We start from the raw sequence: 144,179 nt of genomic DNA on the forward strand, positions 1-144,179 counted from the left end.
TCCACTGAACATTGCTTCAAAGTAGCGGCTACAAGCAGCTAGAACTGCTCTGTGGCAGGGGAATGACCTGTTTCCAGCATGGAGAAGTACATCTGTAAAGAGACGCTGCTGACGCAGGAGGTTCAGGTGAGTAAGGACACTATCAGCATAGGATGACTTGTGGAACAAGTATATGTTTATGGAGCCAGTACTGGCCCTAGACTTGCGATTTTCATGCATGCTGACTGACATTTTCTTTTACACCTATAAGCAAAGAAAAAATTTATATTTAATAAAAGTAAAATTCATTATTATTTTTACATATCAAAAAGTGTGTCTATTATTCACTATAGGATGGGGGAGAAAAAAGCCTTAATTTACAGCTGAGTGGACAAAGAATTGCATCTCCCTTTGGCATGTGTTTATTTTTTTGTAAGCTGAGATTCATAAATGACATAGTCTAAATTTGTTGCCCAAGAGCAGGTTTATCTTGGGAAACCTGATCTCCAACTTTCATAGCAATACAGTAAGCAAGCAAGTTAGAGAAAGAAAATGAACCAGGACTGATTTTCTCACCCTTCCCCAGCCTGGACCAGCTGATTCATTACATACATACACATGCACACGCTTGAAACATTCTCCTGTACTGAATCATAGCAGGAAGAGCTACCAGACAGAATACCTAAGGAATGTCAAAAGCTGTATAGGGAACAAAAACCTACTAATCCCATTAGGAAGCTTCCCTTTGGTATAGTGATTCCGTATGCAACAGCACAAAATGGAAAAAAAAACGAACTTTAAAATAAAACCCTGGTATCAACCATACATTTAGGCTGGTGTAAATGTAAAAAAACCAAGACTAGTAAATTCTACAGATCCCACCTTTATTCCACAGAATTCAGCACTATAGCAAATATATAGGCAGGGTCAGCAGAAAAACATGTTTTGACTACCAGCTGAAGTCACTGAGACATGGCCTCTGAAGCCACCTGGAGAGTCAGGTCCTCAGAGCTTAAGCCATTAGTTCATTCTGAAGTTTTGAGGAGGCATAAAACAGAAGACATATCCTATCCTGCTCTATTCCTAGCAAACAAAACGCTGTTCAGATCCTATTTAGAGGTGAATGTTACTGTTACCTGCCATGGTAACAGTAACCTACCTGCAAGTATATGTATAATTACAGCAGCAAGTTTCCAGATTTAAGTAAGTCAAAATAGTATGGAGTATAGGGAAAGAGAGGAATATTGCCAGACATATAAAGCTAATGGCCAAAAAGCCACAGTGCAAATAGGAGGAGATGAAACAGACAGAACTCAGTGCAAGCTGTGGCTGTTAATCAGTACTCTAATAATCTCACTTCTCTCTCTTCAAACTGCAGAGAAAACTCAGAGAAAGCCAAGAACCAAACTTGCCTAATTATTATGCTATTTGAATGTCCAGAGTACCTTTTACTGCACCTTCAAATAAAGAACTGGCCAGAAGGTCTACCTGGAAAGCATGCAGTGTCCTAAGTCAGAGCATGACCTGGGGCCACTTGTGAAGGTTTTTAATGTGGATACACTTTACTCTCACACAGACATTTTCATATACTTGAGCATCTTTAAGCACTGCAGAACTGTAGAATTTCATTCCCACATTTCATGCTTCAAGATAATACAAGAGCTTTACAAGCCTCAAAAAGAAGCATTTTTAAATACATGTACTTTTCTAGATTCATATGACCAGAAATAACAAAATCAAAACCACATGTTTAATTTGGACAGCAGACTCCATTTCAGAAGAAGCAATCTGTGTATATAGAACATGCAACACCTGCAGTATAAATGCAGCACAGCCAGTACCATCCTCCTCACTATCTGTGCTAATGTAATTGATTCACCATATTGAACAGCAAGTCTGTGATACACCTTTCCCTTCAGTTACAGCAAAAAAAAAGCCCCTAAACCAAATTTAAAGTAAGGAATAAAGAGACACCTTACTGTAAAACTACTATAGCCCATTTCCTTTTATCTGAAACACAACTTGCCTGATGAAACTTAACTGGGATTGAAAAAAGCAAGTAACACAGCCCAATATATGGTGCTCAGCCCAAAGTCCTTCAAACCAGAGAGGAATCCTACACATCAGAGCTACAAGGCAGAGTATCTGTCTCTACCATGCAAAAGTTTAGAAAGGGATCCTACAAGTACTCCCTAGACCAACCTATTAAATACACTAAGCACAGAACAGCTTAAGGCAGCTGGTATGTCTTCAAAACACAAACTCTTTTACAAGGAAAATTAAATGGCCTTTAATGGAATTGTATTGTCTGGCAAAAAAATACGCAGATGGCATTCAAGGATCTTGAGCACTAATCTCAGACTAAAATAACTCACTTAACCTATAGCCAAAAATATGATACTGACTATTTACAGGTTGAAATCTCCTGAAACTGAAGGATTACAGAAAGGTCATGGCCTGAAACACTAGTATACAAGCAGTTTGAAGACACAAACAGGAAGCTGAACACTTTACTGTAGTTTTTTTCAAACTTTTCCACGCACTTTACTATTTTAAATGATATTATGATGCAATGCAAAGTATTCACTGGATCTCTACAGGTGGGTTTTCCTCACACTGAGGACTTACTCTTTCAAGGTTCCTCACCAGGGAGCAGGATGGGAGCTAAACACTCCACTGATCAGAGACAGCAGAATAACCAGGATCTGAATATGCTCACTGCCCCTCACCCTCCATTCCAGTTAACTGAATGTGTAGACATCACAGTCTAGGCATGTCAGGATCTCTACGAAAACACAGGTCCTCTTCTTTGCCCCCTCATATTGGGGGAATTCAGAGTATACTGAAAACTTTCTTTCATCATGCACACAGGGTTCAGAAACAGGGCAGGTAAAGTTCACATCAGAGGCTGCAAATGCAGGCATTTAAATCTTTCACCAGGCTGTGTACTACCATGAGCACCACTTGTTCAGCGCCACTCAGAATGAGCCCAGAACCACAACAAAATAGAGGCAAACATAAAAAAATCCACCCTGCAGTTATGCATACAGTGGAGACTAGTGAACTACAGACCACATGCAGAGGGGAGAAACAGATCACTGTCTGTTACCCAAAGCCCACTCACAGCCATAGTAAAAAATATCACTGTAAAAAAAAAAAATTGCATAAGAACCCCTCTCAAACAGCTACTGAATAAGGCACTCACTATTTCACCCTGCTATAACAGAAGACTTAGTCTCTTGCTGAGAAGTAGATTTCACATATGCTAGTCTTGAACCGTTCCTGTAAGATTGCCTTCATCATTGCAATGTCATCTATTGAGAGGAATTCAAAATATGCCAATTCACATTTAAGATAAGTTAACATATTTCCCCAAACAGAACAAAGATACATATCTATACACATCTTTTTCCTCCACTATGGTGCTGAGATGAGTTCACACATGGACTACCTGAACAAACACCCTTAGAAGCAGTATCACCATTCACTAACAGGCAGTGTTTCCATAAACATCCTTTCTGAGTCTCTGGCAATTAGGTCAATCCAGAATCTTATAAGAAAATCAAAATGTAAAAATGACATCTCCGATTTCTCTGTTTGGTGTTGATAATTATGTAAGCCTCAAATTCTTCAACAGAGGTAATTTACAGTCAGTGATCAAGTGTTCATCTTGAATAATATTAGCCTTCATATATAAGGCTACATATATAATAGTTCCCTTCAGGCATTTTTTCCTTAGAAATAGTATTTGTATGTAAAAGACAAGAAGTGGTCAGTAAATTACAGATACAGATTTTATCTAGGAACAGAGGTTGAACCAAGACTTTGATTTATAATTACACTTCAACAGCCTACTTGTCACAGCAGCCCAGTAGTAAACACTACTTTACGACTAAACAACAGGCTCCTTGTCCCACTTAACAGTTCTACAGCATGCAGGTCTCAGCCTAAATAAACTGAAAAATTAAGTATTTTCAAATTACTGACACATCCCTGATGCAGGCTCATTTTAATACGACTGTATAATTACACGGTGGTTGCGTTTTTCTTTAGAGTCAGTGAAACAGCCGAAAGAGGAAATCTACTAATCATCCCATCGATGTAACTAACACCGCTTTCAATTGCTAAATCTGCACCGATACTATCGGCAGAAGCAAACCGTGAGCCTACCTAAAGTCTTCAAACTCAGTGGCTGCCTAGGACCTGCAGCGAGACAGAAAGCAGAACACGCTGCTCCTGCTAGGAATGCACTACAGCTCTGCAGACAAAGAAACGCAACTCTAAATTCCCCTCAGTTCGTTCCATCAAAGCACCTAAGTAACTTCGTCTCTGAAAAGAAATTTGCAGAGCTTCTTTCCAGCCTGATATAAAATTCAGTGGGAGAAGCTAAATGCATTTGGTTTCCTTTATAGAGCAATAAGCACGTGCAAAAGTTTCTGTACCGGCGCAGTGAGAGCAGCGCCGCAGACAGCTCACGGTGCAGCGAGGCGCTCGCTCATTGCCTGCCCTGCCTTACGCCCGCTGAGGGATGCTCCGGACTGCCCGGGGCCCCCAGCAGGAAGCTGAAGCCCACCGGCGAGGCCAGCAGCCTTCGTAACGGGAGCCGACGCTTTCCGAGGGCAGCACAATACAGGAGATCGCGAACCACCGCGGATGCCTACCTACCAGTGCCCCGCTGGTCCCTAGCGTTCCGGACAGGGCGGAGGAGGGCCAGGCTCCGCCTGTGCCGGGGACCAACAAGGCAGCCCGTCTCCAGCCGGAGAAGCACCGCAGGCAGCGAGGCGGCAGCTCTACCCCGCCGCTGCCCACCCGCCTCCCCTCCGCACCCGGCGCTGCACCGGATCGGCGGCACCAACTTACAGCGGCGGCTCCCGGGCGAGCGCGAAGGTGCCTGGGCGGCGCAGCGCCGCGCATGGGAGGGGAGCTGGGCTGTGCCGGTTCGGCGGGGCCGCGGAGACGCGGCGGGCGAGCGGCGGTGCCGGGAGCCGCGCAGAGCCGGGCGGAGCTGGTGCCGCTGGCGGGAGGCGGGTCGCGGAAGGGAGGGCGGGAGGTAGGGAAGAGGGACGGAAGGAATGGAAGAAGGGGCTGCTGCTACTGCTGGCACGCCGGCCGCAGCTCTGCCCCAGCGGCGGAGCGGAGAAGGGGTATATGGGCTGGGGGGCGGGGGGAGCCTTTATGCTAAGCCTGTGAGTGACAGGCGGGGGAGGGACGGCCGGCAGGACGAGGGGAGCGCGCTCGCAGTTGCTGTCCCGGCCGGCGGCAGGGAAGGTGTAGCGGGGCGCTTGCGTCGCCCCGGACGGGGGCTGCAGGATGGCCTCTCCTGCCTGCCCTGCCCCGCACCCGAGCGGGGCGGCGTGGGGGCTCCGCAGGCTCGGACGGAGCAGCCACTCGCTGTACGAGCTCCTGCACCGCGCTCGGGGTGAACAAGGGGTGCGCCCGGCTGCGCAGACACCGAAACAGCTGTGCGGGATGGGGAGAGCCGCGCGGACAGGAGGGGTCCCTGTCCTCATGGCGTGTCCCAGTGGGTGGCGAAGACCGAACAAAGCAGACGGTGGAAAATCCCTCCTCGGCGCCCTGGGAGCGGCCGGGAGGGCGCGGAGGAGCGCGGGCATCGCGGGCGCTGAGCCCGTTGCCGGGCGCTGCTCCTCCCGCGGCGGCGGGGCGGTGCCGCGGAGCTACCGCGGGCCGTGCGGCCACTGCGCTCTCGGGAGGCCTTCACAGAGCTGCCGCTTCATAGCTGCCCAGCGGAATGCTCCCCCAGCACAAAGGGAAGCCTGGCTTTAATTATTTCCCAATTAACAAAGTATGTAAAAAACGCATGTGTGCAAAAGGCTGATTTCAACAATAAACATATTCTAGACATAACAACAGTGCTTACATAATATCATTGTGTGGCTCTGTACAAGAAAAACACAAGGTACCATACTAAACATTGCACATACTTCTAGTTTACTATTTGCTAATACCACTTAAAACAATGGTATTAGTCTAAAGAGGCTTTAAGGAAGATAAGAGCAATTACTCGCACCAGCGGGAAGCTTCTTGTTGAATATAATAGTTTGGAGAATTTGCTCGTTCTTCATAATGAAATGTCACCCAAAATTCTCCTGTTAAAAAAGAAAAAAATGCCCTGCAAGCAATTTGCTTACATGCAGGGGGTTATTTATATTTGTGTTGCTGGACTCCAGAGTCTGCCGATAAGCACACACTTAGTGTACAGCAGGACACATCTGTAATTCTAGACAGCCTGCAGGCATATGCAAGCCTGGAGAGCATGGCTGAACAGGGAGCAGATGAAAGAGTAATTTGTTTCATAGATTATTTCTTTTTATGATATTGTTTTATTACAACATGAAGTATTGCAGGTTGCATGGTCTAAAAATGTTGCACATCTGTATGTAATAAAGTATGTTTCACAGTTGTTTAGGTGTGAGAAGCTGTTGTAAATTGTAAACAACCTCGCACAAGGGGTGTTCACAGACACCCATGTTAACCTGACTCATGTACCTGTAGAGGATTTTGGATTTGACTGTGAAATTTCAACCTGTGTTGCACGTTGTATTTTCCATGTTATGAGTCCAGCTTTTCCTTTTGCGTAACATAACCATAAAATGCCTTGATCCTATTTTCCCACATTTCCCCCCAACTAAACCTGCAGAGATTCTACCCAAATCCTGTCCATTATGGTGAATCTTCCACAATGTGATCAGAAAGTCAGATTATCTCATTCTATGCAACTAAAAACACAGGGACACATTACTTCATACAGTGACACTTTGAACAGGCAGAGTTATCACTATGAGTGATAAGCCAAAATGATAGAATAATGTTACCTATCTATTGCTTAGCAACATCTGAACTATAGCTGTAAGGAATGGTCAGTGAAAAACAAGTTCCACAGAGAGGACAACATACGGGACTTATGTGGATTCCCACAGCATGCAGATTTGGGCAGTACCCTGCATGAACAAAATGGGGCAATAATCCTGTAAGCAAGTGACCAGATGAGTACTGATCTTCCTTTTTTTCCATGAAATGAGGAACCTGTTGAAGTTAATCAGGGCAGAATGATTGGATGAAGCTTTAAGTCATCTGTTGGGGAAACAAGTACACAGCCAGACAGATACTTCTGTGTGTGTAAAGGAGTGGTACTGGTGAGAGCAGAGAGAGAATAAGAAGAAAAAGGAACTCCACAGTCCATGCTTACAAACCACAGCAGTTGTTCTTTTGGATGTGCTCAGATGAGCTCTTATTTATGCTTAAGTGACAAAACACCCAAAGTGTTACTTCTTCTTTCTGCACAGGAGTTAGAAATAGATAGCTTTGTCCCAGTATAGCTTATAGCACATTTAAAATAAGAGTGCTTGTTTTGCTAGGATGGAAAAAACACTCAAGAAATAAATCTGGTCCAACACAAATCTTTGGCCTGGTTTATGTTGGTCTGAGAACTAAGATCACAGTTAAGCACTGTTCTGGTTAAGCCAGTTTTGTAGATGGGCCAATCTGTATTTTGACATTGCTGAAAACAAAGCTGGCCTAGCCTATTCCAGGACATAGTTTAACATGCCCGCTGAACTAGTTGAAACATGTTTCTCCTAGTATTAGTATGCCAGGATAGATAGGATCTTTGCAGTGTTGCTAAATATCATGCTTTTATCACAAATAACAACATAATTCGCCCTTTTCTCAAAGCTTCAGCTTCTAGAGTCATGTGAAATTGATAATCTCTTAGGGTTGGTTTTGTTGTTTGTTTGTTTGTTTGTTTGTTTTTAATAAGAAATCTGAAAGGATCAGTATGTCAATATAAACCCCCATTTTAATCTCTATAATTAAGTGCCACATTTGACTCTGAAAACATTGGGATAGGAAAAACTTCATTCAACTCAAATCCAGCTTGCTTGCTATGTAGAGAACTGTTGTTTTAACTAAATTATTTCACCTTGCTCTTTATTTAAATTGGTTTGACTTCTGTGTTGAGACAAGTTCTTGGAACCTTGAATGTATAGCAAACGTTATCATATGGCTTTATTGACACTTAAATGTTTTGCAGGCATACCTGTGTAGCTAAAAGATCTCCCAGATTACCCTAGCAGCATCAGCAAGAGTTCTATCACTGGCAGAGCTGTACTGGTAAAATAATCCATTTACCAGAGCAGGTTATTTCATTTGGGAGATGGAAATATGTATTTTGTTTTGTTTTGTTAGTATCAGCAGCATCTAAACTAGCAGGGTTTGCCAGTACAGCTATCTTGGCAAGCCTTTTAAATGCAAACAGGCAGTATGTGCCTGCAGCACAGTCTGAGATCTCATTTTTAATGCTATTAAACAGCTGTGTCTTGGGCTTTTGCCTTGTTAGACTCTTTTTAACCACATTATTTTGTTCAACTGCTAAATAAACAGCATGGGGTTAAATGTATTAGTGTAATTTATCTTCTTTCCTTCCTAATTTACACTTTGAATGAATTAATTAGAATGATTTAATTAACAATGTACAATAGCAGTACCAGTGCCAGAGCTCTCCCAGGGGGATATGGACAAGAACACCCCTCAGTGACCCACACCTGCTTTCCTTATCATTTGCCTTTGATGTGCTTCTCCAGGCTGGCCTGCAAACAGAGATTTGCGTGGATACAGCACAATGCATTATAGTGCTTGTTTAGTGCTAGAGACACACTAAAAGTGTTTGGGGAGGTCAACATTCTGTTACAGCAGTTTGTCCACCAGCTCTGGGAGTGAGAAACCCCTCTTTTCCCAGTTCTCCCTTTCTCATCTCTCGGTGTGTTTATTTTCAGAAGGGATTACATTCAGTCAGGCTGGCCCTTAGATGTAATTCATTCATGTCATGACAGCTCAGACCAAAAGGAAGAGAAAATACCTGCTGCTGTCTAAACCAGCAGCACGAAGGGGCAAATATTGTTGTATGTGACACATAACTGCTCCTCTCCAAAATATCAGTGTGGTAAATTGTTGTGAGTTATGAATCCCTTGTCAGTTTTAAAGTATATGAACACTAGCTCATTTGAAGTCAGTGAGTTGAAGTCAATGCCATCATATCATAGGAAAGAAGCAGGAAAAGTCATTCCATTAATATGTTTTGTACAGAAGATTTTCAGAAGGATTGTAGAAGGATTCAGTTTGGCTGTAAATAATATAATAAATATGGACAATGTCTGGAGTGAGAAAGATTTCCGTTTGAGATTTCTTGATTCTTGGGAGAAACCCTTGTAAAGCCCAACTACTGCATCTAGTCCAGAATCCACACTTCCAGCAGCATGTACTTACAAAGATAAGTACTATTGAGAAAAAAAATGTCTCAAGACTATAAGGAGAAGCCATTCACTTCTCTTTTTTATGTAATTCCTCTGTCTATCTTATCCTTTTCCATTTTGTCTTGCTGTCTATAATTATTCCTCAAAAAGTCTCTGCCACCTGACATTTTTCCTACTCCGTATTATCTGTTCTCCTCCTTAGCAAGAAAAGTGACTCCTGTTCATGGACGACAGTGACGATGATGACCCACTTTTGAGCAGATTTGATTAGTAAGTGTTCCTAATTATTAGTGATATAGAAGCCCTTCCCAAAGATATGTGGATCAGCACAGGACTGGGAATAGAACTGCAAAGGGTGAGTGGTTGCTGCCACTTCTGCTGTCATTCATAGTGACATTTGGCAAAAGTCATGTGTTCATTGTTAGGAGATTTCAGTTCCCTGTGCATATCTTTGCTGGCTATTCCCATCTCGTAGCAGCGACTCCACACTGGGTTATTTTCTTGCCTCTCTACAGGAGCTATCTCCAGTAGTGCAAACTCCAGGCCTTGCAGCAGCTTCCTTTTCCTTCTCTCTTGCTAAGTAGCAGTGGCCCCCAGTGGTGATAGCTAACCTGGCTCCTTATTTCAGGTTTTACCACGCTGCACTGAAAAGCCTCCATGCTGTAACAACCTTGGCGTAAGGAATTGTGTGAGTTTCCCACATCTTTCACTTCTGCAGGGACCACGGGCCAGTTTCTCCTGACCACCCCTCTTCCCCCCCCGAACTGACCAACACTGATGATGCTTTGAGAATAGGGGTATATGTTGTATTCTTCTCTAAGATATTTAGACTTTAAGAAGGAACCAGATAATTTAAACGGTACAGCATTTCCTCTAGGGAGACCCCTAAATGATGGAGACATTTTGCTTGTCTTCATCTTTTATGTTAGTATTACAAGCAGGAAGACAAAAGTGTGTTCATTCAAACAATTGCTTTGGCATTTTAAGGACAGTAATACACCTCTAACTAGCTATTCTTACATTGCTGACTAGCATTGCACTTTTAAATACAAGGCATTTAAGGACTTTTAATGCTTAAGGACTATTTAAGGACTTCATTGAATGTATTTAGGGGCAAGGATTTCTGACGTTAGATGGAAATACATAAATTCTTTTGGAGGTGCAGCTTTGAGTCACTGAAGTCTGCAAACACAGACATGTATGTCTCAAAACAAACAAAAAAAACCCCAAACACATTACCTTGGGGACTTGTTTCACTGTTCCACTCATTAGACGATATTTTGCCCTCAAGTCAAAATGGAACAAGATTTTCTCTTCTTCAGGTCTGCTGAAGAAGACAAGCCATACACCGACAGATGCCAGAGAAAAAGAAGGCAATGCACCGGAGCTGAAATGCCCTCACTCTGTCTCATACTTATCCAAGAGAGCTTATCAGATTTATTCCGGTGAATAAGATTAAACATGAGAGAAAAACCTTTTCTTGCTCCTTCTGTTTTTCAGCACCCAGCAGACTTTAATTTGTCCTTATGAATATATATAGGTATATCAGGATCTTAGGTATAAGTCCAGATTGCTCACCTGTCTGTCAAAAGTCTATGCCTCAATGCTACTATCATCCAATGTACCAAACCAAAATGAGAGCAAAGAAACCTCATGTAGTCACACTTTCCATTATCATATACCTAGCTCTAAGTTTTCCGGCCATGAGGTTATGGGAAGTGGTCTACAGAACCAAAGAAAACTGTAAAGTGTATATTGTTTCCAGTTTAAAAAGTTTGATTATAAGAATACATAAGAAATTAGGAAGCTTAACATAATTTGTTGGAGATCACTGCTTTAGGGAGAAGGAAAGAACAGAATTCTGATTTTAGTGGGTTTAGGACAGATCCAGACAAGTATTTTAAAGCAAGCTTGTTTGTGTAAGTATGACTTTATTAATTTTCCTGCTCAGCAATTCACCACAAACATCTGGAACAGCACTATTAGTAGTTTTGAGGCCACATTAATTCTGGATGTTCTTAAATAGCATTTTTAAAGATACTTCAGAACACTAAAGAAAGGAACACTTTTGAAGCCTCTTGGCAGAACATGAGAAGATTAAAACAGACTCACTCACCTCATTCTAATCTGTGAAGTTTGATGGTTGTGAGGAAGTAATCTGATTCCAAACTTCTTAACAAAATGAAATGTGTCCTATGGAGTTGGTATTTGTGTGGTTTAGATCAAACTTTTGAACATATTGCCTACAGCAGGGGTTGTTTCTCAGGCATTAAATGCACAAGTAGCCTCAGCATCCCCATCAGGCTGTGTCTGTTTAATGAGAAGGACTTAAAAGGATGTATTTGCTTGTTTTAAAAGACTTGTTTATGTACTTTGACACTTCATTGTTCTTGTGTACAAAGGAAACCAGTGAATTGGATTCTGCCACAGAGTCCATGTATTATACAAAGGTTTAAAATCCTTCATGGTGTTGGTTTGAATTATTTTATCTTTTTTATGACCAAGCCTTTGTAGAAGATTAATTCACTGTTGGTGCAGTGTGATGAATTTAGGTCCGCACCCATACTTTTTTTAAAAAACAAAAGTGAGTTTTTGAGTCAAGAAATGTCACATTATAACAGGCAAAGCCTTGCAAGTTACACGTCCAACAGCATGAGGAAACCAGATTTCTTAGGTGAACTGTATTCCAAAAACGGCTATTAGTCCTCTGCTCTAAATGTCAATATGGATGATTTAGTTATGCCCAAGTTAATACAGAGGGCTTAAACTTGTAAGAATGTGTAGTATGGGCAAAGCTTCAAAAGTCTCTTAATACAGTGGCATTTATTCTGGTTATTGATTGTGTCTTCAAAGCTCTGCCTTATTTTAGGCTAATGGAATTTAATTAAACATCTGATTACTGCTGAAAGTAGTAAAAATGAAGCTGTTGATGCTTTATGTGAGCTAAACATTTTCTGGCATTTTTCCCAATCTCCAGGACATGTCTGAACATGTTTTTATTTCCTACCTGAAGAAGGAGCCACTTGGCATGTCAACATATGTATATCTTGGCTTAGAGAAAAGACAGTAGTTTGGAAATACAAAAGACAGCTTCTGTCTTTTGTAACAAGTCTTGTGTGTTAAGATGTAAAAGAGGTAATACATTAAATTAGAAAGAACTTGAAGTGCATAGTTGGAAGATAGCTGACTGATCACTTGTGCTTTCTTAAAGAAAGCTATTTAAGGTTTCAGTTAACAAGCAATTTCCTTTTCAGAATCTGCTTTCATCTATATGTGAACTTAGAATTTTGCTCAAATAGAGTAACAAAGCCCAGTGACTCACCACATCCAAATAATTGATTGGAAGAGTCTCAGATTTTCCTTAAAGGCCTAATGCAGATTAAGCTGTGGAAGCAATCTTATCTTGCGATGGCTAAAAGAATAGATTTCCACTCATACATTCTGTAGACATCTCTGAAATTCTTTGCTTATTGTGATAAACCACACATATCATAAATATTCTGGATAGAAAAATATTTGGAAGCTTTGTCATATCACAATAAACAGATGGGAGTAGAGGCTGACAGTCTTGAAACAGTGGTATGGGACATACACAGAGCAGTTGTCAAACGTGTAAATGGATTTAGTAGTTCAAAAGTAATAGTTCACCAGAATATCTAGGCAGATATCTCTAGTGCTCAGTAGCTTGTGTCACATGCCAGTACATTTATGGCACACGTGCACACACACACAGAGCCTATTGTATGCACAAGCGCAGCCAGAACTTGTGTTTGTATATGTATAGTCACATTTTCTTATTTAGATTTTTTAAAAAAATAGAAATTTAAGGATGACCAATTATATGAAAATTCACCATATTTGGAAATCTGATATCAACATTATCTCAAGCAAATTTTACATGTTCATTGCTCATATGAAGATTGGAAATAACTGAAAATCTCAATACGCATTAATAGAACCGCCAGATTTTAATGCAAATGAAACCTGCCTTCATATGCAAACAGAATCCTAAGATTTATCTAGAGTATCACCTGAGCTGCTATGATTAAGGTAGTTTGGAAAACCCTTTATTTGTCTTCTGCTCAAGTACTTTTGAAGAAGCTTTTCACTTGCTGGCAGTCTTTGAGATTCAGTTCTGTTAAATGAGGGAAAATCTTAGAGGTATAAAATATCTGACAAAAATCTTAAATGGTTTCATCAGATGCCATTGATTTTCCCATATCACAGGCAGATCAAAAGAAAAAAATAGATTAAAAAACAAAACAAAAAAAAAAATCCTCCAACAACTTAGAATTCTCCTTTATGATTGACACAGCAGATTTCATTTAGTTTTTATAAAATTAATAAATAGAATTATTTTATGTTGCTTCTCTGAGCAGTGTAGTGAAGATGTGTTTCTGCAAAATAATTATGTTGCCTGAGAGCAAAACAGTTTTAAATCTTCTGGGCTTCCTTCATCTCATTTCCCACCAAATAGCATTAATGTGTGAACTTCTAGGGCATGCAGTAAGTAATGTGATGTGGTTAACTTTTTCATGCTAATGCACCTCAATAATCAGACTGTAGAAGTGAAAATACATTTAAAACACAGGACTCCCAGCCCATCCAAACACAAGGCATAAAATTTTGTCCATAATCTTTAGAAGAAATTTAAACAAGGACCAATCTTTAGACACCTTGTCAAGTTTTTTCTTTTAGGATATTATAAATGTTTTTATATTTCAACCTATACCTATATATTCCTGTATGAGAAATTAGCTAAAAAAAACCAAAAAAAATCCAGTCCATTGTTTAAGGAGACAAAAGAAAAAGATACTTTAATAATCTATTACTTCAACAAGGCTTACAAGAAGAGGAAATCTCTTTAAAACTACATTTTTCTTCCACTGTTAGTTACAGCACCTACTAGTGTGGAATTAGCATCATCTTCAACTGTGTACTTGCTAGGTATAATGTTTTAGACTCCTCTTTTTAAACTGTGATAGTTGTAAAATCTGGGCTGAGTTCTGCAGCCGTCTCTCCCTATTCTCCCTGTGGTGAGGTGGCAGATGCCTGCCCCAACTCAGCACCTCTGCAGGCAGGGCAGGACATTAACATCCTCCCTGCCTGACTAGGAAACAAGCATATGGCACCAGGAAAGGCAAGAAACTGCCCAAAGCTCATGAGAAAGGATGTTAAACTCACTGTTGAGGCAATCCATTATCACGAACAAACTCAGATATCTGAAAGAGGAATGAGTATTTCCTGGCTTTATTGAAGATAGCAATCTCAGATGATTGGAGACATGTTTTTTTCTCCCTAATTATTATAGAGTTAGACAATAATGCTTAGTGAAACAGACATGCATTTATATTACCTAGCCTCACAAATGTAAAACAATCTCCACCCTTCCCCCTTTAAATACATTCCTTTCCCCTTTCTTTATTATTTATGGTACAATTACTTATTCTTTATAGATAAACACATTCCTAAGGAACTCATTACAATGGCATTTTTCCTTTCTTTTCTGCATATATTCCTCTCTGCACAATTCCTGTTTTGCCCCACCTTTGTATAGTGCAATCATGTGCCTTAACTGTTAAAAACATACATTTCTCTTAGCTGCCGTCCTAGCTTAGCAGTATTTGTCCATAAAGGTAAAAGGAGCTGCAGAGAGAGAAGCCTGCCAATTGCACAGCCAAAATATACTCAGTCACACCCTGGTAATGGACGGATTCTGGAAGGACTGCACAGATTCCACCCTGATAGGTTTTGGTACCACATGCCCTATCTGATCCACTTTTCAGTGAATCCCACAGCCATGAAAAGATAGGTCTGACCTGTTAATGCCTGCAGGCATAGTTACCCACTCTACCCTGATTTGAACCAACAGATTAACCCAAAGTTTCTGAAGCACATTTTTTCAACATTATTTATTTAAGACTAAAACCCAGCTCCTGTGAAGTCAGAGGGAGTTTGCCAGTGAATGTCAACACCTCTGCTATTTTATTCTTTGGCTTCCCAAGCAGGAACTGCCAATCATACCTTATTACACAGTCATTTTATTAGGCATCCAATCATGCTTTCATGAAGTAGAGGCAAGTTACCATTTGCCTTTGCCGGCTACCTTCAGAATCGGGCGCCTTCAGCAAACCACCACATTCTCTACGTGTTTCTTTTCTTGGAAAACTAAACTTCAAACTATTCTGCCATGTGAACCGAAAAAAACTCTAAACATTATACCACCATGTATATATAGTATCAAACTTCTATCTGCAAGCCTATTCCCTGACATTTTTCCCCCTTTCAGGACCTAAGTGTTTTCCTATTTCTTACTGAATAACAAAGCCTGTAAAATAGACTTTGGAAGATTCAAAGTTTAGATAGTTTTGCAGAACTAGAACAAAGAGTCAAGGAAATGTAAGATAATATAAAGAACTGAATCTCCTTTTTCATCAGAAAATCAACTCAAGCTTATAAAAATGTGTAGTTATGACTTCAGATTCCTTGTCTAGAGGTGTTTATTTCTGACTGAGGCATCTTCTTGTGTGATTATTCTTAAAAACAGTAAATCTACATATAACAAAATATATGCCTAATAATATTAGGCAATCTTCTTAAAAAAATGACATAGCAACTCTTGGCAGAACTGAAAGCAGCAGATAGATATGGCTTAAACGGTCTTCCTCTGTTTGTTTTCTCCAGTTCCAGCTACAGCCAAGGCAAAAAGCCATCTCCAAGCTTCTTTTAGCATTCAATAGCCCTTGGGGAGGGAAAGCAGAAAAATGGCAGTACACATGCGCTACTTAAGGAACACAAAATGGGAGTAACACAAGACTCCTCCACCCAAGGGATTGCTTTAAAGTCATTTTGCACTGTCAGCATCAGTCACAGCAGCTCTAAGCACCATGTGCCATTTGACTGCATATTCCCCCTATTTACACTGTTGACTTGAACAAAGCTGGCTTTCTAAGCCCTCTTCAGCTGACCAAACAAAGTGCTGAAATTAATAATAAAAGGCATTATAGATTAGTACAGTCTATTTTTGATACCACTCATTCATAGCAGTAATATGAGAACATTTACACAAAGCACCCAGGTCATACAAATACTAAGGACCAAAAGAAGCAGGAGCTAAATAACATGATCTGACCGCTTCTGACAAATTAAACTGCAAACAAAATACACAGGCCTTAGAGCTCATTGAACAAAAGAGATTACTTACGGATTGCCAAAAAAAAGCAACATCTGTTACTGGGGTCTATACAAAGAAAATATTACTGTTTAACTGCAATCAAAACCATTCTGCAGCTCTTAAAAGCCGCTGTTCAATTTAAATGTATTGTTTTGGGGGTTTTTTGAAACTTAATATTTTGTAAGGTTTTCTTTATCACTTAAAAAAATGCTTTTCTCCAAAATATTTCCCAATCGATCTTGATTCTTTTCAACAGGTCTAAGTACACTGAACAATACTGCTTGCAAAAGATTTTTAGTTATATTGTGGCAGCTCTTTGGATTGTGAATCAGTGTTTAGATATATTTTCTTTGAGACTTTCCATAGTCACATCTTTCAGATCTCTACTCTCAGGCTCTACACTGTACTTTTAAAATGTTATCATAAAAAAATTAAATATTCACAGTAAAGATAAGGGACCTGGGGAGGTGTGCATATCAATAATTACATTGATTATATATTGAAGGATCAATTATTCATTTTGTGAATACACAGAAAGTTTAGAATATTTCAAATTTAAAGTCTTTCTTATAAACAAACCACTTTAAATATAAACTCCATAAATTACATCAATTTTACTTTGCACTTACCCATTAAGTGCTTAATTAAAGTTAATTTTGAGACCTGAGGGATGACTATGATGACTAAAATATATCAGATTATTTTCTCTATTATGGAAAAATCATAAAATATTAGCTGGAAAGGGTCTTTCAAGGTCTCTAGTCCAATCTCTTGTTCAAAGGAGGGTTATTTTTGCTTAAATCATGTTGCCTATGGCTTTTTCAAAAATCTCCATACAAATTCTGAAAAGTCTTCAAGAATTGAGAATATTAACTTCCCTCAACCCACTGATGATCTTCCTTATACCACGCAGGATGCCATTCACCATCATTGCTGTGAGGTCACGCTCCTGCTCAGGTTCAACCCACTGTTCACCAAGAGGCCCAGTCCTTTTCTGCAAAGCTGGTCTTGTGACAGTCAGTGCCCAGCTTGCATCAGTGCATGGGGGTTTTCTGCCTGAAGTGCAGGACTTGTTGAGCTTGTTTCTGCTTGTTCCGTGGTTGCAAGGCTCCATGGGTTTGTATATCTCCAGCTCATTTAAGTATATTCTGATTTGATCCTTCTCTGAGCTTTATTACAACAGTGTACAACAGAACACAATAGAATAGCCTAGTTCTGTTGAAAGGGACCTACAATGATCATCCAGTCCAACTGCCTGACTGAGACCAACCAGAAGTCAAAGCATGTTATTAAGGGCACTGTTCAAATGCCTCTTAAACACTGTGGCAGGTTTAGGGCATTGACCACTTCTCCAGGAAGCCTGTTCCAGTGTTTGATTGCCCTCTCAGTAAAGAAATGCTTCCTAATGTCCAGTTTGACCCTCCCCTGGCACAGCTTTGCACCATTCCCACGGATTCCATCACTGGATCCTAGGGAGAAAAGATGGGGATCTCCTCTCACTTCCCCTTCTCAGGAAGCTGTAGAGAGCAATGAGGTCACCCCACAGCCTCCTTTTCTCCAAACTAGAGAAGCCCACAGTCCTTAGTGGCTTCTCATAGAACTTGCCTCCCAGAACTCTCACCAGCTTTGTTGCCCTCCTCAGTGCACATTCAAGGACTGTCACATCCTTCTTCTCTGATTCTATGATTTTTAAATCACAAGGCCCAGAACTGCACTCTACTCTCCAGAAGAGGCTGTACCAATGTTGAATACAGTGATAATAACCTCTCTTGCACTGGCAGTGCAGTGTTTGATGCATCCTGGGATTCTGTTTGCCTGCTGGGCTGTTAGGGCTCGCTGCTAACTCACACTGAGCTGCTGCCGACCAGCTGCTGCTGACCAGCGCACCACATCCCTCTCTGCAGGGCTGCTCTCCTGCCACTCCTCTTCCAATTTATACTTGTATCCAGTCTTATCCTGTCCCAGGTACAGAATCCAGCATTCGTACTTGAATTTCATGCCATTGATGATTGCCTAATGCTCTATTTAGATCCCCCTACAAAGCCTCTCATCGCTCAAGAGAGTCAAAAGCACCTCCCAGTTTAGTATCACAACAAACTTACTAATGATGCATTCATCTCCTGCATCCAGATCACTGATAAAAAGATCAAACAGAACTGGCAGAACCTGGAAGGCTTAGCAGGAGGTTCTGCTAGTGAAGACTGAAAGAAGTGAAGCATTAGGTACCTCAGCATCTTTCATGCCCTTCATTAGTAGATCACCTGATTCACCATCAAGTCTGTGATTTCCCTGGTCTTATTTTTGCTGCCAATATACCTGCAGAAGCCCTTCTTGTTGCACTTCACGTGCCTTGTATGTTTCAATACAAGCCAAACTTTGGCATTGCTAATTTCATCCTTGCATCCCCATATGGTGTTTCTATTCTTGGCAGTATATCCCATCTTCTGCTTTCCATACATTCCTTTCTTGTGTCTGAGCTTAATCAGATGATCTCTCTTTGACCACACTGGTTTCCTGTGGTGCCTGCTGTATGTCTTGAATATTGGTGTGATGTCAGTGGCCAATAAAGATTGAGTCAAAGCAGGTTGAGTCTACAGGAGTGGACAACTTCTTTAAAAAAATTGTTCCGCTTTGGACATCAGGCGTATTCTAATATTTTGGCTTAGAATTATTTTTTCCTGATGAAACCACTTGATGTCCCTCATATCTGAATTACACATTAAGGTTGAGACATGCTATCCCTCTCTGTCAGGGCTGTAGATTATTAATAAATCCATATGTGACAGTTTTGTTATTTTGTTATTTGTTACTGTAATGAAAGGGTTTACAGGAGCACTGGATCTTGAACTTGAATGTCAGGCCTTTTTCTCTACACCATGGTTTTCTTTTGCCTTCATCAATCTTGTTACCGAATTAAGCATGTATACCTACTCTGTTCATCACAAACTCAAAATTGGAAAAGGAGATCCAAATCCAGTGAGAATTCTAAAAATCAGGAGTTGATGTTGAACCTGAATTCAAAGATGCCTAACTGGAGGGATAGAGGGAGAATATACATGAAAAAGTAATCTAAGCACAGAATTCTGTGTCTCCTGAATCTTAAAAGTATAGGGATTTAGAAGAACTATAAAAGAAAGAGCTGAAAAAGCTGAGACAGGAAATGATTCAAGAATGAATAAGAATTTCAGTAGAGCCAGAGCTGAATCAAGGAAGAAGCCTAGCAGTGCTGTAGGGATTGGGAAAGGTCAGTGACACAGAAGCAAACTGTAAAGGAGGATAGAAGGTTTAGAAATCAGGTCAGACTTAAGGATGGTTTCAAGATTTTTGGTCTTCTCTTTAGCAGGGGGGGTCCCGAGTGCAGGGGAGCTGGCCAGAGTAACGACACGAACACCGATACGATTTGAGCATTGTTCTCCACTTTATTGTTTACTTTCACTAACTTATATCTACTTTGCAAAGATTCACACCCTATTCCCACAAGACAGCCTCTAATCCGCGGGGGAGCCGACCAGTGTATAACTTTGTCAAGGATTTTCAAGGCTGCCTGCTGCCAGGTGTCTTCCAGGCTTGCCTGCAGCCAGGGGCCAGTTCAGGGGTTCTTCCTCAGCAACCCTGGGTTGGCCAGACTTTCCTGAGTATCATATGCCCCTGTTCCACAAGGAATCCCTCTACACTTCACTACTGCAGAAGACAATTAAGCAAATTATTGCAATAGTTGGAGTCCTCTTACAAAGTTTAAAAAACCAAAACATATTTCATAGCTGCCAAACCAGCATCCCTGCAGGCTTTTGCTCCCTTTCAGTAAGAGTTAATGGAAGGAGGGATGCACTAATGGTATTCTGGTACTGACACCTGTCAAGGCTGGCCTCAAAGCACTTGCTTTAAAACAACCTGTAATGTATTTGGAAATACACATATAGATGATTTATTTCTTTGAAGAGATATTGAAGAGTAAAAAGAAAAAAAAAACAAATTAAAGAAACTGTAAGAGATTGACATTGACAGCTCTTGTACAGATAATAATCATATAAAAAGACATGGAACAAAGGATTATAGCAAATGCAGAATGTCGTGTAAACAAGGCTCAATGTGCTCAACAGAAATGGTAACGGTAAATGAAAGAAAGTTCCAAGTGCCATTTTTGAAAAAGAAGTGATGTTCCAGGATGAAAATAGTGAAAACCTTAGACAAAGAAAAGGTGTAGAGGAGAGAACAGCTCAGTTACCTGCTTTTCAGAGTTGTTCGGAAATTAACGAAGGCAAAAGCAAGGTGGGCACGATTCAGTGGAATCCCTTTTCCACTCAATAGAAGTTTAGTTCACCTTACATGAAAATGCCATGCAAGATTGTAAAAATAGAGACTTTGCAGCTGGCTTTTATGAAAAGCTGTTGTCCTAATGAGAAAATACGAAAGGCTGAAGAATAGATGTAAAAGAACAATAATTTCATAGACCTGTAAATCTAACAGACCACAGTCCTAGAGAAGAAATAAACAACTCTTAGATCAAAGGCTTCATAGATCACCTTCACTGGAGGAATAAGTAGAAATTTATTAGTCGCTTTTTCTTTTTCCTTTTTTTTGGTTTTTTTGAAGCCAGCTCACAATAAGTATACAGTTTAATGTCAACTTAAATTACATCTACGGTTTTCTGACAGATTCATTTGCTTTTTCAGGTTTCTGTCTAACACACTGACAGTTTCTAATCAATAGGAGACAATTCCCTTTGAGAGTTATTAAAATATACCTTGCATTTAAATGCAATAAAAAGCATGACTGAACATGCCTCTGTTCCTCATAACACATAAATACCACATCTGGCCCATAAAAAACATGCATTATACAAAGGTTGTATGAATGCCAGATACGTATTATTACATGGAACTGTTTTATCCATCTAGCCTAATTTCCAGATGTTTTATTACTTGTAGACAAGAGTATTGTCAAAACTGTTGCTGCAAGTCCATTTATTTCAAGAGGGCAAGGGACAGGAATAGCAAGTTAAGCTACAGGAAATGTTTGTGATATAGTTAATGGCAAATCATGTGACTGAATCATCAGTGCTATCGTGTTTAAAGAGATGCATTTAAGAATTCAATTTCAGACCAAGATTTCACTTGACTGCATTTAAAATATGCACTTACTTATTCTTCCAGCAGTAAATGGCACATAATTGTAGGTAATATTTATAAAAATAGAGCAAGCAACTAATGAAAATGAAATGGAAACCATTAGTAAAAAAATTGCTGGTAACTGTAACCATAACCAAAAACGTATCAAGCAGTTAGCTAAAAATTCTGAAGACACAGAAAACTAGTATCTTTTAATTCCTCCAATTTGGAATTGGGCTGTGGGATTCTTCTTGGGTTTTGGGGGTTTTTTGTTGTTTGTTTGGTTTTTTTTAAATCTGTAAGGAACAGAAGTATATTTTCAAATATTATTTGAAATTAGAGTGACAGTTCTCAAAGAACCATATGGCTTCTGAAAAGCTTGTTTGGGTCCCTCACAAAAGCCAGGTTTCTAGTGCAATAGTAAAAGTATGAGGTAGAGGAGGGGATGAAAATGCATGTAGGCGAGCACATCAAGGAAAGGAAAAGCAGCAGACACTATGTCATAAAAATGGTGTTTCACCAAGATGTCTGAAGAGACAGGACACAGAAGAGTTTAAGCACAGTGAAGTAGAAATGAAGAATCGTAAGAATACCACTAACAGGGTTTGGGCAGTAACCACTAGTTCTCCTTGCAATGAAAGTACATTTTATTAAATGCAGGGTTTGGTTTAATGAAATACAAGATATAAAAAAATGTGAAGGTTACCAAATTAAAACACACAGTTTTTGAATAATTGGTGTATCAGTGTGACATTTCTGATTTTATCCCTGAAAACAAACAAAAAAGCAACAATCTTAGAATTACTATAGTAAATATACTTCACAGTCCTATTCAAAATGGCATCATAACACAATCTCATAACTTCTTTTTATAATATAATAACATTTCTAAAAAGTAACATTAACCCCAGGCTCTTCTCTGTCCTGTAATATTTCCTATACTGGCACTGAAAACCTAAAACTTCCTCTGCTCAATTCATTGTGAGTCCTGTTTCAAATTACATACTATTTCTCACACCATGCCTTCTTTTTCAGTAAGTCCCAAGCAGAAGCACAGCCATTTAAAAAAAAACCCCAGACATTTCAGGTGAAGGGAGGCAGACCTAATAGGGTCTCAGAGAAACCTGGAGACTACAGTCTAGGGTTGACTTCATAGTTAAATGATTAATTTGTTTACCTCTCTTCAAATTAGCTAAACACCAACACTTAAAACAGGTTTACACTATATCCACTAAAAACCTAGAAAACATTTCCAAGTTTTTTGAGATACATAATGGCTGGGAGGGTAATTAATTTCCCATAATTCCCATAATTAATGACCCCATAATTTGTATTTACCTGAAATCCAACATAGACTACAAAAACGTCCCAAGATTTTAGACAGGACTCAAAAAATCAGAAAACATTCATCATTCTGTCCATGAAAAATATGATGGCTGATCCACCATCACTGATAATTCCTCAGAAGTTGAGCTAAGATGATGATCAGTAACTTACCCTGCTTCTCAAGTTAAGACCTGTCCTGCTGCAGCAATCAGTTCCCTTCTCTAAAGACAGCCCCAATGACTGTCTTATTGATTAGCATTTCAGCAGGCCCCCTAAACCAGTCAGAAAACTTAGGGCTTTATGTACTGCCAACTACAAGACAAGGACATTTAGAGCTACAGATTGAGTAGCACAGCACAGAAGATTATCCTTGGTAAACACAAAGTTGGCTATTGACTTGCCTTCCTGTGAATAGCCAGCTGAATGGCTTTTCAGTGTGGCTTGTGACCAAAGCCAGAAGACTTCTTACATCCCATGTCTAAAGGTTTGTGTATAATGATTGAGATAGCTGTGACAAGACTAAGGTGGTAATTAATATTTCTCACTGTATGTATCAGCCTTATTGCCAGTGCATTTCTCTTAGAAACTCTTTGTTCTTTTATTGTAAACAGAAAGCAATCTGGACCAAGAGCATATCTGATTCTGCTTGTACAACAGATTGCTCAAGGAGGACAGAGTACACAGAAATATTCTGTGTATGAACACCAGCAGGAAGAGAGAGACAATGCCCTTGTGCAATGCTGGAAGGAAAACATCCTGTACATTCCCTGCAGTGTTTCTGGGTTGGAAACATAAATTAATTTTTCATTTTTCAATCCCAAAAAGAAGTCCTGGTTAAATCAATCTTGAGACTCTGCATGACTCCTGCTATTGAAAATAAAAACTACTCAGACTCTCCGCACTGCTAAATATCCTGACACCTCTAGGGATCAAATCTGTCACTTAGAATATGTCTATAATATATCCAACAGAATAAAATAAAAATTGACTGATTACAGCAGTATAAACGCATAGCAAAAAAAAAATTCAAAACAAGCAGCTTGTTACACATATCACAAGACTTAACATCAAAGCTAAGAACAAAAAGATAATAAATACTACTAGTAGTGCTTATGTTAGGAGGTCTCCAAACACTTTGCAAAGGAGACACCTCTGTCTAAATGTAACATGCTAGCCAAAACCATGCTAACCAAGTCAGAGACAGAACAATCACAAGCTAAATCAGAACAGATGCAAATTATATGGCAGGTAGAACTGGCCTCATCCTCAACCTTTAGAATAATGCATTCACCTGTGTCCCACTATCAGTTTTTATTGAAAGCATCTGCAAGCTCTCACAGCAACACTCTATTGTCCAAGAGAAAGACAAGTGTTGTTAAAAACAAAACAGTATCCTCAAAGTTTTCCTCTCTGGAGATTTTTTTATATACTGTTACTATATTATTGTCTAAAACATAGGGTATTCCTTTCACAGTTCTCCTGAAGTCCAAGGAAAAAAACTATATACATTTATCCTTGATTTTCTGGTCTAGAAAATGCATCTGCCTTGTAGGTACTCTGGGTCCTGTTTGCATACATGCTGTAATCCTAACACATGTTCTTGTTTCATTTTATAAGGACCAGTGGAAGAGTTTGTATGCACTGGCCTCTTTACAGCTCCATAAAGCACGACTCTTCTGTAATCAAAGTTCGTGTTAAAATGAAATGAGCCTAAGGAGGATAATTTATATCTCCTTCCTCCATATTCCCCCATCCATACCATCCTATATCGAGAAGACTGTAATTGGCACTGCAAAAAAAAGGGGTTAGATTATTTTCTTCTTAACAGACTGCGTGCAGCTTGCTGCTTTTGGGGATCATAATCCTGTATTAAAATAATAAAAAATCAGTAACAAGTTGCCAGCAGTGAACAATGCACCACATCTAGTCTGGCAATATACTAGAACACATCACTGGTGAGCAACACAATCTGACCTTTTGGACCTAAAGATACCAAAGAGATCACAGAATCATAGAATGGTTTGGGCTGGAAGTGGCCTCAAAGATCATCTAGTTCCATCCTCCTGCCACAGACAGGGATACCTCCCACTAGACCAGATTTCCCAGAGCTCCGTCCAACCTGGCCTTGAACACCTCCAGGGGTGGGGCATCCACAACTTGTCCGGGCAACTTGTTCCAGTGCCTCAGCACCCTCATAGTGAAGGATTTATTTCTGACGTCTAATCTAAACCTAGCCTCTGTCATCTTACATCTATTTCCTCTTGTCCTATCACTACATGTCCTTGTAAAAAGTCCCTCTCCATGTCTCTTGTAGGCCCCCTTTATGTACTAGATGGTGTTCTAAGGTCTCCCAAGAACCTTCTCTTTTCCAGGCTGAACAATCCTAACTCTCTCAGTTTGCCTTCATAGGAGAGGTATTCCTGCCCTGTGATCATCCCCATGGCTCTCATCTGGGCTAACTCCAACAAGCCCATGCCTTTTTTATGCTGGAGGCCCCAGTGGTCCAGGTGGGGTCTCAGCAGAGCAGGGCAGAGGTGCAGAATCCCCTCCCTGGCCCCATTGGCTGCACTGCTTTGGATGCAGCCCAGGACACGTTTGGCTTTCTGGACTGTGAGTGCCCATGGCTGGGTCATGTCCAGCCTCTCACCCACCAGTACCCACAAATCTTTTGACTCAAATCTGTTATCAATCCATTCTCTACCCAGCCTGTACTTGTGCTTGGGATTACCAGATGTAGGACCTTGCATTTGATCTTGTTGAACTTCATGAGGTTTACATAGGCCCAGCTAGGGCCTGCAAGGTCCCTGCAAATGGTATCCCTGCCCTCCAGTATATCAGCTGCACCACACAGCTTGGTGTGGTTGGCAGCCTTGCTGAGATTGCACTCAATCCCACTGTCCATGTCACTAACAAATATTTCAAACAGGGATAGTCACAATACTAACCCCTGAGGAGCTCCACACATCACTCGTCTCCACTTGGACATTGAGCCATAGGCTGAAACCCTTTGAGAGTGACCATCCAGCCAATTCTTTACCCACCAAATGATCACCCATCCAGTCCACGTCTCCCCAGTTCAGAGACAAAGATGTCATGCAGGACAGAGTCCTTTACAACAGAAAGAGCAACACAAGCACCCCATTTTTTGAGCATCTCTGCCTTTTACCTTTTACTAACCCTTTTCTTGCTAGGTGATCTGGCTGCTCTTGAGCCAGAACTTGATGTATGGGACTTTACCTCTATGGAAAAACTGGAGCACTGAGCGACACATGCACACATTTTTGTTCTTCTCCTTTGCTCTCCTACAAAACTTACTTCTCTGCCAGGATGACATAACTGCAGTCATAGATTTGTTCCATGTCCAAATCAGCTTTAGTAAACCCTACCTACACCAGCACACAACAGTGAAGCTGTAGGGTCTCTCTGCTCAGCTGCAGCAGAGAGAGGCACAGCATGGCCAGGTGATGTAGAGTAGATGAATCTGGTTTAGGGTATCCAAGGTGAATAGAAGACAATATCATTAGGTTACTATTCCTAGTAACTTTTATGTCATACAGATTTCCCACTAATCAGTGCATATTCGTAATTTAAGTATAGTGTGTAATACAGATCTACTGCAGCTGGCACTAAGCCAAAGTAACATCTATGAAGGAGTACTAGCACGAAAGGACTTCTGCACAAAATGCATTAACAGCAACACCAGATGAGGTCAGCTTCAGCCAAGCTCAAAGGCCCTATGGATGAAACACCACAGCCTCTCCAGGGAGTTTGTTTCAGTGCTGCACTGAAGAAGTTACCAACCAGCCTGTTGTGATGTGCAGGGCACTGAAGTTCATGAGCTTTCTAACCAATCCTTAAGTTTCTCAAAGTCTCTCTGAAGCTGTACATGTAGGCATGTCACCCTCTCTGACTGAAGGGTACTGTCCATAAATTGGATATTTCACCACAACAGACCGGTGGGTCTCCACTTGAAACCACTCTGTGTTTGTTTAGTGGGGACTTAGTTCAGAGTAAAATTAGGAGAAAGAGATGAAAACTTTTCCAAGGCCCCAGCAATTTAATTCATCCTAAGTTTAACATTTTCAGTGACAGCAAGGAAGGAAGTAGAAACAAAACAAGATCTACTCAGGTCCTGAGAAATAATAATTTTATTTCTTGCCTCTCTAAACATAGATGGTTTAGCTTTTTTTTCCCACTGGAAAATTCTTTTAGTGTCCCTAAAGAGGACACAGACTTACCCCTCTAACACCAGCGCTCCTATTATCCTGTAATCTGTAATCCATAAATTTGAATGTTAACTACACAGAATAAAAACAGTCATTAAGTAGGCATCTGATTTGCATGGATTTCTTCAGACAAAATGCAGTAATATTTATTTTGCTGTATAAGCACAGTATGGAGGAACTCAGCAAAAAAATATGTGCATGGAATCCTGGGATGGTTTCTAATCAGCTAACAAAATGTGCAGACGAGACTAATTGTTGCCATCATGCCTGTAGTTCCACTTTCAGGGTGACGTCCCCAGGAATGACAGACACTGATTCAGTGAGAGCATAGCACCACCTGCTGGTGAATACATGGCTTCACAAGGGAGGAAAAAATTTGGTCATCTTTCCCCATTATAGATTTAATTAAATTAAAATTAAAAAAAAAAAAACCACAAAACAAACAAACAAAAAAAACCAAAAAAAACAAACAAAAAACCCACAAACAAACAAACAAAAAACCCCAAACAACACCACCAAACCCAAAACATTCTGTATAGTCTTTGCCCTCTTTGATTATTAAAGAAATCTCCAACATATAAAACTTGCAAGGGCTCTGCACCTCAGACATTGTGTGAGCACTCCTACTACATGTTTCTAGGCTATTTCAATTATTCCATCACATCCATATTCAGTTCTGACAAGGTGCTTCTCTAGAAAACACCCCTTTCAGGGCTTGTACACATGGGAAGTTTGGTCTAGTGTAAACGAAGGGATATAGAAGGATCTGTGGGTTCAATGTGTAATGTATTATAGTGACGCAACAGATAAGTGACTGAGTTGTTCTAACAGGAATATAACCTCAAACAAATGTACATTTTGCCCAGGTGGGTCTGCCTTTGGATCATAATACATAAGCATTTGCCTTTCTGTGACTGTCCTCTTCCTGATTTACCAGTCTGCTCATGTGAATGTGTTCTGCTCTCTTGAGATCTTAGAAGTCTAATGTCATCTCAAGAAAAAAAAAAAATGCTGAGGTACAGTCAGGCATATGGAGGTTTTGTGGCAGGGTTTTGTTAGTGGGGGGTTACAGGGGTGGCCCCTGTGAGAAGCTGACAGAAGTTTCCCCAATGTCCAAAAGAGCCAGTGCCACCAGCTCCCAGATGGACACATGACTGATCCCACCAGTAACAGTGGTAGCATCTCTGGGGTAATGTATTTAAGAAGGGGGTAAAATCCCTTCTGCAGCCTGAGAAAGAAGTGAGAATATCTGTGAGAAACAGCTCTGCAGACACCAAGGTCAGTGAAGGAAAGAGGTGCCCGAGGTGTCCCTGTGGTGCAGACCATGGTGAGGCAGCTGTGCAGCTTCAGCTGAAGCAGCCCAAGCTGGTTAATGGTGGATCAGATATACAGCTACAGCCCATGGAGGACCCCATGCTAGAGCAGGTAGATGCCCGAAGGAGGCTGTGACCCCTGTGGGAAACCCAAGATGGAGCAGGCTCCTGGCAGGACCTGCCCGTGGAAAGGAGCCCACACTGGAACAGCTTTGCTGGCAGGACTTGTGATCCCATGAGGATCCATGCTGAGGCAGTTGGTGCCTGAAGGACTGCACCCCGTGGGAGGGACCCATGCTGGAGTGGTTTGTGAAGAACTGCAGCCTGTGGGAAGGGCTCACGTTGGAGAAGTTAATGGAGGACTCCCTGCTGTGGGAGGGAACTAAACTGGAGCAGTGGAAGAGTGTGAGGAGCGTTCTTCTGAGGAGGGAGGAGTAGCAGAGACAGTGTATGTTGAACTGACCACAACCCCCTTTCCCTGACCCCCTGTGCTTCTCAGAGGTAGGAGGCAGAGGAAATTGTGAGTGAAGCTGAATCCAGGAAGAAGGGAGTAGAGGAGGAAAATGTTTCTAAGATTTGGGTTTATTTCTCGTTATCCTACTCTGAATGGATTGGTATGAAATTAGTTTTTCCCCAACTCAAGTCTGTTTTCTCCATGACAGTAATTATTTCTCCCTGTCCTTATCTTGACCCACAAGCCTTTCATCATAGATTCATCATCTAGCCTTTCATCCATCTTCTAGGTGTCCTTGGTTTTGGCAGGGGCATTAGAACCAGATGATCTTTAAGGTCCACTCCAACCCAAACCATTCTATGATTCTATGATATTCTCTGTCTCCTGTCCAGCTAAGGAGAAGGGTGATAGAACAGTTTTGGTGGGCATCTGGCAAACAGCCAGGGTCAACCCACCACACTGAGTTTGGTCCACTTTCCAGAAAACAGAGCATGTAACCAGCGAACTCAGTACCTGCCCTATGTTCTGTGTTGCCTTTTCATGTTATCAGCTGGAGCTTTGCTGGGTTGCTGGGATCCTGGATTCCCCTGGGAAGCAGCAAAGACATAGGATGCCCTGAATATTTAACATCAGAAAACTTTCAAGGAAATTGCTGTCTTGCACTGCTATCATAGTTATCTTGTACAGACAAATTAGGGGTCCTATCTAAGTCCCCTCTTACCAGATGAGTTTTACCCTCTATCTATAGGTACAATGAAGCACTAACATGATTAGAAGTTTTGCACTAAAACATCTTTTAGTATCACACACTTCCAGGACTGAGGGAATGTAGTTGCAGAAAGTGAGACACATAAGACTGGAGACTACAGTGTGTAATTCTGAAGAAGCCAGCCTAGAAGAAAGTCAAGAACAACCAGAGCTATTTTTAAGGACAACTGTATATAGGCAGAACTACTTGAATATTTGGGCTGTAGTGGTAAAAGATCTGGAGATCTTCAGAGAAGTAGTCCTAGAAGTAAGAAATTCTCCTTCTGCTTGAATAGTCCTTCTTCCTCTGTGCTCAAAATTGTTACCCTTTTGCTGACTACCTTGCTTCTGAAAGGAATGAGATGAATGTGTCTTTACAAAGACACCATAAGAATTTGTTTGGAGATAGGGCCAAGAACTTACAGATACGGAAGTAGTGGAAGAAACTATCAGTTCTAGAAAATGTTACTACTTGACACAGACTGCTGCTCAGCCAAGGTGGTGTTAAATTCCTCAACTTAGAGAAAAAGAACAAAGACTTAATAGAATTATGAACAGTGTTTTGTTATAAAAGAAAATAAAAAAAGGAGTGCATATTAGAGGGGGGCATAGAGCATGTGATTTGGGAAGTCTGTACCTTCCGAGTACCTTAGCCAATGGGGAAAGGAAGAGGGTGAAGTGGGCAGAAACTCAGGATAAAAAGGGGGATGTGTTCACCAACAATTTGAGAGACCCCAGGGAAATACCCCATGGCCTCTCCCTTTATGTGAATAAAGTTACTGGACTCCTCTGTTTCCTTTTTGGATGTAAACCTTTGGTGGTGTGAATTTTTCCACACACTTCTAATCCAGGACAGCTCTACTATGTCCTACTTGACAAACTGTGTCTGCAGTGATGGCCAAATGACTTTGAGAAATCAGCAGGTAATGAACAGGCACAAATCATTACTCAAATCAGACTGTACAAGAGGCCTTACTCAGCCTTTTTCTCCCTCTGACATCTCATTGCAATTGCTGCAGACCAAAGAACCAGTGCTGATGAAACCAAAGACCCCAGCGTAATCTATCTGAGAGCAGCATATCTCTACCAGAATAGGAGGCTCCATGAGTCTGAAGTCCCCAAGCCCAGAGGCAGCACTGCTCCAGACCTCACTTTCACAGAATTCCCAGACAACTGTGAAACAAAAAAGACAAATCAACAGAAGACCTTGAGGAGTTCTACAGCCAGCCAGTAGCCTAGAACCTTTCTCCATCTGGCATATACTAGCACTTTCTCCCGACATGTTTTTCACACCTTCTAGGGGCTTAAGCACTGAAGCCACAGACCTGACTCAGTACTAGAATTATTCAGATTTCTTTCTATCCAAACAACACAACAAATACTAAAACACTAGTCAGACAGCAACACACAATGAGGCTGGCAGACTAAACCAGAATTCCCTTTACGAAAGAATATGTGTGTATTACATATGCTGTGTCCACAGTTTGCTTTCTAGCTGGTTCACCTACTTACACTAATCATGCATCTGGCATGTGCATCCATTCATAAACTGTCCTTGCTATTGTTTGAAACATTTTTAGTCTGTGAGTTTCCTTGAAATTACATCAGTTAAACATCCTGTTTTCATTAGTGCTGTTCCCTAATTATGTATGTCAACATCAGTACCAACATTCTCGGTGTGTAGCTCACACACAGCTCATGTATAATCTTCCATTTGGAAATTCTCTTCAGCCAACAAACATACTTAAAGTCAGACAGTTCTAAACCCATAATTCAAGCACTCACTGGTCACACATGGGATTTCTAGGCTGTCAGGGTTTCCAGCCTTCTAGATGTAAAAAGTGCCCGGATCCTCCTGATATATAAAAGACATCCATAAAAATATATCTATACAAAGTGTCCAGGATGAAAAAGAACATCTATCTGGAAAAATGTGGACATACCACACCCATACAGAAGAGTGTGTGCAAGCTAGATTAGGAACTTACAGTGCAGCAAGTGACTCCCTGCTAGAAGTTTATTACATTTCCAAACTGCAGCCCCCACTAGAAGTTTTTTTCATTTCCAAACTGCAGAATCTTCACTATCTTTCCCTATACAAAACTACTGTCAGCAGCTATGTATATGTAGTATGAAATTATCATCCTAACTTATTCAGTCACAACACCCCCTTGTAGGCAAGACCTTCATCTGACGTAGCCTATGCCATTCACCTAGCAAGTAAGCAGCTGTGTGGAAAGATTCAGTCCCATCTGCAAAGGATATGTACTACTCATAGGATATGTTCCACTATTCAGATAGTGGAACAGCAGAACTTATTACAACCATGGTAAAAAGCATTTACTTGTGATCTGTCAGTTTCAGATAACTTAGGAATTTAGCTTAGCTTGGAAATGCAGCAAATAAAATATCACCTGGTTCCCAAATACTGGGGGAGTTATACTTTTTACTAACAGTGATAAATTTCTTTCAAAATTTAATGGATAACTTTCAACATACTCCAAAGATGTCTTTGCGAGACATTGATGTGCAATTCCCAGGTCTGGTCTGAATTCACACCCTAGTCTACTGGGTAGTAACATTCCTATAAGTTGACCAGACTACAGTGGCCACAAAATATTACTCAGTGGTAGTAAGTTGCTGCCTTGTTATTTCTCAAATAAGAAGTGGAGTCAACCATAGAGACTATATGGAACATTTCTTTGCACACCTGGAAATGCTCCTGAGAGATCTCCTATCACTTTGAAGTGACTGCTGTAGCCACAGAACAACTGCAAGAACTGAGAGCTACACAAATAAAAGAATTTCCTCCTGTAAATGTTACTGGTGTGCAGCCCAATTCCACCATTTGGGTTAGCAAGGTGAACTTTTGAGATTTCTAATGTTCAAAACTGATTTTTTAAAATTTTTTAAAATTTTTTAAATTCCTATTTAACACAGGGATGTGCATGAAGGAATCTGTACAATTCTGTTGTAGGAGCCGAGCTCACCCTCATTTACCGTGTTTTTTTACTGTAGCAATTTTCTTCCTGTTTTCAAAAAGGGGTCATCTGCAACTAAACGACACATAACTTTTACCTTAGGGAATGGGAAAACCATCTCTGGTAGAACCAGGGGATCCAAGTTCCTTATCTGAGTAACTCATGATTGTACTTTTCAATTTTTCCACAAAAATGCAAAATAGTACTTTAGTACTCATTCAGTAGGTATGTATAACCTATAAAACCACGTAAGTCTTTACAAGCCTAGATAAGAGTACATTCCCATTTTAACACAGTTTACAATCTAGGCAAAAAGTGAACAATAAAGAAGATCAAAATCCATTCCTCTCAGAAGCACATCAAACTTGAAGAACAGGCAAAGGATAAAGCATGGTGGATTTCCACATTCAAGATTTTGAGTTGATACTGGAGCTTTTTTTTTTTTTTTTTTTAAGAGCATGAAGCACACTGATGTCTTCTTTCATTGCACACATGCTGGAAACAATTACAGCCCTAGCTCTGCAGTTCCATCATTCTGCTGTGCTCGGCGGAAATCCCACTGAAATCACCTGGCCTCTGAAGAGAACGACTTCAAGACTGCAGCCTGCAGTCCAACACTCTTCAATTCAATGTGTCCTGCTTATCCTCTACTGTGACCTTAGAACCAGTCCTCACATGCAACATAAAACTGGGTTACATCATAGCACCTGAAACCAAAGTGTCTAAAAATGCCAAAGCAAACTGAGATTGTTTGTGGTAATCAAAGACACTACAGTCAGGTTTCCTTAGAAAATGAGGATAGCACGTATCTGTCTGACTACTCCACCCAGTAATTTTTAAATCCCAGAGGCCAAATTCAAGCAAAACTGGCAGAGATGTAAATACCTCAAAGACACCAAGTTTCTACAATTTTATCCAGTATACCAACGGGTAAAAGAAAGAAACTATATCCATGGACTTACACAAGGAAAGACTACCTGATCTCTTAATTGGTCATCAAAAAATCTACCCAGAGAAGGAAAAAAAGCAAAATTAATTTAATTAGCATTTTTTGCACTGAATAAGTATTTTAAAGAGTGGTAATAATAAATGATTAGGCAAATATTTATTAGGTGACCAATGAACAGGTGTGCTTCATTGGTGTAGAACAGCCTTACTCTACAGAAGATAGAGCCACTGAAAACAAATGAAAGCAAAAATTTTCAGTGTGTCTTCAGTAACCAGCCCTTAGGAGTGGCCAGGCTGCTTAATACTTATCTGTAAACAGAAGATTTTGTTTAGTATCTTACAGTCCCCTCTGCAACTGCAGCTACTTATTCTTACCCACTCCTTCCCTGAGAGCTTATTGATCTCTCAGATATCTCCCAGAAACCTATGAAACAATCCATAATTTCTAAGTTTGTCTAAAAAGATGAACAGAGGTAGGCAGCATGAACAGTTGAATCAGCACAGTTGAGGAGACAATCACACCAGGCAAAGGAAAGATAAATAAGGTATACGTAACAGGCAACTGGAAACCTCTGCCACCGCTTGAAGAGTGTAACAATTGCCTCTGAGAGAGCCAGAAAAGACAGCTGCAGTGTTGCCATTTCCACCTATCTCCTGGCATGCAGAGAGCAGGAGGGTAGGTTTGCAGGTGTCATGTCCTGTGTGCCTCTTTGATATAATAAGGAATTGCTTTTACTTACAGCATTACAAGATTAAATAACATTCTGCTATGCATCAAACACTTTCCATCAAGCCTTTGCACTGTAACTGCATGGTTGGGCACAGCAAATGGCAACAACCAGGATGTTTTGTGATTCATTCCCTGCAGGACAGCTGACCAGCTCCTCAGTTACTCTGCAGAAGCAGCATGCAGGTGTCAGCTCCCCTCATCATTGCTGTGGTATTAACTGGTGCATCAGCCAAAGCAACAACGATGACACTTCAGTGTTCACATTAAGCATTCAGTTAGAGGTGGCAATGAAGCCTGAATTCCTCCCCACTGTGACTTTCAGTCTTGGAAAGCTTGAATTTCCTTCCTCACAAACAATTAAGAACAACTTTCCCAAGCTTGCATTGAGATTGGCCAAAACACCAGGTTTGTTTGGTTAAAGTTGAAACACTTCACTGCAACTCAGACTCCAGCTTATTTACCATATAGCTTGTAACACATTCTGTAGAAAGCCTGTGAAAAAGTAGTTTCTGCTGAGACTGAAATTGTTTTATAGCACTACAAGAGATGTAGAGTCTTTCCTTCATAAAAGTGTAGCCTGCATCACACCCTCTCCATACAGAAATTAAGCTGGCCCAGCCACGCTCCTTTATTCTGTAGAGCAGTTCCATGTGCAGGACCTCATGGTGCCAGCTATTAATGGAATATGCTGAGCTGGACGGGACACATTAGGATCATTGAAGTCCAGCTCCTAGCCCTGAACAGGAGAGTCCCAAGAATCACACTACGTGCCCAAGAGTGTTGTCCAAACACTTTCTGAACTCTGTCAGGCTGGTGCTGTGACCACTTCCGTGGGGAGACTCTTCCAGTGCTCAATGACCCTCTGGGTGAAGAACCTTTTCCTGATAATAACCTGAACTTCTCCTGACTCAGCTTCACGCTGTTACCTCGAGTCTTGTCACTAGTTACCAGAGTAAAGAGATCGGGACCTGCCCCTCTGCTTCCCCTCACGAGGATGTTGAAGACCAGAATGACGTCTCCCCTCAGTCTCCTCTCCTCCAGGCTGAGCAGAGCAAGTGCCCTCAGCTGCTCCTCATACGGCTTCCCCTCCAGACCCATCACTATCCTCGTGGCTCTCCTTTGGAAGCTAATAGTTAATGTTTTTTATGTGCGAAAACCCCTCAGAGGAGAACAAAGAACCGACCCGCTCCACCAGAAGCCCACTCGAGACCCTCACCCTGCCGCACGCCCGCCGAGGGGCCACCGGGCGGACGGTGCCGTGGGCGGGCGCTGAGGCTCCCGAGCCCGTCCCAGCCTGCCCCGTGGCGGCGGAGGCGGAGTCGGGCTACCCTGTGAGTGTAACAGGCGGGCTGAGGCAGCCGCCGCACTATGGGCAGAGCCATGGGGCTGGCTGGGCTGCTGCTGGGGCTCGTCGTGGTGCCCGCCGTGCTGGTGAGCACCAGCCTCCGCCACGGCGCCCCGCGGGCCGGGGCCGAGCCGGAGCCATCCGACTGGGAGGTGGCGGCGGACGCCGTCCCCGAGGACTCGCTGTGGCCGCTGCCGCAGTGGGTCCGCACGTACTCTCGCCAGCTGCACCTGGCGCCCGGCCGCTTCCAGCTGGTGCACGGCGCCGGCTCCTCGGCGGGCCCGGGCTGCGGGTTGCTGCAGGACGCCTTCCGCAGGTGAGCGGCGGTGGGGTTGGGGGGGCTGCAACGGCGGCCCGGGGACGGGAGCAGCCGCCTCAGGGCCCCGCCGGCGCCTGTGCTTCCCCGGCAGGTACTACGAGTACATGTTCGGGCATTCCCGGCGGCGGACGCGGAGCCGCAGGCCGCTGGCTGCCCGAGCGGAGCCCGAGTTGTTCCAGCTGCAGGTGGTGATCGAGGCGGGGGACCCTGGCTGTGACAGGCACCCGCAGCTCACCTCCAGCGAGGCCTGTGAGTACCCGCACGGCCGCTCATCGCGCTCCTCCTTCCCCGGCTTAGGTGGCGCCGTTAGGAGCTTGTTTTCCTATCACGTGTCTGGTATAGAAGTCAGCAGGTTTTGGGGTTCTTTTAAAGGAACTCGAAAGCAAGGGCTCTCGGGAGCGCTAAAAAACATTTCGCAACAGTGGCGACCAGAAGATAATTCTTGCTCTTGATGCTGTGGGAAATCCCAGCCCACAGTGGATCACGAAGCTCGTCAAGTGTCGCGCATGATTTTTGCAGTTCAGCTGTCATACAGCTCATTTACCTGCTATTATCCTTTCTAGCAGCTAGCATTAGGAATCAGAGATACCATGCTGTGCAATACCCAGTTATCTTTTGTGAGATCTGTGCACAGTCAGGAGATTATTCCTTTCAGTACAGCTTATTTATTGAGTGAAGGCTGTCACTGCTTGCCGTCTCCTTAGAAATGACTACATTTGAATTGAAGCTACTTACACTGAGATATGTACATGGTATTTCCTGTTTTTCCAGGAAAACCAGAAAGTGCTCGTTGAACTTGTTACTCATCTTGCAGTTCTATAAACCTACTTCCTTTATATCTGTAAATACAAGAAAGGATTTAAAAACATGTTTATATTGGATTCATTTTTCTATGCTTCTTTAGTTCTGTGACTGAAATCCAGAGTGGAGAAGTATTCTAAATAAAGTACTAATCACCAGAGAATTTCATTAACAGAAATAAGAATGAGCAATAGTATTGCTTTTTGTCTGGGCAGGCTAGCACAAAAATCAATATATTCAATTAATCTAGTTCTGTTTTGAAATAATCTTCTGTTGTTTGGTATCCAGGATACAGAGCCTTAGAAAAAAGATCCTTTTAATCTTAAATCATACATGTGCAGCAGGATTAATTCCACCTGACTTGTAGTAGAGTGTACTGATATTAAATTTACTAAATCCTTTTGAGACGTAAGCCAAAGAGTTCAGGTTTTTTGTGAAGCTTATAATACTTTTCAATGTAAATGAAATACAGCAGCCAACATGCTAATGCTCTCATTGTTCTGCCAGTCAGGTTATTGTGCTGCTTGATTTTTAGTTGAACTTTGAACTGGTTTTTGAACTTCAGTTTTTAACCAAAGCTGATTCTTGTTTTCTGTCACGGAATCTGTCAGACCATGTGATTTTTAGGTTGCATTCTTTAGAACAGGCAGTTTTTTCCCTCTGCTCTAAGAAATAAGTTTCCTGTTACAAGTAACATATTTTCTTCATGTAATAAGCTAAACTTTCCAGACTTCAGTAAGTTTTAATTTTCTGGTTTTTGATGGTCTATCTTTTTAAGGGTACAAATTCTAAAAAATGCTGTTATTGCTGATTTGCTGGTTTGGGTGGTCTGGCTCCTTAATAAAGATAGTATGGACAGTCAGTGACTATCCTGTAGCAAGACAATTGGATATGTAATCAAAGTACAGGTTACCTGTCCTCTTACCTGCTTGTGTAAAATGTTCCAAGTAGCTTATTGTAAAATTATCCATCCAAAGTTAATTTAAGGTATGATATCTGTTCAGAAAAAAAAAACCCTGCTGTGTTGCAAATAAATCCTTAACAATTTATCACATTTTCCTTACAGTTTACCTGTGGAGATTGCAGTAATCTTCTAAGTTCTCTTTCTTACCCCAAACTTCCAATACGTGCAATCAGTGCTTAGGTTAATATGGAAACTTGAGGTACTTTTTTCATATTGCTGAATGGCTTTTCTCTGGTAGTTTAGATAAATGTTTGAACTGTGTAGATTATACACACCAACCATTCTTTCATACTGACACAGATCAAATAAATGATTGTACAGCAATTCAACCCTTTGATTTTTTTCTCTGCTGTTTCAGATGTGCAGTTATTACTTTGATGTTTGAATAATATAAATCTATAGATTTCTAGATATAGTGTATTTTTATGCACATATATGTATGTGATTTTAAAAATATATTTTAAATGTATTTGTTTGTCCTTTAATATTTACTGAGTCGCCTTAAATTCAAAACCAAAATTAATTTAGGGTTGTTTTTTTTTCACTAGTGCTTCATACTGTACTTCAGTACTCAAGGGAGGATTGTTACGGATTCCTTCAGATACCATTCTTCATTTTACTTACTGTACTTCACGTCACTGCCCCTATACTGATGCTCAGGTCAAGACGGTGACCTGACACCCTGTTGGTGCATCAGGCACAGCATCGCCAGCTGGGCAAGGGAGGGGATTGTGCGGCTCTGCTCTGCACTGGGGCAGCCTCACCTCGAGAAATAAACCGTAAACTATATAAAAGGAAGATAAAAGGAGAAGTAAACTTTTTGTGATTAGGTTTGGCTTAGCTACCCGACCCTTATCACATATGTCTTAAATGCAAAAATACAGTCTGTTATGTTTTAAATCAGGTGGGTTAAACTTTGCTGGAATGTACAATATTTTAACATTGCCATTACTAAGCACCTTACTTGTTTTATCTTCTTTCTGATTAGCTGTTGACTCTCTGAATAGTAGCTTGCTTTATATCAGGAAAACATAGATGAAAAATAATTGCATGCTATCACTTTTAAAAACAGGATTGATTGGAATTTAAAACACAAAGGGAGATGTGGCACTTGAAGAATCATTTTAGTGCCTTTTGGCATTGTCCTGTCAATTCATGGTTTCTTGAGGAGTAAGCTTTTTTTTCCTTTTCTTTAGATCATTTAACTGTAACTGAGCCTGTGGCTATACTGAAAGCTTATGAGGTATGGGGTGCTTTAAGAGGTAAGCTGATAATTTTCACATTGAGCTATTTGTTTAGGGCTTATACAAACTTCATGGCAGACCAAGAACCAGCTGACCACTTAGGCTTGCCCTCATTCAGTACCTCATTGGAAGTAAGCTTAGTCAAGCCAGAAGGATACTCAGATATGTATCAGTTAGACGTTTGGTCCAGATGCTCAGCATCTCAGATCCAGTGGCACACTGTGAGTACATTCTTGCTGTGCCTGAAATCAGCCAGGCCAAGCAAAAAGCTGTCTAAACTACAGTGTGAACAGATTATTTTCTGACTGCACCTAATAACTGGACATGCTGAATTGCATTGCAAAGAATAAAAATCCTGACATTTCAGCCTGCTGTTCTTACTGGAATGTTGACTCTGTATATTAGTTACCTATAAATCAACAGATTTTTTCATGCTGAATTAGAAACTTCACCAGTTCCAGAAATTACAGGAATAGATGCATAATGAGACCAGAAATTCCTACCTCACTCTCAGTAATTGTATTACTATTTGGGGATTAATCCGCTACAGCTGAGCGGTAGCACAAGTATTCGGTATCTGTGCATAATGGAGAATTTGAATGGTTCTCTCCAGAGTTTTTTGAACAGTGGTGCTTAAGCAACTAAGGAAACTGTGCTAAAGAGAAAGAAACTCAGCTACAAGCATTCTTTCTAGCTATATGAATGCCTGTAAAAAATTATGGTACTGTTTGTAACTAAAACTTTAAGGGCAAGTACTGGTTTGTAGTTGAGATCCCTTTCTTGGATATTTTTCCAGGCTTGGAAACCTTCAGCCAGCTGGTTCATGAAGATGACTATGGAAGTGTAAGTATAGCTGTTAACTACATCCACTGTCCTGGTAACTGGGTGCTTTTCTAGAAACAGCAGATCTACCAGTTTCATTCAGCAGCATTTCAGTCTGTTACAGATTTCCAAGAATCATTTTCTGAAAAAAAAAAAGTATTTCCTGTTTGAAATTATGAATATTGAAATAAACATTAAATATTAAAATAAAATTCTAATTTTTAATTTTTTTTCTCGTAGTTTCTTGTCAATGAATCTGAAATCAATGACTTCCCAAGATTTGCTCATAGAGGAGTCTTATTAGACACTTCAAGGCATTATTTACCGTTGAAATCTATTCTGACAAACCTGGTAAGTAGGCAGTTTTGTGTCATTAATAATGAAGGCTTTTTGTTGTTGTGTTTTGTCCCCTGAAGTAGGTAGCAACTGGAGCTGGTATGAAAGAAGAACCCATCTCTTCTGTATGACTTTAAAAAGACAGAGTGAACTTTGCTAAGCAAAGGTCTGAACGTAGACTGGAGAAGCATTGAGTGGACAGACACAATGAGTATTAAATCTGTAAAGGGGACTGGTGTTTGTGGTACCTCAGATTCTCTGTATTTTCTGTTGCCTAAACCAGCTTATGTATTATTTCTTGGAAGCATGTTTTGAGACATCTGACTGTCATCAATCAATGCAAGGGATACCTTGCAAATTCTGGCTTCAGTGCCAGTGATTTCAGGAAAACTCCAGTCTTTTGGAGCAGACTTTGGTAGTCCAGTAGCAGCCTTTGATAGTCCTTTCTTAGGCTACTAAGTGCAAGCCAGTAATTAAGTACTACAGAGCAAGGGAGAAAATTCAAAACCCTCACTGGAAGCTACTGAAAAATAGACAAACAAAAAAAAACAAACAAAACTTTCTCCAAAAAGCTTAAATAAGCACATTAAGAATTAATGTGCTCCAACCTTGATGGAAGGGTGATGTATTTGTATAAATTAGCAGCCAAAGCTGTGGGGTTTTCTGTTTTGCACTCCCCGTTTTTTTGTTGTTGTTGATGTCCTTGTAGGAGGGATTATTTAGTTATTTGAAGTGGAGGAATAGGCAGTTTCCTGTCTTGTCTCTGTCTTGCTTCTCCAAGGTGAAATAATATTTGAAATTTCCCCTCCATGTTGCAGAACTTTGCAAAACAGGTTTAAGATAAGCAGAAAGAGTGCACATAAAAACAGTCTTAATTTCTGAGGTCATCCTTGAACTATGCTCAGAACTTGTCCTTTGGGTATTTAACACTTGTATTCAAGGTCAGTGCCTGTTCAGCAAGTAATGCTTGTGTAGTGTTACATTTGCAACAGAGGATGCTTCAAAGTCTCAGGTAAATATTTGTGTCAGTATTTTTTGGTTCGTCTAAAAGAGATGTCCACAGAGACTTGCATTTCTAACTATTTTTGTGTTTCTGTAACTGCTGCTGTTCTGCTTTTTTTCCTTAAATTGCATGTCTGTCTCTAATACTATATCAGAGCTACATCTTATGCTCTTTTCATGGTTTTAAGAACAAGTATGCTTGTCCTCCCTCCTCTCTGCCTGCTTGAATCCAGAGTAATAAAAAGCATCAGTAATCTCTTACTCTGACATGTGGCGATTAGATGCTTAGGGCAGCAATTCAAGTACATTTCTAGTTTGTGTTCAACTGCTGCACTGTATTTCCAGGAAGGGCATTGTCCTTGAGGAAGGAGTAGGTGAACTGAAGGTTCAGAGATGTAATTTTCTATGTAGAAGGATGGTATGTGTTAGAAATGCATGAAGACATGTGGCAATTAAAAATTCTGCAGTGTCATGAAACAGATGAGATAAATCTGGGGAATGTACAAAATATGAATCTTCTTTTGGATTTGGTGGGAGTTCCTGAAGAGATTTTATCACCTCTGTAAATACCCCTAGGTAAAAAAAGAATGGGGGGAATGGGTGGTGAAAACAATTGTATTGTGGCAAGGGATTGGGAGCAGCTGTGTTGCAATCAGTCATGAATGATGTAAACACTTAATTTGGTCTGCTCACAGCACACACTTGTAGTCATTAACAAGCCAGCATAACCCAAGGTATGTATGTAACTGTCCAACTGGAGTCATAATTCCAAAATATGTGTGTTAACATTGATCTTGATTATCTTCAAGATCAAAAAAAGGGAAGTACTGACACTGTTATGCATGAAAACATAAAAGAAACACTGTCTTTTGCAGGGAAAATGCATAGTTTATTTTGCATGCATTTGAAATGGATTCTGCAGAAGTCACTAGCAAGAAGGGATGTACTATGTAGTAGGAAACTCTCATGCTGTTCTGTTTTCAAGTCCAAGGTATTTCGTTAGAAAAGTGTAAGCTTTTCTGTAAGCTGAAATAGGTGATGGTGCATAGAGAATTACCCACAGAACCATCTGAGTTGAAAGGGACCCAGAAGGCTCATCAAGTCCATCTGTTAAGTGAATGGCCCATATGGGGGTCAAACCTCCAACCTTGGTGTTAGCATCACCATGCTGTAGCCACCTGAGCTAGTCTCAGGGTATGTGTTCTGAAGTGGAAGAAATTCATTAGTGTTCATAGCAGTTCATACTGCACGGGCTGGTAGAATGGGGGTCAGATCAAGAGCTTGTTAACAGCAGTGGTGAGAACAGATTGCAGGGGGATGGAGCAGTAGAGGTGTGTGCTTCTAGGATTTAGTGAAACGTAGAAAGGTTTTTTGGTTTGTTGGTGGGGGAATTGGGTGAGTTTTGGTCGGTTTTTTGGGTGGTTTGGTTTGTTAGAGGTTTTATTCTTTTTTAGGTGTTGCTCTAGACATCCGGGATATGCTGGGACAAGACCACTTTTTTGCATAGGTTTTCTATGAGAATGAAGTGTTTAACTAAACTCTATTGCATTATTTGTTACAGGATGCCATGGCTTTTAATAAGTTCAATGTTCTCCACTGGCATATAGTAGATGATCAGTCCTTCCCTTACCAGAGCATTTATTTCCCTGAATTAAGTGACAAGGTGAGTAAACACCATTTGAGCAGGGTGGAAGGGCAGAAATCTGGCACATACTTCATGAAAATAAAATGCAGGGTTTACCAGTGCTTGAGTATATCCGATTTGGCTTATTGTAAAACAGTACAATGGGACCAGTAACCAGCAAGTCCACATTTAGGATCCTACCTGAGTGTCTGTGTGGACCATTTTTAAGTCTTCCCTGGTGGATACATGGTAAATGACCTTCTTAACTCTTCTGTGCAAATTTTCTGCATGATCTTCAGTGTTTGCAGGCCTTCAAACACTAATGGTGTGCAAATAAGTAGTGAACACTGCTTGGATTTCTGTTGATGGGATTCTTTAACTGGTTGACTTCTGCCACTCAAACAAATGTAGGAGATTTTCCTGCCAGCTCTTGGTCTGGAACCACTGCAATAGTACTTCTGTCCTGTCTGATACCTAGTTAGCTTTACAAAACACACCATGTCTGTAAGAGGTCCAAAAGTGCAAGGTTGTTTCCTAGACAAAATACAGTGCAATGTGTCTTATTTCTAGATGCGTAGTAGGCTTTGTTACATTAGTGAGAGCCATCATGAGGTTCTTGCTCAGTCACGGTACAGTAGGAGCCAAATCAAACATAGCTAAGTAGTTAAGAATAGTTAAGTAGACTAAGCCTAAGTACAAGATTTGTGATTCTGTTTTAAAATGCTTGCTAGAATCTGACCCTCATGAAAATTATGTTGGCAGTGCTTGAGCAGATGCTGTGAAGAATTTTATAATTCAAAAATTTTATATGTTGCATAGTGCAGTCAGATTATTTTGTCCAGTAAAGGCTATGGAATTCTGTCGTATTTCCCATTGACAGCTAGAGAGAGGGAGATGGCCTGTGTCTGAACAAGCTTCTCTTTGAAAGGCTTGTTTACTGTTTCCTTTTTTGAATAACTCAGCTGTGGAAACCATTTCCAGATAAACAGAAGCTTAAGGTGCTATTAATCATGAAGAGTCACGATGTATTCTTACGTAGTTTGGCTCTTTGGCAAGCATCTGTTTCACCAAACTGTAATAATCGGGGTCATTGTCACATTTGTTGGCTATGTAGGAGTAGAATTACACTCAAATTCAGTGTCACAAAACAAACATGTCCTGATGCTAAATTGGTCACTATCAAAACTGAGAAGCAGAGATGTTGGAAGTTCTTTCTGACTTGGCAGAATTTTTCTATTAGTCGTGTATGTTATGTAGCAAGGGCCCAATGTTTCAGAGCTAATGGGGAACAACAACTTGCCTCTATACTATAGAATTGAAAAGCGTATCTTTCAAAATTCTGAAAGAATAGAAACAAGCTTTTCTGTGTTCTTCAGTAACAGTGAGCTAAGGAGGAAAGGAAGGTCTCGTCAGGGAGGTCTGTCTCAGTGTTGTGAGTTTGTTGGTTTGGTGGGTTTTTTTCTCTCCACAAGTTAACTGAAAAGTTCTGTCTGTGCAGTTGATAAACCAGAGCCAACCTTTTAAACTGCTCTCCAGTCTAAGTTAAAATATTTCTATCCAAATTTTGTGATCTGCTGCTATAGTGTGTTGCAAACTGTCTCTAAATGTGAATATTTTACAGGGGGCATACTCCTCTAATCTCATCTATACTCCTACTGACGTCCATCTGGTGATTGAGTATGCTCGGTTAAGAGGCATCAGAGTTATCCCGGAGTTTGATACCCCAGGACACACACAGTCTTGGGGGAAAGGTATGCCCAAGAAAGTAGTAATTGTTAAGAGATTGTGGTGAGTAGTAGCGCAAAATGAATTTTTTAAGAAGTAACCAATAAAGTGCTTTGGAAGCCCTTGATAGGGAAGAGGCACTAAGTAATGTCATGACCTTTACAGGTTTGAGGAAGTAAGATTAATGAAGAAAGTTGACATGTTCTGTGCTAGATGTGTGTGCAAGGGTACAGATATATTCTGCCTTAGACTTTGTTGTTGGTACCCCATCACTCAGAGCTTTTGAGTTTAGAATAATAAGGCAGTGTCTAGAAATAAGGAGTTGCTTGCTCTGGAGTTGCTTTGGGAAGGTTCTTTGGAAGTGACTGATGTTTCTTTGAAACTTTGAAGTGGTAATCTGCCAGTGTATAAAGCACAGTGAACTTGGATGCTTCTTCACTGACTTATCTTCTGGGTCTCAGAGTAATACTTCTCTTGATAGAGAATGCTGGTATTTACTTGCACTCAAGGACCAGGAAACCGTGTGCTTTAATACCATGTGCGCTGAATGCAATGTCACTGCAATTCACGTAAGATGACTTTGGCCAAAAGTAAAGGTTTTTCTAGTGTTTCATAGTTTTAGCTTTAGCCATGGAATGAGTCTCGTAGTCATCCTGTGGGGATGTGGTCATAATGTTGGAAGATGTTTCAGGCGCTTTTCTCACTATTTAAAATGAGGAAGAAGGGAACCAAGCAAAACCTAAATTTGCTAAACGCTCTTTTGGAATCTTCATCTGAAGCGGTCTTCACTCTTACAGAGGTCTGTTAAAACCATTGGCTTGCCTGGTGATATGTGAGGTGGTCTACATTCACTCAAAGAGCAACTTGATCTCCCTTTCCTAAAATCAGTTGTTCTCAATAGCTTCCTGCGTAGCTTTTTTTAATGCGATGCACAGAAGCCAGTTCTGGCTTTGCTTATGAACTTGGGCAGCTATGCTTTCTTTGCATTCAAATTGAAGATACTGGATAGAAGTCTTAAGGTTTGTGAGTTGAGCAGTAGAAGCAGTCTAGCACTAAGGTCTGTTTGGGGGAGATGTGCTCAGAGTAGGAAACACACAGCCAGGAAGGTGCTGCTGCTGCAACTACAGTGTACACCAAATAAACTAACTTTTTCCTGTTTAGTTTTCCTGGCTTATGTTGCTTCAGGTATCTTGACTTGAGAACGATTGCATAGTTTTGATCTCTGTTTAGCCTTCATTTTTTGTGTAAAGGTACATTCTTAGCAGAGTGAGATAGGACATCTACCTTGAGCTATGTACCTGACACCTACTTACATGTTAAAAAAGCAGAGTAATAAAAAGAGAAAAGAGGCGTCTGAAGCACACTCATTACGTTCAGCTTCCTTCTAATTGGCTTCCTTCTGATATTCATTAAAGCTTTTTTTGCTTTGTTCAAGTAGTTATCCAAGTTACGTTTTCCAGGTATTGTGACATGCTACGTGTATTAGTGTGTGTTAAATCACAAATCTGAAATTAAGAGTCCCGATTGCCAGTTAGACCCTTCAGCATTTTACAAGTTGTCTTATTTCATCCTGCCTCTATTTGATTATACTTAAGATAGGTGAGCACTTAGGTCATGTTTACCTTTTTAATATGGATAACTGCTTTTTCCTGCTAGCAAAGTTATCATAGCAACGAAACTGAATATCATCTATTAATTGTTTTTATTAGGTCAAAAAGATCTTCTCACTCCTTGCTACAATGGAGAACAGCCAACTGGGTCCTTTGGACCTGTAAATCCCGTTTGGAATACAACTTACGACTTCATGACTAAGTTCTTCAAAGAGATCAGCAGTGTATTTCCAGATGAATTCATTCATTTGGGAGGAGATGAAGTGGACTTCAGTTGTTGGTATGGTGACAATTCAAAGAACAAATATCTAGTGCCTCCTAAACCTGTCCACCTCCATCAATTATGGAACTCAGTTGCATGGGACAGTTTTCACTGCATAGACAAAAGATCTCCACTCCTACCTCTGTAACTATTTACAGGTAGATCATTTGCGATCCTCCACAAGCAACTGATGTGCAGAATTTTGCTTTGACTCATAGTTTCATAAATATTCTAAAGGATTTCTTTATGAAAATTACCCTGGCAGGAAAAAGAACTAGTATGTTAGAAAAATACTAGGTAAGAAAATTAATATTTAAATGCTTTGTGTTAAAGTAGATCTTACATTGAGTTCTGCCCTCCAGAAAATCTGCTAACAGTAAGAATTACCAAACAGATTCATGTGTGTTTGTATTAGAGGTACAGCATGTATTAATAGTGTTCTTAATTCAGTTGTGGATTTTGAATATTTTGGAGTCTCTCTGCTGGAGAGACTAACTAATAATAAAGAATTTGGAGCATTTTGATGAGTATTCAAATTGATCTAGTTAGTATTTCTGCATTCTCTTTAAAGATAAAATCCAAACACTCGGGACATTATTTAATTTTTATAGAGAAGGAAAACTTCTGGCAAATGCTTTAACACAAATGTGTTGGTTTGTTTTTATGGTGGAAACACAAAATTGTTGAGTTCTCAGACTGCTGACAACCTTAGCGCAAAGTGGCTGAGATGCCAAGAACCCCAGAGCTCTTAAGAGTTTGGGGCAGCCTGCCAGAGACCACTTCAGAACAGGGACTCCAGCAGTTTTACCAGAGAATTAAGTCTATTGGCTTTCTTTCAAATCAGGATGAAACTGTTTCAAAATAGCTAAATCATGTTAACTTGCTGCTTCTGCTCTGCTGTGCATTCCAGGTTGTGGCATGCCTAAGGTATCAGCCAGTGTGCTGTGCATAGGCAGAAATGGTTGGGAAATCTGGTTTAAAATGTAACAAAAATAATCCTTTTTTTTTTTTTTTTAACTTGTTTTCTTGTTGCGATTTAAGGAAATCTAACCCTGAAGTGAAAAAGTTCATGAAGAAGCAAGGTTTTGGCACTGACTATGCTAAGCTGGAATCTTACTATGTTCAAAAGTATGTTGTTTTTTTAATTCTTGCTCAGTTTTTCGCAGTCATTATTTGAGGGTGGTGTTGAGGTGCAGATACGGAAGCTGATTTAGTATCTATATTATTTTGAAAAATTGCCACATATTTGGGACTATCCACTTTATTTTCAAACACCAGGTCTGAAGTTCATAGCTTTAAAACGAGGGACACAGCACAGATATGTAGGCTGGTTTTACACACACTGTGAACGTATTGGGTATCTTAAACTACGGATCTGCAGTAGTGTCAGCACACACAGTGGGGAGGAAGTTTCTGCAGACATTTCTTTCTCTCCTTAAATAACACAGATTTAGTCACCCTGTATGAGTTGCTGGTAGTTCTGAACATCAGGTTGTGTAAATGCATGTGCACATTGTTCTACGTGGTAGAACATGCTCTGCAAGACAGAGCACTGAAGGCCAAAACCAGAACAACCTGCTTTTTCATGGTCTCCCATGCAGTGGTGGGAAAGGCCTGATGTGCCTTGGGGTAGAAAATGTTGCTAATTTGAGTGCTTGTACTTAATCTCATTGAAGTTCACAAAATTGATCTTATTTCTAAATTCTAGCATTGTGGACATTGTTTCTTCCTACAACAAAGGACAAATGGTCTGGCAAGAAGTGTTTGATCACAAAGCGCAGGTAAGATGGGAAAATTAGTAAGGTATTCTTGCGTAACAGCGCAATATTGTGTGAGGCTTCCTAAGTAGACTATTAAATAGGTCTGGCTTTGTCTCTTAAGAGTTAAAGCAAGTCTGCTGACATTAGCAAGTCTCCCCAGCTGTTGGAGCCTCCCTTGAAATTATCACTTGTTGAATATGTAATAGGAGAAACAGGAACACCAGCATTGAAGTGCATTTTAAAGGTGAACATAACCTGGTTATATATTAACATGGTTAATATAACATGCTTTAAAATGTCAGAATAAAGGGTAGAGAAGTTTCTATGGGTTTTCTTTCTTTTTTTTTATCACTTAAGTGTGTGTCTGGTCCAGTAAGACCAAATGCTCAGCTTTTTAAAGAGCTGGTCAGATACACGGTGCATGTAGGAATCCCCTTAGAGCATTAACTGTCTATAGTATAACCTAGGCTTCTCTCTAGTATGAGTTGTGTTTAAAACCAGCAAAGAGCTAATCAGCTTTAGACTTCGGGGTAGGAGGGATGACAAAAGGTAGTTTCTAAAACATTCCTCTTCAAAACAAAATAGAGAGTTTTGAAATTCATGATCCTTTTCCTTGATAACAGCAATTAGGATTGCCATTAATGTTTTTGTGTTAAGTTGGTTAGTTAGTTGTTTTGTCTTTTCCTCTTTTAGCTGAAACCAGACACTGTAGTTCAAGTGTGGATGGCAAGTAACTATGCTCATGAACTGAGCAGTGTCACTGGAGCTGGGTTCACCACTATCCTGTCAGCACCCTGGTACTTAGACTACATTAGTTATGGGCAAGACTGGAAGAAATACTACAGTGTTGAACCACTTAACTTCCCTGGTTTGTTACTTTTTTTATACACGTGTTCTGTGCATGAAACTCCTTGGTTTATAGTACAATGTACATGGAAAGAATAGGGCTCTTTAGAGTGGCCATTCCATCACTGTGATTATAGCATAATCAAAGGAATTATGGTCAGCTAGAACTCTGGAAAACTCTTAAATTAAAAAAAAGAAACTTTGTACTTCTCACAGGGAAAGGTGTAACCTTCCTCAAGCATCTAGTACTGGTGTTTGCATAAGAGAAAATGCTGGGCTAGGTGGGCAGATGATTTAGGAACAGAGTTGTGCAAAATGGCTGTTGGTAGACAGACACTGAATTTGTTATCAAGCTTCTTGAGTGCTAAGCTATTCTAGAAAAAGACGTTCTCTCCCTGTGTCTAAAGTTGATACAAACATCTTATGCTTTCAATGGGGCTTTCATTTTGTGCAAGGGACCTCTCAGAGCTCATTAAGAACACCTAACTAATTTTTTCAAGGAATGTTCTGCATGTGATAGAATGAACAGTTTCCATCAGGACTTAAATCTCTAGGAATGTCAAAAAGCTGAGGAATGTCTTCAGAGCATAAAAGGTAAAATCCTTTCCGACAGAGCAGAGAAGTGGCTTCTCTGGGCAAATGGCTTGGTAATTCTCACATTCAGTAACAAGACTAACAAAATGTTCAATTAGTGGTCAGGATAGGTATTTTATATGAAAGCAACTGAACATCAGTTCTATCTTAATTGTTGATCATGCACATCTTCTGGACAGAGAGAAATTCTGACTTTCTGCTTTAAATTCAGGAACTGAAAAACAGAAGAAACTTGTAATAGGTGGAGAAGCCTGCCTGTGGGGGGAATTTGTAGATGCAACTAACCTGACACCAAGATTATGGTATGAACTGCTTTATCATTAGATTTTAGAAAGCCAGCTACAAGAAGTATTAATTAATCCAGCAGGACTGTATGATAGTGGTAACAGTGCTCTGTGCTGAGCCTTAGCAGCTATGAAAATTAATGCTTCTGGGTATTGAAGTATTATATTAGACCTGGTATTAAAAAAATGTATCCATTCTTGGTTAAAGATGATACCTACTCTAAAACGGAGTATACCTTTACAGGCCTCGAGCAAGTGCTGTTGGGGAAAGACTATGGAGCAGCAGCAATGTGACCAACTTGCAGGATGCCTACAAAAGGCTGACTAATCATCGATGCCGCATGCTCCGGTAAGATTTAGTAGCTACAGTGTATTTTGGTTCTCAAGTTTTATAACCACTGGAATAAAGGTACAGGCATGAACTGCTGGCCTGGAAATAGGGAAGAGAGCTAGCAGTTTAACCTGACTGAAAATGCAATCGCATATGGTTTTGTATCCACAGAAGAGGAAGACAGATACATTAAGAAAGGAGCTCTGGACAGTTTGGCAACTCGAATTTTCAGAACTCACTTTTTTCAGTGAAATACTAGGACTCACCTGTTTCTCTTTCCTATGAAGGAAAAACAAATACCATGATTGACTTATTTCAGACAAAAATTATATTAAAGGGTATGTGGGAGGAGGACACTGGCAAAAGGAAAAGCAGACTTCTAAAAAAAAAAAAAAGGTGGTGTTATTTATTTATTATTAATAATAATTAAAGACCTGCAGCAGGTAATCAAGTGGAGCTGTTTGCATGAGAGTTGAGCTTGGGCAAGCTATTCTTTCAAGTATTCCCTTACTTTAGGGGCTGAAAGGAGTGGATAAGCAGTCCATGACAAATTCTAATTCATTTATGAACTGACTTTGTTTACGGTAGTCCTAACACATTCTCCTCCCAGTTCTTTCCTAAAAAGTACCTACACAAGTTACTGGTTATTTATTGCTAGTGTTGTCTTTGTACATTCAAAGTTGTAGATATGAGTGATTTCTAGGAATTAAGTCTAAGTTTGACTTCACTTCGAAAGTATACAGTCAGAGAGCTGACTAGTTGAACTGCAGCAAGTGTGAAACATACCATTTTGTTTCTCTACAGAAGTTTATGACAAGTCATTGAAAATCTCAGCTCTGTGTGGTAGTAGGTCAAGGTAGATACAAATCAGTGTTTTAAAGAACAGGATACAACAGCAGTTATAGTCAGCACTTAAAACTCAAGCTCTCTGCTCATGTTCCTGAAGATGTCTTAGCATGACTATCTGTAGGAATCACTTACATTTAGTTTGGAATATACAGTATATGTTTAGCTTACAGTCACTCTTTAATCAAGAGTGACTGAAGGACTTGTAAGTTTTGACTTGATTGGGTTATTTCAAGCTGGCTTAAAATAATGATGTAGGAAAATAGCTGTACGTAAGTTGTGTTATCTCCCTCAGTCATGAGAAAAATAGATACATGAAGAGAGAGCTGACAAATACATATTAAAATAATTTTAAGGGCTTTAAAAACTTCTGTCCTATTATTTAGTGGGATGGTGCATCTCTTGGGGGGCTCAGGTACAACTGAACAGTGACGTGTACCGTAGCTGTACCACTAGGATTAGGGTTTTACAGTGAACTAAGCCATGATGTTCTGGACCTGTTTAACTCCACTGCTGCATCTGCATCTTCTTCCATAACACTTGTATTGCTGTGCAGGGAGCTGGTCCAGATGACAGCAGCTGCTCTGGTAGTGCTGGCATTAGTGATGCAGAATGCAGGGGCTACTCCCTGTACTTGTTGCACATACTTAGCATCAGAAAGAAGCCTAAGGAAAAACTGTTTTGCTGGCTTAAGATGAACAATTCCTGTTAGAAACTAACTACCTCAATAAAAAGATATGTTGTCCTGAAAATGAATCTTTTTATACAGGCTTTGAACCAGAAAAACACTAGAGAAACCATTCCCTTTCCATTGATGAAGTGAACATTCCATGGACCTGCAGTTGTTGCCTTTCATGTATATGGGGCTTCCTCAAAGACCTGACTTAGTATCAGGCTGTTGCAGTCTTAGCATGTACGCAAGGACTGTTCCTACTAACGTTTTTATTCATCGTGTATACACAGACTGTGGCAGTTATAGCAGGACAAGGCGCCTTTCCAAGAGAATAAACAGCTCTGGCTTGCTATGCAGCTGGTTACCAGGGAGCAAGGGAATGGGTAGGTAGCACATTGTAACAGCTAGATCCTGGTCACTAGAAGAACAGTAACTGCCAATTTAAGATCAAGGCCACTGCTCTTGAAATATTACAGTGAACACAGTAGGTACTATTCAGATCTAAACTTAGCTTTCTCTAGGACACAGCAGGCCAGATTGCAGAGAAAGGGTGATGGGAGGAAGGAAACAAGAAGATGGGCATATATTCTAGAGCCCTAGATACCAACCCTTGTCTTAACTAAGAGTACGTTTTGCTTAGGGGTAGCAATCATTCAGCTGAGCTATTTCATTATTCAGTTTCTTCCACTGCAACACTTTTAAACATTAGTAGCACTATTATCTAGTTCTTAAACATTTAAGAAGTAGAATTTTGTTTTCAACTACTTTATACTATCCTACTGCACCATCATAAGCCACAGGTGTTGGTTTGTTTTTAAAGCCACATGAGAACATAATCATTTATGATAGTGTAAGCTGAAAGAAACCCTGACTCCCCCCAAAAATAATGAAAATTATGGAATTAGAGCTGCATATTAAGGAAGTATTGAGGCTGGGAGAGGGGAGAATATGCAAATATTAGTTGATTCATATTTGCCTTCATTATGACTTCTTTTCAATAAAAGCAATAGATTTTGCAGAACATCAAAAGAACTAGCCCCTGAATTTAAGTTTTCAACTTGTTTGCTAATAGTTTGGTGCCTCTTGATTGAAACAGAGGTTCAATCCAAAGTACAATCAAAAGTACAATAGGGCCCTTTTTCACTCCCTAAATAGGCCATATGTTCTTTCTTGGAAGTAGTTTTGTTTATATAATTACTAAAATAGATTGCTAGTATCTCTCTTCCTGCCTACACAAGCAGCCAGTTTTTCGATTGCACTCATACCCATTCTGCTTTATTTTAACAGCCGTGGCATAGCGGCCGAACCGGTGTTTGTTGGATACTGCGCCCATGAAGGCAGAGCGCCGTAACTGCTGCAAAGACTTCTTGTCAACAGCCTGAAGTGCCTCTGGGGGATAACTATATACATGCAGTTTTGTATCTGAATCAAGACTTAAAATTTTCACTTTTAAAATAAAATTATTTGACAGCCTTGGTGGAGTAAAAATGATCATTTTTAACCTTTCAAAGAACTGCGATTCTTCACTGTAAGATCATGAAACTTGATAACATAGAGTTACTAGTTTGAGTTTACATACACTTTAAGGTTGAAGAAGAATAAAGCTAAGACACTATTTAAGTAAGGAGCAAACAATCTTCTTTATTTCAAAGTATCACTTGCCACTTTTCTAGGTAAACCAGATACTTGCAATCTATAGCACATCAGAACATTACAGCTTAATTCACTCATTCCTAAAGGTAAACAAACAAATCCTTTCTCAACCTACTGCAGGATGGTAGGTAGGAATTACTGTCCTGGGACAACTGCCTTTCTTGTATTTTTCTTGCATGGATCTTACTTGATTTGCAGAATTATCCATTTCACTTGCTTGCTAATGGCAACTCAGGTAGAAATTATACCTAGCCCTGAACTCTGGTTCATAACTGGTTTCTACCAGTAAAAGTAATACTGGTAAGTTGTACAGTGTAAAGTGCTTATTAACAATATCCTTTTGTACAGCCAAAAACAAATCAAGATAGAGAGTGCCAAAACTGTAAAGTTATTTCACTGACAGACAAAAACTTTACAAATTTTATTTACTAGATTAAGAAAACAGTCCCAGTGGCACATTAACGTGGACTTAGTGCTCATTTCTATGAAGAGGATTTGCATCACTGCTCATTACAGGTGGCCGCAAGATAAGAATTTGCAAACCAACAACTTGTGGTTGCATCCTTGCTTTACAATCACGAGGTTGTGCCAGCAGAACAGAGCCTCTTGAACCTTCCTCCCTGGACAGTTAAAACAGTCTGTTCATACAGCTGCTAACTCATTATTCACCATTACCAGTTCATCCCAGACAAACACACTGGTGTACATACGAAAATATTTAACAGGAGGATAGAAAATACCGTTCCTAAAGATCACACCAGTCCCATCCTCCTGTGAAGAAGTGCACTTTGCTCCTGACTGCTCAGGGCTTGATAACTGGCAAGCTCCAATGTGAAGGTTGCTGAGCCTGATGTTAGAGAACGCAAAACAGTGGAGTAGCCCTGGACAGAATGGAGAACACACATCACTCAATTTAGGATAAAGGGCAGATAAGTTAGCATAGAAAGCTGCTTAGACCACAGAGAGAAAAAGAGTGTCAGAAGTACACTGCAGTGTACTAGTAAGTTAACTTTTCAGTATTACTGTATTATAATTGCAATACATGCATGAGTCAATAATAATCTTTTTAAAAAACTGTTCTCTGTAAAACCTATTTTAGTAGTATCTACTACTTCTCAACTTACAGCTGAATATGTGGTGGTTTAGCAATCTGAATTGGGCATAAAAAAGCTACTCAATTTGTGGGCACTCCTTCTGACCTTCAGGAATTAAAATACAATTTAAAAAATCCATTCTAAATTTACTTATCCATAACAAAATGAAAAGTAAACTGAAGCCAAATTTTTTTAAAGCATATAAAAAAGATCAGTTTTGCAATTGGTAAGGTAATCACATACCATCATTTCTGCTAGTGGAACAGCAGCAACCACAACTCTGTTATCTTGACGAGACTGGATTTCCTGAATATTGCCTCTCCTCTGTGCAAGATCAGCGAGTGCTGCACTGAGATGATCTTCACTTACTGTGATTTCTAGGTTCATCAGGGGCTCCAGTATTTGTATACCAGCTTTTTTCAAAGCCTACATAGAAAGGTAGGAAGTTACTGATGTATTCGTATGGGTTTTTTTAAATAAAATTGACATAAGTACTTATATCACTAAAGCTGTCTCAAACTCTCTACTTTTAAAAGCTATAAAGTCCCCAGCAAGGGCATTACAAGGGCATGCAGAGAGGAACAATGACCAGGTATTGATACACATATATTCTCCCAGCAGTAGATCATACTGCTGTGTTCCACAGCAGCTTACAGTTTCACTGTACCTTTTGCATGCAACGGGAGACACAGGCTGATACCATCGTGTGTGAGGTGTCCGGATGCACTGTCAGTGATTGCACTGTCACATCTATATCTTGAACTGGGAATCCAAGCAAAGGTCCTGGGCAGGGCCAGGGAGAAGAGGTAAAAGGAAAGAGAAAGAAGTTCATTTGTTTTTCAGAGTATTAAGACACATGCAAAAATTCTTCAGAATTAATTTGAAGCTTCTCACTTTCCTCTTTGCTCTCTCCTTCCCTGTCCTCCCCCCAGAGGTGTGGCTACTGGTCACGTCCCTCATTTTGAGGTTTTGTCATTACCTAACTTCGCCAAAAGAGACAAAGGAATGCAGACTCATACTTTCTTACTCACTTTATCAAAGGACAGATAATTTTCAAGAAGCTCCTGAATATACTCATCCAGACAACCATTGCCAAAAAGTTACTTTTAAATACATTATATTATCTAAAACTAGTCTGTTGAAAAAGCCATCATTTGAAAAAGTAGGGAGAACTTTTGTTACCCAGAAGCCAGAATATTTTCTATATTTTCCTTTTGAACACAATATAATCAGAGCAATGCCTGGTACTAACACATGACCAAAACTCCAGGGGTAACTCAATTCCATAAAGGATAAACTAGTATTCTACGCACATTGCCTCCCTCCAACCCAGGACTCTCAACCAGACCAAACTGTATTAGACTAGATGTGAGGCCTGAACCACATCTGAGAAAAAAAGCATCACTTTTTTTTACAGAGAACATGGCCAGGTATTTTTATTTTTTTAAAGCACTTAATGACATATATTTTAGGCTGGAGACAGCACAGTTCTGAAGTGTCTTCAAGGAGCACAAAGAAACCACATGGTTAAGAGTCACTCCACAGCCAAAGATGGGAGATGCTTTCCAATTCCACAAAACAACATTGAAAAATCACTTCATGCTGCTCCTTACAGAGAAATTCTCCTTTGTCAATCCACTACCTATTGATTTTACTGTAAGGCAGTTTTTTGCTCACAAGTTACTTAAGACTTTCTGTTTTTAATCAAATGTCAAGGATACTTTTAGTCCTTTAGAAAATGCAGACTTTGCAATTAGATAAGGCTTTTTACTGAAAAGTCATGATTTTAACATATTTAAAAATCAAAAAAATGCATTAGTAACAGTAATAGAAGTGTAATACATGCTGGCCTATGAAAGCATTTCTGTTACATCACTATGGTTTATGTGATGTCATCAAGAGGCCTCATCTCTTATACCAGATTAAAAAATAAACCAAAACAACTCCAAGCTCACTGTTGACTGACTGAGATGACATCAACCTTAAAAGCAAACCAAAGGCATTCTGCCTTCCATTCCTGGCGTAGAGAAAAAGGTGTTTGGCAATTTTTGTAGTTGAAGACATTTTGTAATTTTCCTTTGTACCTTACACAGATGTTAGTATGTACTATCTTTTAGTTTCCAAGCTACCAAGCAGGTTTTCCTTCTAGAGAATTGCTTCTTACAAAAATATTAGACCAGTATAGCTGTCATAGGACTTCCTTTACCTTGAATGCATGAATTTGTGATTCCATTTTCTATAGCTCCTTGGAGTTCTTTGGGTAGCACTTCACTGACACTCTCAGCATAGCTGATGATGGGTTTTGTTGTTGCTCCTTCTCCTGACCTGGGCCTTACCTCTACCTCTGCAGTTACAAAGTGTCGTTTATCTCCTACTGTTTTGTCCAATACATCTGCAGGGGAAGAAAAAAAAAAACCATAAAATTCATCTGAAAGTTACTCATTTATTATTTAAAGTAAATCAAGCTACAAAACCAGAAACAAGATGTTCCTTCCATTCACTTATTTTACCCGTAGCTTGGGCAGCATTTAAGATGGTTTCTCGGTATGCTATTTGAAGAGGTCCCAAGTAAGTCTCAATTCCATATTCACGTTTGATTCGGTCATGAATGATTTCTATGTGTAGTTCTCCCATGCCACAGAGGATAGTCTGGTGAGAGGATAGCAGAGAAGTGGAAAAACATGCAAAACTCAGGTTTTAATACAAATTCTTTAAGCAAGGATTTGCATGCTTTTGTCTCTTATAAATACTTCTAATTCTAAGGACCCTAGAGAAACACAATGCTTTAAGTCATCCAACATAGCCACCATTTAAGTGAGGGTTGTTACCAGTACTGTGACCACTGTAAAAAAGATAATCTTAACTAACCTTAAAGACTACGTAATTCAAACCTTTTTAAATACAGAATTGTCAAAAACATGCAGAGCATAGGGTGACTCCCTCTGTTCTGTAAAGCACAAGTGTCCAAGACTCCATTTTAGTTTCACAGAACCTTGTACATGTATCACAGAAACATTTAGAGAGTCCTTTTTATTGAAGAAAAATCTCAATACGCAAATGAACTAACTAAAGTGTGGTTTTGACATTCTAAAATAATGTTATAAGATGAGCAATAGAAGATTCATCTTACTTGTCCTGTGTCAGGATCTGGCTTCACTTTTAGACTTGGATCTTCACGCTGAAGGCAGCTCAATGCATTATCCAAGTCTGTACAGAAATATCAAACATTATATCTGAAGTGAATTCAGTAATTTGATAATCATAGTAAGTGCCTAAATATCACTTTATTTCCTCAAAACAATCAAAAGGATACTAGAGGAGCATAGATTTTGGCAAACAGTCAGGTCAAAATACAAGTAATCTGCAACTTCTGATTTTATTCCACAAATTAAGTGTGCTACAGAGTAATTTAATTATTATACATACTATTTACAAAGTGACATTTTGTGCTCCTATGAAGACAGACTGCAACCTACAAATTATTCACGAAGTCAGTAAAAGTACGGTCCTTTTGTACAGATAAAAAAATGTCAACTGTTACATGATTTACTTAAATATTTCAAGATGAGTTAGACATGAAATCATTCAAATGAAAATGTACATAGTTTTTTGTACAGGGTTATTTTTTTCTTCTGATTCCCCATTATCTTAACTGCTGAGGAAAGCAGCAGAATGATGAACCAAGAGCCGAGACTGCATTTATCTACCTCACAGTCTTAGGGAGAAAAAAGCAACAAAAGTGAACAAACAAACAAAAGCAAACTAAAACATCCAAACATCACAAAATCAGTAACACCCTACAACCCAGTGGCTCAGCCTGCAGACATGTTTCTTCAAATCTGTTTTCTACCTTGCTCCATTCCATCACAGTACACTGGTAGTTATACCTCCTCCTCTTCACCCCCAAACAAGCTCAGCTTTGTTAGAATGAAGATAGAGAATTTAAAGGGTATTTCCAAAAAGAGTCAAATAACCAAGCCCTCTGGTACAGACTGTAGGGAAAGACAGTAAGATTACAGGTCTTAAGTAGGGATGCAAGGATGAACCCTAACGAGACACACAGAAGTCTTGGTATATGAAGACTTTCTAGAGTAAAACTGCGAGTGCCAACTGAAAAAACCCCCCATGTTTCAAGATTATTTGTACTCGGGACAGTAGGTACAGCCCACCAGTGTGACTGCAGCAAAACTCAGAATTCTGAGTGCCTCCACCTCTCCATTTCTAAATGATGAACTACTACTTTTCTAGACCCAAAAACTAGAAAAGTAGCAGTACCAGTCCTGCTTGACATAGAAATAGCAAAGGGTATGGACAACCATGATCTAAAGTATACCATCAGCGCCAAACACCAGAAAGAACCATACTAGATAGATCACTGGCCGTTAAGTTTGTGCAACTCATTCATCCAACTAGGTGGCTGCATTGTACCTTGTTGTCTGGCCATTGAAGGAGGTTCAATAGTACAGAAGAAGACAGGCTCAGGGATCTCAACACCTGCCAGCAGAAGACTGTCTACACCACTCACAGACGTCTTCTTTTCCCCAGCATCCCTCCTGGCTCGGCGTGCTGCAGCAACAGCTGAAGCCTTTGATGACACTATGGTATCTCCAGTGGCACTCTACAGATCAACAGAGGAAGTGATGTGAAATAAAAAACCAAAAACCGTAAACCCAAAATATATGCCGAAGCTGGTAACATTTTAGAAGATCTGTGCAAATGAGATTCATGCAGCCTATTCAGACAGTAAGAAATTAATTAATAAACTAATAGAAGCAAGCATGAAACAAACTTCTGTAACTTAAAACTGTTTCTTTTGGGTAATTGATTCGGAACATTATTCTCCATTCCCACAGGAGGTCTCTGTGGCATTACACTGCATTTTAAGAGTTACACTATTAATACAAGCTCAAACCCTAACAAAATACAACTTCAGCTTTCAGTCCTTTCCGATCAGCATTGCAGTTTCCAGGTCAATTACTGATATTTGTACACTGTGGCATTTAATTTTAGGAGGAAGTACATCTGAACATACTTCAAATAAAGCAAGTTTACATATGTCACCGTAATCAAGAACAGATCTGAGACAGAGTGCCATAGAAATAGAAAGCACTCTAGTGAAACAAGCTCCCTTACGGTATCAATATTTTTCATTACCTGTTTTAACCCAACAGTCAGGGCAATGTTGCCAGGCATTAGTGATGGTATTTCAATTTGCTGATCAGCAAAAGGCAGGAGCAGCCGGCTCATTCTCTCTCTAAAAATAAAATTCTCTGTTATTGAGGACTTTAACAGACATTCCAGTGCTACACTGAACCACACCCCTCTCTTACTCACGTGCAACTTTTGTTAATATTATATACAGCTGACTGAGGTTTCAATGAACCTGAGTAAACACGAACAAAAACTAGTGGTCCACGACATTTATCATGAAGAACTTTGAATGCCAGGGCACACAGATCATCCTTGTACCACTGTCTGCAAAATGAAAAGCACAACAAAAAGCATACTTGTAGGATTAATCCACTCAAACCCACATTTACCTAAATTTCCACTCATTTAAGAGGTGATATGTTTCTTACTGTAATGTTAATGGAGGCAGACTTTCAAAAACCATAATTTGTACCAATAAATAATAATCTAAGCAGTTCCACCTCCAACAGGACATGTATGATGTCATGTGATTCAGTCAATACTAAAAAGGATCCCTAGACCACATTTTTATAAAATCCTCAGATTAAAAAAATACTTAAAAATTCTGAAGTGCAAGTTTGACAGCTGGAGATAAATGCATCCAGTTCCAGTAGAACTAATCAAAGCAGGTTCAGTACTCAAGTGTATTTTTCTGTCCACACATCTCCACTGCTATTTAATAACTAAAGAGGGTAAACATTTTTAAAGACTATGAATGCTTTGTTAATATATCTAATTTTCTCCTTTTGTGTTTTCTTACTTCTGAATCTCCTCTTCTACCCATACTTACAGAAACTCATATGAACGCTCATTAGGTGCGGGCAAGTACAGAGTAATAGCATCCAGTAATGGCTGCACCCCTTTGTTCTTCAGTGCACTGCCACAGAGGACAGGGACAGCCTTTTGAGCTAGCGTGATTCTGCGGATAGCAGACTGCAACTGCAAAAAAAGAATTATTTTCTGTTAATGCATGAATTACAATTTAGCCTTAAGTTGCTCCAGGTATCAGATACTGCTAACCAATCCCCAAAATCTAAAAAGTATGTCTGTAAATGCATCACTGATCCAAACTCCTTTCACTGCTTTTAACAAGCTCCAAACCATAAACCTGAACGTTTAGATGCTAAAACAGAAGACACTGGTTTTAAGATTTCTAAACATTTCATATAGATCTGCTGCTGTTCTTGTTCTAACAGTCATTTTAATTCAGTATGTTGTACCTCAGTGCTATCAACATGCAGTGTCTAAAGATCCAACTATTTCAAAATAGTTGAGATGCTACTTTTGTTAGTGAGAATCAGCAGCTCAGTCACAAACTGCACTGAGTCCACCTGAAAGTTCCATCCACCTTTCCCTAAACTCTTTTGCAGCAGTAATTTTCAAAAAAAAAAGAAAACCCCAACTTCCTGAACAAATGTACCCAACTTTTAAAATTATGCCTAGCACACTGAAGAATCACAGTGCATTTTTATAAAATTCATACTAAGCCAGAATACATTCTATTCTAAATTCACACAACTGTTAATTCACTACAGAAGCTGGTGTGATCTATTTTTTGTTGATCAAACTGCAAAATCATAATTTGCATGAGCCAAAGGAAGAATAACCCAAAACCTCAGAATAAGAGATAGTAAACACTTGTAAAAAATACCTTGTCAGCTGATATTAAGTCAAAATTTTCACTATGTTCTCCTAGAACCAGTTCAGCAAATTCATCATCCAGATCTGCAACCTTCAACAGAATCGTTCTTTATTATTTGGCATATAGCAGTTTCATATACAAGTCACAAATCTTACTTAGGATATATAGCTAAACAGAGCAGGAACAAAGCCTTTAAAGACATCAGCAATTATAAATCCGAATCACATAAAATTATGGAAATGAAGGCTTCAAGAACGGATGGGAGGAAAAAAACATTAAAATCCACTTATAAAGCTGCTGTCAAGCAAAACATCTGTGGGAGAGAGAATGCTTGTACTTGTCCCTGAAATGGAAAAACCCTCCAGCCATAGAGGGTTTAACTGATGTACTTCAGTCCTGCAAACATGGTGAAGCCTGAAGTAAGCAGCAAGTAACCTTTGCAAGCCAACAGACACTCAGCTGGAAAAAAACAGACAAGCTTCAGGGCATTTTGACCTTCTTCATGTCAAGGATTTGTAGGTCCAAGAGCACGTATCTGTTTCCAAATTGTACCAGTTATCTCGACACGTAACTTAACTCCTTAAACCGTGTCTCACGTACACCCCTGCACTGTCACAGACTCAGGACACCTAAGCACAGGAAGGCACTTTGCCCCCTCTATTGGCTACAACACCAATTGGCCAAACTCTGAAATAAACCCTTGATGAGCAATTAGAAATCTTATCAAGTTAATAGTTAAAACATGAGAGATAAAGGAAATAATTCATTTAATTAAGTGAAAGTAAAGTGTGCAAAAGGGCCAGTATTCAAAATGCTACATTTTATAGTGTTTCTGATAAGGAATATTAACAGCATAAAAAGCATTTTGAAAAATAGTTTATGAACACAAGGTTATCTCAATTATCACACTACTGCTCCACCTCTTCCTCCTTCAGGAAGGGCCCAGAAAATAAAGGGGAAAAAACCAACACTGTTCTTACAAACCTTTTTATCTGACAATATATTTCTTAAGATAAAAGGCTGAGTATTAATACAACCATTTAAAACCTAGTAAGTTTGAAAACCAGATTGTGCATATGTTCTACTGAACTCAGAGCAATATAAAACAGATCTCTCCAGTTTCAAAGGAAACAGAAAGCTAGCATCAATCTGTTCATGCACTTTCACAATGTTATTCAAAGTTGTGTGGAAGGCAGCCCTACCAATAAAAATCTATTTATGATTGGATTGAGCTGCTTCTAACACAGTATTTAGTGCTATTTTGACCAGCCTGCAACATCCCATCCAGCTTCTAGCTGTCACTTTAGAAGTGTATGGATACCCCGAAGGTTCTAAGTCACACCTGTCAGGCTTCGCATACCAAATACCTTTTGGCACCTAAGACAGTACAAGTACTGTCTGTTTTGAGCTTCCCCAGAACAAAAGAGACTGACAAATTGTACGAACTCCATTGGAAAACCGCTAGTGGGGCTGGAGAGCAGCTAGAGGCCCAGAGAGATGGGGTTGTCTGGCTTGGAGAGGCTAAAGGAGGATGCAAATACTGTCTCTTACTATTTGAAATAATGGTAGTGGGCCTACTTCAGGGAAAACAGAACCAGATTCTCCTCAGAGGTACACAAGGAAAGCACCAGCATGGCTGTCTCAGCTTGCAACACTGGACATAAATTCCCATTGGACATAAAGAAATGAGCACTGGGACAGGCTGCCTACAGAGAATCATCGTCCTTTGACTTGAAAACTCAACTGAACAAGCCTGAACAAGTTGATCTAATGCTGAAGTCAGCCCTGCTTTGAGCAGGTCACTTAACCTGACACCTCCAGAGGTCCCTCTCAGTCTATTTTTTCTACTGCTTTAAGTAATGGTTTCAAATACATTACGCATTTACTTTAGAACTTTACTTGTTCTATTAAGGTATTTCTTGCATCCTGGACTTCTTGGAACAGGTTTGGATCATCAGTCTCCTGCAGTGGCTTTCGCTCAAAATTTTTTCCATCATCCAAATCAGAAGTAGGTTTCCAAATTATTTGCTCCTTAGTCACAACATCAACCAGTCCTCTAAAGCTCTTGGCTTCCCCAATGGGCCACTGCAAATAGAACAAAAACTTCAGACAGCTGCAAAAAATTAAGAAAGGAGTTCCCATCAAAAGAAAGGAAGTAAGTATTTAATTTCTAATCTTACCTGTAATAGCAAAGGTTTCGTCTTCAACTTTTGTTTGATGCTCTCAACAGCATATGTAAAACTACAGAAAAAAACCAGATACTAAGTTACACAAAAAGTTACGACATTAGTGACAATAGGTCAACCATTCCCTATTTACTGCAAAAATTACTCCTGTAATTACACAAAAATATGCATTTGCATAATCAAAGAAGTATATAGTAAGTATTAACATAATTGGGTTGCTCTGCGCTTAACAGGAAAATGCTAGACATTCTCTTACAAGCTTTTTAGCAATGATTAAAATAACTGCCTAAATACCTTGCCCTGTTTTTGTCCATCTTGTTTAAAAAGCAAATTCGTGGTATCTGGTGTTTGTCTGCTTGTCTCCAGACTGTCAGAGTTTGTGCCTAAAGCAAAAGACAAAAGACAAAATGGAAACATTAGTGCCAACAGCTGAACTATATGCTCCCCAACACCACTGAAGGTCTGAGTCTGGAGAAGAGAAGGGAACTGTGCTGTGTATTGTGACAATCCCATATCTAGCAACACAGATGAACTTCACAAGCAGCTTTGTCTCATCTTGTCTCAGCTGTTATCATTCCCTTTCCTGCATTAAGAGCAAGCAGGCATAGTGGCAAGGGAATATGGAGAGAAACTAAGCATTACAGGGGGCATATATGGGAAAAACTCAGTAATGAAGCAACTTTATGCTTTATTGCCAAATTACTTAGGCACACATAGGCAGGCATTTCTGTGGCTACATATACAACACTAAAAACTGCTGTGGTTTTGATAGTAATTTGTGCACTGCTGAGACATTTCTTTTTAGTTGAAAGTTAAAGCAGGTATATAGAAAAATGAGTTCAGATTCAGAAATAGTCTCTTACCAATATATGGAATAATCCAAGAATTTGCTACAGAGTTTTAGAAAAAAACAAGCAGATCTAATTGTTTTGTTGTTGGGGGTGGAGGCTATCGCTCAGTTCAGGTTCATATTTAATGGCAACTAAATGTTTTCCAGTAGCAAGTCAAATAATGTGATTTACAGTGATTAAGAGTTCTCTCATCCCTCATCCAGGGAAAAAGTATGTCCCATGCAAGAGAGATTTCACATGTAATTTTCTACAGGACTGAACTACTGAAATGTCTTATGCTATAAAAAGTCCAGTTCTAGCCTGCCTCCATCTTTTCTGCACTATGTTAAAAAGGCCATTGGGGAGGGAGAAAATCTGGCAGAAAATTACCTATTTTCTACATGAAACCTGAAAATGAGAAATTGACAGATATTAATTTCTTTCCATTTATGGAGCTAGTCAGAAGCATTCACCTCAATCACCATTTGTAACAACAACAATCAATTTGTAACAATCAACAACAACAAAACAACAAAAACATGCCAAACTTCTAATTGTAATCCCACTTATTTGCTGCTTATTACCATGGAAATTCCTGTGCACTACAGGATTTAAAATGAAATTCTCAGCTTCCTGAAGCTGAATTTTGATAAAAGCATCAAGAGAGAGAATACAGAACGAAATCTCTGTACATTATTTCAGTCTTATTTAAGTTATTAAGACACTGTGGGAAAATGACTGGGGGTGACTGGAGGTAAAATCAGAGAAAACTGGGAAGGTGCATTCATGCTCTAACAGAATTTATAGCAGTGTGGAAATTACAGGGTGAAATGCAGTTGCTACTCCCCAGATAGGATGCAATCAGCATGCCTGACTTCCCACACACAATACATGCTGAGGGGGAGCAGAGTGGAGACACTGTGTCCAGGCTCTGCTGAAATCCTTGCAAGAGGGGGAACTCAATGGTACTTTGTAGCTGATAAACCACATAGCAGCTGTCAACCAAGGGAGAAAAAAATAAGATTTCTTGCTGTTGAACCAGGAACTGTGGCAAGATCACAGACATACACCTCCATCTCAAAGGTCATCTCAGATGTAACCCTGACATTACCCACCTACAAGGTACGACCACCCCCACTGAACATGATGCATGACTACAGTCACTCAAGCTCCACCTAAACACAAAAATAGTATAAAAGTAAATTAAAAATGGGGAGAAGTTAGAGACTTCTGAAAACTTCTGGGATCAGTCCTGATGGACTGAACTTGTCTTCTCTCCCAGAGCAACACCGATTGGGTTAGAACCGTACTCTACGCACGCGGAATGACTACATCACGCTAGCTCTGGTTAGAGATTAGAGCTGCTTAGTATATTGCATTGAATACATTTTTGCAGCCAGATGCTATCACCAGAAGCCTTCAAACCTTAATCTGTCACAGTTTTCGATTCTCTTAATGAGGAATGTTATTCCATGAACTGTTAAGTCTGAGTCCTTTTAGGGGGCTAACAGTTGCTGGCAGCAGGTAATATACTTGGCTGTGGAGGACCAGGAAGGGGTTTCTCTTACGCTGTTGGCATGTGTTCCTGGGTCTTCCCTGAGGCACCAACAGACCAATTAAGGACACCCCAGGAGGGTGTCTTTCTGTTTGCACATGAACCTGAACAAGGTAGTTGAACCACACTCTGATCCAGTGGACCGTCAGTGAAGGGTCCCCAGATCCCCATAATGGGACACTGACAGACTGACTGGGCACAGGGATCTCATCTTTCGTGGGGAACTGACAGACTAATCAAACACAAAGGATTTGAGAAAATCTCTCCCCTTTCCCATGACAGACTTCACGCACACACAAAAGAATCTAACAGTTGATTTTACCTCAACACCAGCTGAAGCATCAAACACTGCTACTGCTCCATCCAGGACTCTCAAACAACGCTCAACTTCCACTGTAAAGTCCACGTGACCTAAAAAACAATTTTCCTTTTATACCATCATAATTCAAACAGGCAACATCAACAGGTCATTACACATGTAAACAATTTTTTTCTTTCAAATTATGTCAAAACAACTTTTTCTTTACTTGCAGGGAAATACACATGCTCTTTGAAATGAGAATTATAACAGTGAGAACAACTTAATGTGGAAACATCTGAACTTTCTTTATATAAGCTAGTTTTGGAATCAGCAAACAATAAATATCTAAAGCTGAACAGAGCTTAGTTTAGGCATTTTTACTGATGCAATTAAACCAATTAAATTTTGCACCATATTTAAGACACCCTGTGACACTCCACCTCACCCACTCTCCCTTAATAATATGAATACAGCTAAAAAGCAGTACCTGGGGTGTCAATCAGATTGATTCTGTAGTCCTTCCAGTCAAATGTAACAGCAGCAGACTGAATGGTAATACCACGTTCTCGCTCTTGTGCCATAAAATCTGTCACCGTGTCTCCATCATCAACATCTGTAAACAGAAAGCAGGATTGGGTAGGTAATCAATTCAAAATCTGAAATTGCCATTGAATACAGATGTCAAGAGAGAGTTAGAAATACAGTCCCTTTTACAAATACAGATGTATAAGCTATGAAAATTAGCTTTTTTAAAAATATTGTAGTATCAGGTAATTTACCCAGGCTCCCTTTCCAAGGAACAAGTGCACTACGAGTGAAAGACAAGCAATTCCAAGAACTTTGTTGTTGTTCTTAATTCTAGTAACACTATAAGCATCTTAAAGTCCAAAATCATGAACAAACTACAGCTTTTAAAAATCTGGCTGCCCTCACTGTGTGGAATGTGACTGACATTTTATAATTTGGCAATCACAAGGTAATTAAATCAAAAGTAAAGTACAAACAAACAAACCACCAAGTAAGAGGTTGGGTTTTGCTTAATTTTTAATAACAAGAGAAGCAGTTCCACATTTTTAAATTAGCAGGATGCAAGTTCAACCACTTCACAAGCCTAACATATTCTATCAGTCATACACAGTAGAGAACAGGGTATAAAATTTAAGAGGTCAAAAAGAAACACAGACAGAGGCTGCTGTGACCATTTCAATCTTGGAAGAATTCTATTAAAGTCGGTATAGCAAGGAATTCTTCCTGCACTATGGCTTTCAAAAGAAATGGATACTTTTTTTTACTCTGGTTTCTTCACAGGTCAAAAGAGAACTCAACAAACTGCTTTACCAGAATGGCCAATGAGCAATCAGTAAAATAAGGAGATTCTCTAATTAAATGTTAAACAAAACATAATGTGCTAAAAGTAAAAGAAAAATACAAACCTTTGGTATCTCAAAGCAGCACTGCCTTAGAACACAAAGGAATATGCATTAAAATTCAATCAAATTGCATCACAGTGTTGGAACAACTGCCTTCTACATGAGGTATTCCACCAGCAACTGTACTGCATGTAATTGTACTCTATTAAATTTCTTAAACCTACTGAAATACAAAAAGTATTTCTAACCTCCAAGTGTTCTTATATATCCAGAATAATACAGCATTCTCTCTGTTGTTGTAGTTTTGCCTGCATCAATATGAGCCATAATGCCAATGTTTCGGATTCTACATAAAGTGAAAACATTGTGGTTAGTGTGGTAATTTTTTTATCCTGTGATAATTCTTATTTGCATAAATGGTTAATATTCCCAAGAATACTACACCAGATTTATAGCATTATTCCTCTGCTGCATATCTGATACAGCGTACATTCTAACACTGAAGGAATGAATGAATGAATATCCTGGCATATGGTGGATTTTCTTCAAATCAGTAGTACTGAACAGTGTTGCAAAAGGTTTCCAAGATCCACTTCAGGGAAGGCCACTTCTTGGGCTCATCCTCACCCATCTGCCCTCCCCAAAAACAGAAGCAGCCCCTCCCCTCTCTTGTCCATCCCAATCCCTGACCTGGTGCCCAAAACAATCTGTTGCATTTATACCCCAAATACAGCACTCAAGTTCCCATGAAGTTGTCCTTGATCTGGTTCAGCCTACTCTTCCTTTCTGAAGTGGCTCACCAGTAGCTTCCAGAACTGCTTCGCTTGCTCTGCGCAGCACAGGCTTGTCATCAGCCCCCATGCTCACCATTAATACTAGCTTGACCTCACCCTCAGGTACACCCGTACCTACCCTCAGCAGCCTTCCAAGGAACTTCAGCCCCAAGACATTTCTTTGGCAGCTTAGCCCCTAATTGCCTTGCCCCCACTTAACGTGGCAGAGTGCTCCCACGAACACAGAGCACACGGCCCTGCCCACAGCAGCAGTCTAGCTGCCAAGACATCCTTCCCCCTTCTTCAGCTCCCACCAAAAACCATGGCTTTGGAGCTTCTCCAACAGCCCAGTTTTGTTTATGATGGTGCAAGCAAGAGACAATCCAAGACCTCTGTGCCACCAGCAAGCACTACATATTGAAATGTCACAAGGGTAAAGGTAAGCAAGTACTAACTTTAAATTAAACATGCACATGTAACAGCCATGGCAACAACCTACGATTCTTTATCACACTGCTGACTGAAGTTACATCCAAACAATAAACTAGCTTGATGTACCTGGATATATGAGGATTAACGACAGAATGCAGAGACTTAACATCTCCTGGAAACAAACAAAATGAAACAACAACTTTTCAGACAGAACCCAATGTAGAAATATATTAAGAAAACTTCTAAAAACCTTATTTAAAACAAAGAGATTCAGAGCCACAAGTCATGATAATCTGTAATCTCTACCACCTCACATTTCTAAAGACACATGCTTAATTTCAAATAAACCTCTCCTCACCTCAAAAAAAGAGAAACACTTCAAAAGACAGCTGTAATTTAGAAAGAACAGGAAAAAGCCAATACAGAAAAGTATCATCAGCACAGTAATATCTTACTCTGCAGAAGCATACCTCAGTTCAAGACAACTGTAATGCTGACATTCATCTGAACTGGCGATTATATAACATATTTGAAAAGTTATTTCTCCTTTAAGCCTTGAAGCTATACAGCATAATTTTCAGTGATAAAAGGCAAGCTGACCTGAGTTGAGAAAATATGGGACTGGGAAGTTTTAAATGCTATTTTCTTGCAAGATATATTCTTTCTCACACAAGTCAGCTGGAAAATAAGTTGTCACGGTAATATTTTTTGAAACTAACCCAAATCCAGTCACTCAATCTATTGAAGTTGTGTTTCAGGAACTCTCATAGTACTTTAGTTCATCTTTGATAGGGCAAACAGAATTCAACAGTATTTAAGCTAACATTCCCTCACCATCTACAGATCATCTGTCTCACCAGAGAGACATTAAAGAAGCATCTTACAGGAACTGCTAATGAGGGGCTCCAGCACACTTCACAACTGACCTGTCCTCTTATAACGTGTACCTTTTCTTATTATTGCTTTCTAAAAGCTTTATACCATGAATGTACTGAGAAAAGAGCAGCAACACAAAACTCTTCAGTCCTTAAGCTACTTAAGTCCTCTATTTATGTTTCATGCACTAAATTCTAATAAACAATGACCAAAAGAATACAATGAAACAGAAAGTACACAGAAATAGACAGTATTTTTTATTCTTACTCACTTTTAAATTAATCTTTACTATTAAGGAACCAACATAAACTTATACCTGGTGGAGAACTGTAGTTTCTCAGACTGCAGTTTTGCTGTGTCACACTCATGATTCTCATTTTTGTCCTTCTGAAATACATGTACTTGAAAGAAAAAAGAATCATACATAACGTTTATTGTTACAACTAGTTACTTTGTAGCTAAATTTTTGGCAGCTGTAGAAAAATTAACTAAAAAAAATACCTACAAGAACAGATACTGTTGGCAGGTACTCATATAAGGTAAAAACACCAACTATTTAGAAGCAGATGCTTGAAGATGATGCCTACACTGAGGTTTAAACCAGATTCAATCCCCATAATATTTGGGATGTTCAGTAAAAATCTATGGCAGCATCAAAGTATTTTGCCAATAGCCAAAATTTTTGAAATACATCTAATTATTTGTGCAAATAATTTAACAACGACAAGAGTTAAGTAGTCAAAAAATTTACACAAAAATTACAAATTCAACCTCCCGATTCTTAAGTCCCATTCCAACATGAAGTATGCATTGTCTGGAGGCCAAGCGTTAAAGACAAAAAAAAACCACACAAAAACCAACACCCCAATTAAAAAAGTTTACTCAGAATAACCCAAGTGTTTCCTTCGCTCACAAAGTATCAAAATTGGGGGAAAGTTTACCTTAGTGCACAAACTTGATGACTTCAATACATTCACTGAAAATTTCCCCGTAATTCTCAACATTCTGGCTCCCGTCTCTAAAGCTGTTCCCTGGCAAGGTAAGTAAACATTGTACAAAATGTTTATGACAGGAAACAGGTTAACTATGTTCCTTTGACATAACCCAATCATAAAATGTCATTCTTTTTTAATGAAAATCAGGTTAATATTTTTCAGGTTATTGCTTTGCAGGTTAAATCAAGTGTCAGATCTGTAATAATAATGTCATTAAGCCTTAACAATACAGCATAAATGCATGCCTACAAACACTAAATATCTTTCTCATGAAAATAATATACTTCTCAAGGAAACAGTTAAGCAGAATAATAAAAATCAGAGTTTACACTCACTCTCAGACAAGCTCCAGAGCATCGATTACTGGGCAGCAAAGTGCAAATAGCTTTTCTAGTCTTGAAGGAGGAAGGATTGCAGGGCAAAGTACCTATTTAGGACAGAAATAACAGAAAATACTAAGTATTATGACCTTTTAAGCATAGCCAAAAAACACTGCAACAAAATGCCCAAGTGCAGCAGCTTCAAAAGCATTCCCAGATGGCTTCTGGTTATTTGAGGAGACGTCACTGTCCAGCTCCCGTGACTTTATGCTTCGTAGTAGTTTCACGGCGAAGGGTAAGAGGCTCAGCGCACACGCTCACCTCCCCTCCCTCATCTCGCGAGCCGCACAGGTCTGGCGGTCAGCGCACTGTGCTGACCGGGGGAGCGGGACGAGCGCGGTGCCTTCACGCTGCCCGTGACGAGCCCCCAAGCCGAGCGCAGCCGAGTCCCGCGAGGGGCCGATCCCCGGTGGCGGTCCGCAAAGCGACAGCGCCTTCCCCGCCGCGTTTCGAGCCCCGGCGGCGTTTCTGCGCCGGCTCCGGGCCGCCCTCTGCCCCCCGGACCGGCCCCACGGCCCAGCCCGGGACCCCGCCCCTGTCGGCACAGCCGCCGGAAAGCAAACGGCTTCTCCCTTCCCCCGCCACCTCACCTCCCTCCCGCGTTCCGCTCTCCTGCCACGACCTGACAGACCAGGCAGCAAAAACCGCCTCTTTAGCCTCTCCCGCTCCGTCTTTCCCCCTCTTCCCGGTCTCGCCTAGCCAGCCGCGAAGCCCTCGGGGGGCGCGGACCGCCGCCTCTCCGCCGGGAGGAACCAAAGCGGCGCGGGCGAGAGTTTCCAGCCGGGGCCGCTTCCCAAGAGGCCCGCCCTTTCCGCCGCGGAGGAGGCCGCGGGACTGCCGACATGGTGGGAGCCGGGGCTGCGGGATACGGGAGCTGGGGACACGGGACACGGGGCCGGGGCGGCGGGATGCAAACGGCGGGGACGGGGAGGCTGCGGAAGGCTGGGTGGGCCCCGCAGTGAGGGGTACCGCTGGGTGGGCCGCCGCCTCCCCGCGTGTGGCGGAGGCGCCGTGCCCGCCCCGCGGGCGCCCGTGCCCGCTGACCGCGCTGCCTTTGTGCCCACAGCCGCAGAACGAGCACATCGAGCTCCACCGCAAGCGCTATGGCTACCGGCTGGACTACCACGAGAAGCGGAGGAAGAAGGAGGGCCGGGAGGCGCACGAGCGGTCCCGCAAGGCCAAGAAAATGATCGGGCTGAAGGCGAAGCTCTACCATAAGCAGCGGCATGCCGAGAAGATACAGATGAAAAAGACGTGAGTGTCCGCTTCCTCTCTGATGCCGTCCTGTCATCCTGACGCTTGAAGGCTGAGACGAGACGTTGATATTGTTACAAAGGGCTCGTTGTTACTTGGGTCACATGTTACGATTTTAAATAGCAGTCAGGCTGCAGGAGGATGAGGACTTAAATGAATGTTAACAGTTCCACTGCTAGTTCTCTCCGAGAGAAGTGTTGATGAGCAGTAATCGTGACCAATGTAATCGTGACAAAAAAAGTGAATGCATTTCCTTGGAGCATTATATCAGCTGCTGTGTTACTGTAGCAAGAGGCAGCAGGCGTTTTTTAATGGTTAATAGAAAATATACAGTAGCGTACACAGTATTTGAGCAGAAGGTGAGGCCTCTCTTCAAGGATAAATAACCTTGTCAAGTATAGATAAATAGAAGTATTTTCTGTAAATTTTACCTGTTGTCCAGAACTTGAAATAAAAGCTGTTAACAGTCTCATTAGTTGCTAATGAACGTCATACCTGTTCACCACGTTGTTTTTGCTGGTTTCAAAGTCTAGATAGCTGTTTTCCTCTGCTACTTTTAAAGATAGTGGGTTTATTAACTAGTTTGTGGGTCTTTTCTTCCCCACAGTAAATGACCTCAAAATTAACAAAACTTGGCCCCTTTTACAAACACATATTCCTCACATATGTAAGCATTGGCATCAAATCTCAGAGGAGGAGTAGAATGTTATTTTTGTCGCCAGAGAGGAAAGCTACTATCTCTCAAAGTGCTTGGTGTTCACTTTAGGTCATTCAGAAGTTCCTTAAAGAGGTGCATGTCTTTCTTGAGTTCCTGTCCTAGTAGGAAGTGACAAGATTAGGTGAAGATAGTAGTTTACCTTGAAAATTATTTAGTATTATTCCTTAAATATAAATACATAATTCTTTACAAATATCTCTTAAAGGAAAATTTGAGCAGGCACAGGAATCAACAGTCAATGTGCAGGCTGCCTGTTGGATTGTACTTCACTACTAGTTTGATGGTGTTACACAGCAGCCTTGGAAAGATTTTTATTGACACAGAAAAATTAAAGGGATATATCTAAAAATAAGTATTTTTTCTTGTGTTGTTAATATTGGTTTTCTTTCTTTGCAGCATTAAAATGCATGAGAAGAGAAACACAAAGCAGAAGAGTGATGAAAAGACACCCAAAGGAGCTGTACCAGCATACCTGCTGGACAGAGAGGGCCAGTCCCGGGCCAAGGTCCTGTCTAACATGATCAAACAAAAAAGAAAAGAAAAAGCTGTAAGTAAATGTATCAAAGTTCAGATACCTACAGTTACGTGTAACAATGACCACTTTGTGTTGCTGATGCCTGGTTCCCTAACACCCTTCAAGCAAAGGCTAATTAAAGCATGAAACCTTGAGTAACTGCACAGTTTAGGACAATGCAGCATATGCTGTATCTTGATTTTTGTAACTTTTAAGTGCTAATCAAAATAAGTGGCTATGAATTGCATAACAAGTATAGTCTACCCCTGTGCCTTACAGAAACTTAATTTTATGCTTTGGTTTTTCCCCTTTCATTTAACTGTGTGACATGTAAGAATATTGACCTTTTTTTTGTTTTACCCTCCTTCCAGGGGAAGTGGGAGGTTCCTGTGCCAAAGGTTCGTGCACAAGGAGAAACAGAAGTTTTAAAGGTGATTCGTACAGGGAAGAGAAAGAAGAAGGCATGGAAGAGGATGGTTACAAAAGTTTGTTTTGTTGGAGATGGCTTTACTAGGAAGCCTCCTAAGTACGAGCGATTCATTCGACCAATGGTAATGTTTTAGAGCCTTAAAGAACATTTAAGTAATAGTTATTTTGATTTACTGCTTTGATTTTCTGTGGTGAGGAAACTTTCTTGTATGATAATGTACTTGATCACTACTTACGTAGAACATTCCTATTAGTTCCCTTGCAAAAATATAAACTTCTAATAGCATGGGGGGTGGGGAGATGCCTCTGTAGTCACAGTCTGTGTTGAAATACCTGCCTTTATTCCTGTAACTCAGATGATGCCAGTAAGTTAAAGCTACAGGGTCTCAAATTAGCATGGGAAAATGTTTATCAAAGGTACTTTGCATAGCTTTTAAAGCTGGAGGTGTCTTTTTCAAGCTGCTGTGATTCTCTGAACTGCAGAAGCCCACTCTGTTCTAGGACTTTGAATTCCCTCCTTTTGTCTTAGGTAATCTTGAAGCACAGTTGGGACTGTATGCAAGGGAAAGGCTGTGCCTCCAGCCTGACCTTTACTTACACAGCTGCAGGAACAGTGCCTGGGCTCTATCATCCTGGCAGTGCACAGGCAGAAGAGCTGGATTCAGTGATATAGTGTTATTTTTATACAAATACCCGTTCCTGTTCCCTCACAGGAATCAACAGTCACTGTGCAGGCTGCCTGTTGGATTGTACTTCACTACTAGTTCGATGATGTTACACAGCAGCCTTGGAAAGATTTTTATTGACACAGAAAAATTTATGGTACATAATGGTGAAGTACCCTCTATGAGGTGCAGGTCACTAGATAAAAAGTGCTACAGGAGATGAGTATTTCATATTTTGCCATACTTTCTTCATGGAACAGAAATTGTCCAAGGTAACAAGTATTACTCTTGGGCTACTACTGAAAATTGACATCCTGAAAACATACATGGAAAGCTTTATCTTGTCATTAATCAGATTTTAAAATAAGTCTGGCAATCTACAGTAGGCAGATGGCATTCTGTATTTTAAGTTGTTTCATTCTTCCCAGTATCTCTAAACATATAAAGATGAGGACATAATTCTCAAAATGTTTAACCATATCAGTTGTGAGAGCTTAAAGCAAATACTAACTCATTCTAACACTCTTTATCAAACAGGGCTTACGTTTCAAGAAGGCACATGTGACTCATCCTGAACTTAAAGCTACTTTTTGCCTACCTATCCTGGGTGTAAAAAAGAATCCATCATCTCCTTTGTATACACAACTGGGAGTAATTACTAAGGGTACCGTCATTGAGGTGAACGTGAGTGAGCTTGGCCTTGTGACACAAGGGGGCAAAGTTATTTGGGGTAAGTTTAGCTAGTTATACTGCGGAACTATTTTTTAAAGTCTTTAGTCTTCATTGCATCATGTATTGTTAAGACCTCAGCCTCTAGTAATAATTGATCCATTGTTAAAAGTTAGGTTTGGGCTGTAGCAGAAGCAGCTAATAGCAACTCTAAAAATACAAGCTTTAAGTGTTAATTTGAGGCTTTTATTCGCGCTTCCAAAATCAAATCAGATGAAATTCAGAACAAAGACTCAGCTTGTTTGCCTGTGTATCACATTGAGCAATGCCACAAGTCTGTAAAGACTAACCATGTGAACCATGAACAATTGAGATTTTGCACCTGGGATGGGGCAGCCATGGTTGTGTGTATGGGCTGGGGAACAATAGGCTGGAAAGCAGTGCCCGGGAAAGGGACCAGTGGGTCCTGGTCAATGGCAATTTGAACCCGAGTCAGCAGTGCCTGGCAGCCAGGAGGGCCACCTGTGTCCTGGGGGCATCAGGCACAGCATCACCAGCCAGGCAAGGGAGGGGATTGTCCCGCTCTGCTCTGCTCTGGGGCAGCCTCACCTCCAGTGCTGGGGCAGCTTTGGGTGCCACAGGATAAGAGAGATACAAAGCTATTGGAGAGTGTCCAAAGGAGGGCCACGAGGATGGTGAAGGGTCTGGAGGGGAAGCCGTAGGAGGAGCAGCTGAGGGCACTTGGTCTGTTCAGCCTGGAGGAGACTAGGGGAGACCTCACTGTGGTCTTCAATATCCTCACGAGGGGAAGCAGAGGGGCAGGCACTGATCTCTTCACTCTCAGGGCCAGTGACAGGACTCGAGGTAACAGCAGGAAGCTGAGTCAGGGGAGATTTAGGTTGGATATCAGGAAAAGGTTCTTCACCCAGACTGCGGCTGAGCACTGGAACGGGCTCCCAAGGGAAGTAGTCACAACACCAAGCCTGACAGATTTTATGAGGCATTTGAACAATGCTTTCAGGCACATGGTGTGATTCTTGGGGGTGTCCTGTGCAGGGCCAGAAGTTGGACTCAATGATCCTGATGCATCCCTTCCAACTCAGCATATTTTGTGATTCTGTGGTCTTCATAGGATCAGACTGACTTCGTTTAACAGAGGGGTTCACTTGGACAGTAGGAAGCCTAAGAATTTTTTTTTTAATCTATTCAGAACTCTAAATGGTCCATTTATAAAAAAGAGCTTGAATATAATGTTTTGAGAGCATAAGTTTACAGCTCAGTAGAAGGTAGATTTAGATTTCAAAATGCATTTGAGTCCCTATACTTTAGAGACTTGCTGTTTGAATTTGCAAATATAGAAAGATCTAATCCATATGAACTACTTCAAGGTTTTGTACACAATATATTCCCTTTTCTCCCTAGGGAAATACGCCCAAGTAACTAACAATCCGGAAAATGATGGCTGTATTAATGCAATTCTACTTGTTTAAATTGGATACCAAGCATTGGATATGGGCACCTACAAAAGAAGAGGACTTTACACAAATTTACAAGATCTTTGGAACCTTCAGCCATTCCAGAACAGTGACCCCACATACTCACAAGCTGATGAGGAACTTCAGCCAGAAACAACTGCTCACATTTTTTTATTTATGTTTGGTCAGCTGAACATTGTCCAAATAAAGAGATTTAATTTTTATGCTTTGCTCATGTGCTATGGATTGGCTCTAAACCTTCTTGGTGGTTTTACAGTAGCAGTTTCCTTGCTTAAGTATGTTGTACCTAATTTAGCTCACATTCCCACTGATGGAAAATACAGCCACTGTCTCACACAATGTCCTGCTGTAATAACTAAATATTCAACTAATAACTAAAGGCATGCTAATTTGTATTTGACTTCTGGGAAAGCAGAAGAGCTGGAAGGCTGCAGCTGGAATCCTACTGCAGACTGACATTAGAAATTAAACACCAAGTTTGATACTTGCCCCTGCAGAATCATGGGCTTGGGAACACGTGAGTTACATACGAGTGTTTGAGATTGCTTAAAAAATCACTGGCAAGGGCACCAGAAAGGAACAGATTTAATATTATGCAGCAGCGCAACAAAGCAAAGTTCACTCTACTACTTACTAGACAGTTAAGACATGATATGGAAAAAGCAAGGCAACAAACCAAAAACCAAAATTAGTCAATTGAAACAGTTCCTGGTTCATTTCTATCAAGGGTGGGGGTGGGTGTGTTTAGGTGTGTGTGACAAAAGGATAGAAAGGGCAATGATAAAAAGGAAAATGGCCTAAAAGCCAAACAGCATTCAAACTTAACTGTGCTTAACTTACACCTTAAACTTCACTTATAACTTAACAATTTAGCAGAGGAATAACACTTAACAGGACTTAACCTAACTTATAGCTTAACAACTTAGCAAAAGAACACTGGACAACATTAAACTTAGCTTATGTCTTTACCTTACAGGCCTAACTTAGATATCTAAGGTACTTAAACATCTAAGAAAGCAGCATTTCTCCCAGATTTGCTGTAGCATATGCATACATACGTGCACACAGACAAAGAATCAGTGCAAGGTACCTGTGAAACATTCCCCTCAAAGGCAGTGAAATACTCTGGATGCTTGGATGCTTTTGTGTCTCCTCAGTGGATGAAGGGTTGGGCCTCAAGGAGTGAGGATATCGGCCCAGGACTCCTCATCGTTCGGCAATCCTGTGACTACAGCAAACAAGATTTAGCTGGCTCTGAGAAGCCCCTCTGAGAGAGAGGTTGCTGGTCATAGCCTGCTGCAGTTCAGGAGAGCTCAAGGGGTCTCATTTTGGACCTGTGTTTATGGGCCGAGAGACAGTGGGCTTCAGTCATAACAATGTTTCACCCTGGCCGCAGTTTGGATCAGCACTTCCTCTGGAAGTGTTAGCACAACAATGCTACAGCCGTCAGGCAACAGAAACAGTTTCCAAGGCTGTTTATTATGGAAACAGGAGCTTGCTAGCTCCTGATAAGCTCAAGAGGAGCTGAGCCCCGGTGCTGTTCAGTCATGGCTGAGGCCTAACAAGAACTTGTCAGATCGCAGTGTGGCCTGGAAAAGGAGTGGGGGATGCACCACCAGAGTGTGGGGTGAAAGATAACCAGAAGGGCAGCTACTCTCCACCTGCCCCCTACCTTGTGCCTTTCTCCCCTTTGTTTCCACGACTGCATTAATGGAAAGAACAAATGTAGGAGAGTGTAGCGTCTTAGTTTCAAGCAAGAGAACAGTTTCAGTAAGTTTAAATGTATGAATTTAAAAGGGCTTAAAGATATGAAATTTGAAAATGGTCTGACAGCCCTGATACTACAACTATTTGTAGCAATTTTGGTGGCTTTAACAAATATTGGAGACAAACTAAAGGTCACAAGCCTCAGCTGATCAATATATATTTAGCTTGCATTCTTGAAATAAAAGGATCAAAACTGGATTCAAAGATAAAGGATAAAAGATTCTAAACTGGAAGCTTTCAGCAATGCTGTATATAACTGCATTGGTAATCTTCCAGTCATGAATATAGTGGTAAACAGAAGTATTTTATCACTATAAATAACCACACTCACCATTTTATATTCTTATTCTTAAGTAGTACTTCACTCATAGCCAAGGAGCTTTTAGCACTAATTACAAGTAAAATCCATATAAATTTCCTCCTGTTTATGCAGGCACTAGTCACCTACAGCAGGTTTGAGTATATTCAGGGGTGGAGATTCCACCACCTCTCTGAGCAACCTGATCCAGCATTTGACCACTTCTGATTTAAACTGGTTTTTGTTTAAATAGAATTTCTTATATTCCAGTTTGTGCCCAACTGGGCACCCCTAAGTCTTAATCCATCTTTATATCCTGCAGTGATGCATGGCCTCTACCTCCTCCACAGGCTGCTCTCTGATCTCATTAGGTTTTTGCCTTGATTAATGATTCTGCACAGTTAAGCTCCCCTTGAGCTTACCAGAAACACTCCATAAACAGGAACTTCTGATGCCTAACCAAGGAGGGGCACAAGAGATGATCAACCATCCCCAATAGTCTTGGAACATTACGTACCTGAACCATAGCCAGTGGTACAGTATTATTATTAGTGAACTTTTGAAGAATTGCAGTAATTACTTATGGCCAGGATGAAGATTAACTGATGTCTAAAGTCAATAATCTTGCAATCCTATAAAAAAATGTTCCTAAGTGAGGCCCTTTTCACCCTCCTGGGCCACAGCAGGCTCCTCTGAGTGCAACACTTCCCAGAGCTCACCAACTTGAGAGTTTGAGATACTCAGAGGACCAGTGCCGAAAGCTGATGATGGGGCCTGGGCTGATAGCTCCCCACACTGCTTAAGGCTCAACCCTCACTCCTTCAGAAATGCAAAGGCATTCAATATGAGTATTTCACCGAACTCAAGGGAAACTTTAGCAGAGATCTTTATCTTTGTATGTATCTATCTATCTATGGATACACACACACACATCTGTAAATTGATTTAAACACCCTGTAGCAAGTACAGTATAGGTGTGGCCATCTCAGACCTATAATTAAGTGATTGTTGAGTAAATCCTAGATGTTAAACTAGTCAATGATTAAGTTCTGCCAAGTCCTTTGCGCATAAACCACTAACAAGGTCCAGAACTAAGACTGGACTCAGACACGCTCCATTGGGAGTTTGGAAAGCTGTGTTGTCCCAGCTGTAGTTAGAAGGAAGCATCCAAGATTCATAGGTGCTTGTGGTTGAACAGAATGACAACAGAGGGTCCTCAAAATTCCATACTTAGCATGGAAATTGGCCAGTTAGCACACACAAGTGGGGTTTGGATAAAGGGTAGGGTGAAAAGGAAGAGAGAGATGGAGGGAAGATGGACAAGTATTGAGCCAGCTGCTGGGGTGTCCAGGTCCTGGGGCACATATGTACATGGGCTTTGTGGAGTCATGGGGGTACCTCAACCCCATTCCTGTGCCTGTTCTGTACTGTGTTGTGCTTTATTTTCAGGAAACAGAACAAGGATGTTTGTCCTGGAAAAGTGATACCCTACTTCTGTATGACCCCTGTATGACTGTACTTCAGTCCGTGTCCTGCTCTTTCTCAGTGTGTAATTACCAACAAACCTTATCTTCTATGCTTCTACAAAATTAAGGGGGTCCTCTCTGAACCTCATGACTCAGCAGGAGGTCTCCCTCACCCTTTTGCATCCTCTATCTCTGTAAATAATTTTAGATTGATCCTAATTCAATTTTCCTTTGTATGTTTCATCTCTCTAGTAAGTAATAGAGCGAATCTTGCGATAAAACTTTTTTAAGTCATGCTTTTGCATATTTATATTAAACCTGCTTTTGCTAATACCTTTGACAGTGATTCTTTAAGAAACCTAAACCACTCGTGACATACACTCCCCTTCCACCAGATATGTGTATGCAAGGTAGGACCCTCCTGAGCTTTCTCTTCTTCAGGGAGAAGAACTGCTGCTCCAGCTCTTCTACCACAGGTGCTTCTCCAGTCATGTTTCAGATCTGCAACTCCAGCAGGAAGTCAAGCTAGCTGCTTTTTACCATCTTTGTAACTTCTCTTACACGATCTGACAGAGGAAGTAACTGTAACTACAACCTGTTACAAACTATTCCAATAGTTTAACACATTGCGCCAGTCTAGACTTAATGACTAAGTATGCGTTTTACTTCGTGTAAGTGACAAGTGATTTGAAAATAAGAGAGGGTCACAAACCAGTAGGTTATTTGCTTAGAGAGAGGGCATTTTGTCAGAAAAGATAAACCTCCATGTATTCTTATAAAGCAAAATTCTTGTTGCTTTAGTCTTTGCTGGACATTAACAACATGAAGAGAATACTTCAATTTCCTACAACTGTTTTGAAAATCTTTATTATATTTAGTGCTATAAATACATGACTTGTTGGCTGAATAACACAATCGCATTTAGGACATTTTAATGTACCACACTCTAGGGGAGTGTGTTACAGCACCTCTAGTTGGCTTGTCTACAGCAAACTACATCCTAAGTTTACATCAACCTGCATAACTGACATAAACAGCAGAATACATGCTGTAACATTCAGAAGAGCCTATTCTGCTGCTTTTTAAAAATAAAATCTGATGCATAAGATAAAGAAAATTATTTTCATTGACATGAGATTTTTAAATTAATAATTTTTGATTTTTTAAAAACTTCTTTGTAGAAAATAGGTTGTAAAATGACAGTTCCAGCAAATTGAACCACTTTGAAATGTGCTTCCTATATAGCAGAAAGGACCCAAAAACCAAGCAAACAATAATCACAAAATAAAAGTTTATTACTACTTCAAAACATTTCAAAAGCAGCAAAGACAGTACTTAAAAAAAGGAAAAATTAACACAGTAACAAGACCAATGTACAATACTATGCAATAGCAATACATCTTTAATAAGATTTATAAACAGGGTATCACTAGTTTAGAAAACATCTAACACCACATTTGTGAAAATAAATTTAGAAGTGTATCCCCATAGTAATATTTTAGAACAGTCACTTAGAAGCAAGGAAGCTGAAACTTATGCCTATTTGTTGCTAATAGTGTCAATGACATTGTAAATGATCAATTTGATTACTGACATTTACAAATTAAATGGTACAGAAAAGCAGCAAGGTTGGACATAATTTGAAATAAGTTAAAGCACTTTTGAAATAAGATGTATACACTTTCATGCGAAGGACTATGAAACAGGAGAACAGCAAACAAGAATTCTGCATTAAATTAAAATTGACCCAGAAAGAATGTGGAAGAAGCAGTACGAGACAGACATTTGAACGAATATTGGATTCAAGTACAAAACCATTTACCATTTAAGTGCAAGGCTGAAGTCACAAATTAATGTTCTTTAAACTCTATTCCTAGACTAAATAAAGCTGAAAAATAATACTGCTTGCTTTCACTGTTCACACATAGTTCCACAGCATGTTGTAATAACATTTGGTACAAACTTGTATAAAGTTGATGTTTCAATCATTCGTTGCTGGTGCAATAAGATCTTAAAAATTATTTAAGAGTTTGATGTTAATAGGACAGTTAATAGTCCCCAAGGTAAAACACTCCCGTCAATATAGTTGTCAAACATGTTCCCTTACATAAGTGTAACAGAATTAATAAGGTATTGAACTACTGTTCCTGTGGGACAATCAGTACAGCAATAAAAACTATTACTTAAAGTCAGTATTTTGATTTTGCTACTCTGCATTTACTGGAGGAAGATTGATGCCAAAGAAGTTGTGGAAATAAAATGTGTCCTTTGGTTCAAAGTACTGCTGCGATCACTGTTAGAACAGTGTCCATTTTTCAAGACTGTACTGGTTATTGGAATTGGAATTGCACCACAACTGCCCACATTCTGTGTAAAAGTCTATATTCATCAGCTATTATGCCAGGTACCCTAGATTTATAGATACCTACTCAAGGGTATACTTTTCACATGTGAATTTAAGTTCAGTATTTAAAACTGACTCTCTGAAATGACATCAGAAATGTTATTATTGTTCTCATTAGAAACCAAGACTATCCTAATATCATAATCTCATAATATTTATGTATTTACTCTGCAAATGTCTCGAAAGACACTAATTGAAATTGTTCCAACTTAGCCATGAAAAGTAGAAGCCAGGTGAGTGAAATTACCTTCCCATGAGCAGTTTTCCAACCTCACAGGGACTATAAGTGATAAACATATATATCAAAAATCCACCTATATATCAAAAATGCACCTAGAAGTAATTGAAATTACTACAGCTCATAAGCAAAAGAATCCTTAACTTTTTCAAAGTGGATACATTTGTATCAATTGAAGGATTCAGAAGATTAATCTTCAGTAAACTTGTCCTAAAAATGGAAGATGAGTTGCAATAAACTGTATACAACTGCTCTATTTTAGGCCACAAGTCCTCAAAAATCCCCAATTCTTAGCTATGCAATAGATGTGTTTTCTAGCCACTTCTTTTTTTTAAACAATTAATCTCAGCAGTAAAAGAGAAGCCATAGAGAAGATAACAGAAATTTTGTTTTATATGCTTTATATAAAAAGCTTTATGAGTTTCAGAAATGCTTAAGGTTCACTTGAATATGTTTACATACAATCAGAAAAGATCTTGAATATTTATCAGTCATGGAGTTCATAAAGAGTATCTGCATGTATGTTGATAAGATACTATAGCTACATGCAATAGTTTAAGAAACCCAGATTTAAATCCGTAATCTCACGCACCCTGAATCTAGAGTTTAGGTAACACACATATTTTTAAAAACTGTTTGTTTTTTTTTTCTATAAGCTGCCCTTAACAGACTAAAAAGGAGCATGGTACTTCATCAGCTGAAAAAAATAGTATGAATGTATCTTATATAGTTAAAATATCTTATAAATAGAGTTAAACTGTATAAGCATAAAAATCCAAACCCAGATTTTTACATTACCTTCATGAAGGGATAAAAGTTAAGACAGCATTGCAACTATTCAAGTGAACCTAGCTCCTCTGTTTTTGAGACACTGTGAAAGACTAGTTCACTCATCTTGGAAAAGGCATACACAGGACAAAAAGTGGTGTGATTTCCTGTTATTAGAATCATTGTTCTGTTATTTCTGAGTTTTTAGCCAAATATGAAAGGAGCTGCATTTATTGGAAAGAAACGCATAGCGAACTAAGGAGTAACTTAGGTATGTGTGACAAGTTAAATATATGGTTTGCCAAGAGAACCTCAGAAGGAAAATAAGCATGAAAAGTTTGGGTTTATTCCTGCCTGTATACAGCAAAGTTTGGTTGCTGCTTTTAAGAAAAGTCATGAACTGGGAAGCTATCATCCCAGGAATTACGCTCAAGTTGGAAAATAGAAGTGGGAACCAGAAGTATTTGCAAGGTATCACCCACTAACTCCTAAAGGCATAGAAGTTTGGCAAACAAGCATTTGCTGAAATACCCACTAACACTCACACTAATGAATATCACAACCACCTGAAATGTCAGTGCTCACAGGAGTCACACACCTGGAAGACACAACATCTTAATAGTTACCCCACAGCACCAGCCAAGTATTTGGAAAACACAAAGAACCACTTCCATTCGGACCAAAACAAGATCAAGAGTTATCCTTCTCCTGTAATGCAACAAGTAATCAACTATCCACTCAACACATGCAAGTAGTTAGGAAGGCAGTTCAAATGATTCCATACAGAGGCTACATTCCATACACTCTGGAAAAACTTGGGCTTACCAAAATGCTTGCTTCGGAAGCTACAAATAGCTTACTGCGTAGGCATCTCTTAATCTTTGCGCAAGAAATCCATTATCAGGAAGCTCTATGGCAGATACTGCACTGGGTTCTATTCAGCTGTTTCAAGTGATTCTCTCGAAAGACAAGTGCTGCTCACGTTGCATTGATCTACTGAGCTACACCTTCTTGTACACTGTGAGACCTAGAATGAAGAATCTTACATTCTTTTAATCTCTTAAGCCTGTGGGAAGGGAACAAGAAGCAAAGAAGGATTTTCCCTTTTCTCTTCAGTTCTCCTCTTCTTCACAGTAGAGAACACAAAGTTATCAAAAAAACCCATTATCTAGAGTGATGTCCAGTGACATGGAAGTCAATAGCAATATAAGGGACCTTGACAGGGCCAGGATTTCACACTGCATTTTAATTCCATGACTGCCACCTCAAATATACAAACTGTTCCCTTTGATAGCACAACTGTATTTATTCAGCATGTATCCATTATGAAGGGAGGAAACTGGCTATTTATTTTCATACTATGAATAAGTTCAATTTCTAGTGGTTAAATTTAAAAAACAAACAAACCAAAACTTGAGGAAAGGTGATGAACTCAAGAGGAAATCTAACCCAGAATTTTAAACAAATGTGTCCTGTGCTGGATATGGTGCAGTTACACCCTAATGTTTTACACAAAATAGCCTTCTTATAAATAGATGAATTATCACTGTTTCATTTTTAAGCTGGCTTTCCTTTTTTCTTGGGTGGACCTTTGTAGCCTTTGGCCTTTCTTCGCAAGTTTCTCCGATCTACAATGGGTACCTCAATTTCTGCTTCCTCAGAGCTGCTGTCAGCAGCCCTCTCTGCCACTGTCTGCATGTAGTGATCCGTCTGCTCTGGAGACTCTTCTGAGGGCTCTTCCAACTGGTTCTTCTGTGCTTCCTGTCCAGAAGGCTGCTGAAAAGAAACACCCTCAAGTTCAACCATTACCAACGAGCTCTGACTCAAGGCAGCAGGGGCCTCCTGTGAGTTCTGCCCTGCTTCCTCATTTTGATCTTCTAATGAGGAAGGTAAGTTTTCAGAAACAGATTCTTCTGCTGATTCAGTTACCACAGAGTTGGGCAGGCCATTGTCAGAAGGCTCTTCCTTTGATGCCGATGCAGCTGCATCTTCAGTGCTGGTCTTTTCAGGTTCTTGCTGTTCTTCAGTGCCCTCCTTCTCTACTGATGTAACTTCCTCAGTCAGCATTTCTGAATCATTTTCATTTAAAACCTATGGGTGAAGGGTGCCAAGACAATCAAAAGGACAATTAGTTGAAGGTACAAGACACTGAACAACTACTGCCCCTAGCTAGCAACCTCAGAGGATACTTCAGCATTCAGTGGGCTTTTAATTCTATACACATAGCTTGACAAAACAGTCCTTTCCTCCTTTTTGCACAAGACTATTTTGTGACCTGCATTTGATATCCAGAGTTGCTCTCTGATTTTCAAATTATTCAAAATAGTATTGAGGTACAGAAAAAGCACTCTGATATGAATCTCAAGGAAAAAAAATTATTTTAGACAAATGTAATTATCATTTTGCTAGCATATAATAATCTGCTTTTGCACTATAAATAAAAAACCAGTAAAACCTGTGTTCTGAAAGCAAAGGCATTTTAGCAGTAGATGATTATTTGTACACCTCATCAGGCAAGAATTGCTAGACAAAATAAGTATGTGGCTTTTCACTCGAAGCAGTATTTTAGTGAGAAACAGTAGTTTCAAGACAAACTGCTGCAAACATATCTTTCTTTTGGGTATCACATGCATGTAAGTCCCACTTCTGCACATTGAGACAGAAATGTTAGTGTATTCTCTGTATGGATTTACATCATCTGGCCTAATTATTACTTCTCCCAATAATTTCATGCAATGTTAGGGACTACTTCCTATCTGTTTACTTAACAAAAGGAAAAAAAACCCTGCAAGATACATACAATTTGTAGTAAAAATGACTTCACGTTTTGTTTCAGTTCTCTCACCTTCTCTGATTCAGGGCCTTCTGGAGGTTTTGCTGGAGCCTCAAGGATTAATGGAACAAACAGCGTTACGGGTTCCTTTCCTTGACTCTCAGACAGCAATTTTGATTCGCCACTTGGAACTTCATTTATTGTTTCGCCTTCAACCATGAGTGAGGTCTTACCAGTTTCTTCTGCTACCTCACCATTAAGAGGTTCTGATGGCATTTCCTAAAAAAATAAGTCACATTTGTAAGTCAAGAGTATGCCCAGCTATTGTTCCCCAGCACTAATTGCCATATATGTGATCCAAATTTGCAGCTTAATATGAGAAGCAGATAGCTCAGATACCTAGAGCTGAGAAGGCAGAACTGAGAAGGTAGAACTTAATGTAGATTAGCTAACTTAACCAGAGTATTAGTTTGTTGTTGTCACCTGCACTAAATTTCTGACCATAGCTTACACTGTTAGGAGCCAAGACAAGAAGTTTTTGTGCATCTCACATGCATGCATGCTGCAGTCCCTCCTTGATCCCAACACGCGTATGATCCACTTTCTCATCCACCAGTAAGAACATAAAAACCAGAGGGCATTGCTACGCACAAAGAATATTCAGAAATTTAAATTCAAGTTGTTAACAAGGTGAAGATAGAAGTTGGATTTAAACTTGATGTTTAAATCCAACAGGCAAGTTTTAAGTGGAGAAGCAAAAAGAGCCAAGAGAAGTCACTGAAGCATACCAGCTATTGACTTGGTCAAATAAACATGTTTTTTATTTAAATTAGAGATACTGGGTCAGATCTTGACCTTATTCCAGTTCTCTGGAATTTCTTATTAGGAGAAATCAATGAAGAAAATTAGGATGGTAGACAAGTTAGAAACTCACCTTACTGAAGATCTATAAACTCTACTGTTCAAAATACGTACAGTGAAATATTCCCTGAAATTAATTCTGTACTAGCCTTAACTTCTCAGACACACTTCTTAAGAAGCACTGGTGCAAAAAATCAAAGAGCTGAGAGTTGCATGGAGCAAGGTAGCAAGGACCATATTTAACAGAAACTGTAGTTGTATTCCAAATTTATCTGCTATTGCTATTCCATCCAGCTCACCTCCGTCTCACTTTGTTTCTCAGAGGGCGACACGTGCATCTCCACTTCTAATACAGACTGGCCCTCGTTTTCAACAATTATTTCCTCATCCTTCTCAACAGCATCCACCTTAGGCACTTCCACTAAGTCTTCAGAGCTTTCAGATGCAAGAAGTTCCGGCCTGTAGCAGGTATTAAGATACATCTTTTAGTGTGATACATCTAATTTTGGTGATCTCAGCAGAGAAATTCTTTCATGACCTATTATAAGGTGCTGTAATGCATGCTTGCCATCAGAAATACGCATCAAGAAAACTAAATGCATCTAAAAATGGCTAACTCCTCATTAGGAAAAAAAATGTCAACTAGAAAAATTGCTTTGGCAATTATAAAATGATATCTGTCTTACTTCCATTTTATGGGAAAGAAGTCTGAAATTTCTCTAAGTTTGTTATTTTAAATTTAGAAAGTATTGAAGTATTACATATTTGAAAGCCACAAAGTGGTAAGAAAAGCAGCAGCTTCTTTTTCCCCCCAACCCCACTGTAGAAACTGTTTCAAATTTAGGAATTATGAAAAACTATATTTGTATAATCATTGAAAATACAGATATTACAAAGACCATGACTGGAAAATAATTCAAGGCAATAAACACATTATGGGTGAAGAAGTTGCCATCAGCTAGAGATTACATTAGCAAACAGCTAAATATGAAGTGCTAATGCACTGCCCCACTACTGTAGGGTAATAGCAGTAACTCAAACATTCAGTTCTCATCTTTGAGATGACAAAATTTAGATTAACTGAAACTATTACATACAAGCAAAGAAAAAAGTACATGCAATCTATTTGCAGGAGTCTGCCTTGTGATCTCATAGTAAAGGCAGCACTGGAGGGTTTTGTCCTACGTGCCAGTCTTGAGATGAAGGATAGGAAAATCCATAGACTCCATAGAAAGTCCACAACAGAAGACCCTGTTTCATTTGTTGATGTGCATGGAAGGAAAGAACCAAGCTGATATCCTGTTCCCTTGCCTTCATTTTAGCATTCCTCTTAGCTCTGCTTAAAAACACCATGTAACATCTTGTGTAACCGCAACACCTCATTGACACAATTTTTCAAGGCCCAAAATTTGACATCCAGTATCAGGTAAGTCCTCTCACATACCAACTAGAAAATCATTAGTAGTCACAGCATTTCTTAAGCTGTGGCAGCATCAAACGGTGCCACTTCACCTGTTTGAACCAGCTTAGGGAAGTACATTGACAGTGCAGTGCAGCAATACACTATCTGTAATTCCACAGAGTAATTTAAACACAAAAATTAGGCAGTACGTACCTAGCTGAAGGCCTCAACTTCACATAAAAAAACCCCACAACTAATTCTGCTTAAAGAAACCTAATGGAACAAGCTTGAGTGATTTCCTAGAAAATGATCATCTTCAGTTTGTCAAAAGAGGCTTTGGGGGTTGAAGTAGGTTTCTTTGGAAAAGAATGAGAGGGAGGCATATACACGGAGCAGGATGGGGTGGGCACAGTGTGTCTGAGGGACGAAGGGGCTATTTATTTACTTAAAATAGGTATTCTGAATGGAAGCCAGTGCAAATTATTACTCCAAGCCCTGTCCTGTAAGAACTGTTATGGTACACAAGTCATACTACTCCTCACATCCACATCTGGTAATTGTTACACAGGTTAACATTATTTAAACTGGAAGTGTTTTTGTTTTGTTTTTTTCAGGATGTTAGATCAGATATGATGGTTTAAAATATTGTCTGAGAAAAAGGCTTTACTTCGAAGACATATGGCTCCCTGTAACACTTGTTATTAGCTGACAAGCAGTAACCAGCTCCCAAACTGACCAGTCAGACCATATTTTACTGCAATATACCAACTGTAACAAGAAGTCAGGAAGGGGTACCTCCTCAAAGACCACACAGAGTATTATGGATACAAGTCCAGATATATTATCTCAAGAAACTATGCTGTGAATACAAATATTTTTACCATTGTACAGATTCAGTTACAACAGAACACTCAGCCTCCACTGTTTTCCTGTTACTTCTAGTATCTACTAAGCTTTCACAGGTACTACATTTTGGTGCAATCACTCTTCAGTTGATGCCTCACTTTTCTTTCTTTCTTCCTTTCTTGTATCAGACTTTATTTTAGTAATTTTAAAATCAAGCAAGTAAAGTAGGAAGAATGGAGAAGAAATACCAGTTGCACACTGAGACACTGCTGTAGTTTGTGACTGCCCAAGCAACAAAGTAAGAAATCAGTAAAAACAGGCTCCAAGTACCTGCTTTTGGACACTTGAAGAGCACTTTCCTCATCTCTTTGGGAAGTCTCAGGTCCAGGTTCCTGTCTGTTTTTATTTAGCCTCTGACGCTTTAAATGACTGCTTCGTGTCCAGATGGAAACATGAGCTGTGTTAGGGTCTTAGGAGAATAGCACACACACACACAAAAAAAAAAATTCAAGTGAACAAATTCAGTCTAAGATATTCATATAACCTCCCCACCCAAAATAGTTCAGGAAAGGAACTGAGTGCCCCTAAAACAGCATTTCATTGTGGTACTTTTTTTCTGAATAGTCTCTTTACCAAGACTCATAACAATTTTATCTGAATTCCTCTTAAAGTTTAATGGGTTGAGTCTCAGCACCTTAGAGGAAAGCCTGTTTTTATATATACTTTACTTATTAATGAAGTAAAATGTAAAGCTGCAAAATAGCCTGCAAAATTATTGATCTACAGTAATTGCAATACTGATAATCAAGGTTATTTTTACCTTCAGATGTACTTGCATGGACATCTGTTGATTCTTTACCTTTTTGAGAGTCAGTCTGTGAAGCAAAAGCAAAGCTAATGTTATTCTAAAACTTTCTGAATTGACGAAAATAGCTTCATAATCCTACCTATGGCTGCATCTTCCTAAAGCACTATTTCATAGTAATAATCCTATAAAACAGCAGCTACAATAATTCTTCATTTATATCTAAGTCTTCTGCCTCAACAAATTTAGTATTTTTTTTTAAATTTATCTTTATGTAATGGATGACTAGTTTTTCTGTGTTTTACTTTTGGCCTCAATGTAGACAATAAGATTCGAAAGTGACATGTCACTATAAACAATAGTGCTACCAAAGTTTTTTTCCTAACAGTTCTGTTTATAACAAGTGCCCATGTAACTCAATTATAGGAGCCTCTTTCTGTTTGTTTCCCCTTTCTGTATAAACCCAAGGGACTACACTACAGTGGTTGGCAAAATTTAATTGCAAAGTCTTATTTTTATACTTGTATCCTATCTTATAGTTTTAGTTTTATCATTATATGCAACAGGATATGGCAAGCCATGTAAAAAATGGGAAAAAACAGAACTTGGTGATTCATCAGTAATGCAGCTTACATGCATAGTCAGCACAAGAGGCTGCTACTTGGGTCCCTTGCCCTAGAGCTTTTTTGTCTCCTGTTTCTCCACACCATCCCAATACTTAAATTTTTTCTGCAGCTTAGCTGAGGATTCAGCACTTGATACACTAAAGTGAGTACAAGCTGTACACATTAAAATAAAATTATGTATGTTGGTTTTTCTTAGCTGCTAATAGTAATCTGGAACAGCAATTATCAGCATCCTGGTCCACTTCTCCAGTCTCACTTCCAGTACTGTGGAAGAAGGCCAGCAAAAAGTGGCAATGTCTACATTCTGCTGTTCGAAGTAGTTTCAAGTGAATTTTAAATATATAAGAATTTGTAGACTAACAACAAATGCTTCTAGAATCAAAACACACAAAATAGGAAACATTAAGCAAAAAGTTGAACATTAAAGTTGGGGAATGTTTTTTCAAGGTTTGGGGAAAGGTGGAGTATTTTCTTTTCTTAGATGGTCCAACAATTTTCAAACCATTGCAGAACTGCTTATAGATACTGCAGATGCCAATTGTAGAGCTGCCAGCAGTTTTACCAACCTATGAGGAGTTGGGGCACTTTGGTATCTACTGTCTTTTCCTCTGGAAAAAGGCAAGAGGCAGGGTTTTACTTCTTAACTCACAGCAACAAAAATCAAAAGAACTACTATCAATCTGCTATTTTCTGCAAGTATACCCATATATCTCTATAACCAAAACATGTTAAGTTTTTAGATAATTTCGCTGATATCATTATTGGAATCTATCTAAAACTCAGGGATGAGGTTAAAGACACTGTTACAAAAGAAAGATAACTAAGAGTTATTGCGTCTGGTCATTGAGACATTAAAACATCACTATTCTTCTGTCCATTTTGCTTTGGGAAATACTAATTTTCTCAATTGGGAAAACTTGACTTAAATTCCAAATCTAAAGTTTAAATATTAATAGCTGAGAGTATTGATTTAGCCATTATTTCCCATTTTTAATTAAAGCACTGACTTCTACGAAAGCATGGTTGTGTCAATAATACAGACAAGTCCTAAAGCACACAAATCCATGCTCATGGTATTTGGAGCTACAAATGACTGTCAAGCACATCCTGTGTGGCCTCAGAACAGAAATGAAATAGAGGAAGAGCTTCATAATATTCAATGACCCAAATATATTCATGACCACACGTCCATGCGTAGCTGTAATCTGGTTGCTATATGAAATACAAAGAAAGCTGCAGTCTTTTTGTACGGACAATGTATAACTCTCCAAGCAAACTTAATATTTGTCATTGTATTGAACTGTGACATGGACACGTACCTCTAAAAACAGCCTCTCTAAACATTTTAATCTCAGAGACAGTTGAAATAATCTCCTTTACATAATCTGCTAGTAAATAGCTCAGATTGCAGGAGCTGACAGCTGTGGCACAGACTGTCTACGTGGTGGTAGCCTCATCACAAAAAAAAAAACAAAAAAAACCCCAAAACACAAACCCAAAACCAAACAAAGCAAACAAACAAAACAAAAATAGAACAAAAATACCGAAAAACTACCAACCCAGCTTAGTCATTAGCATTACATCAGTGGGAAGCATTACACCCACACAGAAAGCAACAAAACCGTTTGTCTTTTATATATTATGGTCCTGAGCCCATTCAATTATAATGATACGGGCAAAAATAATTCCTCATAACTTGTTTTTCAGTAACAATGCAATCGAAACAAGAGGTAACAGACTGTGTACCTACACTTAGCTGTGTTTCTACCTCAGTCCTTGGTCCACTTGCTTCAGATACTGCAGACTGACAAAAATTATCCTCTGCTTGCAAACTCTTATTTTCCTTCTTCAAGGCTTCTCCTGTGAAGATTTAAGAGAGGAAACAGGGAAAGAGAAAATTATAGTACCTTTATATAACAATCAACCATTTGCCCTGCTTTCAGCTGGGATAGAGTTACTTTTCTTCCAAGTAGCTCTTACAGTGCTGTGTCTTGAATTTAGTGTGAGATAACACACTGAGGTTTTTGTTGTGCCAAATAGTCATTAACCTAAGTCAAGCGCTTTTCACATTCTTATGCTGAGTGAGCAGGTGCACAAGAAGCTGGGGATGGGACACAGCCAGGACAATTGACCAAAGGAATTTTCCACACAACAATGTCAAGCCCAGTATATAAACTGGGAGGGGCTAGTCACGGCAACTGCATTGTGCACCAACTTTCTCTCCTGAGTTTTATTTTTCTGGTTTTGTTGTCTCCCTTTTCATTATAATTATTGTTATATTATGCTTCTGTTTAATTTTATTTCAATTATTAAGCTGTTCCAGTCTCAACCCAGAAGTTTTACATTTTTTTCAGATTCTCCTCCCTACCCCAGTAAGGGGGGAACAAGCAGGTGTGTGGCACTTAATTGCTTCTCAGTTGTGAAAGAAAGGTCTTCAAAGAAGACATTCCATGTCACCCAGGCAAGTGGACCACCATGGTGAGAGAAGTGTCTAGTACCTGAGGGAGCTAGCTGTACTAGAGATGATTTGTTATGACCCAAAGAATGTGCAGTCACATACAGATCTAGACAAAGTCCAGTGCACATAACCCACATGGTAGATACTTGCATATGTAGCGCACTATCATCATGTGCCAACTCATTGGCATTAATGACCTGGAGAGATGAAGAAGTACCTATGGTGCATGAAGCAGCTTGCTAACTCTGGAACCACGAAGAAAATCTCTCTGCCTACCTATGGACTTGCCTCTCAGTTGTGAAAAAACCTGTTTAAAAAGTATTAAAAACAGCTCCAGGAGTTCCAGCAACAAAAAGAAGATAGGTTCTACTCCTTAGCTGTACAGACAAGTATCTCAGCTATTAACAGTATTCACAGCTATTAACAGCATTCTTTTGCTCAAGAAAGAGGATATAGGGTAGGTACACACCAAGGTTTTTAAAATCCTGTGGGTTTACCTGTGGGTAAACCTAGAAATCCTAGAAAGGATATGAAAAAAATGAGATGGAAAATCCACCTCCACTCTAGAGGCATGGGCACATGAACTGCAAGGAAAAACAATCACAAATGTGGATTCTTCCGGGAAAACTGCTGCTCCAGTCTCCAGTAGGCAGTTCCCCAGACACAGTGGAATGGCTAACCTTACTTCTGATTCTATGGTGAAGAATTCTAATCCTTTTTCACAAGAAGTGGATGGAGAATTCTATATCCAGTACTAGAGGGCCCCTGCCTCCCGTCACTGGGAGAAGAAGATCAGTTAAGTTCACTGGACTGTGTGGATCCAGTGGCCTAGAATGTCAAACCCACAGGAGAATAAGGCTCTAATAGCATTAGTGCATAGTGTGCCATAATGCCATCAAGCATTTGTAGTTCTGGAGTGACAGGGGGATCCCAACAGCTGACTATACTGGAGGCTGAGACTAGCCTGACTGGGAATGAGTGGCAAAAGCATACCACTGTGACTGGCCCAGAGGCTCCATGCATCTTTGGCACAGACTATCTCAGGAGAGGATATTTCAAGGGCCCAAAAGAGTATCACCGGCTGCCTTGGAGACAAAGGAAATTCAAGCAGCTGTCTGCCTGGCCTCTTCTCTCAGAGGACACTTCTGTTGTGGGGTTGTTGAAGAATATCAGGAGCCAGTCACTACCACAATGGTGCACCAGCAGCAATACTGCACCAACCAGATTGTCCAGGAATCTTGAAAGTGATCAAGGACTGGCCTGAAAAGATTTTGGAACATCGCTACAGGAGAAGGTGACCCATACTGAAGAGGACACCCTGTCTAATAAATTACCAGAAAATGAGGAGTAATATGCCTTATTTACCGATTGTTCTGCCACATTGTTGGAAAGGAGCAGAGATTGAGTCTCCTGTGACAAGTCGCTGAAGGAGAAGGTGAATCAACTGAGTTTGCAGAGGAGAAAGCCATCCAGCTGGCTTTAAACACTGCTGAATGAAAAAAATGGCCAGTATTTTAGTTCTATACTGACTCATGTGCAGTAGCAAATGCTTTGTGGGGTGGTTGCAGTGATGGAAGCAGAGCAACTGGCAGCACAAAGGTGAGGCCATCTGAGCTGCCACATTGTAACAAGATACTGCCGTCTAGATGAGAACCTGGTTGTGACAATACCTTAGAGATGGACACACCCAAGAATTGGGCCACAGAGGAACTTCAGAACAACCAGAAAGTGCATCAGGCAGCTAAGACTGAAGTGACTCAGGTGAATCAGAATTGGAACAGAAGGGAAAATTATTTCTAGCTTGGTGCACCCATGACACCTCAGATAATTAAGGATGAGATGCAAATTATAGATGGACACATGATCCAGGGGTGGACTTGACCATGGACACAATTGCACAGATTAGCCATGAATGTGAAACATGCACTGCAATTAAACAGGCCAAGTGGTTAAAGCCTCTCTAGTATGGAGAACGACAGCTGAAATAGAAATATGGTGAGACTGGGCAGATAGACTATATCACACTCCCCTAAAACTGCCAAGGAAAGTGTCATGTGCTTTTAATGGTGGAAGCAACCACTAAAGGAGAAAGAACATAGCCTGTACTCCATATCACCACCAGGAACAGTGGACCTTAAGAAGGAAACCCTAAGAAGGTGACAGAGTGTCCCAGAAATTCCAGGAAGAGTTAGTGGGATTCCTTTCCCAAACAACATCATAGACAACTGAGCCAAAGACCATGGCACTGAGTGGGAATATCATGCTCTCTGTCAGGCACCAGCCTCCAGAAGAATGAAATTATACAACAGACTGTTACCCATTTACTCAGGAACACTGGGTGGCAGGACCTTCAAACATTGGGACACACATTTAGCAGAAGCCACCTGTTAAGTAAACACTAGGGAATCTGACAGTCAGTCTGGCGCAGCACAATCCGAACTTATACACACTGTAGAAAGGGATAAATTTCCTGTAGTGCTCATAAATACACAGGGGAAAACAGTCTGCGTTATTCCTGCTTCAGGAAAAGGCAAAAAAATTTGTGAAACTGAGTTTGCTCAAGCACCTGGGTCCACTTACAATGTAATGCAGGGAGATGGAGAAGTCCTTTGCATTCCTTATGGGGATTGGATTTTGGGTGAGGGTAGCCAAAAAATTAAATTGCATGTTGTTTATTGCAATATAACACTGTTTACTGTCTCTTTCATGGTTATGTGCCCATCACTGAACTGGGCACCTCACAGCACCTGCTTTCACCATTCTGAATTTTGGGATCTGAACCTGATTCCCATTCAATTGCCATTTCAAGAGTATTACAGTAAAAATCACCCAGACCAATGAAGAATTAACTTCATGAAACCAAGCAAGTGCAGTGGTGATGTACACAGAACTGGCTCCAGCATGTAACAATCTAGCTTCATGCAAAATCTTTTCTGGCCAGAAAGACTGTTACGACAGATGGAGCTCAAAGTCATGGACTAAATGAACTCAACAGACATTTTAGAGGCATAGCCCATTGTCATAGGTTAGCAAGCATAGTCCCGGAAGGGATGTCCTTGCTAAGGGGTGCTTACAGTTTCCTCTGGGAACTGATAGAACCTATCAGCTGGCCAGTTTGAATATGGACAATTCTCTGAGCCACTTAAAGTTGTGATCACCTCTGTGATCCACATTTAAGAGTAGACAAACTCCCCCTCCAAGCTCTCTCTCGTTTCTGGCGCTGGCACAGGTGGCTGCGGGCCCCGAGTGGGGGCCAGCGGGCCCGGCCAGGCCCTGCTTGGGCCAGGCCGGGCCGGGCCACGGCCATCCTGGAGCCGATGGACCTGTTCCACCTGTGGAACCCCCCCCACTGCCTTGCCGTGGGCAGCCGGAGCGGCTCGGCTCTCCCCCCTCTCCACTGTGATAAGAAAAATTCAACATTCCAGCTGCAAAGCTGCAAGGCCGAGGTGAGAGTAACCCTTTTATTGCTGTGAAGAGCTGAAAACCTGAGGGAAGAGAGAGAGGAGATGCTTAAAGCTGAAATTCTGTTGTGAAGCTATGATATATCAGAGTACCCCATTGTAATTTCATGAAGATATGGGGGGTGGAGTGTTCAACTCGTAAGCAAAAGCACCTGTGCTGAGATAGGCAGATGCTGACGCAGCTGTAATTTCATGAGAAGTTTGGACAGGGAGAGATGGAAGCAATGAGGACTTTTGCTCCAAACGGGAAAGGAGAAAACCTCAGTTCCTAGAGATGCTCCCAGAGATAGTCCTAACAATGAAGATGAGGAAGACCCTTTGCTCCCAGGGAAGGAGAAGGGCCTCTGTTTTTTTGTTTCTGAACGGCTCAACCTTAAAAAACTTCGAGAGTGGACCCTCGAAAGCAGTTGCAGGAAAAGCTGCAAGTCGGGGGAAGGGACTCACACGCAGGCAGAGAGACTCCTCTTCCTAAATGGACTGAACAATATTTGGAAGTGGGCGGCTGTCTCGTTGTGATAATGTTTTCATAGCATGAGCAAGAAGAGACTTCTCTTTCTAAATGGACTAAACAAGGTTATTATGGAAGTGGTAAACAGACTGAACATCTTAAGGGCTGTCTTTTCACATTGTCAGTGGGAGAAGGGAGGAAGGTGGGGGGAGGAGGAGACTTCTGAAGGTGGTATAATTTTTTTTTCCCTTCTTTTAGGTCTGTTAATAAACTTCTTTATATTCTTTCAAGTTTGGTGCCTGCTTTGCGTTTCTCCTAATTCTTATCTCACAGAAGATAAACAGTAATGAGTATTTTAGACCAAACCACTACACCCATAGACTAAGGGAATAATACACGTGTGTGATGTATGTGTACATAACAGAAGACAGGAAAGGTAATGGTGTATGGTAAATAATGGAACCTGGGCATGACATAAAAGACACACGAAATAAGGAGAGGATATCATCCCACTTCCAGGAGGGAAAGAATTAATTTTCTTCCTAGTAGATGGCACAGTGCTGTATTTTGAATTTAGTATGACAATAATGTTGATAACACACTGTTTTCACTGCTGCTGAGTAGTGTTCACCCTGTGTCAAGGACTTTCCAGTTTCAAGATGCTTTGCCAGTGAGCAGGCGCACAAGACTCTGGGAGGGACCATAGCTAGGACAACTGACCTGAACTGGCCAAAGGGATATTCCACACCACAGAACATCCTGTTCTGTATATAAACTGGGAACAGTTGGCTAGGAGGGGCTGATGGCTGTTTGGGGATTGGCTCAGCATCAGTCAGCAGGTAGTAAGCAACTGCATTGTGTACCCCTTCTCTCTTTTGGGTTTTATTTCTCTGTTTCTGTTTCCTTTTTTATTATATTTATTATATTTTATCTTATTTCAATTATTGAACTGTTCTTATCTCAACCCACAGGTATTACTTTTTTTCCAGACTCTCCTTCCCATCCCACTGGGAGAGGACAGGGTGAACAAGCAGCTACATAGTACTTAGCTGCCAGCTGGGGTTAAACCACAACACTGTTCCAAATATGATCTCACAGGTCTCAGGACAAATAGAAATCTTTCTGCTAGTTTCTACTCAGTGTTCACAGAAGTCACTCTTGTAGAGTGTTTGTTCAACTTTTATAAAGTGCCAGAAAACAACAAAACAAAGAATCCATACCTGCAATTTTGAGATCTTCCTTTTGCACTATAGACATAATAGACTTTCTCTGGAACCAATCTCCTCCTCCCTCCACTTGCCACAAAAGGTTTTTATCCTCAGGGTACTTCTCAAGGTACTGCTTACAAGCTGAGCAAACACAAGAAAAAACACTATGTTACAGATACTATATACTCAGATATACCTATTTTTTAAAGTTTGTCTGAAATCAATTTACTTCGCAATCTACCATCATACACAAACAACAACAGAAAGAACTGTTTAACTAAATAGTTGAATCTGAAATAAACAATATTGCTTTACCCTACACATCCTTCTTAATTAATTCTTTCTTCAGGTTTAAATACTTTGCATTATTATCTTAAACTGCAAACAAAGATGAATTAAATTTTCTTGTTTTCCTGGTACCCACTTGAGAGTTTTGAAACTTCACTAGTCACTGTTCCTGCCAATTACAAGATCCAATTTAAGACAGAAGGGTTTTTTCTTCAGCAGAGGAGGTAGTCAAGTGTTTTTTGTCACCCCACACTGTAGTAGGCACCTGTGAAAGCACTCCCTGGGAGTGTTAACATGTTACCATTGAATGGTTAATCAAAGTTCATTTCTAGAATATTTCCTATGTTGCTGTCCTTCCATGTCTTTTCTCTCTATACCTGTATCAAATATACAGGTGAACAGGCATGCTTTAACATCATTTTTTGGCAGTTCCTAGAAAAACCACCATTTTTCACCTGGTTCACTACTGATGCACAGTTTCAGAGCACGGGATCCCCACTGTGTCATTTCTTGACCACAGAAATGAATTAGTCATTAAATTCTGCTCAAGTAACTTTCCTTGAAGCCTAAAAATAAGGTCTTATCAGATCCAGCGACAGACTGTGCTGCTTGGAAAAGCAGAACATTTCTACAGGTTAAGAAGGCCAGATAAGTGTGTCCATAGAAGGAACCCTGGCAAATGGCCCAAGAACAGAACATGCCTTGAGAAACAGGGCAAAAGAAATGTGCTTCTTGTCTGAACACAGTCCCAAGAACATAGTTTCCACAATCCATGTAATTTCCTGTATGACATAGCCTCCTAGGTTGCTAAAGGAAGAACCATAAGTGTTTTCCTTGTATTTTAGAACTGTGCCTTCTCATACACAAGTTAAAGGAGAGCCTAGAATGTCCTCTTGACCAGAAGTTCAGAGAAAGCATGAATTAAACAACCTCATGACATTTAGGTGTGAGCAAGGAAAAGGTGCAACAAGGCAGATACACATTAGATCCCATACAGAAACACTTCAGCCCATTCTGCAGGCTTGTTGGGGGAAAAGGGACAGCGGTAAACTTCACAGTAGCAGAAAGCCAACAGAGTTCAAATAACCTAGTTTTACACAGAGGATTAAAAATTGAATCAGGAACTACTTCATCTTAAACAAATCAGGATTTTTAGCATCCACCAAAGCGCAGAAATTAATGTAGAGCCTGAGGATGAGGCCACAAACATGGAACTTGAATGACAGTACTCATTTGGATATGTAAAGAAAGCACAAAGAAGATCCAAAGAAAAAATTGAAGAGCTTGCCTGTATACATGAACGGTGACAGTGGATATCGTAGACCAAGAGGCTCTTCAGTAAAGGAATCCACAAAGTCTTCCAACATGATTAGCCCAGAGTCTTTCCCACGATGTTTCTTTCTAACAAACATTGTGTCTAGCACTGGCAACTTATACTTCTGACGAAGAAGAGAGCTACAAACACTTCCTGAAATAATCAGAGGGAAAACAATATCCATCAGTATGGATGACATAACTGCATGCTGACTGACGTGCTGCAGCATATTTAAATAAATACTTTTGTAAGTTATAAAAATTCCAAACTATATAATGGTAAGAGCAAGTAAAGTTATAAAAATAATGTATAACTTCATTAAAAATAAATAATTGCTATTAGTAATTTTTTATCTCTTTTGGGCAAGCTTCATAAGCTTGCCAAGATACATCAATTGAATAATGTAACAGAAAAAGTCTGTAGTACCAGAAAACAATAGAGAAGACAGAAGAAAGGCTCACTTTGAAATCTCACTATACAGTTCCATATGAAAACTATAGTAAAAATGAAGCTGAAAGATGGAGGAGGGGATAGGAGAAAACAAAATTATTTAATTATACTTTTAGCTGATTACATGACTTCTCATGATAATTATGAAGACTAATTCAGTTCTTGTTTAAAGACTGAAACAATTATTCCAATTTTTTAAATGAAGACACAAAAAACCCTAGGACATTTTACATTGAAATTCTCCCATAAACAACATATTATCCTAAATTAAACAAAAATGGAACAGATAGTCACAACATGTAGGTACCTGCTTATAAAGCCTGCTAATACAATATCCTTCAAATAGGCTCTCTATCTCCTCCCCTTTACTGCCCATATCCCACAGTCCTCAAGTGTTCTACCTGTAGGTTTAACAGAATAGAACCCAATAGCCTCTCCTTTTTTCCACATGATCTTAGCATAGTGGCTGCTACCATGACAGAGAAATGGGATCTCATTTCTTTCCATTTCTTGTGTTCGATAGATAATTCGATTCAAAACATAGAGAACAACCCTCTCTCCAACAGACTTCACCTAAGGGAATACAGAAGAAACATTTTAGAAGATTGGTCAGATCAGTTAATACCCATACATCAGAGACCTCATTTTCCAAAGCTGCCAGTTAACACAGCTGCAGACAGAATTCAAGGGAAGGCTGTAAGTTCTAAAGCAGGGTGACCCTCTGGAGTTTGTTATAAGGCAAGGAGATGCTCAGAAGCCATTGCAATAGGTTAAGCACAAATCACTACCACAAGAGGATATTCCACGACTTCAATGTCACTCCTAATCCAACGTGCAAAAGCTGGGAGAAGGGCAATGGAGTGGGAATGTTATGATTGAATTCAAAACTATTTTTGGACTTAAGAAACATTCACCAAACACAATAGTAGCACATCAGCCTCAGAATTCCCAGGCTAGCAGGTAACCGAAGCCTTACAAAGGAGAAATTATGAGCCTCGGGGTGGCAGGAGTTGGCACACTCAATCACTGCTGATAGAGTGGCAGGCAACAGGACATGATGCAGTGAAAACACTAGTTACAACAGTTTCTGTGGCATGAAGTAAGGAATTCAATATCCTTCTCTCTGTCCTGCAAGGCTCTTTTTATATATGAAATTTGAGTTCACCACTATTCTACTTACTGTGAAGGAAGGAGGAACCATGCTCTCTTCCAGCGCTTACCTTCCTTGTAAAAGATTAAGCTTTTCTGATTCTCCTACCATTAAGTATGTGGAAAAAAAGGCTACATGCCAAACTCTCTATAGAAAATTTTTAAAATTGCAATAATCGAAGACAAGTGCCCAGACTTGAGCAGATATAAATTAAAGCCCTGGAAAAGCACAGATTTCCAGTTTTGGAAAACACCATGCTACATAGGGTTAAATAATGGTAACAGAAGTCAATGACGAACAATAAAGCAGATACCAGGCAACTAACTTTTCCAAACCTTATGTATTGCCACTACAAGCCACAAGCTCCAACTCACTTCTGTCAAACACATTCCTGACAGTATTTCTGGTTTACTAGTCTCCTGATAAGACCAATAGGTACTGCTACGGTACAATACACAATTATACTAAGATGTTTCAACACAACCAGATAACAATATTCTTAAGAGTAAAGAAGAAAAACGGTAACACGGCTAACATCTAAGCTGTCTACATATGAAGCTGCTGTACAAAAGTCATTCTTGCTCTAGACACTATCTTCACATTGAGGTTCCTTTTCCCCTAGTACCTATTCTTCCTCTATTACTCCCTTGCAACAGGCATCTCATATCTAAATGAAATTAAAACATGTAATATCTTGCACACTATCTATTTGCCATTATCTTGAATAATAAGATTGATTGCTAGGTGAATGTTGGAGCGCTTTACCTGATGAAGCCCCTGTCTAGCAGGGACAGATGTTCTCACAATGTCATCAACTGACCACCACTGGTCAGCAAGATACAGGGCTATAGCTTGAAAGAAACAAGGGAAATAAAAAGTTAGTGATTCTTACCATTCCAAAAGAAACATATTCATTAAAGCTGCTAAATAATCAGGAAGAACACCATAATAACCAAATCAAGCATCTTCTAGGTGGCACTGTATTAATGTAGCTCCTACTACCCTAGCACAACAAATGGGGCACTGTGCACCCCACCCATATGAAATGCTCCCTAGTCCAAAACTTTTTCTGGTAATTGAGACTAATAAACACTAATGCTTTTTTTTTTGCAGTATGATACACAGGAACTATTTTTCAGACATAAGCACTATCCTTCAATGCAGTGCTCTAACATCTCCTTCCACTAAAAACTCTGCCTGTCAAGATGAGTCTCACCCATACGTGTATTTTACTATTGGGTTGCTAATGGATATTGATATTGAAACTGTGCAAGTTTTAGGGAATTAGATGAATGTAAAAAGGCTGATGGCCATGTGAGCAGCAGTCAGGAAGAGTGTGATCTATAGTTATTTGTGGCAAACTTGGCAATCATATACACGGCACTAAATGGAAGAAGGAAACATGGAGGACTGGAAGGGGAGGAAGAAGGAAGGAAGGAAGGAAGGGAGGAGAAAACCCACAAAACCCATGTCATCTCAGCCAGAGGTATGCTAGGACTTCAAGCTAAAGACAAATTTATACATCATGCTGATCAATTCCTATTAATAAAGAGCATCTAAATTCATGGGCAAATTAATAGATTCTAGGAATGTTCAATAAATACCTTTTGAAGAGGTGAAGCATACATAAAGAGATCAAGAGATACATACTGTACTATGATCCAGACAAGCACCACAATATTTTGCTACATATCTTTTGAATTCATTGGGTCCAGTTCTGACCTGATTAGTCCGCAAAGTTCTAGCACTTGTGTATATAAACCCACAACAAAAAATAATAGCATGTGAACAAAAACACAAGTGGTAAAGTTAGGAGCTACAGTAACATGAAATGAGCAAGGGCCTGGTTACATGTATTTTTCACAAAAAAAGAAGATATAGCAATAGAGAGAGATAATGAACTTAAAATGAAACCTGTGAGCGAGTCCCATGGTGCAAAGAGTGCAAGAACTTTGTGTGTCTGCTCTTCACCATAAAGAGGAACGAAGCCCACAGATGTCAAGCTAATAGGAACCTGAAACAAGAATGTACAGTAATTCAGTAGACTCTTGCTAAAACAACAGTAGTAAAATAAACAGAGAATGTTTATCAAGGTAAACAAGATGAATATTGAAAGTCAGGTCCTGAACAGCTAACTGTAAAAGACAAGCATCAGACCCTAGTCCTTACTTTAGACATTTCTTCTTAGAGACAAACAACATTCTAAAGAGCTCTGACTCTCAAGCTCTGGCAGATTTAGATACAGTAATTTGTACTGTTACAGCTCTCTTCTGCCAACAGCTTGCATTTGTGTGCGCAACTGAAGTAAGGTGTGCAAGGAGCCAGCTTTATGTTCCCTTCAACAGTCCCAACTGTGCAAGCTGTCAAAGCCAACAGAAGAATGAGGCAGTCAGTCAAGCACTGAAACAAACTGGGAGAGCAAAACTGTGTTTGTTAGCAAGTTCTAATGTGCTACCGTGGGAAGGCGAATTCAAAAGGGTTTTGTTCCCTTAAATCACATGCATGCTAAAAATTCTGAAGTTGGCTACTTGATTTTGCTCCTGAGAAAAAACATGAAAAGGGTCAAATAATCTTCTTTTAAGGAATCGAGTACCTCTGTGGAAATGCATTTTGATATTTAAATTCACATGTTTCCACTACTAAATTAATGTACAGAAAACTTGACAGACATGAGTGGTGGGGTAGACAGACTTGCTTAACCAGTTTAAGATTATGACACGCTATTGTCACAAATGAGGATGTTAATACAAGCATATATTTAGCCATGCAGCACTCGCATAAATACAGGAAAATAGTCAAGGCTCTGCTTCTGCCAAGGAATCTGCAGTACTGTCCTTTAGATCCCACAGAAAATCCTCTCAGATCACTTAATTTTGATTAAAGCTAGTCACTGTTGGTTTTATTGGTACTAGTTCTAATAGAAGCATTTGTCTGGACAGAACCAACATTGACCAACTTATCCCACAACGGAAAAGGGTTGAAAACATAGAAGTGTCATAGCTATTCTTTACTAGAGCTCAATAACAGCATGAAATATTTCAAATAAAGAAAAAAGTAACCACTATTGAAATTAGTGAACCTCATTAATCAAAACTTGAACCCAAAGATGAAGAACACTGAAGGACCGAGATACAAAAAGAGCCAGTTAGCTTAAGTAAATAATGAACTCCTTAGTGATGACGATAGGTTTTTGCAAATGTGTGAGGTACTTGGTTTTAGGTAAGAGTTTGATTCATCAATTGAAGATTTAAGGTTATAGTTGGGTTGGGGTTTTTTGGTTTTTTAAAAATTACTCAATATATGCAGATCCATTGCCTAGAAGCAGCATGCAGTCACTGACAGAGATTTAAACCCAGTTACAGAGTGAAAAAAATAGAGTTTAACACAAAAAATTCTGAATTTGGAAAATACAAAAGCTTTGATAAAATAATTCTGAAATTCAATAGGACTGGATATCTTAAATCTACAAGGAGTTAAAAACACCAGTATTACAGAATTCGTTGGTTCTTACCTTGCGGCGGTCTGGCAGAGAAAAGAATTCTGGGGAGTTCGGATTCCCCCAGCGAAGGTCAAAGAGGTAGTCCTCTGCTGAGTTCTCCAAGTCCTCATGACTGTAATTGTTCAATATATCCACAGGGAATGACATGCTCTTGAGAAATAAAGCAACATTATTAACATAGGTTGTTTGAAACATATAATGCACATATAAATTAGACTGTTGAACACCCACACTCTGCTGTTCACTACAGCCTTCTATATCCATGACAGAAAGGAGAAATGTTCCAGGCATTTAGGATTAATTGGGATGACCATTAACACCCAATCCGTAAAAGAATCAAATCTGTGCTCATAAGCAGAAAAGGATGAGATTAGCCTATAGATCCCCCTATACCTCAGTCGTGGCAGATTTCCAACATAAAAGCCCCATGTTTGCAGCACAAGTACATACTGCTTTGAGGTGGCAGACTTAGTTCTATCTCTCTCCCAGATTATGTTTTTGATGCCAAAGGTCAAGCTATAATCAGGTGATAAACAAAAAGTAAACCAACCAGATGATAACAAGATGGAGTTAATTTGAGACTTTGCATTTAAATCCATCTCTGAAGAAACCAAAACACTGCTCAGGATTTTTCTGAGCAACTGGCCCGTTAGCATGCCTAACAGGTGGTTGTTTCCAAAAGCATTTCAGCTGTGAAAAGAAACTTTTACAAGCTCATTAAAAACAAGAGCCCACAACAGACTAAAGAAAGACACTTTAAGGAGGTGATGAGACAAGACTAGAGCACTGAAGCCAAACCATAGTGGCAATAACTCCTTGAAAGCTCTTAGATTCAAATTTTCCTTGTCAAAGGAGCATCCAATTAAAATGAGCAAGAGCTCCTGGAATCCACTGTGTGGTCTCCAGGTAAGGCTCTTCCAGCTCTATAAAACTACACAGAAACAGACCCCTCAGCTGCTTTCAAACTATGACTCAAACTCTCAGAAGCATGAACACAAGTTCATGAGAACCTACTCTGGTGTTCTGGAGGAACGCAGGGATCTTAATCTGTCTTGCTCAGCTCCTATGAACTCATCACACAAGTCTCTAAACACAGAAGTTTTATACAAGTTTTATGATTCCTAGTCTTCATTATGGAGTCTTTTTTTCTCAGTTTTATGTTAAATCTTAGTGCATAATGATTTTTTTTTCCTCTTTATCTTCAGTCCCCTCTATTTAATCCACCATTCATTATCCTACTGACACAGGTAAATCAAGTGCATAAGAACATCTTATTCTGACTCAGTAGAAATTAAAAGTCTGCATTTTAGAAGCTTTTAAACAGCAATAATATGCTACTACTAAGTTGATTGAAGAGAAGAGGCTGCTCTCCCTATAGGAGAGATTTTTTTCCCTGTTAAAATTGAACAACAAACCTGGACATTGGCACTTCATTGGCATCTACAACTGCCACCTTTAACACTGTTGCTGATGAAAACACTAATGTTTTCCATGAATGCTATTGTTCAGATATACACATGCATTCCTCAGAGCCATCTCCTTCCAAATTCAGGTCATTCTTTCCCCTCAGCTGTTATTTACGTTTTCTCCTGCCTTCCCTTCTAGTCTCTCACATTCCTCCTACTATTGCTTACTGACCCTATCAGATACTTAGCTGCCTCTCTTAATTCTCCACCTGTTTCTTTCCACATTTCAGGGCTGCCCTTGCCCTTGTTAACACCAATTCCCTTGGCTCCTCCTGTTCACAAGCAAACTGATTTCCAGAGCCAAAGGTGAGGTGTGCATGTTTTTCAATGTAGCAGCAATGCACAGCAAACAGAGGAGCTGCTGTCAGGGGTGAAATTTATCCACCACCTCATCTCTAGCAGATGTGGCTTGCCTGCCCATATAACAGTTCTCAAACACACCAGCAATACTGCACTGACTATGCTGACATAAGCATGTTGCAAGAAAAAGCAAGAAGTGTAAGACCCCGTGACGCTACTCCTACAAGCGGGTGAGGCTTTACCACCTGGTTAACTGCAACAGGCCAGGTAAATTCTGCTGTAAAGGAATACTGCTATGTGAAAAACAAAAAATTTAATTTTCTGTATGCTGGCAGAAAGCGCAACCCCCCTCTATTATTGAAAAAATACCGAAGCGTTTAGATAACTCCACTATTAACAAAGAAATTGAGCTGAGGTTTCATGATTACATGACAAACAGACAAACAAGCCACAAGCTATAACTTTAAGCCTCTAGGTAATAATTCCTGACATTTTTTTGGAACACAATAATGCAGGACCAAAGCAGAAAACATGCAATAAGAAATCCAGTAGATTATCTGACTTCCAACCACTACACCACTATGAAAATAAAAGCAGCAACCATATCTTTGCTTATAAGCAAAAAAGGCTAATTAATACATTCATTAAATTACCCTCAAAATCATTCACAGACCTCTTTTCTGTTTCTGTTGGGCTATCTAATTTCTCATGGCACACTTTGATTTTATTTACTCTCAACTCACAGTAGTCACATTTGACTTCTTCTTTTACAGCATTTACAGAGAACATGTCATGCAAAGGAAAACAATACAGAGAAATTTTCAAGACTAAACCAAGTAAAACCTACTCAGCACCCCTCCTAAATAACTATTTATCTTTTTTACCATGCAGCAGATTAGACATGTAAAATTACAAGCTCGCATACACTTGTGTGATGTATTTTGTCTCAGTGTTGATGAGGTCAGAAACAGTTCGCATTTAAGCTCACTACATCCCTGAAGAAATCAGTAACTGTTCACAAAGTTATCAAGTTATAATTAAAGCATTAAACAAGTGATGAAAGAAGAACGTTCAATGCCAATCTACAGCAGAGCATAAGGAAGTAGTTCACAATACAAAATACAAGCACCTCAAATATGAAATGCAAAATAACCTACCAAAGACAAATGAAATGTCTTCCAACAGTAATGAATTAATATCACTGAAACACAATTGGTTTGTCGGTATTTTTAACAAAGTAAAAATACAAATGGCTTCACATCTAGCCAGTCTCAAGTAGAACAGGAGAGAGAAAAAGGGCAGGACTAAACAGCTTTTCAGGTTTTCTTGACTGGAGGGCATTAACACGTTTTTGCTGCAGAGGCAGCAGGAGCAGCACAGGTCTCCGCCATGCAGTTCCACATGCCCCTTTTTGTTGCTCTAAGCCTCCATGCACTGCATGACTGTAAAACTGTCAGGTCAAATCTTTGTCACACATTGCACGACCATGCTCTGCTCACAGGGTACAATTCCAATTGGTTAGCACGCAGTCAGGCTGACTGAGCACATGCAAGGTAGCCCTAAGCAACCAAACTCATCATGACCATTTGTACATAAAAGCATATTAGAAGTGTGTGCTGGGGGGGGGGAGGTAAGAAAATTTATTTTATTTTTCAAATGAGGCAACTTAAGCATTTCATTTTTCAACTGAAAGAAAATAAATCTTACATTTTTCAAAAACATATCATTTCACAAAATAATATTAATGGTTTTGTGTAAAAAACTCACATGAACAATATTTGCTTTAATGTGGAATCATATGACTTTCTCCCTTGTCAGCATTATGCAAGCTATTACACGAGAAATGGCACGTCCTTTTTTAGGAACAGCTGCAGCACCAGAGGGTAACAGATCAATTCATGGAATGCCAACAAAAACCACATTTAACAGGATGAGTGAACAGATTCCTGTGCAGCACAGGCACTTCTTTAGTCACAAAATCTTTATTACTATTAGCATTAAGGCAAAAAAAAAAAAAACCCAAACAACTCATGGAACAAGTGAGCAACATTGCAAATTGGTTTAATTATAAATTATATCTACAACCTCTTTTTCACCTCAGAAGTGCATGAAAGAGATGCAAGATGCACAGTACACACAGCTTCCAGCTCACATGTGGATTTGAGCAGGAATCAAGAGATATATTCATCCCCTTGCAGTTCCTCAATAATGAATGACACAAAACTGCAGAAAGATAGTAAGCCAAAAGCTATGTTATTTCTTACAGTATGTCAGAGGGCTTAAATACAGCTTAAAACTGGGTTTGGGTGTCTTTATCTCAGGGGAAGTGAAGTCTGAGTGGTTAGGCTGACAGACAAGGATTTAGAGGAATTTCCAGCAATAGCACAGACTTCATGTGAACACAGACATGTTACTTGATCTGCCTGAACTCCTCTACGAAACACAACTAATCATTACCTCAGAGAGACCAGTGTGAGAAATACTTTACGGAGATCATGAAATACTTGAACAAAGGTTGTATCAAATTTTGACAAGTACTGGAAATAGATAGTTACTTACACAGCACAGCTTACCTGAACAGCTCATTTTCCTTAAAAAAATAAAATCACAAAAAATCATCCAAGGCCTTTTCAACATAAGATAATAACTGGGACAAATAACCATGCAGGTGAACAATCTTCGGATTTAAATTTGTTTCTATTAATAATTACAACTGAATTAGTTGTTTTGGGGAGTCTTTTTACCTGTGATTTGCAGTTTAGAGAACAGCTGCCACGGTGCTCAAGCCATGACCTGCAAAACTTTTCTGCTAAACTGGGAAAACCAACCCAGACCCAGCCTGAAGGATACAAAGACCGGTCCAGTCCTGTGATGAAGCATTGGCCTATTCAGACAAAAAATTAACTGTAGTAATGTCTGACCCAAGCTTTGACCTGTTTCAGCAAGTGCAGAAGTATTGGATCACCAAACCCCTCAAGGACTGCCATGCATTTCCTATGAATCACCACACACCTTAAACCAAGTTCTGTTTTAAAAATATAATCCACGATCCTACCATGATCTCCCAGACTAGCTATGAGCCACACCTGGGCTCACATCATGAGAAGAGACATAAATAACAAACTAAACATATGTGCCCACACATACACCAGTTCCAGAGTAAGCCAAGCCTGGACTGCAGAAGTCCCCAGCAATGCTCCAGGCCCAGACTGATGATGCATCAAAGCAGCAACGACCTTGATCAGAGCAGCAGGAGCATCATTTCCATTTTGCTGTGTTTGTTTCCCACCTTGCAACATCCAGTTGCTGGTCTGGTGAAAGCTGTGAAACTACACAGAAGTTTTCTTACAACTTAAAATTTTTTAAAAGTAGTCTTTTCAGCCTTCTGGCTTCAACTACAAAACAAAATCATTACATCTGCCACTTCTAGAATTGTTAAGCTCTCTTAGCAGTCATTCTATCAACAGACAAATTACATAAACGTTTCTTTGCTTTTACTACCAGCTGTTACACACAGCATTTTCATTTTGTTTCTTCTTTATTCAACATCAAATACTTTAAACTGTGAGAGGTTGTTTTTAAAGTAGTTTTTTCTTGTTTCTGTAAAAATAGAGTCTGAAATACTTAGATAAAAGTTCACCATTTTCTATTATAAAAATAAGTAAATTTTAAACCTATGCTAAGATAATAAGTCATTTTAATATGTTTAAGAGAGTACATACTTGGTTTACTATGAGTCAACATAATTGAAATCCATAGAGAAAATCTGTCCCATAATTACCTATTTAGACCACTATTATAACAAAGCTTTTGTGTTTTATAAACAATCCCCATCTCTTAAAACTCTATTAATTTTAATCTGTAATGTAACGTATACTGACTATAGGAGGAGGAAGACATTTTAGGAAAGAGGTGTTAAAATTTTAAATAATAGAGCGTGTATTAGGATTTCTTGGAAATTGTACCAGCTTTTAGCAGCAACAATAATACACTGATCTGCCACATTGAATAGACAACTCAAGCCCTCCTCACACAAATAACTCCTTATTTAGAGGTAGGTTTTCTTGGGTTTTAAATTGCAAAATTGGGGGTTGAACAACAGGTCTTCAAACCATTACCTACACCTTAGCACCAGGGCATATAAGTACCGTTTCCCTGCAGTACAGCTTTTGTTCACATTTTTCAAGAATACGGGCAAATAAATCTTAAATACAAGTTCTTGATAGGTCAGATAAATTTGCTATGGTTTCTCTTTTTTTGTGTTTTCTTAAAAGGAAAAATAAGAGAGTTTTGTTTGTTTGTTTTGATTTTGTTAAAAGTAATAAAAACCCCAAACAACATCTATTCATACCCTACAAAATCAGAAATAGAAAGTTCTTAAGGAAACACAGGGCAGTGTCTAGAAACTGCTGTCAACATCAACCAAGATCTCTGGATTAATATGCCAGCCACATTACCCGTAATCTGCTTGAAGCAGCTTATGGAGCTCTGGTTTTCTCTCGCACACAAATCAAAGCTGTTGATTTGAATGCAAATAAACAAACAAAAACAACAAATCCTTTCCATTCATTAATTAGCCACACAATGTAACTTACAAGTATAGCATAGAGTTATGAAATCTACATACAGCATTCAACTCCCCAGCAAGAATTATGGTAAGAAATTCTAAATACTGAGTTTGAACACTCTCTTATCAAATGAAACATGAACAAGGACAGAAGGAGAAAGAATCCTCCCCACTAAAAAAAGAAAAGGTATTTGCATCTGATTTCTTTCAATTAAAGGTGACAGGGTAGCATTAAGAGAAGACACACAACTTCCCTCCAAAACCCACCTTAGGCAGGTAAAATTCTTATGCATATGCCCAATTAGCCACTGGTGTAACACCACTGGCATTTTACTCAAGTGATTTAAATTAGATATTAGATAGCTTATTTAATCAACCACTAAGTTCTTAGGTATGCAAACTACTAACCTGTTACATACATTTTTCTACAGTCTCACATTTTAATGATATTATCATCTGGTTTTTTGCAGAGCACTTCCTTCAGCAGGGAATTTTGGAAACTAATATGCGCAAGTGTTTCGTACAATGAAAATGTGCCAGAGATACACTAAATCAAAATTCTGTGTTTGAGACTGCTCAAAATAAACACAATTTAAAAATCTGTAAAATTAGTTTTTCTTAAAGAAACCTTTCATGCCTTCCCTTTCAGCTACTCCAATTCAAGGTGACTATCTCCACCCTTAAAATGAAAACCATTCTAGTTGTGTTTGAAAATAATTAACATGTATAAGATAGAAAGATACAGTCAGGTGGGATTATCACCTCGGCAATCTGCCTCTCTCTGACATATACCTGATCTTTCCAGTGCTCAGCACTCACTCTTCTTTCTAACTTCCCAGTTTCCTCTAACTTCCCTCCTCTACACGACAAACCTGTTTAGGGGCTAAGAAAATATCACCAAACCTGACAGAGATACCTCTAATGACCCACCTTTCCTCTCTGGTCACTACTCTTTCCCCCTTCCACGCCTTAGCAGTTTGATGTTGGTGTGCCATTTTCCAGCTCCATCCTCAGTACCCTCCAATTTTGTTCCTGCAGTTTAGGCCTTACACCATCTGCTCCTAAAGACCTTAATGACCTTCCTGTAGCTCAGCACTTATAGCCCCCACACAGCCTCTCTTCACAGGTGGCTGATGGGCCACCTGGGACATACACAGACACACTGCTCTTACCCCTGCTCATCTTCTACAATTTCCATAGGTTTACCTCCTGCTTCTCCAGGCATCTAACAAAGGCAATATTCTGAAGCTTAATTTGCTGCTTGTTATCAGAAGATCATTTCTTACTCCCACTAGGCACCCACATTTCTTGGCAACTTCTTCCATTTTCGAACCTTCGTATCCTCCTCTAACATCATCCCACTGGTTTGCAAGGGCCATCTCATAAATACATCTAGTGATTTCAGAGATAAGAACAAAAAAGAAAGCTCTTTTTTTGCCATACTTAGGAAAAAAAAAAATAAAAGGGACAACAAACCCACCAAATCTGGGTAGACAGATGGCGGACTATCAAGCCTAACATAACTAACCTAACACACACAGAGACTGGAGTTGCAGTAACCCTATGTATACATTTGCATCTATTTTTAAAACGCTTGGTTGTGCTGTCCTATCCCCTATCCCCACAACTGGGGCGGACGTCAAAGCTGCACAGATTAGATTAGCCAATCACAGATACGTGTTAGCACAGTCTAATGAGCTACTTCTCATCAGCCGAAGAACAGCAGCTCTCTCTGTAGCTGATTCAAGAATATTCCACATGGAAATTCAAGTGATGGTGTCTATGGCTACTAACAGTGAGGAGCAGGTGATTGATCTTTGCAATCACAGTCTCCATACCCAAGGAGTTACTAAAACAGTTGTCTGAACTACAACTATGCCACATGAAGTCTGGCTTTCAGCAAAGGAGTTGTAGGAAAATTCAACAGTTAAGCAGTATTCAATCTCTTATTGTCTTGTTTAAATTATCTGAAGGTGGTTTTGCTGGTTTTGCCTGTTTTTTAATGTCATTTGCAGTGGGAAACCTACAACTAAGGAAACAGCATATAACTAAGAAAGCAGCAACTGCCTTGGTTTTGTGGGTGGTTCAAATGAAAATGTAGAAAGGGGAATAGAAATTAACATGAGATGTTCCTGGACACAGGATTGCAAATAAACAGGGCTGCAACAAGAGATCCCCGTCAGCCAACCATAAAACTTTCTTGCAAACCAACAAGCACAGAAAATTGAGATGTTTTGGAGTCTCACTGTATGGCCCTACGGCCCATTTGCAACAGCCTGAGGATCAGAATTCTGAAAGTAGTAAGACAGCAAGTATAACTTACTGTCATTTAACTACAGCATTTGGAGCAGTGAAAATTTAAATCCCATCACAGATAAAAAATTTCTATTTTTCTCAGAAAGGGAATAGGCAGCTATCTCCAACTTCTCAATCCAACTCCAGTATCTTGAAGATACTACAATTATCTTCAGAAGATGACAGATGGATAAAAAGACAGCATTTATTATGAGAGAATACTGAATTTTACCTGCCACTTGTGCTCAGTGTTTGACTGTAGCAAGTTCTCTCAGCTGCTTTGCACAACAAATGATGAACTACAAGAGGACGACCTTCACAGGCATACTCACAAAGTAGTTTGTGGACTTACCAAAACAGTGTGGGACTCCAAAAGAACTAGGGACACAGGTAACTAGAAAGAATTTTACCTTGCCTTTCTCAAAGGAAAGATAAAGTGGAAGTCACATGTCAAGATTATCACACACATCAAAAACATTGTTGAAAGGCTTTTAGACAACACGCTTGGGGCACAGACAGGATAAGGAGTCATTACTGAGTCCCAGTCTGAGCCCAGTCATGCTATGAAGAGCTATTACAAGTTACCATCCCAGGTGACAGAGACCATGCTCACAAATACAGTAACAGCTGTAAGCGGTCCCATACGCCCATGCAAAACAGCACCATTGCTTCCTCACCTTTACAAAGGCCACAAAAACTGACTACCCCTGTCTAGCTCACAGCTGTAGTCAGCAGTGACTATATTTATCTTTCTCATCCCATCTTCAGAAGGATGGAAAACAAGGCACATACGAACTAAAACTAGAAAATTAGAAGTAAACTCCATCCTCTGAAAAATAAACAAGTAAAAAAATAATATGCAAACCTAGCATCAAAATGATTAAATAGCTAGGAAAGAGTCAGGCATCTTGTAAGCTGCTCCAGCTAACAGAAAAAAAAAAGTTAGGAAGATCTGGTATGGTTGCGTAGAAATCCTGTTCCCAAAACAAAGGAAGAATAAAACATCAAAAAGAGTATTTCATTGCTCAGAATCAGCGTCAAGAATCTGTTCAGACAGACAGAATCAACTGACTTAGTCCCTCTTCAAAATGAATCTCCTCTCCCCAGTGTTCATACTTCCTTGTCATCCAAACCAATGTGCAACAAAACCCTTAGCAGATTGATTCCTGAGCAGCTCTGTGTTTGCCTTTTATTTCAGTAGTCTCATACTTGTGGATGGTTAATTTTTGTTTCCCACAATTGTCTGGGTACAACTGCTGGTTTTTCTCAACCCACGACAGCCACATTACAAAAAACCATCCATTAATGTGCATTCACAAGGTATCAGTAAACATGTTACTACAGGACTCAAGTTCTGTGTCCGCAAATTTTAGCAAGAATGTCTCTAATAGCAGAAAGGAATTCACACACAACCTCCTCCCTGGTGTCATCTGTCGTCATCTCCATCAGCAACCATCCTGACATTCCAAGAGCTCACAAGCTTCCGTCAGCATACTGCATTTCCCGTTTCTCACGGTAATACATGTCTGTAAGATTCAAACTTCGACGCTACTCCTTCTAATACCTAGGCTATCCTGTTACAGGTGTACTTGAATTTTTGAAAAAACAAATAAACAAACAAACTGCTTCAAAACCTTCAATAATCTGTCTTGTCTGGAAATGCAGACATTACTTTATTGTTAATGGTGGGTTTGGACACAGTACATAAGCTGCTCATACTTCTGCACATACCACCATACTTTACTTTGTTACAAAGCATACAAACAAACAAACAAAAACCCCAAACCAACAAACAAAAAACCCCCAACAACAAAAAGAACAATATTAGCACTGCTGACTCATTATACTAACCCTAAATTAGTGCTCATCTTAAAACTGAGTTGCCAGGAATCAGTTCATTACCTCCTGATCCTTCAAAAAACTCCTTTCTGCAGTTTCCGACTAAATGTTGACAACATAAACTCTCAATATTGAGGTCTCAAAAGAAATAAATCATTCCAACATTTTAAAATCCTTTAAAGTTGTCTGTGCTGCACTGTAGTTACATTTACATTGCTATTGTTAAAACCGCCAGCTATTCTATCATTATCAACTCACAAATTATTCCAATTCTCCAGTTATAGTTATTGCTGGCTAACTCTACAACAGCTGTGAAATATTATTCAACCTAGAAAACATTTCTATTTGCAGAATTTGATGCCTGCAAAAGAGCTAGGTAAAAGACTGGTCTTCCAGCAACACATTTGCTAACTTAAGCACACTTCACATTTTTACACCTGATGTTTTAGAAGCATGAAGCCAGTTAAAGACAGCATTTCATACCATTCGAAGTTCACCGATTCTCCGTGCTGGGGAAAGGCAGGTGCAGCTGCAGGCTCACAGCCACTGCCACACCGGAACTTCTGAACTGGGTGTATTCTTCTAGCACTAGCCTCAGCGGCTACGGATTCGACAGAGACCACACCTTTACTGATTATTCTTTCTCTTCACTAATCCACAGAATTAAAGAAACCTATTTAAACACCTTTATTTTACATGTTTTGATGACACCTAGAAGAAAGGGTAACAGTGAATTCAATTCATCCTGGTCTGTAAACAATTTCTAATCAAACACAGTAGTGAGAGATGCTGGCCCTGTGCACATGGAGGCCCCCTGTCCTACAATATTCTGACAGAATATGCTAATGTACACAAAGTACAAGACAAAAAGAGGGACAACTCAGATTTGAAAACAAATCAAAAATCAAAACTATTACTTTGAATAACTGTACAACACACAGTTCAGTATACAACTCAGAGAAATAGATTTCCCTACATTTTCCATTCAAGGAATCATTTAGAACTTACAGACTTACCATTTACAACAGTAGGTTTTCCAGTTTACTTTGAAAATAAAGAAACAGATACGTTAGTCCTGACAAACCTCACTAATTTCACTGAGATTTTAGGAAATATTTGGAAGCTCATTACTCTTTTGGGACAGGATTCTTTTACATATTTTAGCAAGTTATTTAAAAGCTTCTCTGAAATCTAAGACTTATTGGAGTACACCAACTAAATTTATAATGATTAAATAAATAAATGCTGTCACACCCCATTGTTCAGAAAAAAAAAAATCAGCAATAGCAGACAAAACTGCAAGAGTGCAAGAGAATAGCTACCAAGATACTGCATATGCCATTTTGATCATATTTAAAACAATGCAGCAGAGGAAACACATTAGAGCAGGCTTTTCCACTCAGACTTGTTTAATCCACACTGCAACACCAGGAAGCATAAGTTTGAGAGGAGGGTTGAATTCTGTCTGAATGATTTTTTTTTTTAACCCATTTCTATTGTAAGAAAAAGGCTTTTTGTTTTGCAACAGGTTACAAAATGATTACCCAAGAGACATTGATTGACAAAAGCAGTTCCAAAGGAAACTGCACACCTCTACCACTGCTGCCCCAAAACCTTCACAGACAGAAGGATGACTGCAGCTTTCTGTAATGCATAGTTGATTCAATGTGATGAGTAAGTTACAACCTTGAGAGTCAGGAGTAAGGTATTTATCTGTGAGGAAACAAGAAGCTAGTATCTTGCACAGAAAAATATTTTAGGAATGCCAATGTGAAAATAAACCTAAGTAGACATTACTTTAGCTCTAATACTACTATTCATACTTGCAGTTTAGAAACATAATTGGTAACACCTTTAAATATCACTACTCCTTGATATTCATTGATCGGCAGAAAATAGAGATTGATACCAAGTCTTATCATATCTAAGAATGTAAAGCAAGTGAAGGGCTCTTCTACTCTGATGAGTTTTTCTAGCACCATCACATCCCATCTTCATCTTTTAGTGATTTTTGTATCAAACATGAAAATAAAAGCATTAGTAAGTGTCAGCCTTAATACAGAAGTGAACTTCCTCCATCTTTCACTTGCAAAGACTGCACTGGACTAGATATGCAAGTACAACTACTTAAAACAAATTGTGCTTATACAATGTGTGGATAAGAAGAGCTTTAAGATAATTTTGAGTTGTATTACCTTTACAGCGCTAACAGACATTGAAAAAGAAAAAAAGAACCCCACACGTATATAAACCTCCACCCTTTTGATTATTAAATCAAAGAGGTATTATCTACCTTGATGTGCATACTGAAGAAATTAAGAGTATTTTCCAATTCATTTTGCAGAGTAATACCCCTTTGTAAAATGGCTAGTTACGTAATGCTCCAAAAAGAGTTCTGGATCACACATTACTAGAGAGATACTGTAAAAGTACAGTAGAATCCCATCTTAATTCCTCATCTTGCACAACAGGAAAGAGAGACACTGTAAAACATTTGATTCTGCACAAAGAAAACAATAAGGAACATCAGGAGAAAGAGAAACAAGAAAAGGACTTTAAAACCTGCCTGCTCTACCAGCAGCTCAAAAAACAGTGTTGAAATTGAGATGCTCACTGACATTAACAACACCTGAGTTTGAACATTAATTGTATAAACCACTCTCTGCCCTAACATTTTTCCACTATGAAACAGGTGATAAAATGCTTTTTTTTTCACTAGCCGCCATTAAGACAAAAAGCAAGTTCTTCAGTACCTAAATCAAGCAGAGGTCAACTAAACAAGAAAGGTACCAGTGGCTGAGGAAACGGAGAGAAGATGCATTCCATTCCGATAGAGTTTGATGGAGGAGGAAGACCATGATCACTTTGCCGCAATCTTTTATAGGTCCTCCAGTGAGGCAGCACTGACTTTATTATTATACTGATCACTCTGACATAATGCTTATTCCCCATAAAAACTGGTGGGCTCTATACTAGGCTGTAACCAATAGTGCAGCCCAACACATAAAATGAGTAGGTGCACTTATGCAGAACAAGAAAAAGTTCCGTCCTCCTGCATGTATGTACACAAAAAAGTAAGTATTAGCTGAACGGTGTCTGCACACAAAAGGCTAGTTTTCCAAATTTCTGATTATTAATAACTGAAAACTCCACAGCTCAGAAGAGCTTAAAGACAATTCTTTAATGGCTTCCTCTAAATAGAGCATTAATACGTGCATAAAATTGGTGAGTTAATATATTTTGTTTTCCATTAATTCTAGTAAAACCTTTTGCTCTAGCTCTCAGTGTAACCCACTTTCTTAGGCTGCATTTAATACTCATAAGCAGGATAGCAATGCTACATCAATAGATATCTTAGGCAAGATGCTTCCCTATGTTCTAAGAGTAATGAATCAACCCTATCTCAAAATAAAATTCAAAGACTTTAACACCATATGTAGGAAAACAGAAAAGCGTGTGTGTGTGTGTGTGCGCTACTGTGCGTGTCCACATGTGTTTGCACACGTACACACACACAGAGCCATCTTTGTGGGAGACAGCAACTGTAGCATTGCAATTACAGTTCTCATACATACGTAAAGGTGTATGGACGTATAATGGATCTTACACGTGTGTGGCTATAATACGCCAATTTCAACGCTACAATAGAAGACCCCACAAAAGATGGCTGGTCCTGGCCAACACGGAGTGGCCTGGGCCAGAACTCACACCGAACTCGGCGTGGCGCAAGCTCCGCGAAGGCCGAGGGAGGAGGGGAGGTCGAGCCCCGCCGGGCTGCGCCCCGCCGCGGGGGAGCCGGACCGGTCCCACCGCCCGACCGAGCCGCCTCCGCCCATCGCCCGCGAGCTCGGCGCGGCCCTGCTCGCCCCGCGATGGCAGCGGCGGGCAGCGGGGTCGGGCACTGCCCCGGGGCGGGAGCGCGGCGCCCAGGGGCGGCGGCGGGGACGCGGGCTGGGATGCGGGCGGACACCTGGCGCCTGCCGCGGGCGAGGGGCCGCGGGGCAGCGGCCAGCCCGGCCCGCCCACTCGCCCTCCCGCCGGGCTGCGCGCCCCGCGCCCGCGGGCGGCCGCCCAGCGCTCCCCGCGTCCCGCCCGGCCGGGCCCGGCGGGGCTGCAGTGATGCGAGACGCCTCGGCAGGATACCCGCGACACCCCGCCGCGCCTCACCTCAGCCGGCCGGGCAGCCTGCCGCGGCGGCGCGGGGATAAACGAAGAAGGAGGCGGAGGCGGCTGGGCTCCCTGACAGCGTTCACGGCACACCCCCGCTCACCTCCGGCTTCGCCCGGTCCTGCTGCCCAGCGCCTGATATCATCTCCCCCGGCGGCCTCCCCGCCCCTCGCCGCTGACGCACTCCCGCTGATACGCCTGGAGCCGCCGCCGCTCGCCCCGCGCCGCCCGCCATGACGGCTGCGGGGACCCCGCGCCGCCCCCCCGTCCGCGGCCGGGTGTGGTGCCCGCCCCGCTGCCACGGCCCACAGCGCCGTACCGGTGCCATCGCTCACCGCGGCGGCCGCCCTGCTACCTGTGCTGTGGTCAGCCTCGGGGGCAGACGTGGTACCCGCGCCATCGCGCACCACCGTGGGGCTGGTGGCACCTGTCCCGTGGCCCTGGCATACAGAGGGAGCCCGGAGCTGCCTCAGAGATCTGTGGTGCTTGCAAGGAGGAAGGAGCAAGGCCACACATCGTCTCCTAGTGCTGGGTAGCTCACCACGAACCTATGGGTGGCCTTATGGACCCAGGCAGTGAGGATTGCCTCCCCGTTTCCAACAACCTTCATCATGGAGCAGCCCGAGGCCTCACCACTGTTCCTGTTCACCAAATTGGGGTGCTGATTGAACTCAAGTTACTGGTAGAAGCCTGTTTTCCAAACAGAAACATTAATCCGTATTCCCCAGCACTGACCACCACGGGCCAGAGCACCTGAGTATCCACCCTCAAGAAGACCTGTATGCCAGAAAGCTGAAGAACACCAAAATGAATGAAGGTGTTCGTGAGAGGACAACACTTGCCCTTGACTCTGGCTATAAAATGTACCCTTGCTTTATACCTGTGGTGCTTTGTTCTGAGAATGGGAAGTAGTAGGTGCACACCTGTGGTAACATCTGTGGGACAGAGGAGGCTGGGGCAGTCTGTTCTGAAGGACTGTGCTCCATGGGAGGAACCCACACTGGAGCAGTTTGTGAGGAACTGCAACCCATGGTCCCATATTAGAGAATGTGGAGGAGTGTTTTCCTTAAGAGAGACCCCATGCTGGAGCAGGGGAAGAGTGTGAGGAGTCTTTCCTCTGAGGAGGACACAGCAGTAGAGACAGCATATGATGAAGTGACCAAAACCCCCATTCCCTATCACCTTGTGCTGCTTCGGTGGAGGAGGTAAAGAAAATCAGGAGTGAAGTTGAGCCTGGGAAGAAGGAAGGGGTTGGGGGCCAAAGTGTTTCAAGATTAGGGGTTATTTCTCATTATCCTACTGTGACTGGATTGGTAAGAAATAAAACTAATTTTCCCCAATTTGAGTCTGTTTTGCCCATAACAGTAATAGGTGAGTGATCTCTTCCTGCCCTTATATCGACTCAGAAGCCTTTTGTTATACTTTTTCTCCCATGTCCACACTGAGAAGGGGAGAGACAGAGCAGCTTTGGTAGGCACCTGGCATCCAGGCATGGTCAAACCCATCACACCAAAATAATGTAACTTTGCTGAAACAGATTACAAGATGCAGGCTGGGAGATAGCATCAGCAGAACTTTTTTTGAATTAGTGGTCGTCTTAAAACTCCATTTATGACAAGCTTTGGCAAAATTCTCTTGGCTAGAGAAAAAGGGTCAATGTTTATGCTCTCCTAATTTTTTCTTCCAGTTAGAGTAATACTGATTATATTTTGCACTTGCATTTCAAAGAAAAACATTTTTGAATGCAGTGTTCTGTAGTGAAAATTGTTCTGCAATACATAGTATACAAAGTAAGATTACTTTAAAGGAGTAACATTACAAATAATTTTCTCAGGAAATTCCTAAAATAAGTAACCCCAGCTTCCTTTATTTTTTTCTTTCACAACAAATGAAGGAAAGGATCCAGAAACTGGTGGTAGTTTTCTACCTGCATTGTTGCTGACAGTTTCATGGAAGAACCAAGAACATTTGGCCTTTCTTGGTGAAAAACTTTTTGGCCATGGTTAATTACTAGATATTTTAAAGGAGATAAGGAAACTTGGACATGCACAATATAATTTAATAAAAATATTTCCCTTCCTAGTTGCTTGGGATATGGACATGCTATTAAAATCCTCTCATAAAACCTCTTAGGAGAGGAAAGAAAAAGACAGGTAAGATCTTAAGGCAGAAAAATAAATTCAGGCAGAAATCCTCCAATCAATTACTGCCTTTGTAGGTCACCTCCAGTATTATTTAGAAACAGATTTGCATGTAAATTTTTTTTTAACTATTACTATTTCTATCATGCCACCTCTTATGTCTCGAAGAGTCTCCTTGCAAACCCCACAAATAAATACGCACTTCCTACTGTCACGAGGGTTACAGAGATCTTGACCAAAGATTCTTGGTTAAGACTAGTGCTTTTTCTGGTAATCATATTAATCTCACTGTGAGTTTGTATATCCACTTCTTCTCTTCTGTATCATGCTTATATTCCAAATTTTTAGAAGCATGTTCAACCTTACTAGTACAACTACTCACACCAGCACTAAATCTGTGCACTGGGAGACCTTATAGATCACTCTACATCATGCTAGGATGATCCTCTGAATATATGTGCAAGAGATCACACACATGCACACATTCCCACCTGCTGCAAGGAGACTTTAGCTCTCTTTCAACATTTTGGATTGTCATGGTAATTTTTACCTGAAAGACCATATGCCATCACATTTGTGGTAGTATATAGAAAACAGTGATACTCCCACAGCTAAATACTTCTGTCAAATTTTTGCATTAAAGAGAGAATGTAGACGTGGAAGGTTTGACATCTTACCCTGTATTTTCACATCTTCTGTCTCTGGTATCTTAGCACAATTGATACTTTCCAAGACATACCAAACTGGAAGAAACCCCAGTAAATTGTCTGGCACATCTGGCTGTCAGATGTTTTTCTAGGCTAATTTTTCTTAAATCTCAAGTGAGGAAGATGCCTGCAGCTTGCCTAGGGGGACTTCCAGATTTAAGGCTTTTCTGCTAAAAACAACTAAAAGGAAAGGTAGAAAGTTCTAATTTTACCATAGTCATGAATAGTGTATGCTAAATAGCAAGCACACTGTGTAGCATGCTAAATACAGGCATGCTACGTAGCTTGTATGACACAAGATATGCATCCAAATGTGCATTCAGCATAACTCCTGTGACTTGCACTCCAAACATGCGTTCAAGTGACACAGGTGCTTGGAAACACAGAATCATAGAATTGTTTGGGTTGGAAGGGAGCTTTAAAGTTTATCTAGTTCAACTGCCCCTGCTTTAAGCAGGGACATCCTCTAGACCAGATTGACCAGAGCTCTGTCTACCTTGACCTTGAGCATTTTGAAGATGGGGCATCCATAACTTCCCTGGGCAACCTGCTCCAGTGTCTCGCTACCCTCACAATAAAAAAAAATAAATATAGAAATATATTAACTAATAGACATTATAGCTAATGATCGTGAGACTTCTCAATAGAGAAAATCAAGAATTTAACAGGCAAAATTCTGGGTCAGGCAAGAACTGATGGCAGATATTGCTGGGTGGCTCTGATGTCTATACACCTGTTGAAGGGCACAGGTAGGGCCAGCAGGATTTGGCAGCCAAGGAGTTAGTTCTTTATTGCTAATGACTCAGGAGTGCCTAACCCATGTAGAAAAAGGGACAACCCTGCTCTTGGCAAGATTTACATAACAGACCAAAGCATAACAAAACAAGCATACAAAGTATGCAAAATGACAAACTACTGACCACTTCACTGTATTTCTTTCCTTTCATCCCCAGAAAATGGCAATCTTAGGGATATTATTAAATTATGTGTAAAGAAAGAAAGGTTTAAAGAAAGAAACATGCGTCTTGGACTTCCTTTTACTGACAGGTTCTTCAAGAGCATGTCAAGCAGTTATGTCAAGTCCAGCTACCACTCCTTTCTCTTCTTTAACCTCTCCCACCAACCTCCACAGCAAGGACAAATGCAGCCTTGGCATCCTTTGCACAGATGTGTTCACTCCAGAGGGAGTGATGTTACCTCCTCATCTTTATTGATGATATATTTCCATCCATGTGACTTATTAGCAAAAGTCTGTATGTTCCACTGTGGTGGGTTGATCTTGGCTGCTGCCACATGCTCACCAAGCCACTCTTATCACTCCTCCTTCTCATCTGTACAGGGAAGAGGGAATATAATGAAAGACTCATGGGTTGAGATAAGGGCAGGGAGGGATCACTCACCAACCATTGTCACAGGCAAAACAGGCTCAACTCGAGGTATTTAATTTAGTTTATTTTTTAGCCAAACAAATCAGAGTCGGATAATGAGAAATAAGAACAAATCTTAAAAACACCTTTCTCCTTCCCCTCCCTTCTTCCCAAGATAAACTTCATTCCCAATTTCTCTACACTCTCTCCCAGAGTCTCACAGGGGAACGTGGAATGGGAGTTGCAGTCAGTCTATCGTGCATTGTCTCTGCTGCTCCTTCCTCCTCACACTCTTTCCTTGCTCCATCATGGAGTCCCACACACGGGAGAACAGTCCTCCACAAACTTCTCCAGTGTGAGTCCTTCTTCACAAACTGCTTCAGCATGTTTGGTAGGGGACAGCCTACTTCACCACTGTCTTCATCACAGGCTGCAAGGGAATCTCAGCTCCAGCACATGAAGCATCTCCTTCCCCTGCTTCTTCACTGTCCTCAGTGCCTCTGACGTTTTCTCACTCCTCTCTCATGCTGTTACCCTTTCTTAAATACATTATCAGAGAGGCACTGTGATAACAGCTAAACACTACTGATGTTTAGGTCAGCTTTGGCCATTGGTAGGTACAACTTGGAGCCAACTAGAACTGCCTCAGCTGGACAGGAGGGAGGCTTTTGGCAGTTTCTCACAGAAGCAACTTCCTGCTACCAAATCTTTGCCACACAAACCCAGTACAATTCACTATCGCACTACGAAGTTTGTCTCTCTCTTCTTACATTCCTGTAGGCTAAAAACATCTCCTTTTCTGGTCAGCTTATTTCACACATGAAAGGCTTTTTATGTCTCATTGGAAGTTTCATTATCCAACGCATGCAATAGAAATAACAGTACCTCAGTTAGCACTTCTTTTCAATCTCCAGTTTCATAGTCTGAAATCTCCCTTTTCACTCCAAGTACTGTAGGAGTTTTTCTTTCCCAGTCTGGCCTTATTTTGCCTAGCCCCTATTCTCTCAAAGACTCCATATTCTGTCTTCTGGTATGAAAACATTTTTGAGTGATCATAACAAGTTTTACCAAGAGGTAAAACTTTTGGAGCATTTTGGGATTATTTCATAAACTTTTGTCTGCATCTTCCATTTCTTGACTAAAGTTTCTTACTCCCCAAGTACAGAATGGGCATTTATACATAAACCAAAGGTTCTCTAAATGAGCCAAATGGAAAGCTTTCTCCTGTAAAAGCAATGTGAAGGTGAGAATAAAATCTGGACAGTTCTTCCTTACCTTGTGTTGAGGAGTCACTTCATACATATAGAGGTCTTCTGACCTCACACAAGTGGAATTCCTTTGTAAATCACCAACAGAGGCTCAGTCTTGCACCATGTTGATGTTGCACTCAGATGTGTGGCTGCCACACAGGCAAACACATTAATGTGCATGCAGTGTGCAGGCCTTTAACCAGGTCAGCTCTTTTATTCATAGCAAGAGGGCATTAGTAATGCAAAAACCTGTGACTGTTTTGAAAGATGCCACATGGAATTATCAATGTAGAAAGTTGTCTAGGGGAGCTCTATCATAGAGCAATCCAAGAGAAGACGCTTCACAAAGGCTTTAAAACATCTTTACCTTTCTAAGACTGGTCAAATTTTTTTACTCAAACATATAGGTTCATTATTTTTTCTTCACCCTCCGCATCTTCCTGTAAGGACTGCCTGTAATCAGCAGCCTGGCTTCTGCAGGATGTATATGCCCTACTCCCCCACTCTCCCAGTACAAAGGTCTTATTATGCACTTAATTTAAAACCTGGCCTTGTGGCCCCTGCCCTCTTGCTGGCCTCATGACTTACTGCTCCTTCTGGCTGCAAGACTTATGGCCCCTCACAGCTTTCCTAGTGTGAAATGAAATACGGCAGCAGTCCCATCTGCTCTGTGCAGGAGAAAGTCAACAAGGCATTTAGTAGTTGCAGTCTTTGGGAGTTAGAGAGGCCCTCAGCAGGGCACACATGGGAAGAATGAGGGATAAGACACAAAATGAAAAATTGGCAGTTAAAGTGTGCTGAAAAACATGGATCAAATTTGCAATACATTACTTAAATGGTGAAGAGCAGAAAGCGTTAAGGTAAGCAAGGTCAACCTATCTCAATATGTAGTGACAAACTGAGATTAGCTCAGAGGCTTAAGCAGGGTGCTAATAACACTAAGGTTCAATCCCTGTATGGGCCATTCATTTAAGATCTGGACTTGATGATCTTGACTTGTGGGCACCTTCCAACTCAGAATATTCTGTGACTCTGTGGCAGGAGAAAGTTGGTCTGAAGCAATTCTTCATGTGGGTTTAAATAATCTATAGTAAATACCTATAAAAATACCTTTACCCAGGTTTGAATAATGTGACTGTAAGGGGGTTACACTTTTCATTAAAAAATCAAACAAACTACTGTGCAGTTACCTTTAACTGCTGGCAGAAATAAACACTTTCATTGGACTTAAATGATATTTTCATAAATACCGAAGTAGTTCTCCATGGCTCCCTTCAAGTCCTTTCTTAATGCATTTTTTTGTTTGTGGTAGCTGCAAATACCTGATAGGAGGTGGGTAGAGGCAGACAACTCACAAGCTTGACCACTCCTTGTGAGACTGGTCACTGTTGTGTCCCTGTTGCCTCATGCTTCTTCTGTCAGCTCATAAACCCTCGTATTTCCTTTCCTATCATGAGACTGTCAATTCTTTAAACAGAAACCATCTTCTGGTCATAGATAAGATTCACTTATGACAGAATTAACATTTTATGGTAGAGAAGAAAAACAAAGGATGGCCTTTGCCCTAAAATACCACACAGAGATCACCACAGACAAATGGTAACCCTGAGGCCAGGATTTCATCCCATAGCTTCAATAGTACCAGAAGAACTGTAGGTTCTTATGTATGTGACAGGAATGTGGCTTATATTGTGCTTTTGAAGATAAAAATCTCTCACAACCTCATCTTTTCACACATCTAATATGGTGATTTTTAACATGGATAAGTTCGTGTGTGGGTTTGTGAAAATTTTAAAAATAATTTTGAAGAATAACTAAATAAAAGGCAAATTGCTGTCTTTATACTTAATTTTACCGCATAGAAGTAGGCATAGTGATATAGAAGTCTGCAATGTGGGAAAGAATGAAAACAATTGCTCTAACTGACCATACTTTTAATATCAAAAAGCTGGAAAACAGCAATCCTTTATTTCACCTTCAGGTTATCTTTGTATATGTATTACTACAAAACATAAATTTGCTTACTTAGCACTTCAGTGACCTTACTTACTTTGTCAGGGAAAAAAAAGTTCTCCCTTTTTTACTCCTCAAATTCACAGCAAAAATTACTTTTAAAATTTGCTTGCAGCTCTCCCTGTGCACCAAGTTCTATACATTGATTCCCGCATTGCTGCAGAGGGTGTGTCTGTTCATCCTGATGCATAGGACAATGGTGACATTAGCTTTCACTGCTGTGTGGCTGTGCCTACACTCTCAAGCTCCAGAGGGGATGACCATGTGAGAAGAGCAGCTTCTGCCATGTGTTTCTGACGCGAGTGAATACAAATTTCAAGTCTTAGTTCTTGCAGTCACTATCAAATAGCATTCTGTGTGAGGAAGAGGGATACTTCAGCCTCAGATGTCTTGTGGAGTTTCCTGAGAAGCAGTCTTCATAGATAGGTGGGAGCTATGGGCTCAGTGATCTAGTCTTGAAGGTGACACTTGAACTACAGTCTCAAATGTATGTTCATGTTCCATTCTCTTCAAATTACACACATCCTTCGACATTTCCAAACACAAGTCTGAGATTTTTATCCTGCAAAGTCAAACATTCAAGAGGATGAGCAAATGTGAATGTAGAATAAAATGAAACTGTTGGGTAAGTGACTCTGATAATGTCTTACCTTAAAATGCTACAATACCTGTAACCTTAATTCAGGTCTTCATTTTTAAAGGATAAACACTTAAGGAAGTTTGAATAGAACCTCCTCACCTGGGAAAAGGCAGATCTCAACACCTGCCAAGAAAAATTTTTCAGGTTTCTGAGAGGAGTGATCTGCAAGAACTGTTCTTTGAAGCAATTGTGATCAGGAGCCCTTAACTTCAATTTGTCTACAGGCAAAGGAATTAAAGATTTTTCCTTGAAACAAGGATAATCTTTAGTGATACCTGTTCTGTAGTCAACCTTCATTAAAAAAAACCAAAAAAAATCAACTTCTTTCTTGATTACAAGAAGCAAGTATAGATTTACTACCTGTGTTTAGCATTCTGCTTGTTCAGAGTGAATACTGTTAAGAAATTAAGTACTTGTGTATGTTCCTGCAGGACCAGGAGCTATATTTCTTTTAATTTTTGATGTTATACTCTTTGTAAAAATGACAGAATGACAGCTACATTATCCAGAGAGAAAAGCAACAATTTCTTGTTTTGCTTTGTTTGTACATATGGTTTTTGCTTTGCCTACTAAGTTGTCTTTACCTACATCCGTAAGTTTTTTATCTTGTACCCTTCTAATTCTCCTGCATCAGAAGGAGTAGAGGAGGAGGGTGGCAAGTGAGTGAGTGGCTGTGTCAGGCTCATCTGCCTGCTGCAGATAAACCATAAACCATGATAGAGATACTGGGAAGAGCATTTGGGGATTATTTAAGACTTAATGAGGGTTGGTTAGGGGAGAAAGCAAGGGATCAAGACATTTTGGGGAGGAACAAGAACAGGAAATAGAGGGATAAGAGAATAAAAGGGATAGTGGCATTTAAACATATTCATTGCTGCTTGTTGGGGTTTTAGTTTAGTCTGTTTTTTCTCTGTTAAAGGAATTTTCTCCCATATGCATGTTGCTAGGGGACAAATAGCTGTACTTAAGAAAGACAAAAGGGGAGTGGGGCGGACCTGGCTACTCCTTTGTCTACACCTGGGTGTGGGGTCAGTTCGCTCTGAACGTCCGGAGAGAGAAGCTGCAGAGAAAGGAGCTGCTGCTTCTTTCTTTTTGGCCGTTCTTTCTTCCTGCTGGAAACAACGCCGGGACCCCAAAAGCCGCTTTCCCTGCCCTGCTGGAGACCGAGCTGTGGCTGCCCTGCCCCGCTGCTGCTTCGAGTTTTCGCTACGCTGTAGCCCTGCTTGCCCTGCCTGCCTGGGCCTCCGTGGGGTTCTCCCATCTGGATACATCTCGTCTGCCACCCGGGATTTGCGTTCGTCCCTGCCATTCCAGCCTGCTGTTCCTGAGAGCCCGGGATCAACTGCCCAGTGGTTTGTGAAGCCTTTGTTCCATCCCTTCCCGGGATCCCAGGGCACCGGTGCCGCGTGTGTCCCGAGCTCGCTCCGGAGCGCCCCCTGCAGCCGCGGGGGAACCATCGCACCTGCCCTGCTCACCGGGAGCCGCCAGCGCCCCTGCCGGCTGCGAGCGGAACTGCACCCGAGGGGAAATAGCCTGACAGCCGAGAAGGCTGGTACTGGGTTTGTGATTGCTGTTACTGCCATAGTTGTTGTTGTTTTGTTTGACTGGTTATATACATATATATATATAGTAAAGAACTGTTATTCCTATTTCCCACATCTTCGCCTAAAGGCTCTTGATTTCAAAATATAATAACTTGGAGGGAAAAGGGGTTATATCTGCCACTTCAAGGGGGGCCTCTGCCTTCCTTAGCAGACACCTGTCTTTCAAAACCTAGACAGATCTTGGCGCCCAACGTGGGGCATAAGGGCATTAAGAGATAGAGGTGAAAAAGGAATAACAGTTCCTGGATAACTTTATTTTGTGTGCTGGATATTGGAACCTTGTTAGGCAGCACTATGTGGTCTAGTTTACCCTGGTTCGGGTGGCATGTGGCCGTGGCTATATTCTTCCCCTTTGCAGCTCCTTACTTGAATATGGGTCCTCTGACTAAGGCTACCATTGCTGTTATCCAGCTTGCGTTATGGGTCGAGAAGGTGAGGAATTCATGGGTTTTTAACTTCCTCCGGAATGTGGGCACATGGATAAACAGCTATCACACACTGAGCACATGTTTTTGGGGTTATGTTAACAATGGTACCTTCTGTGAGGAAATGACACCAGGGGAAGTTTTCCCCCAACCCCTCAACCAGTTCTTTGGGCCCACCCCATCAATTTTCGAAGGGTTTAAATTCCCTCTGAATACTAACCATCTGCTGCTGATAGGCCTACTCTATTTAGCATTCAAGGATAAGTTGAGATTGGCTTGGATATCTACCCGGACACCAGCCCCAGAGACTAGAGATCCTACCCCAGAGCCTGATCCTGCCCCAGAACCTGACACGGCCCCAGACACTAGAGATCCTACCCCAGAGCCAGAGCCTGCCACAGCCCCAGACACTAGAGATCCCGCCCCACAGACTGATACTGCCCAACAGTCCACCTCAGAAATGGACTACCCAAACTGGGTGGGGGTACTGGCAAAAGGGATGCAGGAGATGTGCCAAGAGATGGGTCAGGTGCGCCAGGGGATATGCCAGGAGATGGGTCAGGTGCGCCAGGAGATATGCCAGGAGATGGGCCAGGTGCGCAAGGAGATGTGCCAGGAGATGGGCCAGGTGCGCCAGGAGATATGCCAATTGCTAAGGGAATACACCTCCTCAGCTAGTGAAAAACCCTCTCCCTGCCCCAAAGAGGGTGAGTCCGATGGTGCAGCAGTGGAACCCACGGATGTTACAACCATCCAGGCTTCAGCTGAACCACAAGGACAACCACAGCCAGCAGCAGTCGCCCCTGTGCAAAGGAGGAAGTATAAGACCAAATCAGTACGACCAGTCAATGATGATGGGCAACCAGGGCCCTCACAACCAGCAGGAGAGCCAGAGCCAGAAGTCATCACTGAGTCCCTGTCGCACGACAGTCTCCGTGCTATGCGAAACGACATTGTGCGAAGGGGGCGTGAGCCTTATACCACCTGGCTGCTTCGGGTTTGGGACCTTATGGGCACAAGTGTGCAACTGGATAGTGGTGAGGCAAGGTATCTGGGATCGTTGACCCAGGACCCAGGTGTGGACCAGATATTTGTGAGGGAGCCAGGGCCTCTCTCTCTTTGGGAGCGGCTCTTAATGAGTGTGAGAGAAAGGTTCATTCACAAAGAAAGAATGCAGGAGTATCATCATAGAATGCAGTGGAAGACACTCGAGCAAGGGATCCAACAGCTAAGAGAGGTGGCAATATTAGAGGTACTCTTTGGGAAGGATGGACAGCATGATAATGACCCCGATAAGGTCAGGTGCACAGGACAGATGATGTGGAACCTGGCAAGGCTAGGGCCATCACAATACACCACCTTCATTGCAACGATTGATGCTGACAATACCCGAGAAACAGTGGGCTCTGTTGCCAACAGGCTCAGGCATTATGACAGCATGATCAATGGCCCGCTAAAAGCTCATGTCTCTGCTGTGGTCCAGGACCTCAAAGAGGAGATGAAGGAGATGAGGGAGGAGATGAGGGAGGAGATGAGGGAGGAGATGAGGAGGGTCAGCGTGGCACCAGTGCGAGTCACAGGCCCCCAAGTCAGAGCCCGTCGTCCCCCTGCGAGAGAGAGAGGGTACACCCCACGAGCTGAGCTGTGGTTTTTCCTGTGTGAGCATGGGGAAGACATGAGAAGGTGGGATGGGAAACCCACCTCTGCCCTGGCAGCGCGGGTGCGTGAACTCAAGGAGGGAGGCACTAACCGAGGGGGTTCCGCTAAGGTGAAGGTAGCCTCAGCCTCCCGTGACCGAGCTGCCAGGCACTACAGAAGGGAGGATGATATGTCGGATCCCCTTGAAGGTACCTCGAGCATGTACGCCCAGGGAAAGAATGATAACCAGGGCTAGAGGGGCCCTGCCTCTAGCCAGGAAGAGGCACGGGAGAACCGAGTTTTCTGGACGGTGTGGATCCGATGGCCTGGCACATCAGAGCCACAAAAATATGATGCATTGGTTGATACTGGAGCACAGTGTACTTTAATGCCATCGGGACATGTGGGGGCAGAACCTGTATCCATCGCTGGGGTGACCGGGGGATCACAGCAGTTGACCCTTTTGGAAGCTGAGGTGAGCCTGACTGGGAAGGAGTGGCAAAAGCATCCGATTGTGACCGGCCCAGAGGCCCCGTGTATTCTGGGCATAGACTTCCTCCGGAATGGCTACTACAAAGACCCAAAAGGACTCAGGTGGGCATTTGGGATTGCTGCTGTGGAGGCAGAGGGCATTAGGCAATTGAACACCCGGCCTGGACTATCTGAGAATCCTTCTGCAGTTGGGCTCCTGAAAGTGGAAGAGCAACGAGTGCCAATTGCCACCTCGACAGTGCACCGCCGGCAGTATCGGACAAATCGAGATGCTGTGATCCCCATCCACAAGATGATCCGTGAGCTGGAGAGTCAAGGGGTGGTCAGCAAGACCCACTCACCCTTCAACAGCCCCATCTGGCCTGTGCGCAAGTCTGACGGGGAATGGAGATTGACTGTGGACTATCGTGCCCTGAATGAAGTGACTCCACCGTTGAGCGCTGCCGTGCCAGACATGTTGGAGCTCCAGTACGAGCTGGAGTCCAAAGCAGCAAAGTGGTACGCCACTATTGACATTGCCAATGCATTTTTCTCCATTCCTCTGGCAGCAGAGTGCAGGCCTCAGTTTGCCTTCACCTGGAGGGGCGTGCAGTACACCTGGAATCGACTGCCCCAGGGGTGGAAGCACAGTCCCACCATCTGTCATGGACTGATCCAGACTGCACTAGAAAAGGGTGAGGCTCCAGAACATCTGCAGTACATTGATGACATCATTGTGTGGGGGAACACCGCAACCGAAGTGTTTGAGAAAGGAGAGAGAATAATTCAAATTCTCCTGCAAGCTGGTTTTGCCATCAAGAAGAGCAAGGTCAAGGGACCTGCCCGAGAGATCCAGTTCCTGGGAGTAAAGTGGCAAGATGGACGACGTCAGATTCCCATTGAGGTCATCAATAAGATCACAGCAATGTCTCCGCCGACCAACAAGAAGGAAACACAAGCTTTCCTAGGTGCTATAGGTTTCTGGAGGATGCACATTCCCGAGTACAGCCAGATCGTGAGTCCTCTCTACCTGGTTACCCGCAAGAAGAATGATTTCCACTGGGGCCCTGAACAGCAGCAGGCCTTCGCCCAGATCAAACAGGAAATTGCTCACGCCGTAGCCCTTGGCCCAGTCAGGACAGGACCAGAGGTGAAGAACGTGCTCTACTCTGCAGCCGGGAACAAGGGTCTGTCCTGGAGCCTCTGGCAGAAGGTGCCTGGTGAGACTCGGGGCCGACCACTGGGATTCTGGAGCCGAAGCTACAGAGGATCTGAAGCCAACTACACTCCCACAGAGAAGGAAATCCTGGCAGCTTATGAAGGAGTCCAGGCTGCCTCAGAAGTAATCGGCACAGAGGCACAACTCCTCCTGGCACCTCGACTACCGGTGCTGGGGTGGATGTTCAAAGGAAAGATTCCCTCCACGCATCACGCCACCGACGCTACTTGGAGCAAATGGATTGCCCTCATCACGCAGCGCGCCCGAATTGGAAACCCAAGTCACCCTGGGATCTTGGAAATAATTACGAACTGGCCGGAAGGTGAGACTTTTGGGTTATCTTCTGAAGAAGAAGAGGAGCAGGTGACACGTGCCGAAGAAGCCCCACCATATAACGAGCTACCAGAGAGTGAAAGACAATACGCCCTCTTCACTGATGGTTCCTGCCGAATTGTAGGCGCTAGCCGGAAATGGAAAGCCGCTGTATGGAGCCCCACACGACAAGTTGCACAGGCTACTGAAGGAGAAGGTGGATCGAGCCAATTTGCTGAGCTCAAAGCTGTCCAATTAGCTCTGGACATAGCTGAAAGAGAGAAGTGGCCAAAGCTCTACCTCTACACTGATTCATGGATGGTAGCCAATGCTCTGTGGGGTTGGCTGGAAAGGTGGAATAAGGCAAACTGGCAGCGCAGAGGAAAACCAATCTGGGCTGCTGAAGAGTGGAAAGACATTGCCACTCGGGTAGAGAAGCTATCCGTGAAGGTCCGTCATGTAGATGCTCACATCCCCAAGAGCCGGGCTAATGAAGAACATCGTAACAACAAACAGGTAGATCAGGCTGCGAAAATAGAGGTGTCCCAGATAGACTTGGATTGGCAACATAAAGGAGAACTGTTCCTAGCTCGATGGGCCCATGATGCCTCAGGTCATCAGGGCAGAGATGCCACCTATAAGTGGGCACGAGACCGAGGGGTGGATCTAACCATGGACAGTATCTCCCAGGTTATCCATGATTGTGAGACATGCGCTGCGATCAAGCAGGCCAAGCGGGTGAAGCCTCTGTGGTATGGCGGGCGATGGTCCAAATACAAGTATGGGGAGGCCTGGCAGATTGATTACATCACACTGCCTCAAACCCGCCAAGGCAAGCGCTATGTGCTCACAATGGTAGAAGCCACCACTGGGTGGCTGGAGACCTACCCTGTGCCTCACGCTACTGCCCGGAACACCATCCTGGGCCTGGAAAAGCAAGTCCTTTGGAGGCATGGCACCCCTGAGAGAATCGAGTCTGACAATGGGACTCATTTCAAGAACAGCCTTATAAACACCTGGGCTAGAGAACATGGCATAGAGTGGGTGTACCACATCCCTTACCATGCACCAGCAGCTGGGAAGGTTGAGCGGTGTAATGGACTGCTTAAAACCACCTTGAAGGCACTGGGTGGGGGGACTTTCAAAAACTGGGAGATGCATTTAGCAAGAGCCACCTGGTTAGTTAACACTCGAGGTTCCACCAGCCGAGCAGGCCCTGCCCAATCTGAACCCCTACAAACAACAGATGGGGATAAGGTTCCAGTGGTGCACATGAGAGGTATGCTTGGAAAAACTGTTTGGGTAAAGTCTGCCTTGAGCAAAGACAAACCCATCCGTGGGGTTGTTTTTGCTCAGGGACCAGGTTGCACCTGGTGGGTGATGCAAAAGGATGGAGAGACCCGATGCTTACCTCAAGGGGACCTTGTTTTAGGGTGAACTACCCATGGCTCTGTACTTGTATCAGTATCAGCATGTATATTTGTATATAATTTGGGTAACGCATAGATTTATATGGTTAAAAAAGTTAAGTTTCATGTAACATGTTAGTATGGGAAAAAATTCGGGGTGGATAATGTTGGGGTTTTAGTTTAGTCTGTTTTTTCTCTGTTAAAGGAATTTTCTCCCATATGCATGTTGCTAGGGGACAAATAGCTGTACTTAAGAAAGACAAAAGGGGAGTGGGGCGGACCTGGCTACTCCTTTGTCTACACCTGGGTGTGGGGTCAGTTCGCTCTGAACGTCCGGAGAGAGAAGCTGCAGAGAAAGGAGCTGCTGCTTCTTTCTTTTTGGCCGTTCTTTCTTCCTGCTGGAAACAACGCCGGGACCCCAAAAGCCGCTTTCCCTGCCCTGCTGGAGACCGAGCTGTGGCTGCCCTGCTCCGCTGCTGCTTCGAGCTTTCGCTACGCTGTAGCCCTGCTTGCCCTGCCTGCCTGGGCCTCCGTGGGTTTTTCCCATCTGGATACATCTCGTCTGCCACCCGGGATTTGCGTTCGTCCCTGCCATTCCAGCCTGCTGTTCCTGAGAGCCCGGGATCAACTGCCCAGTGGTTTGTGAAGCCTTTGTTCCATCCCTTCCCGGGATCCCAGGGCACCGGTGCCGCGTGTGTCCCGAGCTCGCTCCGGAGCGCCCCCTGCAGCCGCGGGGGAACCATCGCACCTGCCCTGCTCACCGGGAGCCGCCAGCGCCCCTGCCGGCTGCGAGCGGAACTGCACCCGAGGGGAAATAGCCTGACAGCCGAGAAGGCTGGTACTGGGTTTGTGATTGCTGTTACTGCCATAGTTGTTGTTGTTTTGTTTGACTGGTTATATACATATATATATATATAGTAAAGAACTGTTATTCCTATTTCCCACATCTTCGCCTAAAGGCTCTTGATTTCAAAATATAATAACTTGGAGGGAAAAGGGGTTATATCTGCCACTTCAAGGGGGGCCTCTGCCTTCCTTAGCAGACACCTGTCTTTCAAAACCGAGACACTGCTCCACTTGCTTCTCTGGCCATACCATGTGCCTGGTCACCACAGTCAGGTGGTGTTCTGTCTTCCCACTAAAATCCATTCCTAAGCAATTTCCTGGGTAAAGGACTGTCTATGCATGCACATGTGGGCACGGGTGTCTGAGTGCCAGGTGCACCAGTGGCCTTGCACTGTTCACTTCTCTGGTGCCTCAGGATGGAGCAGGGACCATGTGTCATAGGAGTCCTTCCATCCATGGTGCCAGGGACTGGCATGAGTGCAAGCGTGCAAGCTGGCTACTGGAAGCATTGGCAGCCCAGGCCAGGAAGTAAGGGATGTGGTCAACTGAAAGACCTGTTTCTATCTGTATGTGTGTGTTTGTGTGTGTGAGACAAGTGGAGACAAGAGGTTCCAGGTGACACTTTCTGTGGAGCTGTAGTGTGCTTATGTCCACGTGTAAGGCTGCAGGCACTGGGAGCATGTGTGCAGAGGTGTTAGCAACCATGTAAACTAAGGATCCAGGACCACTTAGGGAGGGTCTCAGTTGCTGGAGCAATCCATATTTTGTTTAAACATATAGGTATGACTCCCATCAATTGACCTTCATCCCGATGAGCCAGAGAAGGCTACAGTGCAAGGTTATTGGTGCAGTTTGTGTGAGTGCTGCATTTTTGTGTCTGAGTCCATCAATGTGGCCAGCTATGTGCATATGTATATGTATGTGTGTATTGTATACGAGTATCTGCATATGCAGTCCTGGATGAAGCTGGCAGTGTGGAGCTGCAATGGTTTTCCCTTTGTTGGACTACCTGATATGCCCTCTCCATTATGAGCTTTTGATGTCATTGCAAAGAGTTTTTATTTTGTTTATAATAATAAAACCTTACCCCAGGCTCAAATTCCTTTGACTAGGAGAGAGTCTGGCTTCTTGTTTCAAATTAAAAGAACAAGAATCCCAAATACAGAATTTTTAATGGGGAGAAAGAATTCCTCATCACTTGTATTTCTGAGAGTCTCTGGCAATTCCAGAAAGTGTAAACAAATTACGAGAAATTTTGCATTACTATGTACTTGTTAGGCTGAATTTGAAATTAAAAAAGAATTGCCATAGATTGAACTGAGCAAACAATTCCATGGTACAGTTTTCGAGTACTTGTATCTACACAGACAATCATTTCAAAAGGCTCAGGATAACCTGAGGAGAATATCCTCATTTTACCTCAATCAGTTATGCTGCAACTGAAAAGTTGTTGTCCTAGTTCCACTGCAATTAAAACTGCTCATTAGTCCCAGTGAAAATTTCTTCTCTTACAACACCCCTCGTGTACTATAATAAATGAGGGGCAGACTGCTCCGGTATTGTATTCCTGTTTAATGGGCACTGATACACAGTGGGATGCCCAATATCCTCATGGTGCTGCTGGAGTTGGACAATTAGGCTACTGGGAACACAAGCAGCAGTTTAGGACAAGAAATAATGTCTCATGTCCTATCCAGCTGAAATTGTGGGGCAGATTTAAATAGGCAGAATCAGCCATCCAGACTGGTATTAGAGTGGACCAGAACAAAAAATCCCAGCCCACTTTTTTTCATATTTTCTTCCCAGGGGAGATCCAGAGACATCTAAAAAGCTTTTGTAAAGGTTGTCAAAAAAAGTTTAACTTTACTTCTGCTTGTAGACTTTAGATTTTTCTGACGACAATTTTAGTTTTCTGAGGTACTGCACAGAATTTACAATTAATTCAGGCATAAAATGCAGTAGTTAACAATTTTAGTTTACCATTTTATTCTGCGTCTAGAGCTCATCTTAAAGTCATGGTGGGCTGTCTAAAGAGACTTATTCAAGAAGATAATCACAATTTCCTTAGTTTAAGTATGTTACAAAACAGATCTCTACAGCCTGATAAATGATAAATTCTGTGATAAGCTTAAATTTAACTTGGAAAGTTCAATGTAGACCAAAATTATTCCTCAAATTCAAAAAGTGAGAAGTAAGTATTAATACAACATACTGCTCTTGCTTAACTCCATGACCAAATATGATCTTTTTAAGGTGGTCCATATCATGTGTATTGACATCTTAGTTATGATTCACATTTATTTATGATTGAATGTAATGTGTTTTTAACACTACAAACTGAGATCTAAACATAGGCTTTCAAATACATATGAATAAATCTGACATAATACCTGCACATAGTTTTTGTTGATTTCAGTATTTCACTGATCATTCCTGACCTCAGCTGTGCTCCCAAGAAATTCCCAGAGCTTCAGGATACAGCAATGCCTGTAGTGTGATAATGTTATATGAAAGCAGGGGAGTTTTCTGAGGCACAGCTCACTGGTCCCTCCCTTCTTAACCAGAGCAAATCTATCCAAGTTTGTTCACATTTATGCTGGAGCTCACACTGTACCCACCAGCCAGAGACTGAGTTCTGCGTCTCCCAGCTGACTCCTGCAATGTCCTTCACTAAAGTTTGGCTGGCAGAGGGGAAGGAGCATGAAATGTAAATCTCACCAGTTTGACAACTGAAATTATTAATGTCTTGAAAAGGCAACTGTGGTCCATTATGGTCATCAGCACCAAAACCAAAATAAAACCACAACGAATTGTGAAAGCCCTTCAGGATTGTGTAGGTCACTTCACACTGTATATAGAGAATCATGTAGGGAGGGAGAGAGAAATTAAAAGTGACACAGAAAGGAGGAAATTACTTTTTCACATTTCTTCTGCTCAGTGGTCCTTCCTATCCCCTGCAGGGGCTCTGGGTACAGAACTGTTCAACTCATGTTTCTCACTTGTCAGCCTTGTGGCTTCAGAGTCTGCAGATCAGCCATCATGCAGAAAGCACTGTTCCCATTTATACCACCAGCTTTACCACTGTACCTGGATATGTGTTACACAGTACTTTCCTCTGAGACTGCCTTTCACTACCCAAGAGACAAGCTTGGCTGTTTGCCATTTGACAGCGGGGGGATCACTTTTTGCACTGGTCTGAAAAGCAATCACCTTCTACCTCACGCAATTGTCTGGAGGCAGGAGGGAGCTCAGCAAGAGGTCTTGTCTATGTCTTTCTCAGTTTCCATAGATAATCTTGCTAAGTGCATGCAAGAAGGAGGTAGCAGCAACCTTTATTCTGCTTTTCTCACAGCTTCTCCCATTTCAGAGCAAGCCAGTCATACATAACTTGTAACAGAATTCCTGAAGCCAGAAACCTTAACAGAATTGCTAATTACACTCTTCTGCTTGCTTGTCTTCTAGGAATTTCTTCTGTACTGCACTGTACTCCATGCACCATCACTCACACTGGAAGACCCCTAACTGAGAAGAGACAGCCTGAGTGGTTGCTAATGGAAAATAATGGAAGAATTTACCAATAAAAGGCAACATATGATAGTGCTTGTTATCTCCCTGAATATCTTGATGTATATTGATGGGAGTAGTGTGGATACCAAAATGCCTCCAGCAAGGATTTTCTTGCTATTTTCTGTCCGTGAGAGACTTTTCTCTCTCACAGAAGAGGCAGCAGAGTATGTAAACAATGAAAGACCTGCAGCCTTGAAAGGTGTTGTTTATACCACAGTAGAAAAATATTTTGACAATGGATGTTTTAGGATTTTAGCCAATCACCCCAAGGGGTGGCTGATCCTTTGTCCAATTAGACTATGAAGAAAAATGTCTATAAAAGAGTTTGTAAAATAATCTAAAAAATCAATCTTGCTGCAGAATTCCTGCCTGCTGGATCTTCTCTCCTCCTCCTCCCTATGGCTGCAGGACACAGTGATATACCCTAGGGTATTTTTTTTTTAATAGACTAGTGCTACCATTTCAGGTTTCTCTAAGCCTGACATGGACTCACTGCCATCAGGATGCTTGAGCAGGAGAATGACAAATGCTTCACAGGAAGACTCGCAGAACAGGCACCATCAGAGGGACCATTTTGTCATCTGGGTGGTGGGCACAGAGGTCACACAGTTTCCTTTCTGCTACTTAACAACTGCTCTGCTCTGCAGCCAGGCAGCCAATGAATTACTGTCTTGCTTTTAATAAAAATATTTATTTACTTAGTAACTATAAATCTAGCCATCTAAGAAAGGGAAGTTATTTCCAGAAAATCTTTGGGTTGGGCATAGCAATTAGATATGTTTCCTTTAAAATGTTTTTGCTTCACCTACAGCAAAACTGAGCTTCATTCTCTTATCCTGTCTGAAGTCCATGTTCAATCCACAATGCATTTGTATATTGCAAAATGTAAGATTATATTCCACCACCAGTGGAACATGAAGGATGTTGTTTTATTAGGCAATCTATTCTTAATTCTGGAAGCCATGGTTTATTAGCTCAAGCAAGCACAGCACACATGAATGACAGCAGTGAAAGCATTAGCTGAAGTCAGATTGACCCCGAGTTTAGTTTTAATCAGATTTAACAAAGATAGATAGTTTAGACTGGAAATGGGGAGAAAAAAATTAAAAGGATGACGCTGATTGGAGTGTTAAACCAAACTGCTTCTCCTGTCCCTGAATGAAAACAAAAGCAAGTTTTGTTGCAAGTCCCCTGTCTTCAGTAATGTAACATTTTGTGGAAGAGATGCAAGGGAACTGAATGCACATAAAAGTCTTCTGTGAAGGGTCAGGCTGAGAGTCACAGACTCAGAAGAAAACCAAAAAGAAAGATGCAGTATTGAAGAAGAGACTTGAAAGCTAGATGTGTGTTATTAGCTGAGATTCCAAATGAGTTGATACACACTTAGCAATAACTATGGTTTCCCATAATGACTTACAGGAAAAAGATGTTACATTGGGAATTACACACTATCCTCTCACTTGTTGTAAAAGAAGCAAGGGCTGACAGTATTTAGTGATAAACCTTAAGATACAGAATGATTATCTGTTTTTTTCAAGGTGCTATTTTAAGGCCAAGCAATGCCCCCATGGACATCTATGTGACTTAATTCTTGAAACACAACTTGGTTGTTGAGTTAAAGCTAAGAAAGCAGAGCATCTTGTCCTGTCACTGGTTCATCTTCAGGCTAGGTTTATCTGGAGAGAGTAAAATTCAGTCATATCTCAAGCATTAAAAAAACTAGTGGGTAGTATAAGGAGTGGTCTTCAAATCAGGGCATGGGCAAAAAATGTTCAATTAAAAGATTAATATAAGTGCAAAGTAAAAGGCTGTGGCAAATAATTTTACTACCAGGAAAATCACTCTAGCAGTGAGCAAAGTGTGCATTTACCTAGCCCTCAATTAAGGTGGTATAAATACAAAAGACAGAATGCAACACTTGACAGGAACAATATAGGCAAATCTAGATTTTAATATTAAAATTCTACATAATGCCAAATACAACATTTCTAATTTCACTATTCAAATTATCCCCTCAGGTTTATTAACTGGTCATTAGCTAATTTTTAGGAGGTTTGTATGTGTTTGATTGATAATTTATATGTGATAACTCACTGGTGTGGCAAAGCTTGTCAAATTATCTAAATTTGACTAATCTAAATCATGTGACTATTTAGTTGCTATCTACTTGCATGTGTTCAAGTGAGATGACACTGCTGTTCTTAAGCAAGATCGTACTGTGATACAAGATGAGCACGTTCGTGGAGCATATTCTCACTCCTCTCTTTGGCTGCAGTTGCTGTTGTCCAGTAGTGTTTTCCCCCTTATGAAATACGTTACACCAGAGGTGCTACCACCATTGCCGATGGGCTTGGCAGATTCACCATGGAGCTGTCTGGAACAGGCTCTGTCAGATACAGGGGAAGCTTCTGGCAGTGTCTCACACAGGTCACCCTCGCAGGCCCCTGCTATCAAGTCTTGCCTTGAAAAAACCAATACACTTTGATTTTTCTTTTATTTTCTTTGTTACCTTTAAGAAAAATCAGGTTTCAGATAAAGGCTTTAGAGAAAATGTAAAATTAGTTTAGCGTGGGTTGCAGGTTACTAACTCAAAGGATTTCAGTTGGCCTTCTGAGGACATGCTGACATGTCCCTGTGGAGAATATGGTGTACCCACAAATTTTACACTGACAAAACTTCTATGCATGTGTCATATTTGGTTCATGGTTTACATGGGTTATGAAAAAACATGCATGGGTGGTATTCAGTTATTGCTGAAGCAATAATTTGGTAGCAGTAGGGAATACATTAACCACAGTACCAGTTTAAATGACTGGTAGTAGTTTCAGGAAAAAATTGCATTCTGATGATTTAGAAAAGCGAAGCCATATGAGTCATTTCCAGGAGATGGTGCTATTCTCAAGCCTTTTACTCGAGCCTTGGCCTCCCAGGGAAAAGACTCAGAAGATCACCATCCTTTCCCTGCTAAGCTCCGGGTTTGTATCTTTTATAATTAAAATAACCACGAATTTGATTGGGTTCCTGAATTGCATGTTGAAGGGTCCACACTGCTGAAATCCCCCCAAAAAATGCCCTGTGCCGTTAGCTAGGGGATGGAGAAGGCTTCCTGCACCCACATTGAGAGAATCAGTCTCCACCAGAAAGGGCGTCTTAAGGGTATGAGCCTCTGGGGTTTTTTAGCTTTTGTTTTTCAGAATCAAACCCTCATGTCTTATTCTAAACAAGAAATTTAAGCCCAGATCTGTAATGTGAGTCAGCCATTGAGTCTCACAGCATCACCTCTGCAGAGAACTCCCTCTTCAGGTCCCTGTTCAGTTTCCAAACAAATGCCAGTGGGAATTAATGGCTTTGAACTAGAAATCGTAACAGGCAGCAAAGAGAAGGGAGTTGCTGAAAATAGCCGGAAAAGGTGATGCCAGTGAGAGGAGTGCCTCTCAAAGCCTTGTCCACATTAAGCCTTCACCGCCACACCAGACTACAGGTCTTTTTTGTGCCTCCAACTAAGCTGCTGGGACCAGGAGTCACCCCCTTTGCCAATCGGCTACTGCTCAGATGAGTTACAGGCTACAGAAGAGACAGCTCCTATTCTCACTTTTTCCTGACAATGCTAAACCACATGTCTCCAGAAAGTGTTCTAGACACCTACTAGTCTGTTTTTCGGGAGAAAAGCTGTTTTTGTATTCTGTTATAAGCCAAGAAAGAGTTGTGAGAGAAACTAAAACTAAAGGTTAGGGAAATCAACTGGAAAAGAGACTCAGTTAACAAAATTGCACAGGTCGGATTTGGAGCATGGATGCCCATTCCCAAAGATGCCAAACCATTTGGCTGTCACTCTACATCTTATTTATTTTTGCTAGTAGCATACGGCTTCATGTGGAGACCTTGGTCATTTTCCCCAGCTTGTCCTTCAAATCAATGAACCTGTGTCCTGATGCTTAGAGCAAATCTGCCATGCACGTGGGGAAAGTGAGGTCAAACCTCCTGACTCAGGCCATGAAGAACACAAAGGTCTTGCATCATCCATTGCTCCAGAAGAAAGAATCTGCATTTTACATGAAGGCCAGTGCAGCAGGTCTCTGGGAACACATGAGAAATGGTCCTTTAAAAAGGCTGAGTGAGGAATCAGCACTTTTGTGAATCTTGACAAGCTTGATCTTCAGCTGCAAGATCATCCATGTATCAGCAGGAACAAAGAGCCTCCGGATGTATCTCGGAGAAGTCCTTCAGGCATCAAATTAATTTCAAAATATCAGACACTGGGAGGCTCAGACAGCAGACAAGAGGGCAGGTAGACTTTGGATAGTACTGCCTAAATCTTCTGATCTCTCAGACACTTGGTCTTTCAGCTGTAAAAAGGAAAGTAATGTTTATCTTAGGGTTGCCAGACATGCTTGAGTAATGCTCCTTCTCTTTTTTCTTATATTCACTATATTTTTTGCTACTGCTTTTTTGAATGTGCAAGAGAAATTCTTTGCTTCTGTTCCCCTAATTATAAAACCACACTGAAGAGTTAAATATATTTTAGTTGAGGTGTGTAATTGTAATTTGTCTTCTTTGGTTTCTAGGTAGACAAACACTGCTGGTTTTGGTAGAAGTTTAGAAAAGCCTCTTTGTTCTGGGAAAACATTTAAGCACACACTCCAGTTTTAAAATATATTTGAGGCTTGTTGGAGTTGTGATCAAACACTTCCCTGATGATTTCAGTGAAAGAATTGGGATATTCAGTTGGTATGTGTTTTA

At 40.8% G+C, this 144,179-nt stretch overlaps 5 protein-coding genes across 13 annotated transcripts in view; 2 read left to right on the plus strand and 3 right to left on the minus strand.

The window, feature by feature from the left end:
- The window catches only part of ENC1 (ectodermal-neural cortex 1), a 13,491-nt gene extending 8,404 nt beyond the window's left edge, over positions 1-5,087 (minus strand). Inside the window, exons 1-2 of one of the 3 annotated variants that reach the window (XM_032096319.1) lie at positions 4,645-5,087; positions 1-243 (exon numbers count right to left, since the gene is read on the minus strand). The exon at positions 1-243 is cut by the window's left edge and continues 1,571 nt beyond it. In XM_032096319.1, the coding sequence (XP_031952210.1) occupies positions 1-231 (231 nt within the window). In that variant the 5' untranslated portion in view covers positions 232-243; positions 4,645-5,087. Of the gene's footprint in view, positions 244-4,640 lie in introns of all 3 variants that reach the window. The other 2 variants (XM_032096320.1, XM_032096318.1) reach the window with 2 other exon arrangements.
- Positions 5,088-35,582: 30,495 nt separating this feature from the next.
- HEXB (hexosaminidase subunit beta) lies at positions 35,583-53,118 on the plus strand. Its single transcript, XM_032097123.1, has 14 exons — positions 35,583-35,916; positions 36,011-36,168; positions 38,881-38,946; positions 39,725-39,771; positions 39,991-40,101; positions 42,650-42,751; positions 44,334-44,463; positions 46,147-46,327; positions 47,351-47,437; positions 48,018-48,090; positions 48,763-48,937; positions 49,721-49,811; positions 50,038-50,142; positions 52,931-53,118. The coding sequence occupies exons 1-14, from the start codon at positions 35,624-35,626 to the stop codon at positions 52,992-52,994; spliced, it is 1,683 nt and encodes a 560-aa protein (XP_031953014.1). The 5' UTR covers positions 35,583-35,623; the 3' UTR covers positions 52,995-53,118.
- A 140-nt stretch (positions 53,119-53,258) lies between these two features.
- Positions 53,259-71,589, minus strand: GFM2 (GTP dependent ribosome recycling factor mitochondrial 2). Of its 4 annotated transcripts, none has more exons than XM_032097118.1 (22): positions 71,511-71,589; positions 70,876-70,967; positions 70,487-70,576; positions 69,862-69,946; positions 68,796-68,841; positions 67,713-67,810; positions 66,582-66,707; positions 66,116-66,204; positions 63,703-63,791; positions 63,403-63,463; positions 63,122-63,307; positions 61,232-61,312; positions 60,371-60,519; positions 59,725-59,865; positions 59,545-59,644; positions 58,819-59,008; positions 57,521-57,597; positions 56,901-57,039; positions 56,597-56,782; positions 55,058-55,173; positions 54,634-54,816; positions 53,259-54,177 (listed from the first exon to the last, which is right to left on the minus strand). In XM_032097118.1, the coding sequence occupies exons 3-22, from the start codon at positions 70,547-70,549 to the stop codon at positions 54,049-54,051; spliced, it is 2,334 nt and encodes a 777-aa protein (XP_031953009.1). In that variant the 5' UTR covers positions 70,550-70,576; positions 70,876-70,967; positions 71,511-71,589; the 3' UTR covers positions 53,259-54,048. The 4 variants fall into 4 exon arrangements, with proteins under 4 accessions (XP_031953009.1, XP_031953005.1, XP_031953006.1 ...); XM_032097114.1 differs by lacking the exon at positions 71,511-71,589 and adding an exon at positions 71,182-71,456; XM_032097115.1 differs by lacking the exons at positions 61,232-61,312; positions 71,511-71,589 and adding an exon at positions 71,182-71,457.
- Positions 71,590-71,679: 90 nt separating this feature from the next.
- Positions 71,680-76,868, plus strand: NSA2 (NSA2 ribosome biogenesis factor). The gene is made up of 6 exons (XM_032097124.1): positions 71,680-71,765; positions 71,987-72,174; positions 73,289-73,439; positions 73,778-73,957; positions 75,038-75,230; positions 76,592-76,868. The coding sequence occupies exons 1-6, from the start codon at positions 71,763-71,765 to the stop codon at positions 76,657-76,659; spliced, it is 783 nt and encodes a 260-aa protein (XP_031953015.1). The 5' UTR covers positions 71,680-71,762; the 3' UTR covers positions 76,660-76,868.
- A 4,168-nt stretch (positions 76,869-81,036) lies between these two features.
- Positions 81,037-120,031, minus strand: FAM169A (family with sequence similarity 169 member A). 4 transcript variants are annotated; one of them, XM_032097120.1, is made up of 14 exons: positions 119,831-120,006; positions 117,957-118,163; positions 105,209-105,346; positions 103,612-103,711; positions 102,463-102,548; positions 100,949-101,120; positions 100,071-100,250; positions 98,507-98,635; positions 92,670-92,779; positions 90,309-90,363; positions 89,819-89,957; positions 87,540-87,699; positions 86,452-86,658; positions 85,164-85,697 (listed from the first exon to the last, which is right to left on the minus strand). In XM_032097120.1, the coding sequence occupies exons 2-14, from the start codon at positions 117,966-117,968 to the stop codon at positions 85,164-85,166; spliced, it is 2,022 nt and encodes a 673-aa protein (XP_031953011.1). In that variant the 5' UTR covers positions 117,969-118,163; positions 119,831-120,006. The 4 variants fall into 4 exon arrangements, with proteins under 4 accessions (XP_031953010.1, XP_031953011.1, XP_031953013.1 ...); XM_032097119.1 differs by lacking the exon at positions 117,957-118,163 and having other exon boundaries at positions 81,037-85,697; positions 119,934-120,031; XM_032097122.1 differs by lacking the exon at positions 117,957-118,163.
- Between the last annotated feature and the right edge of the window lie 24,148 nt (positions 120,032-144,179).

Source organism: Corvus moneduloides, chromosome Z (genome assembly GCF_009650955.1).
Source record: "Corvus moneduloides isolate bCorMon1 chromosome Z, bCorMon1.pri, whole genome shotgun sequence".
Lineage (NCBI taxonomy): Eukaryota > Metazoa > Chordata > Aves > Passeriformes > Corvidae > Corvus > Corvus moneduloides.

What these genes read in the sequence shown, in the direction of transcription:
- HEXB (XM_032097123.1), top strand. Translation starts at nt 35,624, where the DNA reads ATGGGCAGAGCCATGGGGCTGGCTGGGCTGCTGCTGGGGCTCGTCGTG. An exon ending in GGTATGGGGTGCTTTAAGAG is followed by an intron (nt 38,947 to 39,724) that starts GTAAGCTGATAA and finishes ATATTTTTCCAG; the next exon opens with GCTTGGAAACCTTCAGCCAG. An exon ending in TCCCTGAATTAAGTGACAAG is followed by an intron (nt 42,752 to 44,333) that starts GTGAGTAAACAC and finishes AATATTTTACAG; the next exon opens with GGGGCATACTCCTCTAATCT.
- GFM2 (XM_032097118.1), bottom strand. Translation starts at nt 70,549, where the DNA reads ATGTTGAGAATTACGGGGAAATTTTCAGTGAATGTATTGAAGTCATCA. An exon ending in GTTAATCCTCATATATCCAG is followed by an intron (nt 67,811 to 68,795) that starts GTACATCAAGCT and finishes CACTTTATGTAG; the next exon opens with AATCCGAAACATTGGCATTA. An exon ending in ATGGACAAAAACAGGGCAAG is followed by an intron (nt 63,464 to 63,702) that starts GTATTTAGGCAG and finishes TTTTTTCTGTAG; the next exon opens with TTTTACATATGCTGTTGAGA.
- NSA2 (XM_032097124.1), top strand. An exon ending in AAGATACAGATGAAAAAGAC is followed by an intron (nt 72,175 to 73,288) that starts GTGAGTGTCCGC and finishes CTTTCTTTGCAG; the next exon opens with CATTAAAATGCATGAGAAGA. An exon ending in AGCGATTCATTCGACCAATG is followed by an intron (nt 73,958 to 75,037) that starts GTAATGTTTTAG and finishes TTTATCAAACAG; the next exon opens with GGCTTACGTTTCAAGAAGGC.
- FAM169A (XM_032097119.1), bottom strand. Translation starts at nt 119,975, where the DNA reads ATGATATCAGGCGCTGGGCAGCAGGACCGGGCGAAGCCGGAG. An exon ending in GGAAGATCTCAAAATTGCAG is followed by an intron (nt 92,780 to 98,506) that starts GTATGGATTCTT and finishes AAATCTTCACAG; the next exon opens with GAGAAGCCTTGAAGAAGGAA. An exon ending in AAGGCCCTGAATCAGAGAAG is followed by an intron (nt 85,698 to 86,451) that starts GTGAGAGAACTG and finishes CTTCACCCATAG; the next exon opens with GTTTTAAATGAAAATGATTC.